The following is a 144,179-nucleotide window of genomic DNA, read 5'->3' as shown; positions in this document are numbered from 1 at the left end:
CACGGGGACCCTATTAGTGAGATAAAGCGTAGTAAGGAACCTGGAGGCTGTAAGTTAAATACATGCATGCGCTAATTAAAATGCTAGTGACGACTCACCCAGTGAAGTGAATTGACTCCTATCATCCAATGATTCTAGAGATTTACGATACCAAAGGTAAAGCTGGTAAGGGGAGGAGGAGTACGGACAGCCATCCTGTTTCCTATGATTATGTAGCTCACTTGTACGGTTCTGTAAGGAAAAGGTTAAAAAGGAATTAGCCTCTTCTGTGGATCGCATCTAGACTGGGAATGCATTCATACTATATAGCGTGCTCACCTTGCAAAAGGACCGGGGAAAAGCAAAGTTGTTCCGAGCAGGCGAACGTCCTGTCTCATCCGTTTCAATCTACGAGTGTGCTGATGAGCTGTCGGTTATAGAGCTAGAGTGCGTGTACGTTGCGTGTGCCCTGGCGTCTATTGCTTGTTGCTAAGCGACGCGTTACGTGTGTAGCGTGGCTCCGTCATGGGAAACCACAATGGCGTCCTTGGCTCGTTGCTAAGAGACTCATTGCGTGTTAAATTAGTCTTAATCACACGAACGAGTCATAGATAGTAATGTCGCAGCTGAAAACCCGACTCTTAAGGTAGATAAAGAACCTGGTGGACCGAGTCAGAGACGGCAAAGATGACGGCAAAAATGCCGCGTGCAATGCCATTGGGAATCAAAGCGGCTCCAATGCGTGAAGTCAGTGCCAATGCTAATAAAGTATTTGGAATTGATGCCAGGTATTCGGTGAGGTGAGGCCCAGAAGGGAATTGAATGGTAACACCAAACATATATGGGTGAACAATTGGAGCGAACATATTTCCGGTTTATACAGATTACAACAATTCTGAATATATGCAATCAATGGTGAATTTTCGCGAGATATGTAAATATGGGTACATTCTCCACTAGTAACGAGATATCAATAGTTATGATAAATGGCTAGAGTTACCACAATTGCCTCTGGGTCTCTTCTATCATATTCAGCCCGTTCATGACCAGTTGGGGCGAATGAAACCCTTTGACTTACATGTTGTGTTAAGACCCTGAATTTGCATCATTTAAAACTTTTATAGTGAAAGCACAAAATTCACAGGTATTTATCAAAAGAAAGTTTACACAAAACTGGTAGCATTATATGCAAGTTATATACAGTGTATTAAATAGGTACAATCAGAATTGGGAACGCCAAATCTCGTGCAGAATATGTACAGTGAGTTAGAGATCATGGTATGGGCCATTCAATCTCCTGGAAGAATATACAGTGAGTTAAATAAAACCAAACATAGTTGGGATTAGGACATGAGTGGCTAACTGGCTAGGGTATGTCCCATTGGTCTCAAGATAGGATAGGTACAATGTATTAGAATTTGGAACAATCCTAACCGAGTGAAAATAAAACCAAACGTAGTTGGGATTTAGGACATGAGTAGCTAGCTGGCTAGGGTACGTCCCATTTGTCTCAAGATAGGATATGTAAAGTGTATTAAATATGGGTACATTCCTAAATGATTGTGGGACATGAGTAGCTAAAGGCCTAGAGTTGCCCCATTTGCCTTGCGGTCTCTTCTATTTCGTTCAGCCCGTTCTGAACTGAGTTGAGCGAATGAATCCATCTGCATTCCTTGTAGTTTAGGACCCCAGATATTGCACCTCCTCTTGGATTGGGACTGATCTTTTGTATAATCCACCATCTTATGCTGTCAGGAGAGTGGTTATGTGTAATGAAATGGTCAACCATGGGTGCACCCTGTACTTTGCATCTTATTCTGCTCATATGTTGAAGGATTCTAGCTTTGGCTTTCTGAATAGTTTGCCCAACATATATCAGGTCACAAGGGCAAAGGATGGCATATATCACATGGGAGCTATTGCAATTGGTAAAGTGTGGTTGCTTATATGTTTTGTTGTTATACGTAAAGTTCGTCCCTTCTTGACATTGGTCACAGGCTTTGCACTGTCCACATTTATGGTGTCCACTCAGCGATGGTAGTCCAAAGTAGTTCCTTAGATCTGGTTGCTTGGGTGGTTCCAGGAATGCTCTAACGACAGTGTTCTTGATATTTTTGCCTCTCTTGAAGGCGAAGATCGGATCTTGCTTAGTCATAAGATCGCGCGCCACCAGGTTCCAATACTTCTTGACGATTCTTTTAATGTCATTGCTCCTGGTGTTAAATGTCGTGACACAGACAATGTTGTCTGACTTGGTATCTTTGGCCTTGACCTCCAAAAGTTGGTCGCGTGGGCAATACCAAGCGCGTTTTTTGGCTCGTTTCAGAAGTCCAGTAGGATATCCTCTTTCTTTCAGACGACTCACGAGGGTATCAGCCTCTTTGAAGAAATCTGTTCGCCTGGTGCAGTTCCTTCTAAGTCTGAGGAATTGCCCGTATGGCAAGTTATCCCTCAGGTTGCGGGGATGGTGCGAGTTGTACATCAGTAAAGTGTTTCTTTCCATGGGTTTTCGGTAGAGATCGCAGTACAGAAGACCATCTTCAACACGAAACGTAAGGTCCAGGAAATCTATTGATTCGTTGTTACTTGTCATTGTAAATTGGATGTCATTAGATCTGGCATTAAGCCAGACATGAAATTCATTCAGCTCCTTCGTGTCGCCAGACCATACCATTATGACATCGTCGATGTAACGTTTCCATACTGGATTCTCATCACTGTACAAATGTTCCTCTTCATAGTGATCCATAAAGATATTGGCAAGACTCGGCGCATATGTAGCTCCCATCGCCACACCCTTACACTGATAGTAAAATTGTTTCTTAAAATCAAAGTAGTTCCTCTTCATAGCGATCTCTAGAAGCGAGATGAGGAAATCAGTGGGGATCCTGTGGGGTCTCTGTCGTTCGTCAAGCGTGGTTCTGATGACCATCAAAGCTTTATCCTGGGGAATTGATGTATAAAGGGAAGATACATCCAGTGTTACAAGAAGTTGTGTCTGCGCATCGAACGCCTGTCCCTCCAAGAGTTGTATGATATGCATCGAGTCCCTTACGAAGGATTTGGTTTTTGGGACCCATGGCTGTAAAAAATGGTCAATGAACTGGTTCAATGGTTCCAAGATAGAACCACATCCAGATACAATCGGTCTGCCGGGAGGTTTAGTTATCCGCTTGTGCACTTTAGGTAGTGTGTAGATAGTTGGGATCCGTGGTTCTTTTTTGTTGAGGAAATCATGTTCATGTTGACTGAGGAATCCCGAAGTCATTCCTTCCTTCGTTACGTTTTCTATCATAGATTTCAGGCTAGACGTGGGATCACGTGGAGTCGGTTGGTAGCTTTCCCGGTCGCTCAGTTGGAGTTCTATCTCTTCTACATAGTCAAAGGAATTCTGTAATACCACGGCACCACCCTTGTCTGCAGCTTTAATAACAATAGAATCGTTATTGCGCAGCGAACTGAGTGCTAGTTTTTCTTCCTTGCTTATGTTATACTGTATATATTTTCTTTCATCCAAGAGTTGCATAATTTCTTGGAGGACGATCTTCTCAAATGCCAGTATTTTTTCACTTATGAGATGTGAACCTGATGTAAAGGTGGAGGCAGGTCTAAAGCAAGTAGCAGTTGGTCTTGGACTGTAGATGTTTTTGCTGAAATAGTATTTCAGTCTGATCTTACGAAAAAATTGTTGAAGCTCAAGTTTAACTTGGAATGAGTCAGGTATAACAGTTGGCACAAATGAGAGCCCCTTGGCAAGGACATTTCCCTCGGCAATCGACATAATGTGAGTTGACAAATTGATTATAGGTTCACTCTGATTTAACATTTTGATATTATCAGATGGGGCTGTCTGTCCAAATGCACCATTATGTACCGTCTGTGGTGTAAAGATGTTAGTGCCGAATGGGATGGAAATTATCTCGTCATTGGGAATGGGCATTGCCTGCTGTGTTGCCAAGGTGTTGGTACTGTATAAATTGACAGACATCCCTTCAATGTTGGTCATAGCGAGAGTGTCGATGATGTTGTTGTCAGTGGTGGTAAGGGTAAGGGTAGGTCTAATCTGTGTCTCAGTGTTGTTACAGTTCACTCTCTGGATTTCTACCATCTGTAGGTTTGTCTCCGGGATGAGATCTCGCCATGTGTTTCCGGTTGGTAGAAGCGAACCCGCGATGCTCCCTGTTGTGTATTCCTGCCTCTGTTCCAACTCCTTGGTCTTTCCCAGTTCTGTGACCTCCCTGCTCCCCTGTTGGTATGGCGGTAACCCTCCCCTAAAAAATGGGGGCCCTGATTACCTTGGAAACTGGTGGACGGTCTCTCGGGGTCAGAGTCTGAACCACTCCCCACCGAGGAATCTGAGAATGTTTTAAACCTCCTTGGGCCCTGTCTGCTTCTATTGGAGAAAAAGCCCTGGCTATCCTGTTGATAATAGTCATCAGACAAATAGGGATAGGTTATATTCTTATCGTAGCTTCTTATGTCCTTTGCGAGTTTATCTAGCTTCCGATTTAGTGTGACTATATTAAAATCGGCAAGTATTTTCTCTGCTCGCTCTAGGGCTTCTCTAGCGTTTGAGACGGCTCTATCTTCAAGGATCTCTTTCTTGAGGTCAGTGATTTCCTGCGTGAGTTTTTTAACGTACTCAATCGCAGTTTCGACCCCAAGGACCATCCAGTGTCGGGAGCAGTTATTTGCCACGAAACTGAACCCCTCTCTGAACTTTGGCACGTCTATAAATATAGCCGGTTCGTTACGCACTTGCAACCCTTTTGGAATTATGTTGGATTGCAAATACTTGGTTAGTACATGCCCGTGAAGGCGTGATCTGATGAGTTTCTTTTCTAGTCTCTCAATTTTGGCCAGTTTCTCATTCAGGCCTACATCTACTGAAACTCTGTCTGATCCTAGAAGAAAATTAGAGGCACCTTGATCTTGTATAAGCCTTGCTATGTAATCTTCACTGTACGACAGAGTTTCTTTCTCAGACATACTACAATGATATGAACACAGTACAGACAACAAACAATTTCAAAAACAGTGAATGAGAACAAAAAACCCTCGCAGGTTAACACCTGCACTAATCTGATTATAGTAACAATGGGGTAACCCAGTATCCCTCAGAACCTGGGCAATCATATATAAAGTAAACAATTGGTTCTGTCGGGTGTAGATTATTTCTTTAAACCATTAAACCAGTCATTGGATTATTCACATGGAAAACAAATTATCATAAACAACACACATAGAGACCATAGAGGGTATTCAAAAGTTTTATAAATTACGTCATTTATAAATACCCACATTAATTTGCATGGCTGTCAAAGCGTAAACAGTACACAGTAATTTGTGACAAGGTGAATGTAGTGCTCAGTGCTGTGGTGAAGGTGCGCAATATATACAAAGTGACTTTCGTGGTATTGTCGTTTTTCAAAAGGCCAGGAAAAAACACAGATGTTTGAATAGTTCTGGAGACTGAATGAGTAAGTCTTGATGCAGAGTCTTTCAACTGGTCCAGGGGATATGTCGACGTTTCAACCCAAGGGGCATTACTGTGTTAGTCAATGCGGGTCTTCATCAGGACAAGGACAAAAGGGACAGCCTACGGGATAGTACAGGTTATGGTCAGATATGTTGCGGTGGTGTGCGCTACGACTAATCAAGGCAGGTACGGTGGGAGACTCACCTAAAAAGCCCCAAGCAGCTCAAAGGGCGTGTATATCCTCAAAGGTTCCAACAGTAGCATAAGTATACTGTGCAGCAAGAAATTCTTCCCCACGGGGACCCTATCAGTGAGATGAAGCGTAGTAAGGAACCTGGAGGATGTAAGTTAAATACATGCATGCGCTAATTAAAATGCTAGTGACGACTCACCCAGTGAAGTGAATCGACTCCTATCATCCAATGATTCTAGAGATTTACGATACCAAAGGTAAAGCTGGTAGGGGGAGGAGGAGTACGGACAGCCGTCCTGTCTCCTATGATTATGTAGCTCACTTGTACGGTTCTGTAAGGAAAAGGTTAAAAAGGAATTAGCCTCTTCTGTGGATTGCATCTAGACTGGGAACACCACTACCTACATTCCTTCTTAAATTTAATATAGTGGTACTTTTTCAACTTTTTACAAATTGCATTTATTTTTTAAGTACTGCAGTTCTTTCTATTTAGTACCATTGCTCACCGTTTTAAAAATAGATAGAAAAATACAAATATTTTTCCCAACCTATTTCCACTTTAATAAAGTGGTGCTAGGTAGGGAAAAAATATAACACCTACTGCTTATCTATATCTGAGGCCCTAACCCAGAACACAGCCAAAGTGTGGTGAAAACAACATAGCTGCTTTTTACTTTTGTAAGAGCAGTCTTTGGAAAATCATATACTGCCTTGTCATCAGCACGTACCCCAGTATACCGCAAAAGTACCAATATATCACTATTTTATATATGGTGCCTTATCATTTAACAACTACTGGCCAAATTCAATTGAAATTTGATGAAGGATCATTTACACATCATAATCTGTATACCTACCAAATGTTATTGAAATCCATTCAGCCATTTTAACACTCAGGGGTCCATTAAGATGTAGGGCGGTGGGACCACCGCTGCGCTGGCAGAGCGGAAAAATGCCTTTTTCCGCCCGCTAGTAGCGGACATCACACCCGCCATATTAGTATGGTCAAACATAGGCCAATATCCGACCGCCGCGGTGCGACACGCACCGCCATTAAAGTGCGCCCGCCACCGCTGCGGTGGGAGCCAATGGAGACCCTCCGCCATGCGGAATGACTTCCGCCCCGCTCCACAAATTAGGATGACTCAAGCAAGCAGACGCACCGCAGCGGAAACACTGCCCAACCAGAGACAGAGAAAAGAAGAGCCTTCAGAGGTTTCTTGTATTTTAAGTAGGTTTATTCTTAGTTCAGCATCCCAGCAATTTACAGTCTCTTCATCTCCAACCTCTCTCCAGTAAACCGCCCCACTGGGAACTCTCCATCATTTACATTCCACCTGTAACTAGGTGACCATCCATGACATCAGCATTACATTACATATCTCTACATATCTCCTTTTCTTACAATAATAAATAACACAGAAAAGAACATGCATTTACAATATGAATGGAAATAACAAAGCATTAAATATCTATATACAATTTTCAGTCAAGCTTATTTCCAATTTTAACTTGAATAGATACATGTACAGTTCATTCTACGAAATTGACACACAATTTTATTTCCCTTTTGTTTTCTTTTTTTTTTTTATGGTTGACACACTTTGCAAATATTCCCCAAACTCCAAGTTGTACCATCTTCCAAATCGACAACATTGGATCTTACCCCTTTAACTTGAAAAGGTCCAAGGTACTTGCTTTCGCCTTTACGAACCCACTCATTCTTCCGCACTACTACCCAATCTCCTCTTTGGACACACACTCGTTTTACACCTTTCCTGGAATCATAAACTTCCTTCATCTTTTCTTGATTTTCTTGCACCCTTTTTGACACTTCTTCACGGTCAACCCATACCTTCTCTTTCTTACACAGCCATACAGGACACTCTTTCTTTCCAGGCTCTCTTCCTTTGAGTGATATAAAAGGTGCTACTCCTGTACTGGAATGGGGAGTAACCCTATGCATCCACATCATTTTATTCAATTCTTCTCGCCACGACAATCCATTAGCAAGTGACAATTGTATATTTTCCATAATGATTCGATTAGTTCTCTCCACTAGACCATTTGCTTGTGGTCTGAAGAGAGCTACTCTTTCATGTACAGTTCTCAACTTGTTTAAGTAATCTAACATTTCTCTTGATACGAACTGCACCCCATTATCAGTTACAATACTGCCTGGTAATCCTTCTTCCATGAGAACCTTCTCAAGAAACCTTATAACATTTCGGGTATTAATTTCCCCCATGGTTTGTATTATGAACCATATGGAATGATAATCAACCATGACCAAGATGAATCTATCCTTCATTCCTAATTTATTAATTGGGCCAATAAAATCCATGGATAATTTCTCCCAAGGTTTTGATGGAAACTTAGTATATTCTAGAGGAGGTTGACGTACAACCTTTGATTTATCGCTATTCAGGCAAAACTGACAATTCTTCACTAAAGCCTCCACTTCACTATCAATTCCCGGCCACCAGAATGATTCTCTAATTCTTCGTTTAGACATCCCCTGACCTGGATGCCCCTCATGGACTATATCAAGAATTTGTTTCCTTACCTCCTTTGGAGGTATGATCTGCCATCTTCTCATAATGTTATCTCCACACAAACTCAATTCCTCTTTAACTTTAAAAAACTCTATCAAATATGTCTTTACAATCCTTCAAACTCCAACCCTGAACAATCCTCAATTTCACTTTTTCCAACACCGAATCACCTTTCATAGCTTTCTCCCAGTCTCCAGATAACAAAGCACTCACCCCTACATTACCACAGATGATCTCATCATCTATATCACCACAAACTTCTTTAGAATCCTCTTCTAAGGGCATCCTTGATAGACAATCCGCAATCACATTTTTCTCTCCCTTGACATATTCAATCTCATAATTAAATTCCATAACAGATAGTAACCATCTAGAAATCCTTGGTGTTACACTTCCTTCCAAACCTTTTCCCCCTTTAATAATATACAATAAGGGCTTGTGATCTGTCCGCACTTTAAACGGAAGACACCACAGGTAAAATTTGAAGTGGCACATACCCCAGCAACACGCTAAGGCTTCTCTCTCTATTACTGAGTATGACCTCTCAGCACCTTGCAATCTCCTACTAGCAAATCCAATAATTTTTTCTTCCCCTTTAATCACCTGTGACAACACCGCCCCAATACCAACATTACTGGCATCCGTAGTCAAAATCGTTCTCCCACCGACTTCAAACCGTCCTAATGTGGGTGCTTCAGAAATTTTCTTTTTTATAAGTTCAAAACTTATCTTACATTTCTCTGACCACTCAAATGGTACACCTTTCTTCATAATCTCTCTTAAGTCTTCAACCGTCTCTGAAAAATTACTTACATATTTTGAACAATATTCTGCTAGTCCTAAAAATGACCTAAGTTGATCCTTATTTTCTGGTTCTGGTGCTAAAGTCACTGCCTTAACTATACTTTTTTTTGGTTTTATGCCCTCCGCACTTATCTCATGCCCCAAATAATCCACTACACTCTTTCTCAACTGACATTTTTCTTTCTTTATGGTTAAATTGTATTTTTCAAGAATTCTCATCACCTCCTCAAATAACAAATCATGATCACAATGATCTCCACCAGCAATCAAAATGTCATCTTGAAAACACCAAACCTTCTTTATGTCCCCAAAAATGCTTTTCATTGCCCTCTGAAAGACAGCCGAAGCCGATGCCAGACCAAATGGCATCCTTTTATACCTTAACGCACCTATAGGTGTAGCAAAGGAAGTTAAGTGTCTGGATGATTCATGCAAACTAATTTGATGATACGCCGCCGACATATCTAAGACACTAAAAACTTGTCCCTTGCCCATGGTTGACAACATTTCAGATATGTTGGGTAAAGGTTCCCTATCTACCCAAATGTTCTTATTTAGATCGTGTAAATCAATACAAAGACAAAAATGTTTTCCTTCCTTTGGCGCAATTACAGTCGGAGCCAACCATTCAGAGGCTTCTATTGGCTCGATAATACCTTGATTCAGTAAATTATCAATTTCTTGACGCAGAGGTCCTAACATTAAATTGGGTACATTTCTTACTCTATGGTCAACTGACTTCGCATTGTCTTTTAAAATGATCTTATGTGAAAATCCCTTCAACAATCCTAATCTGGGAGAGAACACCTTGGGATATTTATCAAATAATCTTTCGTCATCTGATATGTCTTGTACCTTTGCTTTTTCTAAAACCATAACTGGTTCCTTGGCATTTGGATCAATGACAATATTTAAATCTTTTTGATGTCTCCATCCTAGGAGGTCTGATCCTAAATCTGTAATGTACACCCTACCCCTGACTGCTTCACCTTTAAATCTTAAAGTAATCCAACACATTCCTATAATCTCTATTCTCTTTCCCGCATACCCTACTGCTCGGATATCAGAATTACACATGGTCAGATTATCGCCTCTAGGCCAGTTTTTCTCAAAGGAATTTTTTGACACTAGTTTATACAAACTCCCTGAATCAGCTAATATTCTAATTTCTTTTCCATCAAGTGTGACATTACAGTGAGGTTTTTCTAATTTATCTGTACTCTCCATTTTCACATCAGTAAGAGATGATTCTTTGACTTCATTTTCTTGAACCTCTTCTTGATCGACATCAACCATTAGAAAAATATCATCAACATACTCACAGACACTCTCCACTTCTTGAACTCTATTTTTCCCAATACCTTTCGTTCGACACATTTTGGAAAAATGTCCCCTTTTACCACAATTCCTACATAATGTCCCCCTTGCAGCACAATTAAGACTAGTAACTATATGCCCAGGAGTGCCACATCTAAAACATTTCATCTCTCTTGCTTGATAACTCATTTTAGAAAGTTGGGGTGGTAACCTCTTATTATCAAGATTAGTTTTTACATCATTCTTGTTGTCATTCCTCTTTTCGATAAGTTCTACTTTATCTTGTTTACAACTGTTAACAGGTTTATCCATTTCTTTCATCCAGATATCGGTATGTTCCATTGCCTTTGCAATCCCAATTGTTTCATCTAAACTGTACTCTTTTGTCAACAACTTTTCTCTTATCTTTTTGTTATATACACAACGTACCAATTGATCCCTAATTAAAGAATCATTTAGCTGTTCAAACTTACATGTTACTGCTAATCCTCTCAAAGTAGAAACATATGATTTTATATCTTCACCCTCTTTTTGGTTCCTGGTGAAAAACGTATGACGTTCAAGTACAACATTTGTTTTTGGTTTGAAATGTAATTCTAGCATTTGTAAAGACATATCATAAATATTAGTAGGTTGACCATCTCCCATACCTAATGATATTTCTGGTATTTCTTCATATATTCTTATACCCTCTACTCCTAAATGATGCAAAAGGATTGCTTGTCGTCTAACAGGACCATATTTATCTCCCCCGATGGCTAAAAGGTAAGTTATAAATAATTTCTTCCATTGTAACCATGGTATAGACGGCTCCCCTGGTGACACTAAAAAGGGAGGCGGAGATGACATGGACTGGTCCGACATTATCTTTAAAAAAACTTTTTTTTTAAAATATAAAATTAAAATAAGAATCTAAAACAATAAATTAAAATAACAACTTGAACAATAATATAATAATTATTATTGTTTCCCCTTTTTTATTTTTGTTATTTAGATTTATTATTCCAAATTCCAATTTCTTCTGATGGAGCAGTCTTTCTTTTGCTTGTTGTAAGTTTTGTCTTCTTTTTGTGTTTGCTGCTTCTGTACTTGTACTGAGAGTCCTTCTTCAGTATTGTTGTAAATTTTAGTCCTTCTTTTGTGCATATTGGAGCTTTATTATACCAGTCAATTGACAGTGAAGAACCACGAAACGGAGTGAAGAACCAACAAGATGGAAATCCACAATTTGTAAGTATCCAAGCTTCACTGCGGTATTTTGACAAAAGGGATTGGTATTTTAATTCAACTTCAGCCTTTTTATATCTTCTAATGCATACGCGATGCGTTCAACTTGTAATTTCCGTACTCCGTGTTTTCCGAGGAAGCAGAATGCGTAATGAGGGCACGAACGTGCACGAACAGGCACGCGAACACTTACTCGTGACCTGGGAGAGAACGGAATGATGCACGCGAGCTTTCGAGTTCAATTAAAAACAAAACTCCTCGCGTGGTGCACACATAAACGCGCCCATGCACGTGAGCTCGAAATTTAATTTAAACAAGACGCGTGTTTGATGAGCACATCCAAAGTCAGCTGGTCATCTATAACTTCCAGACAATGATAAATAAATAAGTTCAAAGACCAGGTTCACAACGCAGTTAATCACACGATTGTACACAGCGCCCTTGGCAACTGCACACAGCGCCACTCTATGCATGCAACTGCAGTGTTGTCGAACCGTGATACACAGTTCTAGATAATGGATGTTGTCAAAATCCTCAGTTTGTTCCTCTTTATACCGTTTATAAACGCGCTAGCAAAATTCCATATAACTGAACAGTCTCAGATCCTCAAGTTAATGAAAATCTGGAATTTGGATATTTTAAATATTGTACTCACAAGGCTGAATGTTCCCTTACTCCTGTTCAATCTTTGTTGAAAATATGGTATACCTCCGCTATCTTTTACTGTGATTCAAAGATAGATATCCTTCCTTCATCTTTTCTTGATAGTCCAAGGATGGGGTGCTGATCTCTGCTTCCTTGCACATCCCATCCTCGTCGCCATGAAAAGAAGAGCCTTCAGAGGTTTCTTGTATTTCAAGTAGGTTTATTCTTAGTTCAGCATCCCAACAATTTACAGTCTCTTCATCTCCAACCTCTCTCCAGTAAACCGCCCCACTCGGAACTCTCCATCATTTACATTCCACCTGTAACTAGGTGACCATCCATGACATCAGCATTACATTACATATCTCTACATAGAGACAGTGGGAACTCAACAGCGGAGTGCGAAACCAGAGTCCCAGTCCACACCACCCAGACACGACCGCAATGGACCCAGCCCTACACGTCTTTCCGGTGCTGTACCTGCTACATCACCAGGAACTCATGGACCGCCGCGGACGACGCAGCAGGTACGCAATAACACAACACACAACACACAACCCACGGCCTGACACAGGGTCCAAATCCACATCAGACACCCTAAGTGGACAGGGACACATCCACAAGGGCCCCCACACATCACCCACCTGCCACAAAGTCACCCCGCTGCATCCTGGATACACAGCTACCGCCACAATGCAGCAATGTCCCGGTCATGTCACCGCAGCGGCGAACACAAGCAAATACATGCGCATAATGCAGAAGGCAGGGCTAGTGCCAGGCATGGGCAGGGCACAAAGACCACAGGGCCACACCCACTCCCACCACATACTAGCACACCCCATGAAGGCACATGCCATGTGCCCCACCTGTCCACCCCATGCACAACAACAAGCCAGGGCAATACATACCCTGCACCACTCAACAAACAATCATGGAGACACACAATGCAGGAGAGGCTGCACAGGAGCACACAACACACAGCACAGTAGCACAGGGCCAGGGAAACACACACTACACCACACTCAGGGAAAAAGCAATGAGGACAAGCAACAAATGAACACACACAAGGAATCAACATCCAAATGTCACACATACATATCACAGACTGACACACACACACATACACACCCCACATGCCAACAGCAATGGAGCACAACAAATAGGGAAACCAAAGTGGGCTGCACACAAATGGAAGGTGATGGAGACACACAATAAGTACGTGTACATCACATCAACACAAAGAACAGAGCACAACACCCTCACACCATCAAAGCACACATGGCTGGCACAGTCAGTGAAATCAAACCACAGACAGTTCTTTGCAACAACACAGGGAGACAGCAAGGCAAACCACATATAGGCACAAGGATGAAAGGATGAAAGGAAGGCCCTGAAGTCAAACTGGGAACAGCCACACATCCATACAACTACTTCACAGGAGTACACCAGCAGCACTACACACAGGAACCATCTACAGACCTCAGGACTGACAAACACCAGTAAGAATCTACACACATACCCCCTCACACCAGCAGCACACAACACCAGTGCCAAACACACTGAAGGCTGGTAATACTTGACAGGCAATAAACACACAAACAACCACAAACCATGGGCTCAGCCACAAACATCACACACACACACACACACACAGGGATGCCACCACAAATGTGGAAACAAATACAACAGACAAACACATAACCCAACTGAAACACATACAGAGCCACAACAACAACAACAGACATGCCCTGTGCAGCTAAACTGAGGAAAGGCAATGGGAGCACAGACACAACAGGAGTGCACAACCTCATCACTCAGGAACAATGCACAACACAAACAAGAAGTGCACCATCACAGAACAACACAGCCACAGCAAACAAACAACAGATGCACAGGCAGAACAATCACATAGCAAACATAGCACGACATCAGGGGATGCACACCAGGCAATCACAAGGCAACATACACACACATCACTGCATGCACAACAAGCTGCGTGTGGACACCAAGCATACCAGACATACACAGACAGAACAGCAACCCACACAACACCATACAGCACAGCACAAAGACAACAGCACACCCAGGAAGTGAAGCAATAACACAAACAACACACATACATCCAACACAACACCAAATAGATGCACAAGTCTGGGACACAAAGGTTGAAACAACTTGACCACAGGACGGGGCAGCACACACAGTTGAACTGCATAGCAGCAACCATGACTGACAAACAGCACCAGAACATCACACATGACCCATTGGGGAAATGCACTGAGTGACACATAGACCCTGGACAAAGAACTGCACCACAAAGCACAGTGGCACAAATTAAGTCATGGGGAGGCACACACACATACAAACCAAGGGGACAGCTCACACCAAAGTGAAGTGTACTGCATGTCAGGAGGGGACATGGCAGGAGTGTACCATACACAAAGAGAGGGAGTGCAGACCCACAATGGGTAGGCTGCTGATGCACAGATAGGGGATGGCATGACAACACACACAACATGCCACACTGGAGGCAAGAAGACACCATGGGACAGCAAGGCATGAGAAAACAGAAGCACAATGGCAGTGTGGAGCAGCAGGTCTGCACAGACCCCACAAACAGCCATCAGACACATGGATGTGCAACAAAACACAACACTGAATTGCCAATAACACCCTCTGCATACTCACATGTGACTAAAACAACAAGTAGGCATCAGACAGAACTGCAAGGACACACCAACACACTGCACAGTGCACAACATACAACTCACACATGGGCATACAACCACATCCACAGGGATTAACAATCAAAACAACAGGCACACAACTCCTGGGTGACACGTGTGTACTTGACATTGCATAGGCATGCACACATCAACACTCCCCACAAACTCACCCCTTCACACTGCACACTACATGGCCATCCAAGAGCACACATGGAAAGTAAGCCATAGGACTAGGGTGACTGGCAATCCCAATATGACCACACACATACACCACTGGGCACACATATAGGAAGAACACACACATGATGACCCTGGACAGCCTGCCTGCAATACTGTGTGCAGAAACCCACCCAGTGCTGGCAGTGCCCCCCAACCTGACATGTTTACAATAGAGTCAACATGAACTAATCAAGTAAATGACTACTGCAAACCATTCGAAATTGACACCATTGCCACCACAAGTATCTGGGCCAAGAAGAACTGAGGACCCTGTCACCCCTGAAAAACAGCAAGTGAGCCCAAACATTGACCATGTAGAAGTGCCACACAGACCATGTGGCACAGTGCCCCATTTACACACAGCAAAATAACTGTATTCAGTAAGGACACTGACAAAATAGACAACTGGAACAACTGTCTTTATTCACGAATTGCACAGATAGGCACCATGAGAAGAGAAGAGTAAGGCACAAAATGCAGAGCATGTCCATGAGAAGCTGCACAGGCAAGGGCAAAACAGCAGTGAACAACAAGGCCAGTGGCCAGGGCAGAGTGCAGAGCATGTCCATGAGAAGCTGCACAGGCAACGGTCCAACACAGCAGTGAACAACAAGGCCAGTGGCCAGGGCAGAGTGCAGAGCATGGCCATGAGAAGCTGCACAGGCAAGGGCAAAACAACAAGGCCAGTGGCCAGGGCAGAGTGCAGAGCATGTCCATGAGAAGCTGCACAGGCAAGGGTCCAACACAGCAGTGAATGGGAAGGCCAGTGGGCATGACAAACTGCAGACTGAGTCCATGAGAAACTGCACAGGGAAGGGTCCAACACAGCAGTGAACGGCAAGGCCAGTGGGCATGACAAACTGCAGACTGAGTCCATGAGAAGCTGCACAGGGAAGGGTCCAACACAGCAGTGAACGGCAAGGCCAGTGGGCATGACAAACTGCAGACTGAGTGAATGAGAAGTTGCACAGGGAATGTGTGCGACTGTACCTTTCTATGGTCAGCAACACAGTCAGGGGGTAACAATGTGCAGTACAGGCCCACCTGTGTGAGACACAGGTGTGTGAGGGTGACTACCAATCAGATTTGGCTGTCAGGCAGACTGGGAGCTGGCTGTGTCTCTGGGACTGTCGGGGCACTTAAAGAGGAGAGAGCGGAACAGCTAAGGTAGAGCTATCAGTGGCTTGGCAAGCTGGAGGGCTGTTTGGACCAGGTGGTGTAGTGGCACATGGAGGTGGAGTCATGCAGACGGGAGTCACGGTGTGGCTGGCAGATTGTGGAGGGGTGCCCTTCCACTTCTTGGGGATCCTAAATGGCTTGCCTGACTTGGGATCAATGGGAATTGGTGTGGGCACAACAGGCACACACACCACCACTGCTGCAGCAGGTGCAGGCGCTGGCAGCCCGTCTGGTGATGTGCTGGACCCAGCGGAATGCTTTGCCTTGCTTCGCCTCTGCCCCCCTTCCCCTGTTTACTCGGTGTTACCCCTACAGTGCCCTCCGGCCCCTGCTTCACTGGGCTTGGAATGAGAGTCGAGGTGGTTGGTGATACTGCCTTTGAGCCCTTCCTAGGTGTACCCTTGGCATGCACCACCTCCTTGGTGGGCACAGACACTGTACGATGCTTTAGGGGCAGGAGAGTCCATGGATGGGGATGCCACTTAGGCATGTGTGCCTGAGGTCTGCTGCTTTGCTAATTGTCCACTGGTGTCGCCTGATGGGCTTTTCTCCCTGCGCTCTGGGGTGCCTTTGGTCTTCTGTGGGGATGGTGTCTGCACTCGGGACCTCTTAGGTCGCTGCTGCTGTGTGCTCCATGTACTGTATCGTGACTTACCACGACATTTAGCATTGCCTCTCATGTCTGCTCATGAACACATTCGTCATTCCAGCGCCGACTGTTGTCATTGCGTGGTGTATGTGTGTCAGGTTTTTAATGACGCATTAAGGTGTGACCAGTACAGCAGCTCGGTATGAGACAGTGTTTTTGATTAGTTACACATATGCTGGATGCTAGACTCCCAGGCGTGCACATGTGTACTGTGACCATATCCCTATGTGCATTCACATTGCCAAAGGTGGTGTTTGAGGTACTTGTCTTGTGTAAGTTGACACATGTGCACTTTGTGTAGCTGAAGGTGTCCCTCCTTGTAAGCTGGTCTGTTAGTCACCATAGATGTCAGTCATTGTTGTCATTGTGCCATCCAGAACGTGATATGCTGTGCACATCTCATGATGTATTGCATTGACATGTGTCTACTATCATCTTCAATAGGAGGAGGCAAAATTTTACTTGTCACTTGACGGTGCTGGAGGACATGGAGGATGTTGCGATCATACGGAAATGCCACTGGACAGAGCCACCCTGTAAACCCTTTGTGATCTGTTGGAGCCCCACCTGCAGCCATGCAGGACATATCCAACAGCTTTCACCACTACTTATAAGGTGATGGCAGCCCTGCATTTTTTTACCACTGGATCGTTCCAGGAGACTGTGGCCAGTGCTGGTGGGATGTCACAATCGATGTTCAGCATGGTGCTGCGTGATGTACTGTCCGCCATGATGCTATACAAGGACAGATACATCCATTTCCCCAGGGGTGCTGAATTGCCTGCTGTGAAGGGAGACTTCTATCCCCTTGGACACATCCCCAATGTTTATAAACAACCGCAATGGACCGTACTCCGCTAGCTCCTCCTCCGGGTCGCCCCAAGGGAAGCTGGTACATGAAGTTCTTGAGTGGTTCACCCCAGTGGGTGCAAGTAAGTACTTGTTGAACTGATGATCTCTGATGGAGTTCTTGAGTGGTTCACCCCAGTGGGTGCAAGTAAGTACTTGTTGAACTGATGATCTCTAGACCCGATCCCTTGAGCCGGTGGGGCTGACGAGCCCATGGCTATGCACCTGCGCGCCTTGAGCGGTACTTTAGCTGAGAATATTTTTTGGCAGCCTACGCAGCAACCCTACACACATACTTACTCCCTGCTGACGAGAGGCAACTACCTCGAAACACGTGTCCAGGAATGGCTAACGCAACACTTATTTTCATTTTAAACTTTTGGCATAGGTGTACTCGCCGACGCTACTTCATGGACCACAATTCTTTGGGGTAACACGCTGGTAGGACTAGTAGAGTGTGGCCAATCGGATTTTTGTTTACATTCAGGCTCCCTTGAGCCAGTGGGGCTGACGAGCCCATGGCTACGTACCTGCACGCCTTGAGCGGTACTTTACCTGAGAATATGTTTTGGCAGCCTACGCAGCAACCCTACACACATACCTACTTCCTGCTGACGAGAGGCAACTACCTCGAAACACGTGTCCAGGGATGGCTAACGCAACACTTATTTTCATTTTAAACTTTTGGCATAGGCGTACTCGCCGACGCTACTTCATGGACCACAATTATTTGGGGTAACACGCTGGTAGGACTAGTAGAGTGCGGCCAATCGGATTTTTGTTTACATTCAGGCTCCCTTGAGCAGGTGGGGCTGACGAGCCCATGGCTACGCACCTGCGCGCCTTGAGCGGTACTTTACCTGAGAATATTTTTTGGCAGCCTACGCAGCAACCCTACACACATACCTACTCCCTGCTGACGAGAGGCAACTACCTCGAAACACGTGTCCAGGGATGGCTAACGCGACACTTATTTTCATTTTAAACTTTTGGCATAGGCGTACTCGCCGACGCTACTTCATGGACCACAATTCTTTGGGGTAACACGCTGGTAGGACTAGCAGAATGCGGCCAATCGGATTTTTGTTTACATTCAGGCTCCCTTGAGCCGGTGGGGCTGACGAGCCCATGGCTACGCACCTGCACGCCTTGAGCGGTACTTTACCTGAGAATATTTTTTGGCAGCCTACGCAGCAACCCTACACACATACCTACTCCCTGCTGATGAGAGGCAACTACCTCGAAACACGTGTCCAGGGATGGCTAACGCGACACTTATTTTCATTTTAAACTTTTGGCATAGGCGTACTCGCCGACGCTACTTCATGGACCACAATTCTTTGGGGTAACACGCTGGTAGGACTAGCAGAGTGCGGCCAATCGGATTTTTGTTTACATTCAGGCTCCCTCGAGCCGGTGGGGCTGACGAGCCCATGGCTACGCACCTGCGCGCCTTGAGCGGTACTTTACCTGAGAAAATGTTTTGGCAGCCTACGCAGCAACCCTACACACATACCTACTCCCTGCTGACGAGAGGCAACTACCTCGAAACACGTGTCCAGGGATGGCTAACGCGACACTTATTTTCATTTTAAACTTTTGGCAAAGGCGTACTCGCCGACGCTACTTCATGGACCACAATTCTTTGGGGTAACACGCTGGTAGGACTAGTAGAGTGCGGCCAATCGGATTTTTGTTTACATTCAGGCTCCCTTGAGCCGGTGGGGCTGACGAGCCCATAGGTACGCACCTGCGTGCCTTGAGCGGTACTTTACCTGAGAATATTTTTTGGCAGCCTACGCAGCAACCCTACACACATACCTCCTCCCTGCTGACGAAAGGCAACTACCTCGAAACACTTGTCCAGGGATGGCTAACCCAACACTTATTTTCATTTTAAACTTTTGGCATAGGCGTACTCGCCGACGCTACTTCATGGACCACAATTCTTTGGGGTAACACGCTGGTAGGACTAGCAGAGTGCGGCCAATCGGATTTTTGTTTACATTCAGGCTCCCTTGAGCCGGTGGGGCTGACGAGCCCATGGCTACGCACCTGCGCGCCTTGAGCGGTACTTTACCTGAGAATATTTTTGGGCAGCCTACGCAGCAACCCTACACACATACCTACTCCCTGCTGACGAGAGGCAACTACCTCGAAACACATGTCCAGGGATGGCTAACGCGACACTTATTTTCAATTTAAACTTTTGGCATAGGCGTACTCGCCGACGCTACTTCATGGACCACAATTCTTTGGGGTAACACGCTGGTAGGACTAGCAGAGTGCGGCCAATCGGATTTTTGTTTACATTCAGGCACCCTTGAGCCGGTGGGGCTGACGAGCCCATGGCTACGCACCTGCGCGCCTTGAGCGGTACTTTACCTGAGAATATTTTTTGGCAGCCTATGCAGCAACCCTACACACATACCTACTCCCTGCTGACGAGAGGAAACTACCTCGAAACACGTGTCCAGGGATGGCTAACGCGACACTTATTTTCATTTTAAACTTTTGGCATAGGCGTACTCACCGACGCTACTTCATGGACCACAATTCTTTGGGGTAACACGCTGGTAGGACTAGCAGAGTGCGGCCAATCGGATTTTTGTTTACATTCAGGCTCCCTTGAGCCGGTGGGGCTGACGAGCCCATGGCTACGCACCTGCGCGCCTTGAGCGGTACTTTACCTGAGAAAATGTTTTGGCAGCCTACGCAGCAACCCTACACACATACCTACTCCCTGCTGACGAGAGGCAACTACCTCGAAACACGTGTCCAGGGATGGCTAACGCGACACTTATTTTCATTTTAAACTTTTGGCATAGGCGTACTCGCCGACGCTACTTCATGGACCACAATTCTTTGGGGTAACACGCTGGTAGGACTAGCAGAGTGCGGCCAATCGGATTTTTGTTTACATTCAGGCTCCCTGAGCCGGTGGGGCTGACGAGCCCATGGCTACGCACCTGCGCGCCTTGAGCGGTACTTTACCTGAGAATATTTTTTGGCAGCCTACGCAGCAACCCTACACACATACCTACTCCCTGCTGACGAGAGGCAACTACCTCGAAACACGTGTCCAGGGATGGCTAACGCGACACTTATTTTCATTTTAAACTTTTGGCATAGGCGTACTCGCCGACGCTACTTCATGGACCACAATTCTTTGGGGTAACACGCTGGTAGGACTAGCAGAGTGCGGCCAATCGGATTTTTGTTTACATTCAGGCTCCCTTGAGCCGGTGGGGCTGACGAGCCCATGGCTACGCACCTGCGCGCCTTGAGCGGTACTTTACCTGAGAAAATGTTTTGGCAGCCTACGCAGCAACCCTACACACATACCTACTCCCTGCTGACGAGAGGCAACTACCTCAAAACACTTGTCCAGGGATGGCTAACGCAACACTTATTTTCATTTTAAACTTTTGGCATAGGCGTACTCGCCGACGCTACTTCATGGACCACAATTCTTTGGGGTAACACGCTGGTAGGACTAGTAGAGTGCGGCCAATCGGATTTTTGTTTACATTCAGGCTCCCTTGAGCCGGTGGGGCTGACGAGCCCATGGCTACGCACCTGCGCGCCTTGAGCGGTACTTTACCTGAGAATATTTTTTGGCAGCCTACGCAGCAACCCTACACACATACCTACTCCCTGCTGACGAGAGGCAACTGCCTCGAAACACGTGTCCAGGGATGGCTAACGCGACACTTATTTTCATTTTAAACTTTTGGCATAGGCGTACTCGCCGACGCTACTTCATGGACCACAATTCTTTGGGGTAACACGCTGGTAGGACTAGCAGAGTGCGGCCAATCGGATTTTTGTTTACATTCAGGCTCCCTGAGCCGGTGGGGCTGACGAGCCCATGGCTACGCACCTGCGCGCCTTGAGCGGTACTTTACCTGAGAATATTTTTTGGCAGCCTACGCAGCAGCCCTACACACATACCTACTCCCTGCTGACGAGAGGCAACTACCTCGAAACACGTGTCCAGGGATGGCTAACGCGACACTTATTTTCATTTTAAACTTTTGGCATAGGCGTACTCGCCGACGCTACTTCATGGACCACAATTCTTTGGGGTAACACGCTGGTAGGACTAGCAGAGTGCGGCCAATCGGATTTTTGTTTACATTCAGGCTCCCTTGAGCCGGTGGGGCTGACGAGCCCATGGCTGCGCACCTGCGCGCCTTGAGCGGTACTTTACCTGAGAAAATGTTTTGGCAGCCTACGCAGCAACCCTACACACATACCTACTCCCTGCTGCCGAGAGGCAACTACCTCGAAACACTTGTCCAGGGATGGCTAACGCAACACTTATTTTCATTTTAAACTTTTGGCATAGGCGTACTCGCCGACGCTACTTCATGGACCACAATTCTTTGGGGTAACACGCTGGTAGGACTAGTAGAGTGCGGCCAATCGGATTTTTGTTTACATTCAGGCTCCCTTGAGCCGGTGGGGCTGACGATCCCATGGCTATGCACCTGCGCGCCTTGAGCGGTACTTTACCTGAGAATATTTTTTGGCAGCCTACGCAGCAACCCTACACACATACCTACTCCCTGCTGACGAGAGGCAACTACCTCGAAACACTTGTCCAGGGATGGCTAACGCGACACTTATTTTCATTTTATACTTTTGGCATAGGCGTACTCGCCGACACTACTTCATGGACCACAATTCTTTGGGGTAACACGCTGGTAGGACTAGCAGAGTGCGGCCAATCGGATTTTTGTTTACATTCAGGCTCCCTTGAGCCGGTGGGGCTGACGAGCCCATGGCTACGCACCTGCGCGCCTTGAGCGGTACTTTACCTGAGAATATTTTTGGGCAGCCTATGCAGCAACCCTACACACATACCTACTCCCTGCTGACGAGAGGCAACTACCTCGAAACACGTGTCCAGGGATGGCTAACGCGACACTTATTTTCATTTTAAACTTTTGGCATAGGCGTACTCGCCGACGCTACTTCATGGACCACAATTCTTTGGGGTAACACGCTGGTAGGACTAGCAGAGTGCGACCAATCAGGTTTTTGTTTACATTCAGGCTCCCTTGAGCCGGTGGGGCTGATGAGCCCATGGCTACGCACCTGCGCGCCTTGAGCGGTACTTTACCTGAGAATATTTTTTGGCAGCCTACGCAGCAACCCTACACACATACCTACTCCCTGCTGACGAGAGGCAACTACCTCGAAACACGTGTCCAGGGATGGCTAACGCGACACTTATTTTCATTTTAAACTTTTGGCATAGGCGTACTCGCCGACGCTACTTCATGGACCACAATTCTTTGGGGTAACACGCTGGTAGGACTAGCAGAGTGCGGCCAATCGGATTTTTGTTTACATTCAGGCTCCCTTGAGCCGGTGGGGCTGACGAGCCCATGGCTACGCACCTGCGCGCCTTGAGCGGTACTTTACCTGAGAATATTTTTTGGCAGCCTACGCAGCAACCCTACACACATACCTACTCCCTGCTGACGAGAGGCAACTACCTCGAAACACGTGTCCAGGGATGGCTAACGCGACACTTATTTTCATTTTAAACTTTTGGGATAGGCGTACTCGCCGACGCTACTTCATGGACCACAATTCTTTGGGGTAACACGCTGGTAGGACTAGTAGAGTGCGGCCAATCGGATTTTTGTTTACATTCAGGCTCCCTTGAGCCGGTGGGGCTGACGAGCCCATGGCTACGCACCTGCGCGCCTTGAGCGGTACTTTACCTGAGAATATTTTTTGGCAGCCTACGCAGCAACCCTACACACATACCTACTCACTGCTGACGAGAGGCAACTACCTCGAAACACTTGTCCAGGGATGGCTAACGCAACACTTATTTTCATTTTAAACTTTTGGCATAGGCGTACTCGCCGACGCTACTTCATGGACCACAATTCTTTGGGGTAACACGCTGGTAGGACTAGTAGAGTGCGGCCAATCGGATTTTTGTTTACATTCAGGCTCCCTTGAGCCGGTGGGGCTGACGAGCCCATGGCTACGCACCTGCGCGCCTTGAGCGGTACTTTACCTGAGAATATTTTTTGGCAGCCTACGCAGCAACCCTACACACATACCTACTCCCTGCTGACGAGAGGCAACTACCTCGAAACACGTGTCCAGGGATGGCTAACGCGACACTTATTTTCATTTTAAACTTTTGGCATAGGCGTACTCGCCGACGCTACTTCATGGACCACAATTCTTTGGGGTAACACGCTGGTAGGACTAGCAGAGTGCGGCCAATCGGATTTTTGTTTACATTCAGGCTCCCTTGAGCCGGTGGGGCTGACGAGCCCATGGCTACGCACCTGCGCGCCTTGAGCGGTACTTTACCTGAGAAAATGTTTTGGCAGCCTACGCAGCAACCCTACACACATACCTACTCCCTGCTGACGAGAGGCAACTACCTCGAAACACGTGTCCAGGGATGGCTAACGCGACACTTATTTTCATTTTAAACTTTTGGCATAGGCGTACTCGCCGACGCTACTTCATGAACCACAATTCTTTGGGGTAACACGCTGGTAGGAATAGTAGAGTGCGGCCAATCGGATTTTTGTTTACATTCAGGCTCCCTTGAGCCGGTGGGGCTGACGAGCCCATGGCTACGCACCTGCGCGCCTTGAGCGGTACTTTACCTGAGAATATTTTTTGGCAGCCTACGCAGCAACCCTACACACATACCTACTCCCTGCTGACGAGAGGCAACTACCTCGAAACACGTGTCCAGGGATGGCTAACGCGACACTTATTTTCATTTTAAACTTTTGGCATAGGCGTACTCGCCGACGCTACTTGATGGACCACAATTCTTTGGGGTAACACGCTGGTAGGACTAGCAGAGTGCGACCAATCAGATTTTTGTTTACATTCAGGCTCCCTTGAGCCGGTGGGGCTGATGAGCCCATGGCTACGCACCTGCGCGCCTTGAGCGGTACTTTACCTGAGAATATTTTTTGGTAGCCTACGCAGCAACCCTACACACATACCTACTCCCTGCTGACGAGAGGCAACTACCTCGAAACACGTGTCCAGGGATGGCTAACGCGACACTTATTTTCATTTTAAACTTTTGGCATAGGCGTACTCGCCGACGCTACTTCATGGACCACAATTCTTTGGGGTAACACGCTGGTAGGACTAGCAGAGTGCGGCCAATCGGATTTTTGTTTACATTCAGGCTCCCTTGAGCCGGTGGGGCTGACGAGCCCATGGCTACGCACCTGCGCGCCTTGAGCGGTACTTTACCTGAGAATATTTTTTGGCAGCCTACGCAGCAACCCTACACACATACCTACTCCCTGCTGACGAGAGGCAACTACCTCGAAACACGTGTCCAGGGATGGCTAACGCGACACTTATTTTCATTTTAAACTTTTGGGATAGGCGTACTCGCCGACGCTACTTCATGGACCACAATTCTTTGGGGTAACACGCTGGTAGGACTAGTAGAGTGCGGCCAATCGGATTTTTGTTTACATTCACGCTCCCTTGAGCCGGTGGGGCTGACGAGCCCATGGCTACGCACCTGCGCGCCTTGAGCGGTACTTTACCTGAGAATATTTTTTGGCAGCCTACGCAGCAACCCTACACACATACCTACTCACTGCTGACGAGAGGCAACTACCTCGAAACACTTGTCCAGGGATGGCTAACGCAACACTTATTTTCATTTTAAACTTTTGGCATAGGCGTACTCGCCGACGCTACTTCATGGACCACAATTCTTTGGGGTAACACGCTGGTAGGACTAGTAGAGTGCGGCCAATCGGATTTTTGTTTACATTCAGGCTCCCTTGAGCCGGTGGGGCTGACGAGCCCATGGCTACGCACCTGCGCGCCTTGAGCGGTACTTTACCTGAGAATATTTTTTGGCAGCCTACGCAGCAACCCTACACACATACCTACTCCCTGCTGACGAGAGGCAACTACCTCGAAACAAGTGTCCAGGGATGGCTAACGCGACACTTATTTTCATTTTAAACTTTTGGCATAGGCGTACTCGCCGACGCTACTTCTTGGACCACAATTCTTTGGGGTAACACGCTGGTAGGACTAGCAGAGTGCGGCAAATCGGATTTTTGTTTACATTCAGGCTCCCTTGAGCCGGTGGGGCTGACGAGCCCATGGCTATGCACCTGCGCGCCTTGAGCGGTACTTTACCTGAGAATATTTTTTGGCAGCCTATGCAGCAACACTACACAAATACCTACTCCCTGCTGACGAGAGGCAACTACTTTGAAACACGTGTCCAGGGATGGCTAACGCGACACTTATTTTCATTTTAAACTTTTGGCATAGGCGTACTCGCCGACGCTACTTCATGGACCACAATTCTTTGGGGTAACATGCTGGTAGGACTAGCATAGTGCGACCAATCGGATTTTTGTTTACATTCAGGCTCCCTTGAGCCGGTGGGGCTGACGAGCCCATGGCTACGCACCTGCGCGCCTTGAGCGGTACTTTACCTGAGAATATTTTTTGGCAGCCTACGCAGCAACCCTACACACATACCTACTCCCTGCTGACGAGAGGCAACTACCTCGAAACACGTGTCCAGGGATGGCTAACGCGACACTTATTTTCATTTTAAACTTTTGGGATAGGCGTACTCGCCGACGCTACTTCATGGACCACAATTCTTTGGGGTAACACGCTGGTAGGACTAGTAGAGTGCGGCCAATCGGATTTTTGTTTACATTCAGGCTTCCTTGAGCCGGTGGGGCTGACGAGCCCATGGCTACGCACCTGCGCGCCTTGAGCGGTACTTTACCTGAGAATATTTTTTGGCAGCCTACGCAGCAACCCTACACACATACCTACTCGCTGCTGACGAGAGGCAACTACCTCGAAACACTTGTCCAGGGATGGCTAACGCAACACTTATTTTCATTTTAAACTTTTGGCATAGGCGTACTCGCCGACGCTACTTCATGGACCGCAATTCTTTGTGGTAACACGCTGGTAGGAGTAGTAGAGTGCGGCCAATCGGATTTTTGTTTACATTCAGGCTCCCTTGTGCCGGTGGGGCTGTCGAGCCCATGGCTACGCACCTGCGCGCCTTGAGCGGTACTTTACCTGAGAATATTTTTTGGCAGCCTACGCAGCAACCCTACACACATACCTACTCGCTGCTGACGAGAGGCAACTACCTCGAAACACTTGTCCAGGGATGGCTAACGCAACACTTATTTTCATTTTAAACTTTTGGCATAGGCGTACTCGCCGACGCTACTTCATGGACCACAATTCTTTGGGGTAACACGCTGGTAGGACTAGTAGAGTGCGACCAATCGGATTTTTGTTTACATTCAGGCTCCCTTGAGCCGGTGGGGCTGACGAGCCCATGGCTACGCACCTGCGCGCCTTGAGCCATACTTTACCTGAGAATATTTTTTGGCAGCCTACGCAGCAACCCTACACACATACCTACTCCCTGCTGACGAGAGGCAACTACCTCGAAACACGTGTCCAGGGATGGCTAACGCGACACTTATTTTCATTTTAAACTTTTGGCATAGGCGTACTCGCCGACGCTACTTCATGGACCACAATTCTTTGGGGTAACACGCTGGTAGGACTAGCAGAGTGCGGCCAATCGGATTTTTGTTTACATTCAGGCTCCCTTGAGCCGGTGGGGCTGACGAGCCCATGGCTACGCACCTGCGCGCCTTGAGCGGTACTTTACCTGAGAATATTTTTTGGCAGCCTACGCAGCAACCCTACACACATACCTACTCGCTGCTGACGAGAGGCAACTACCTCGAAACACTTGTCCAGGGATGGCTAACGCAACACTTATTTTCATTTTAAACTTTTGGCATAGGCGTACTCGCCGACGCTACTTCATGGACCACAATTCTTTGGGGTAACACGCTGGTAGGACTAGTAGAGTGCGGCCAATCGGATTTTTGTTTACATTCAGGCTCCCTTGAGCCGGTGGGGCTGACGAGCCCATGGCTACGCACCTGCGCGCCTTGAGCGATACTTTACCTGAGAATATTTTTTGGCAGCCTACGCAGCAACCCTACACACATACCTACTCCCTGCTGACGAGAGGCAACTACCTCGAAACACGTGTCCAGGGATGGCTAACGCGACACTTATTTTCATTTTAAACTTTTGGCATAGGCGTACTCGCCGACGCTACTTCTTGGACCACAATTCTTTGGGGTAACACGCTGGTAGGACTAGCAGAGTGCGGCCAATCGGATTTTTGTTTACATTCAGGCTCCCTTGAGCCGGTGGGGCTGACGAGCCCATGGCTACGCACCTGCGCGCCTTGAGCGGTACTTTACCTGAGAATATTTTTTGGCAGCCTACGCAGCAACCCTACACACATACCTACTCACTGCTGACGAGAGGCAACTACATCGAAACACGTTTCCAAGGATGGCTAACGCGACACTTATTTTAATTTTAAACTTTTGGCATAGGCGTACTCGCCGACGCTACTTCATGGACCACAATTCTTTGGGGTAACACGCTGGTAGGACTAGCAGAGTGCGGCCAATCGGATTTTTGTTTACATTCAGTCTCCCTTGAGCCGGTGGGGCTGACGAGCCCATGGCTACGCACCTGCGCGCCTTGAGCGGTACTTTACCTGAGAATATTTTTTGGCAGCCTACGCAGCAACCCTACACACATACCTACTCCCTGCTGACGAGAGGCAACTACCTCGAAACACGTGTCCAGGGATGGCTAACGCGACACTTATTTTCATTTTAAACTTTTGGGATAGGCGTACTCGCCGACGCTACTTCATGGACCACAATTCTTTGGGGTAACACGCTGGTAGGACTAGTAGAGTGCGGCCAATCGGATTTTTGTTTACATTCAGGCTCCCTTGAGCCGGTGGGGCTGACGAGCCCATGGCTACGCACCTGCGCACCTTGAGCGGTAGTTTACCTGAGAATATTTTTTGGCAGCCTACGCAGCAACCCTACACACATACCTACTCCCTGCTGACGAGAGGCAACTACCTCGAAACACTTGTCCAGGGATGGCTAACGCAACACTTATTTTCATTTTAAACTTTTGGCATAGGCGTACTCGCCGACGCTACTTCATGGACCACAATTCTTTGGGGTAACACGCTGGTAGGACTAGTAGAGTGCGGCCAATCGGATTTTTGTTTACATTCAGGCTCCCTTGAGCCGGTGGGGCTGACGAGCCCATGGCTACGCACCTGCGCGCCTTGAGCGGTACTTTACCTGAGAATATTTTTTGGCAGCCTACGCAGCAACCCTACACACATACCTACTCGCTGCTGACGAGAGGCAACTACCTCGAAACACTTGTCCAGGGATGGCTAACGCAACACTTATTTTCATTTTAAACTTTTGGCATAGGCGTACTCGCCGACGCTACTTCATGGACCACAATTCTTTGGGGTAACACGCTGGTAGGACTAGTAGAGTGCGGCCAATCGGATTTTTGTTTACATTCAGGCTCCCTTGAGCCGGTGGGGCTGACGAGCCCATGGCTACGCACCTGCGCGCCTTGAGCGGTACTTTACCTGAGAATATTTTTTGGCAGCCTACGCAGCAACCCTACACACATACCTACTCCCTGCTGACGAGAGGCAACTACCTCGAAACACGTGTCCAGGGATGGCTAACGCTACACTTATTTTCATTTTAAACTTTTGGCATAGGCGTACTCGCCGACGCTACTTCTTGGACCACAATTCTTTGGGGTAACACGCTGGTAGGACTAGCAGAGTGCGGCCAATTGAATTTTTGTTTACATTCAGGCTCCCTTGAGCCGGTGGGGCTGACGAGCCCATGGCTATGCACCTGCGCGCCTTGAGCGGTACTTTACCTGAGAATATTTTTTGGCAGCCTATGCAGCAACACTACACACATACCTACTCCCTGCTGACGAGAGGCAACTACTTTGAAACACGTGTCCAGGGATGGCTAACGCGACACTTATTTTCATTTTAAACTTTTGGGATAGGCGTACTCACCGACGCTACTTCATGGACCACAATTCTTTGGGGTAACACGCTGGTAGGACTAGTAGAGTGCGGCCAATCGGATCATTGTTTACATTCAGGCTCCCTTGAGCCGGTGGGGCTGACGAGCCCATGGCTACGCACCTGCGCGCCTTGAGCGGTACTTTACCTGAGAATATGTTTTGGTAGCCTACGCAGCAACCCTACACACATACCTACTCCCTGCTGACGAGAGGCAACTACCTCGAAACACTTGTCCAGGGATGGCTAACGCAACACTTATTTTCATTTTAAACTTTTGGCATAGGCGTACTCGCCGACGCTACTTCATGGACCGCAATTCTTTGTGGTAACACGCTGGTAGGACTAGTAGAGTGCGGCCAATCGGATTTTTGTTTACATTCAGGCTCCCTTGTGCCGGTGGGGCTGACGAGCCCATGGCTACGCACCTGCGCGCCTTGAGCGGTACTTTACATGAGAATATTTTTTGGCAGCCTACACAGCAACCCTACACACATACCTACTCGCTGCTGACGAGAGGCAACTACCTCGAAACACTTGTCCAGGGATGGCTAACGCAACACTTATTTTCATTTTAAACTTTTGGCATAGGCGTACTCGCCGACGCTACTTCATGGACCACAATTCTTTGGGGTAACACGCTGGTAGGACTAGTAGAGTGCGGCCAATCGGATTTTTGTTTACATTCAGGCTCCCTTGAGCCGGTGGGGCTGACGAGCCCATGGCTACGCACCTGCGCGCCTTGAGCGATACTTTACCTGAGAATATTTTTTGGCAGCCTACGCAGCAACCCTACACACATACCTACTCCCTGCTGACGAGAGGCAACTACCTCGAAACACGTGTCCAGGGATGGCTAACGCGACACTTATTTTCATTTTAAACTTTTGGCATAGGCGTACTCGCCGACGCTACTTCATGGACCACAATTCTTTGGGGTAACACGCTGGTAGGACTAGCAGAGTGCGGCCAATCGGATTTTTGTTTACATTCAGGCTCCCTTGAGCCGGTGGGGCTGACGAGCCCATGGCTACGCACCTGCACGCCTTGAGCGGTACTTTACCTGAGAATATTTTTTGGCAGCCTACGCAGCAACCCTACACACATACCTACTCGCTGCTGACGAGAGGCAACTACCTCGAAACACTTGTCCAGGGATGGCTAACGCAACACTTATTTTCATTTTAAACTTTTGGCATAGGCGTACTCGCCGACGCTACTTCATGGACCACAATTCTTTGGGGAAACACGCTGGTAGGACTAGTAGAGTGCGGCCAATCGGATTTTTGTTTACATTCAGGCTCCCTTGAGCCGGTGGGGCTGACGAGCCCATGGCTACGCACCTGCGCGCCTTGAGCGATACTTTACCTGAGAATATTTTTTGGCAGCCTACGCAGCAACCCTACACACATACCTACTCCCTGCTGACGAGAGGCAACTACCTCGAAACACTTGTCCAGGGATGGCTAACGCGACACTTATTTTCATTTTAAACTTTTGGCATAGGCGTACTCGCCGACGCTACTTCTTGGACCACAATTCTTTGGGGTAACACGCTGGTAGGACTAGCAGAGTGCGGCCAATCGGATTTTTGTTTACATTCAGGCTCCCTTGAGCCGGTGGGGCTGACGAGCCCATGGCTACGCACCTGCGCGCCTTGAGCGGTACTTTACCTGAGAATATTTTTTGGCAGCCTATGCAGCAACCCTACACACATACCTACTCCCTGCTGACGAGAGGCAACTACCTCGAAACACGTGTCCAGGGATGGCTAACGCGACACTTATTTTCATTTTAAACTTTTGGCATAGGCGTACTCGCCGACGCTACTTCATGGACCACAATTCTTTGAGGTAACATGCTGGTAGGACTAGCAGAGTGCGACCAATCGGATTTTTGTTTACATTCAGGCTCCCTTGAGCCGGTGGGGCTGACGAGCCCATGGGTACGCACCTGCGCGCCTTGAGCGGTACTTTACCTGAGAATATTTTTTGGCAGCCTACGCAGCAACCCTACACACATACCTACTCCCTGCTGACGAGAGGCAACTACCTCGAAACACTTGTCCAGGGATGGCTAACCCAACACTTATTTTCATTTTAAACTTTTGGCATAGGCGTACTCGCCGACGCTACTTCATGGACCACAATTCTTTGGGGTAACACGCTGGTAGGACTAGCAGAGTGCGGCCAATCGGATTTTTGTTTACATTCAGGCTCCCTTGAGCCGGTGGGGCTGACGAGCCCATGGCTACGCACCTGCGCGCCTTGAGCGATACTTTACCTGAGAATATTTTTTGGCAGCCTACGCAGCAACCCTACACACATACCTACTCCCTGCTGACGAGAGGCAACTACCTCGAAACACGTGTCCAGGGATGGCTAACGCGACACTTATTTTCATTTTAAACTTTTGGCATAGGCGTACTCGCCGACGCTACTTCATGGACCACAATTCTTTGGGGTAACACGCTGGTAGGACTAGCAGAGTGCGGCCAATCGGATTTTTGTTTACATTCAGGCTCCCTTGAGCCGGTGGGGCTGACGAGCCCATGGCTACGCACCTGCGCGCCTTGAGCGGTACTTTACCTGAGAATATTTTTTGGCAGCCTACGCAGCAACTCTACACACATACCTACTCGCTGCTGACGAGAGGCAACTACCTCGAAACACTTGTCCAGGGATGGCTAACGCAACACTTATTTTCATTTTAAACTTTTGGCATAGGCGTACTCGCCGACGCTACTTCATGGACCACAATTCTTTGGGGTAACACGCTGGTAGGACTAGTAGAGTGCGGCCAATCGGATTTTTGTTTACATTCAGGCTCCCTTGAGCCGGTGGGGCTGACGAGCCCATGGCTACGCACCTGCGCGCCTTGAGCGATACTTTACCTGAGAATATTTTTTGGCAGCCTACGCAGCAACCCTACACACATACCTACTCCCTGCTGACGAGAGGCAACTACCTCGAAACACGTGTCCAGGGATGGCTAACGCGACACTTATTTTCATTTTAAACTTTTGGCATAGGCGTACTCGCCGACGCTACTTCTTGGACCACAATTCTTTGGGGTAACACGCTGGTAGGACTAGCAGAGTGCGGCCAATCGGATTTTTGTTTACATTCAGGCTCCCTTGAGCCGGTGGGGCTGACGAGCCCATGGCTACGCACCTGCGCGCCTTGAGCGGTACTTTACCTGAGAATATTTTTTGGCAGCCTACGCAGCAACCCTACACACATACCTACTCACTGCTGACGAGAGGCAACTACATCGAAACACGTTTCCAAGGATGGCTAACGCGACACTTATTTTAATTTTAAACTTTTGGCATAGGCGTACTCGCCGACGCTACTTCATGGACCACAATTCTTTGGGGTAACACGCTGGTAGGACTAGCAGAGTGCGGCCAATCGGATTTTTGTTTACATTCAGTCTCCCTTGAGCCGGTGGGGCTGACGAGCCCATGGCTACGCACCTGCGCGCCTTGAGCAGTACTTTACCTGAGAATATTTTTTGGCAGCCTACGCAGCAACCCTACACACATACCTACTCCCTGCTGACGAGAGGCAACTACCTCGAAACACGTGTCCAGGGATGGCTAACGCGACACTTATTTTCATTTTAAACTTTTGGGATAGGCGTACTCGCCGACGCTACTTCATGGACCACAATTCTTTGGGGTAACACGCTGGTAGGACTAGTAGAGTGCGGCCAATCGGATTTTTGTTTACATTCAGGCTCCCTTGAGCCGGTGGGGCTGACGAGCCCATGGCTACGCACCTGCGCACCTTGAGCGGTAGTTTACCTGAGAATATTTTTTGGCAGCCTACGCAGCAACCCTACACACATACCTACTCCCTGCTGACGAGAGGCAACTACCTCGAAACACTTGTCCAGGGATGGCTAACGCAACACTTATTTTCATTTTAAACTTTTGGCATAGGCGTACTCGCCGACGCTACTTCATGGACCACAATTCTTTGGGGTAACACGCTGGTAGGACTAGTAGAGTGCGGCCAATCGGATTTTTGTTTACATTCAGGCTCCCTTGAGCCGGTGGGGCTGACGAGCCCATGGCTACGCACCTGCGCGCCTTGAGCTGTACTTTACCTGAGAATATTTTTTGGCAGCCTACGCAGCAACCCTACACACATACCTACTCGCTGCTGACGAGAGGCAACTACCTCGAAACACTTGTCCAGGGATGGCTAACGCAACACTTATTTTCATTTTAAACTTTTGGCATAGGCGTACTCGCCGACGCTACTTCATGGACCACAATTCTTTGGGGTAACACGCTGGTAGGACTAGTAGAGTGCGGCCAATCGGATTTTTGTTTACATTCAGGCTCCCTTGAGCCGGTGGGGCTGACGAGCCCATGGCTACGCACCTGCGCGCCTTGAGCGGTACTTTACCTGAGAATATTTTTTGGCAGCCTACGCAGCAACCCTACACACATACCTACTCCCTGCTGACGAGAGGCAACTACCTCGAAACACGTGTCCAGGGATGGCTAACGCTACACTTATTTTCATTTTAAACTTTTGGCATAGGCGTACTCGCCGACGCTACTTCTTGGACCACAATTCTTTGGGGTAACACGCTGGTAGGACTAGCAGAGTGCGGCCAATTGAATTTTTGTTTACATTCAGGCTCCCTTGAGCCGGTGGGGCTGACGAGCCCATGGCTACGCACCTGCGCGCCTTGAGCGGTACTTTACCTGAGAATATTTTTTGGCAGCCTATGCAGCAACACTACACACATACCTACTCCCTGCTGACGAGAGGCAACTACTTTGAAACACGTGTCCAGGGATGGCTAACGCGACACTTATTTTCATTTTAAACTTTTGGGATAGGCGTACTCACCGACGCTACTTCATGGACCACAATTCTTTGGGGTAACACGCTGGTAGGACTAGTAGAGTGCGGCCAATCGGATCATTGTTTACATTCAGGCTCCCTTGAGCCGGTGGGGCTGACGAGCCCATGGCTACGCACCTGCGCGCCTTGAGCGGTACTTTACCTGAGAATATTTTTTGGTAGCCTACGCAGCAACCCTACACACATACCTACTCCCTGCTGACGAGAGGCAACTACCTCGAAACACTTGTCCAGGGATGGCTAACGCAACACTTATTTTCATTTTAAACTTTTGGCATAGGCGTACTCGCCGACGCTACTTCATGGACCGCAATTCTTTGTGGTAACACGCTGGTAGGACTAGTAGAGTGCGGCCAATCGGATTTTTGTTTACATTCAGGCTCCCTTGTGCCGGTGGGGCTGACGAGCCCATGGCTACGCACCTGCGCGCCTTGAGCGGTACTTTACATGAGAATATTTTTTGGCAGCCTACTCAGCAACCCTACACACATACCTACTCGCTGCTGACGAGAGGCAACTACCTCGAAACACTTGTCCAGGGATGGCTAACGCAACACTTATTTTCATTTTAAACTTTTGGCATAGGCGTACTCGCCGACGCTACTTCATGGACCACAATTCTTTGGGGTAACACGCTGGTAGGACTAGTAGAGTGCGGCCAATCGGATTTTTGTTTACATTCAGGCTCCCTTGAGCCGGTGGGGCTGACGAGCCCATGGCTACGCACCTGCTCGCCTTGAGCGATACTTTACCTGAGAATATTTTTTGGCAGCCTACGCAGCAACCCTACACACATACCTACTCCCTGCTGATGAGAGGCAACTACCTCGAAACACGTGTCCAGGGATGGCTAACGCGACACTTATTTTCATTTTAAACTTTTGGCATAGGCGTACTCGCCGACGCTACTTCATGGACCACAATTCTTTGGGGTAACACGCTGGTAGGACTAGCAGAGTGCGGCCAATCGGATTTTTGTTTACATTCAGGCTCCCTTGAGCCGGTGGGGCTGACGAGCCCATGGCTACGCACCTGCGCGCCTTGAGCGGTACTTTACCTGAGAATATTTTTTGGCAGCCTACGCAGCAACCCTACACACATACCTACTCGCTGCTGACGAGAGGCAACTACCTCGAAACACTTGTCCAGGGATGGCTAACGCAACACTTATTTTCATTTTAAACATTTGGCATAGGCGTACTCGCCGACGCTACTTCATGGACCACAATTCTTTGGGGAAACACGCTGGTAGGACTAGTAGAGTGCGGCCAATCGGATTTTTGTTTACATTCAGGCTCCCTTGAGCCGGTGGGGCTGACGAGCCCATGGCTACGCACCTGCGCGCCTTGAGCGATACTTTACCTGAGAATATTTTTTGGCAGCCTACGCAGCAAACCTACACACATACCTACTCCCTGCTGACGAGAGGCAACTACCTCGAAACACTTGTCCAGGGATGGCTAACGCGACACTTATTTTCATTTTAAACTTTTGGCATAGGCGTACTCGCCGACGCTACTTCTTGGACCACAATTCTTTGGGGTAACACGCTGGTAGGACTAGCAGAGTGCGGCCAATCGGATTTTTGTTTACATTCAGGCTCCCTTGAGCCGGTGGGGCTGACGAGCCCATGGCTACGCACCTGCGCGCCTTGAGCGGTACTTTACCTGAGAATATTTTTTGGCAGCCTATGCAGCAACCCTACACACATACCTACTCCCTGCTGACGAGAGGCAACTACCTCGAAACACGTGTCCAGGGATGGCTAACGCGACACTTATTTTCATTTTAAACTTTTGGCATAGGCGTACTCGCCGACGCTACTTCATGGACCACAATTCTTTGAGGTAACATGCTGGTAGGACTAGCAGAGTGCGACCAATCGGATTTTTGTTTACATTCAGGCTCCCTTGAGCCGGTGGGGCTGACGAGCCCATGGGTACGCACCTGCGCGCCTTGAGCGGTACTTTACCTGAGAATATTTTTTGGCAGCCTACGCAGCAACCCTACACACATACCTACTCCCTGCTGACGAGAGGCAACTACCTCGAAACACTTGTCCAGGGATGGCTAACCCAACACTTATTTTCATTTTAAACTTTTGGCATAGGCGTACTCGCCGACGCTACTTCATGGACCACAATTCTTTGGGGTAACACGCTGGTAGGACTAGCAGAGTGCGGCCAATTGGATTTTTGTTTACATTCAGGCTCCCTTGAGGCGGTGGGGCTGACGAGCCCATGGCTACGCACCTGCGCGCCTTGAGCGGTACTTTACCTGAGAAAATGTTTTGGCAGCCTACGCAGCAACCCTACACACATACCTACTCCCTGCTGACGAGAGGCAACTACCTCGAAACACGTGTCCAGGGATGGCTAACGCGACACTTATTTTCATTTTAAACTTTTGGCATAGGCGTACTCGCCGATGCTACTTCATGGACCACAATTCTTTGGGGTAACACGCTGGTAGGACTAGTAGAGTGCGGCCAATCGGATTTTTGTTTACATTCAGGCTCCCTTGAGCCGGTGGGCTGACGAGCCCATGGCTACGCCCCTGCGCGCCTTGAGCGGTACTTTACCTGAGAATATTTTTTGGCAGCCTACGCAGCAACCCTACACACATACCTACTCCCTGCTGACGAGAGGCAACTACCTCGAAACACTTGTCCAGGGATGGCTAACGCAACACTTATTTTCATTTTAAACTTTTGGCATAGGCGTACTCGCCGACGCTACTTCATGGACCACAATTCTTTGGGGTAACACGCTGGTAGGACTAGTAGAGTGCGGTCCAATCGGATTTTTGTTTACATTCAGGCTCCCTTGAGCCGGTGGGGCTGACGAGCCCATGGCTACGCACCTGCGCGCCTTGAGCGGTACTTTACCTGAGAATATTTTTTGGCAGCCTACGCAGCAACCCTACACACATACCTACTCCCTGCTGACGAGAGGCAACTACCTCGAAACACGTGTCCAGGGATGGCTAACGCGACACTTATTTTCATTTTAAACTTTTGGCATAGGCGTACTCGCCGACGCTACTTTATGGACCACAATTCTTTGGGGTAACACGCTGGTAGGACTAGTAGAGTGCGGCCAATTGGATTTTTGTTTACATTCAGGCTCCCTTGAGCCGGTGGGGCTGACGAGCCCATGGCTACGCACCTGCGCGCCTTGAGCGGTACTTTACCTGAGAAAATGTTTTGGCAGCCTACGCAGCAACCCTACACACATACCTACTCACTGCTGACGAGAGGCAACTACCTCGAAACACGTGTCCAGGGATGGCTAACGCAACACTTATTTTCATTTTAAACTTTTGGCATAGGCGTACTCGCCGACGCTACTTCATGGACCACAATTCTTTGGGGTAACACGCTGGTAGGACTAGTAGAGTGCGGCCAATCGGATTTTTGTTTACATTCAGGCTCCCTTGAGCCGGTGGGGCTGACGAGCCCATGGCTACGCACCTGCGCGCCTTGAGCGGTACTTTACCTGAGAATATTTTTTGGCAGCCTACTCAGCAACCCTACACACATACCTACTCCCTGCTGACGAGAGGCAAATACCTCGAAACACTTGTCCAGGGATGGCTAACGCGACACTTATTTTCATTTTAAACTTTTGGCATAGGCGTCCTCGCCGACGCTACTTCATGGACCACAATTCTTTGGGGTAACACGCTGGTAGGACTAGCAGAGTGCGGCCAATCGGATTTTTGTTTACATTCAGGCTCCCTTGAGGCGGTGGGGCTGACGAGCCCATGGCTACGCACCTGCGCGCCTTGAGCGGTACTTTACCTGAGAAAATGTTTTGGCAGCCTACGCAGCAACCCTACACACATACCTACTCCCTGCTGATGAGAGGCAACTACCTCGAAACACGTGTCCAGGGATGGCTAACGCGACACTTATTTTCATTTTAAACTTTTGGCATAGGCGTACTCGCCGATGCTACTTCATGGACCACAATTCTTTGGGGTAACACGCTGGTAGGACTAGTAGAGTGCGGCCAATCGGATTTTTGTTTACATTCAGGCTCCCTTGAGCCGGTGGGGCTGACGAGCCCATGGCTACGCCCCTGCGCGCCTTGAGCGGTACTTTACCTGAGAATATTTTTTGGCAGCCTACGCAGCAACCCTACACACATACCTACTCCCTGCTGACGAGAGGCAACTACCTCGAAACACTTGTCCAGGGATGGCTAACGCAACACTTATTTTCATTTTAAACTTTTGGCATAGGCGTACTCGCCGACGCTACTTCATGGACCACAATTCTTTGGGGTAACACGCTGGTAGGACTAGTAGAGTGCGGTCCAATCGGATTTTTGTTTACATTCAGGCTCCCTTGAGCCGGTGGGGCTGACGAGCCCATGGCTACGCACCTGCGCGCCTTGAGCGGTACTTTACCTGAGAATATTTTTTGGCAGCCTACGCAGCAACCCTACACACATACCTACTCCCTGCTGACGAGAGGCAACTACCTCGAAACACGTGTCCAGGGATGGCTAACGCGACACTTATTTTCATTTTAAACTTTTGGCATAGGCGTACTCGCCGACGCTACTTTATGGACCACAATTCTTTGGGGTAACACGCTGGTAGGACTAGTAGAGTGCGGCCAATTGGATTTTTGTTTACATTCAGGCTCCCTTGAGCCGGTGGGGCTGACGAGCCCATGGCTACGCACCTGCGCGCCTTGAGCGGTACTTTACCTGAGAAAATGTTTTGGCAGCCTACGCAGCAACCCTACACACATACCTACTCCCTGCTGACGAGAGGCAACTACCTCGAAACACGTGTCCAGGGATGGCTAACACGACACTTATTTTCATTTTAAACTTTTGGCATAGGCGTACTCGCCGACGCTACTTCATGGACCACAATTATTTAGGGTAACACGCTGGTAGGACTAGCAGAGTGCGGCCAATCAGATTTTTGTTTACATTCAGGCTCCCTTGAGCCGGTGGGGCTGACAAGCCCATGGCTACGCACCTGCGCGCCTTGAGTGGTACTTTACCTGAGAATATTTTTTGGCAGCCTACGCAGCAACCCTACACACATACCTACTCCCTGCTGACGAGAGGCAACTACCTCGAAACACGTGTCCAGGGATGGCTAACGCGACACTTATTTTCATTTTAAACTTTTGGCATAGGCGTACTCGCCGACGCTACTTCATGGACCACAATTCTTTGGGGTAACACGCTGGTAGGACTAGTAGAGTGCGGCCAATCGGATTTTTGTTTACATTCAGGCTCCCTTGAGCCGGTGGGGCTGACGAGTCCATGGCTACGCACCTGCGCGCCTTGAGCGGTACTTTACCTGAGAATATTTTTTGGCAGCCTACGCAGCAACCCTACACACATACCTACTCCCTGCTGACGAGAGGCAACTACCTCGAAACACGTGTCCAGGGATGGCTAACGCGACACTTATTTTCATTTTAAACTTTTGGCATAGGCGTACTCGCCGACGCTACTTTATGGACCACAATTCTTTGGGGTAACACGCTGGTAGGACTAGCAGAGTGCGGCCAATCGGATTTTTGTTTACATTCAGGCTCCCTTGAGCAGGTGGGGCTGACAAGCCCATGGCTACGCACCTGCGCACCTTGAGCGGTACTTTACCTGAGAATATTTTTTGGCAGCCTACGCAGCAACCCTACACACATACCTACTCCCTGCTGACGAGAGGCAACTACCTCGAAACACGTGTCCAGGGATGGCTAACGCGACACTTATTTTCATTTTAAACATTTGGCATAGGCGTACTCGCCGACGCTACTTTATGGACCACAATTCTTTGGGGTAACACGCTGGTAGGACTAGCAGAGTGCGGCCAATCGGATTTTTGTTTACATTCAGGCTCCCTTGAGCCGGTGGGGCTGACGAGCCCATGGCTACGCACCTGCGCGCCTTGAGCGGTACTTTACCTGAGAATATTTTTTGGCAGCCTACGCAGCAACCCTACACACATACCTACTCCCTGCTGACGAGAGGCAAATACCTCGAAACACGTGTCCAGGGATGGCTAACGAGACACTTATTTTCATTTTAAAATTTTGGCATAGGCGTACTCGCAGACGCTACTTCATGGACCACAATTCTTTGGGGTAACACGCTGGTAGGACTAGCAGAGTGCGGCCAATCAGATTTTTGTTTACATTCAGGCTCCCTTGAGCTGGTGGGGCTGACGAGCCGATGGCTACGCACCTGCGCGCCTTGAGTGGTACTTTACCTGAGAATATTTTTTGGCAGCCTACGCAGCAACCCTACACACATACCTACTCCCTGCTGACGAGAGGCAACTACCTCGAAACACGTGTCCAGGGATGGCTAACGCGACACTTATTTTCATTTTAAACTTTTGGCATAGGCGTACTCGCCGACGCTACTTCATGGACCACAATTCTTTGGGGTAACACGCTGGTAGGACTAGCAGAGTGCGGCCAATCGGATTTTTGTTTACATTCAGGCTCCCTTGAGGCGGTGGGGCTGACGAGCCCATGGCTACGCACCTGCGCGCCTTGAGCGGTACTTTACCTGAGAAAATGTTTTGGCAGCCTACGCAGCAACCCTACACACATACCTACTCCCTGCTGACGAGAGGCAACTACCTCGAAACACGTGTCCAGGGATGGCTAACGCGACACTTATTTTCATTTTAAACTTTTGGCATAGGCGTACTCGCCGATGCTACTTCATGGACCACAATTCTTTGGGGTAACACGCTGGTAAGACTAGTAGAGTGCGGCCAATCGGATTTTTGTTTACATTCAGGCTCCCTTGAGCCGGTGGGGCTGACGAGCCCATGGCTACGCCCCTGCGCGCCTTGAGCGGTACTTTACCTGAGAATATTTTTTGGCAGCCTACGCAGCAACCCTACACACATACCTACTCCCTGCTGACGAGAGGCAACTACCTCGAAACACTTGTCCAGGGATGGCTAACGCAACACTTATTTTCATTTTAAACTTTTGGCATAGGCGTACTCGCCGACGCTACTTCATGGACCACAATTCTTTGGGGTAACACGCTGGTAGGACTAGCAGAGTGCGGCCAATCGGATTTTTGTTTACATTCAGGCTCCCTTGAGCCGGTGGGGCTGACGAGCCCATGGCTACGCACCTGCGCGCCTTGAGCGGTACTTTACCTGAGAATATTTTTTGGCAGCCTACGCAGCAACCCTACACACATACCTACTCCCTGCTGACGAGAGGCAACTACCTCGAAACACGTGTCCAGGGATGGCTAACGCGACACTTATTTTCATTTTAAACTTTTGGCATAGGCGTACTCGCCGACGCTACTTTATGGACCACAATTCTTTGGGGTAACACGCTGGTAGGACTAGCAGAGTGCGGCCAATCGGATTTTTGTTTACATTCAGGCTCCCTTGAGCCGGTGGGGCTGACGAGCCCATGGTACGCACCTGCGCACCTTGAGCGGTACTTTACCTGAGAATATTTTTTGGCAGCCTACGCAGCAACCCTACACACATACCTACTCCCTGCTGACGAGAGGCAACTACCTCGAAACACGTGTCCAGGGATGGCTAACGCAACACTTATTTTCATTTTAAACTTTTGGCATAGGCGTACTCGCCGACGCTACTTCATGGACTACAATTCTTTGGGGTAACACGCTGGTAGGACTAGCAGAGTGCGGCCAATCGGATTTTTGTTTACATTCAGGCTCCCTTTGAGCCGGTGGGGCTGACGAGCCCATGGCTACGCACCTGCGCGCCTTGAGCAGTACTTTACCTGAGAAAATGTTTTGGCAGCCTACGCAGCAACCCTACACACATACCTACTCCCTGCTGACGAGAGGCAACTACCTCGAAACACGTGTCCAGGGATGGCTAACGCAACACTTATTTTCATTTTAAACTTTTGGCATAGGCGTACTCGCCGACGCTACTTCATGGACCACAATTCTTTGGGGTAACACGCTGGTAGGACTAGCAGAGTGCGGCCAATAGGATTTTTGTTTACATTCAGGCTCCCTTGAGCCGGTGGGGCTGACGAGCCCATGGCTACGCACCTGCGCGCCTTGAGCGGTACTTTACCTGAGAAAATGTTTTGGCAGCCTACGCAGCAACCCTACACACATACCTACTCCCTGCTGACGAGAGGCAACTACCTCGAAACACGTGTCCAGGGATGGCTAACGCGACACTTATTTTCATTTTAAACTTTTGGCATAGGCGTACTCGCCGACGCTACTTTATGGACCACAATTCTTTGGGGTAACACGCTGGTAGGACTAGTAGAGTGCGGCCAATTGGATTTTTGTTTACATTCAGGCTCCCTTGAGCCGGTGGGGCTGACGAGCCCATGGCTACGCACCTGCGCGCCTTGAGCGGTACTTTACCTGAGAAAATGTTTTGGCAGCCTACGCAGCAACCCTACACACATACCTACTCCCTGCTGACGAGAGGCAACTACCTCGAAACACGTGTCCAGGGATGGCTAACGCAACACTTATTTTCATTTTAAACTTTTGGCATAGGCGTACTCGCCGACGCTACTTCATGGACCACAATTCTTTGCGGTAACACGCTGGTAGGACTAGTAGAGTGCGGCCAATCGGATTTTTGTTTACATTCAGGCTCCCTTGAGCCGGTGGGGCTGACGAGCCCATGGCTACGCACCTGCGCGCCTTGAGCGGTACTTTACCTGAGAAAATGTTTTGGCAGCCTACGCAGCAACCCTACACACATACCTACTCCCTGCTGACGAGAGGCAACTACCTCAAAACACGTGTCCAGGGATGGCTAACGCAACACTTATTTTCATTTTAAACTTTTGGCATAGGCGTACTCGCCGACGCTACTTCATGGACCACAATTCTTTGGGGTAACACGCTGGTAGGACTAGCAGAGTGCGGCCAATCGGATTTTTGTTTACATTCAGGCTCCCTTGAGCCGGTGGGGCTGACGAGCCCATGGCTACGCACCTGCGCGCCTTGAGCGGTACTTTACCTGAGAATATTTTTTGGCAGCCTACGCAGCAACCCTACACACATACCTACTCCCTGCTGATGAGAGGCAAATACCTCGAAACACGTGTCCAGGGATGGCTAACGAGACACTTATTTTCATTTTAAAATTTTGGCATAGGCGTACTCGCCGACGCTACTTCATGGACCACAATTATTTAGGGTAACACGCTGGTAGGACTAGCAGAGTGCGGCCAATCAGATTTTTGTTTACATTCAGGCTCCCTTGAGCCGGTGGGGCTGACGAGCCCATGGCTACGCACCTGCGCGCCTTGAGTGGTACTTTACCTGAGAATATTTTTTGGCAGCCTACGCAGCAACCCTACACACATACCTACTCCCTGCTGACGAGAGGCAACTACCTCGAAACACGTGTCCAGGGATGGCTAACGCGACACTTATTTTCATTTTAAACTTTTGGCATAGGCGTACTCGCCGACGCTACTTTATGGACCACAATTCTTTGGGGTAACACGCTGGTAGGACTAGCAGAGTGCGGCCAATCGGATTTTTGTTTACATTCAGGCTCCCTTGAGCCGGTGGGGCTGACAAGCCCATGGCTACGCACCTGCGCACCTTGAGCGGTACTTTACCTGAGAATATTTTTTGGCAGCCTACGCAGCAACCCTACACACATACCTACTCCCTGCTGACGAGAGGCAACTACCTCGAAACACGTGTCCAGGGATGGCTAACGCGACACTTATTTTCATTTTAAACATTTGGCATAGGCGTACTCGCCGACGCTACTTTATGGACCACAATTCTTTGGGGTAACACGCTGGTAGGACTAGCAGAGTGCGGCCAATCGGATTTTTGTTTACATTCAGGCTCCCTTGAGCCGGTGGGGCTGACGAGCCCATGGCTACGCACCTGCGCGCCTTGAGCGGTACTTTACCTGAGAATATTTTTTGGCAGCCTACGCAGCAACCCTACACACATACCTACTCCCTGCTGACGAGAGGCAAATACCTCGAAACACGTGTCCAGGGATGGCTAACGAGACACTTATTTTCATTTTAAAATTTTGGCATAGGCGTACTCGCAGACGCTACTTCATGGACCACAATTCTTTGGGGTAACACGCTGGTAGGACTAGCAGAGTGCGGCCAATCAGATTTTTGTTTACATTCAGGCTCCCTTGAGCTGGTGGGGCTGACGAGCCGATGGCTACGCACCTGCGCGCCTTGAGTGGTACTTTACCTGAGAATATTTTTTGGCAGCCTACGCAGCAACCCTACACACATACCTACTCCCTGCTGACGAGAGGCAACTACCTCGAAACACGTGTCCAGGGATGGCTAACGCGACACTTATTTTCATTTTAAACTTTTGGCATAGGCGTACTCGCCGACGCTACTTCATGGACCACAATTCTTTGGGGTAACACGCTCGTAGGACTAGCAGAGTGCGGCCAATCGGATTTTTGTTTACATTCAGGCTCCCTTGAGGCGGTGGGGCTGACGAGCCCATGGCTACGCACCTGCGCGCCTTGAGCGGTACTTTACCTGAGAAAATGTTTTGGCAGCCTACGCAGCAACCCTACACACATACCTACTCCCTGCTGACGAGAGGCAACTACCTCGAAACACGTGTCCAGGGATGGCTAACGCGACACTTATTTTCATTTTAAACTTTTGGCATAGGCGTACTCGCCGATGCTACTTCATGGACCACAATTCTTTGGGGTAACACGCTGGTAAGACTAGTAGAGTGCGGCCAATCGGATTTTTGTTTACATTCAGGCTCCCTTGAGCCGGTGGGGCTGACGAGCCCATGGCTACGCCCCTGCGCGCCTTGAGCGGTACTTTACCTGAGAATATTTTTTGGCAGCCTACGCAGCAACCCTACACACATACCTACTCCCTGCTGACGAGAGGCAACTACCTCGAAACACTTGTCCAGGGATGGCTAACGCAACACTTATTTTCATTGTAAACTTTTGGCATAGGCGTACTCGCCGACGCTACTTCATGGACCACAATTCTTTGGGGTAACACGCTGGTAGGACTAGTAGAGTGCGGCCAATCAGATTTTTGTTTACATTCAGGCTCCCTTGAGCCGGTGGGGCTGACGAGCCCATGGCTACGCACCTGCGCGCCTTGAGCGGTACTTTACCTGAGAATATTTTTTGGCAGCCTACGCAGCAACCCTACACACATACCTACTCCCTGCTGACGAGAGGCAACTACCTCGAAACACGTGTCCAGGGATGGCTAACGCGACACTTATTTTCATTTTAAACTTTTGGCATAGGCGTACTCGCCGACGCTACTTTATGGACCACAATTCTTTGGGGTAACACGCTGGTAGGACTAGCAGAGTGCGGCCAATCGGATTTTTGTTTACATTCAGGCTCCCTTGAGCCGGTGGGGCTGACGAGCCCATGGCTACGCACCTGCGCACCTTGAGCGGTACTTTACCTGAGAATATTTTTTGGCAGCCTACGCAGCAACCCTACACACATACCTACTCCCTGCTGACGAGAGGCAACTACCTCGAAACACGTGTCCAGGGATGGCTAACGCAACACTTATTTTCATTTTAAACTTTTGGCATAGGCGTACTCGCCGACGCTACTTCATGGACTACAATTCTTTGGGGTAACACGCTGGTAGGACTAGCAGAGTGCGGCCAATCGGATTTTTGTTTACATTCAGGCTCCCTTTGAGCCGGTGGGGCTGACGAGCCCATGGCTACGCACCTGCGCGCCTTGAGCGGTACTTTACCTGAGAAAATGTTTTGGCAGCCTACGCAGCAACCCTACACACATACCTACTCCCTGCTGACGAGAGGCAACTACCTCGAAACACGTGTCCAGGGATGGCTAACGCAACACTTATTTTCATTTTAAACTTTTGGCATAGGCGTACTCGCCGACGCTACTTCATGGACCACAATTCTTTGGGGTAACACGCTGGTAGGACTAGCAGAGTGCGGCCAATAGGATTTTTGTTTACATTCAGGCTCCCTTGAGCCGGTGGGGCTGACGAGCCCATGGCTACGCACCTGCGCGCCTTGAGCGGTACTTTACCTGAGAATATTTTTTGGCAGCCTACGCAGCAACCCTACACACATACCTACTCCCTGCTGACGAGAGGCAAATACCTCGAAACACGTGTCCAGGGATGGCTAACGAGACACTTATTTTCATTTTAAAATTTTGGCATAGGCGTACTCGCCGACGCTACTTCATGGACCACAATTATTTGGGGTAACACGCTGGTAGGACTAGCAGAGTGCGGCCAATGAGATTTTTGTTTACATTCAGGCTCCCTTGAGCCGGTGGGGCTGACGAGCCCATGGCTACGCACCTGCGCGCCTTGAGTGGTACTTTACCTGAGAATATTTTTTGGCAGCCTACGCAGCAACCCTACACACATACCTACTCCCTGCTGACGAGAGGCAACTACCTTGAAACACGTGTCCAGGGATGGCTAACGCGACACTTATTTTCATTTTAAACTTTTGGCATAGGCGTACTCGCCGACGCTACTTCATGGACCACAATTCTTTGGGCTAACACGCTGGTAGGACTAGTAGAGTGCGGCCAATCGGATTTTTGTTTACATTCAGGCTCCCTTGAGCCGGTGGGGCTGACGAGCCCATGGCTACGCACCTGCGCGCCTTGAGCGGTACTTTACCTGAGAATATTTTTTGGCAGCCTACGCAGCAACCCTACACACATACCTACTCCCTGCTGACGAGAGGCAACTACCTCGAAACACGTGTCCAGGGATGGCTAACGCGACACTTATTTTCATTTTAAACTTTTGGCATAGGCGTACTCGCCGACGCTACTTTATGGACCACAATTCTTTGGGGTAACACGCTGGTAGGACTAGCAGAGTGCGGCCAATCGGATTTTTGTTTACATTCAGGCTCCCTTGAGCCGGTGGGGCTGACGAGCCCATGGCTACGCACCTGCGCACCTTGAGCGGAACTTTACCTGAGAATATTTTTTAGCAGCCTACGCAGCAACCCTACACAATACCTACTCCCTGCTGACAAGAGGCAACTACCTCGAAACACGTGTCCAGGGATGGCTAACACGACACTTATTTTCATTTTAAACTTTTGGCATAGGCGTACTCGCCGACGCTACTTTATGGCCCACAATTCTTTGGGGTACCACGCTGGTAGGACTAGCAGAGTGCGGCCAATCGGATTTTTGTTTACATTCAGGCTCCCTTGAGCCGGTGGGGCTGACGAGCCCATGGCTACGCACCTGCGCGCCTTGAGCGGTACTTTACCTGAGAAAATGTTTTGCCAGCCTACGCAGCAACCCTACACACGTACCTACTCCCTGCTGATGAGAGGCAACTACCTCTAAACACGTGTCCAGGGATGGCTAACGCAACACTTATTTTCATTTTAAACTTTTGGCATAGGCGTACTCGCCGACGCTACTTCATGGACCACAATTCTTTGGGGTAACACGCTGGTAGGACTAGCAGAGTGCGGCCAATCGGATTTTTTTTTACATTCAGGCTCCCTTGAGCCGGTGGGGCTGACGAGCCCATGGCTACGCACCTGCGCGCCTTGAGCGGTAATTTACCTGAGAAAATGTTTTGGCAGCCTACGCAGCAACCCTACACACATATCTACTCCCTGCTGACGAGAGGCAACTACCTCGAAACACGTGTCAAGGGATGGCTAACGCGACACTTATTTTCATTTTAAACTTTTGGCATAGGCGTACTCGCCGATGCTACTTCATGGACCACAATTCTTTGGGGTAACACGCTGGTAAGACTAGTAGAGTGCGGCCAATCGGATTTTTGTTTACATTCAGGCTCCCTTGAGCCGGTGGGGCTGACGAGCCCATGGCTACGCCCCTGCGCGCCTTGAGCGGTACTTTACCTGAGAATATTTTTTGGCAGCCTACGCAGCAACCCTACACACATACCTACTCCCTGCTGACGAGAGGCAACTACCTCGAAACACTTGTCCAGGGATGGCTAACGCAACACTTATTTTCATTTTAAACTTTTGGCATAGGCGTACTCGCCGACGCTACTTCATGGACCACAATTCTTTGGGGTAACACGCTGGTAGGACTAGTAGAGTGCGGCCAATCGGATTTTTGTTTACATTCAGGCTCCCTTGAGCCGGTGGGGCTGACGAGCCCATGGCTACGCACCTGCGCGCCTTGAGCGGTACTTTACCTGAGAATATTTTTTGGCAGCCTACGCAGCAACCCTACACACATACCTACTCCCTGCTGACGAGAGGCAACTACCTCGAAACACGTGTCCAGGGATGGCTAACGCGACACTTATTTTCATTTTAAACTTTTGGCATAGGCGTACTCGCCGACGCTACTTTATGGACCACAATTCTTTGGGGTAACACGCTGGTAGGACTAGCAGAGTGCGGCCAATCGGATTTTTGTTTACATTCAGGCTCCCTTGAGCCGGTGGGGCTGACGAGCCCATGGCTACGCACCTGCGCACCTTGAGCGGTACTTTACCTGAGAATATTTTTTGGCAGCCTACGCAGCAACCCTACACACATACCTACTCCCTGCTGACGAGAGGCAACTACCTCGAAACACGTGTCCAGGGATGGCTAACGCAACACTTATTTTCATTTTAAACTTTTGGCATAGGCGTACTCGCCGACGCTACTTCATGGACTACAATTCTTTGGGGTAACACGCTGGTAGGACTAGCAGAGTGCGGCCAATCGGATTTTTGTTTACATTCAGGCTCCCTTTGAGCCGGTGGGGCTGACGAGCCCATGGCTACGCACCTGCGCGCCTTGAGTGGTACTTTACCTGAGAAAATGTTTTGGCAGCCTACGCAGCAACCCTACACACATACCTACTCCCTGCTGACGAGAGGCAACTACCTCGAAACACGTGTCCAGGGATGGCTAACGCAACACTTATTTTCATTTTAAACTTTTGGCATAGGCGTACTCGCCGACGCTACTTCATGGACCACAATTCTTTGGGGTAACACGCTGGTAGGACTAGCAGAGTGCGGCCAATAGGATTTTTGTTTACATTCAGGCTCCCTTGAGCCGGTGGGGCTGACGAGCCCATGGCTACGCACCTGCGCGCCTTGAGCGGTACTTTACCTGAGAATATTTTTTGGCAGCCTACGCAGCAACCCTACACACATACCTACTCCCTGCTGACGAGAGGCAAATACCTCGAAACACGTGTCCAGGGATGGCTAACGAGACACTTATTTTCATTTTAAAATTTTGGCATAGGCGTACTCGCCGACGCTACTTCATGGACCACAATTATTTGGGGTAACACGCTGGTAGGACTAGCAGAGTGCGGCCAATGAGATTTTTGTTTACATTCAGGCTCCCTTGAGCCGGTGGGGCTGACGAGCCCATGGCTACGCACCTGCGCGCCTTGAGTGGTACTTTACCTGAGAATATTTTTTGGCAGCCTACGCAGCAACCCTACACACATACCTACTCCCTGCTGACGAGAGGCAACTACCTCGAAACACGTGTCCAGGGATGGCTAACGCGACACTTATTTTCATTTTAAACTTTTGGCATAGGCGTACTCGCCGACGCAACTTCATGGACCACAATTCTTTGGGCTAACACGCTGGTAGGACTAGTAGAGTGCGGCCAATCGGATTTTTGTTTACATTCAGGCTCCCTTGAGCCGGTGGGGCTGACGAGCCCATGGCTACGCACCTGCGCGCCTTGAGCGGTACTTTACCTGAGAATATTTTTTGGCAGCCTACGCAGCAACCCTACACACATACCTACTCCCTGCTGACGAGAGGCAACTACCTCGAAACACGTGTCCAGGGATGGCTAACGCGACACTTATTTTCATTTTAAACTTTTGGCATAGGCGTACTCGCCGACGCTACTTTATGGACCACAATTCTTTGGGGTAACACGCTGGTAGGACTAGCAGAGTGCGGCCAATCGGATTTTTGTTTACATTCAGGCTCCCTTGAGCCGGTGGGGCTGACGAGCCCATGGCTACGCACCTGCGCACCTTGAGCGGAACTTTACCTGAGAATATTTTTTAGCAGCCTACGCAGCAACCCTACACAATACCTACTCCCTGCTGACAAGAGGCAACTACCTCGAAACACGTGTCCAGGGATGGCTAACACGACACTTATTTTCATTTTAAACTTTTGGCATAGGCGTACTCGCCGACGCTACTTTATGGCCCACAATTCTTTGGGGTACCACGCTGGTAGGACTAGCAGAGTGCGGCCAATCGGATTTTTGTTTACATTCAGGCTCCCTTGAGCCGGTGGGGCTGACGAGCCCATGGCTACGCACCTGCGCGCCTTGAGCGGTACTTTACCTGAGAAAATGTTTTGCCAGCCTACGCAGCAACCCTACACACGTACCTACTCCCTGCTGATGAGAGGCAACTACCTCGAAACACGTGTCCAGGGATGGCTAACGCAACACTTATTTTCATTTTAAACTTTTGGCATAGGCGTACTCGCCGACGCTACTTCATGGACCACAATTCTTTGGGGTAACACGCTGGTAGGACTAGCAGAGTGCGGCCAATCGGATTTTTTTTTACATTCAGGCTCCCTTGAGCCAGTGGGGCTGACGAGCCCATGGCTACGCACCTGCGCGCCTTGAGCGGTACTTTACCTAAGAATATTTTTTGGCAGCCTACGCAGCAACCCTACACACATACCTACTCCCTGCTGACGAGAGGCAAATACCTCGAAACACGTGTCCAGGGATGGCTAACGAGACACTTATTTTCATTTTAAACTTTTGGCATAGGCGTACTCGCCGACGCTACTTCATGGACCACAATTCTTTGGGGTAACACGCTGGTAGGACTAGCAGAGTGCGGCCAATCAGATTTTTGTTTACATTCAGGCTCCCTTGAGCTGGTGGGGCTGACGAGCCGATGGCTACGCACCTGCGCGCCTTGAGTGGTACTTTACCTGAGAATATTTTTTGGCAGCCTACGCAGCAACCCTACACACATACCTAATCCCTGCTGACGAGAGGTAACTACCTCGAAACACGTGTCCAGGGATGGCTAACGCGACACTTATTTTCATTTTAAACTTTTGGCATAGGCGTACTCGCCGACGCTACTTCATGGACCACAATTCTTTGGGGTAACACGCTGGTAGGACTAGCAGAGTGCGGCCAATCGGATTTTTGTTTACATTCAGGCTCCCTTGAGCCGGTGGGGCTGACGAGCCCATGGCTACGCACCTGCGCGCCTTGAGCGGTACTTTACCTGAGAATATTTTTTGGCAGCCTACGCAGCAACCCTACACACATACCTACTCCCTGCTGATGAGAGGCAACTACCTCGAAACACGTGTCCAGGGATGGCTAACGCGACACTTATTTTCATTTTAAACTTTTGGCATAGGCGTACTCGCCGACGCTACTTCATGGACCACAATTCTTTGGGGTAACACGCTGGTAGGACTAGCAGAGTGCGGCCAATCGGATTTTTGTTTACATTCAGGCTCCCTTGAGCCGGTGGGGCTGACGAGCCCAAGGCTACGCACCTGCGCGTTTTGAGCGGTACTTTACCTGAGCATATTTTTTGGCAGCCTACGCAGCAACCCTACACACATACCTACTCCCTGCTGACGAGAGGCAACTACCTCGAAACACGTGTCCAGGGATGGCTAACGCGACACTTATTTTCATTTTAAACTTTTGGCATAGGCGTACTCGCCGATGCTACTTCATGGACCACAATTCTTTGGGGTAACACGCTGGTAGGACTAGCAGAGTGCGGCCAATCGGATTTTTGTTTACATTCAGGCTCCCTTGAGCCGGTGGGGCTGACGAGCCCATGGCTACGCACCTGCGCGCCTTGAGCGGTACTTTACCTGAGAATATTTTTTGGCAGCCTACGCAGCAACCCTACACACATACCTACTCCCTGCTGACGAGAGGCAACTACCTCGAAACACGTGTCCAGGGATGGCTAACGCGACACTTATTTTCATTTTAAACTTTTGGCATAGGCGTACTCGCCGACGCTACTTCATGGACCACAATTCTTTGGGGTAACACGCTGGTAGGATTAGCAGAGTGCGGCCAATCGGATTTTTGTTTACATTCAGGCTCCCTTGAGCCGGTGGGGCTGACGAGCCCATGGCTACGCACCTGCGCGCCTTGAGCGGTACTTTACCTGAGAATATTTTTTGGCAGCCTACGCAGCAACCCTACACACATACCTACTCCCTGCTGACGAGAGGCAACTACCTTGAAACACGTGTGCAGGGATGGCTAACGCGACACTTATTTTCATTTTAAACTTTTGGCATAGGCGTACTCGCCGACGCTACTTCATGGACCACAATTCTTTGGAGTAACACGCTGGTAGGACTAGCAGAGTGCGGCCAATCGGATTTTTGTTTACATTCAGGCTCCCTTGAGCCGGTGGGGCTGACGAGCCCATGGCTACGCACCTGCGCGCCTTGAGCGGTACTTTACCTGAGAATATTTTTTGGCAGCCTACGCAGCAACCCTACACACATACCTACTCCCTGCTGACGAGAGGCAACTACCTCGAAACACGTGTCCAGGGATGGCTAACGCGACACTTATTTTCATTTTAAACTTTTGGCATAGGCGTACTCGCCGACGCTACTTCATGGACAACAATTCTTTGGGGTAACATGCTGGTAGGACTAGCAGAGTGTGGCCAATCGGATTTTTGTTTACATTCAGGCTCCCTTGAGCCGGTGGGGCTGACGAGCCCATGGCTACACACCTGCGCGCCTTGAGCGGTACTTTACCTAAGAATATGTTTTGGCAGCCTACGCAGCAACCCTACACACATACCTACTCCCTGTTGACGAGAGGCAACTACCTCGAAACACGTGTCCAGGGATGGCTAATGCGACACTTATTTTCATTTTAAACTTTTGGCATAGGCGTACTCGCCGACGCTACTTCATGGACCACAATTCTTTGGGGTAACACGCTGGTAGGACTAGCAGAGTGAGGCCAATCGGATTTTTGTTTGCATTCAGGCTCCCTTGTGCCGGTGGGGCTGACGAGCCCATGGCTACGCACCTGCGCGCCTTGAGCGGTACTTTACCTGAGAATATTTTTTGGCAGCCTACGCAGCAACCCTACACACATACCTACTCCCTGCTGACGAGATGCAACTACCTCGAAACACGTGTCCAGGGATGGCTAACGCGACACTTATTTTCATTTTAAACTTTTGGCATAGGCGTACTCGCCGACGCTACTTCATGGACCACAATTCTTTGCGGTAACACGCTGGTAGGACTAGCAGAGTGCGGCCAATCGGATTTTTGTTTACATTCAGGCTCCCTTGAGCCGGTGGGGCTGACGAGCCCATGGCTACGCACCTGCGCGCTTTGAGCGGTACTTTACCTGAGAATATTTTTTGGCAGCCTACGCAGCAACCCTACACACATACCTACTCCCTGCTGACGAGAGGCAACTACCTCGAAACACGTGTCATGGGATGGCTAACGCGACACTTATTTTCATTTTAAACTTTTGGCATAGGCGTACTCGCCGATGCTACTTCATGGACCACAATTCTTTGGGGTAACACGCTGGTAGGACTAGCAGAGTGCGGCCAATCGGATTTTTGTTTACATTCAGGCTCACTTGAGCCGGTGGGGCTGACGAGCCCATGGCTATGCACCTGCGCGCCTTGAGCGGTACTTTACCTAAGAATATTTTTTGGCAGCCTACGCAGCAACCCTACACACATACCTACTCCCTGCTGACGAGAGGCAACTACCTCGAAACACATGTCCAGGGATGGCTAATGCAACACTTATTTTCATTTTAAACTTTTGGCATAGGCGTACTCGCCGACGCTACTTCATGGACCACAATTCTTTGGGGTAACACGCTGGTAGGACTAGCAGAGTGTGGCCAATCGGATTTTTGTTTACATTCAGGCTCCCTTGAGCCGGTGGGGCTGACGAGCCCATGGCTACGCACCTGCGCGCCTTGAGCGGTACTTTACCTGAGAATATTTGTTGGCAGCCTACGCAGCAACCCTACACACATACCTACTCCCTGCTGACGAGAGGCAACTACCTTGAAACACGTGTGCAGGGATGGCTAACGCGACACTTATTTTCATTTTAAACTTTTGGCATAGGCGTACTCGCCGACGCTACTTCATGGACCACAATTCTTTGGAGTAACACGCTGGTAGGACTAGCAGAGTGCGGCCAATCGGATTTTTGTTTACATTCAGGCTCCCTTGAGCCGGTGGGGCTGATGAGCCCATGGCTACGCACCTGCGCGCCTTGAGCGGTACTTTACCTGAGAATATTTTTTGGCAGCCTACGCAGCAACCCTACACACATACCTACTCCCTGCTGACGAGAGGCAACTACCTCGAAACACGTGTCCATGGATGGCTAACGCGACACTTATTTTCATTTTAAACTTTTGGCATAGGCGTACTCGCCGACGCTACTTCATGGACCACAATTCTTTGGGGTAACACGCTGGTAGGACTAGCAGAGTGCGGCCAATCAGATTTTTGTTTACATTCAGGCTCCCTTGAGCCGGTGGGGCTGACGAGCCCATGGATACGCACCTGCGCGCCTTGAGCGGTACTTTACCTGAGAATATTTTTTGGCAGCCTACGCAGCAACCCTACACACATACCTACTCCCTGCTGACGAGAGGCAACTACCTTGAAACACGTGTGCAGGGATGGCTAACGCGACACTTATTTTCATTTTAAACTTTTGGCATAGGCGTACTCGCCGACGCTACTTCATGGACCACAATTCTTTGGAGTAACACGCTGGTAGGAGTAGCAGAGTGCGGCCAATCGGATTTTTGTTTACATTCAGGCTCCCTTGAGCCGGTGGGGCTGACGAGCCCATGGCTACGCACCTGCGTGCCTTGAGCGGTACTTTACCTGAGAATATTTTTTGGCAGCCTACGCAGCAACCCTACACACATACCTACTCCCTGCTGACGAGAGGCAACTACCTCGAAACACGTGTCCAGGGATGGCTAACGCGACACTTATTTTCATTTTAAACTTTTGGCATAGGCGTACTCGCCGACGCTACTTCATGGACAACAATTCTTTGGGGTAACACGCTGGTAGGACTAGCAGAGTGCGTCCAATCGGATTTTTGTTTACATTCAGGCTCCCTTGAGCCGGTGGGGCTGACGAGCCCATGGCTAAGCACCTGCGCGCCTTGAGCGGTACTTTACCTGAGAATATTTTTTGGCAGCCTACGCAGCAACCCTACACACATACCTACTCCCTGCTGACGAGAGGCAACTACCTCGAAACACGTGTCCAGGGATGGCTAACGCGACACTTATTTTCATTTTAAACTTTTGGCATAGGCGTACTCGCCGACGCTACTTCATGGACCACTACTCTTTGGGGTAACACGCTGGTAGGACTAGCAGAGTGCGGCCAATCGGATTTTTGTTTACATTCAGGCTCCCTTGAGCCGGTGGGGCTGACGAGCCCATGGCTACGCACCTGCGCGCCTTGAGCGGTGCTTTACCTGAGAATATTTTTTGGCAGCCTACGCAGCAACCCTACACACATACCTACTCCCTGCTGACGAGAGGCAACTACCTCGAAACACGTGTCCAGGGATGGCTAACGCAACACTTATTTTCATTTTAAACTTTTGGCATAGGCGTACTCGCCGACGCTACTTCATGGACCACAATTCTTTGGGGTAACACGCTGGTAGGACTAGCAGAGTGCAGCCAATCGGATTTTTGTTTACATTCAGGCTCCCTTGAGCCGGTGGGGCTGATGAGCCCATGGCTACGCACCTGCGCGCCTTGAGCGGTACTTTACCTGAGAATATTTTTTGGCAGTCTACGCAGCAACCCTACACACATACCTACTCCCTGCTGACGAGAGGCAACTACCTCGAAACACGTGTCCAGGGATGGCTAACGCGACACTTATTTTCATTTTAAACTTTTGGCATAGGCGTACTCGCCGATGCTACTTTATGGACCTCAATTCTTTGGGGTAACACGCTGGTAGGACTAGCAGAGTGCGGCCAATCGGATTTTTGTTTACATCCCCAATGTTGTTGGGGCCATTGATTGCACCCATGTCGCTCTTGTGCCAACACAGGCAAGTGAGCACATTTACTGCAATCGCAAGCATTACCACTCCATCAATGTGCAGATGGTGTGCCTGGCAGATATGACCATCTCGCAGGTGTGTGCCAAATTCCCAGGCTCGGCCCACGACTCTTACATCCTGTGGAACAGCATAGTGCCCCAGCTTATGGCTAATCTTCTTCCAGAGCGTGCATGGATTGTGGGTGAGTATGCATAGTTGTGTGGTGTGCTGTGTGTGTGACCTGCTGCCCTGAGACTCTGCGACGTTGCAATGTCTATTTGTGTTTGTCATACCTAGGTGACTCTGCATATCCCAACCGTCCCTGGTTGCTGAGCCTACTGCGGAATCCCAGGTCCCCGGCTGAAGTCCGCTACAATGAGGCCCTTGGGAGGACACGTTGTGTGGTGGAGCATACTTTTGGCCTGCTCAAGTCACGTTTCCGGTGCCTGGACAAGACCGGAGGTGCACTGGCATACTCGCCCGGGAAGGTGTGTCAGATTGCTGTAGCATGCTGCATGCTCTACAACCTAGCAATTTGCAAGGAGATTCCACTGCTCCTGGATGATGGTGAGGACCCAAGGCCCCAGCCTGCAAACCAAGCAGTGTCCAGCTCATCACCCGCTACTTCACTTGACGGTGGGTGTCAATGTGCAACATACCCATTGTCTGATGATATTCCTGTTGTCGTGAAGGGGCATGTGAGAATTGTAGCATCAGCCCGTTGTAGACTCAGTGGTGGTTGGAAATGTTTCTAGGACATGTCATTTGGTATAATCAACGGGACGTGTATGTTGACACTTGATGGCCATTGTGACATGTGCATGTTGGGTTATCCTGGTGTTAGGGCTTGTGTGATGTCTGTGATGCCACACCCAGACCAGTGATAGTTGTTCTGTTGTGTTTCCCTAGGTGCCTTCGACTTCTGCTTGCTACATACGGCCCATGCTCCTGGTACATTGTGATCATATTGAAGACTGTACACCCTGCAATAAAGATGGAACAGACACGACAACATGTGTATGAGGATATTTTATTTACTATGGTGAGATGCGAGGGGGTGTACATTTCCATTGGGGGGGAGCAGTGAGTTGACAGTCATGGTAGATGAGATAGTCGAGTAGTCACCACATTGCTGTGGTGACCCACTCCAACAGACAGATGCCATTCACAAGGCAGTGTGGGGAATAACAGTCCAAAGAGTCAATGCTTTGGTGGAGAGGGTTGCCATCATGGCTGGCTCCGTGACTGGCGTCTGGCAGGTGCTTGGCCTCCAGATACTCCCAGGGTCTTCTTGGGATGGCCCCTTCTTTTCTCTGTGGGCGCAGGGGAGGATGGTGAACTGTCATTGTGCGGCCCACCAGAGGGAGGTGGAGGTGTTGTCTATGGCGCATGCCTGTCCCTCAGTACTGCCACTTGCTGGCCCAAGAGGTCCACGATTTGTCCCATGCAGGTGTCGATGGACCTCATCAGCATGATGAGCTAGTGCAACCGATCGTCCGACTGGCACGTTCGTCCCTGGGCCTGTTCTTATGCACCCAGGACTCTGGTGATGTGTTCCAGGGAGTGGGTCCCAGCCTCCTGGTGTCCCTGTGTGACCCTGCCCCTCCCACCTGCCCTGCTGCCATGGACCTGTTGCCTCAACACTGTGGGCATCCGCATCCTCTCCCTGCCCTCCTCCATGGGTGGTGTGTGCTGGGCATACTCTGAGACAGGGATGGTGTTGCAGGCAGCACTGGTGGTGGTGGTGGTGGTGGTGGTGGTGGTGGCCGCACAGGCCGTGACAGCAGGGGTCTGCTGTGGAGTTGTTGTTGCCGCAGAAGTGGTGGGGGGGACGATGGGGTCCTGGGACCTGTGGCTCCCTGGCACACCAGATGGGCCGGCCTCGAGCTCATCGCTCACGGAATCCTGGGAGTCAACATCTGAGAGTCCTTGTACCGGGGGTGGAGACTGGCTCTGCAGGTTGCTGGTGTTGTCCTCGGCAGTGAGTTCTTGGTCACCTGTGGGTCAGATGTAAAATGGTCATTGCAGTTCACCCGGCAAGCTTTGTGTTAGCTGTGTGTCATTCACTTTTTGTACACTGCACAATTTACATATCATCACATTGTTGACTATGTGCAGTACTGTGCTTCCTGACATGATGCAGCGGTACAAGCATTACTTGTCCATGGTGCGAGGTGTCAGGGCATACTATGCGAACCGTGCACAATTGAGATTTACAGGGATTTGTTGCCATCTAGGGCCTGGCACAACATGTGTTTAATTGTGGACTCATAGTTTTTTTGTCTGACCTAGCAGACGTCACATCTGGCCATGGACTGGCCATTGTCATCTCCTGCATTCCTTTGTCCTGTCATGTGCATATCTTGATTTGTGCCACCACACATGCTTTCATATTTTTAGAATGGTCCTTGCTGCACTTGCCCCATAGTGATGCACATGTAACTAGTTGATGTGCATGAATGTGCCCTGGCTTTCTTCTACTTGTGCATTGGTGTGTCACACTTTGGTGGTTGTGACAGTTTCCTTAGCTTACCTGTGTGCACACTGTGGTTGGCAATGGGGTAGGTATGCCTCTTTGTGAAATGAGAGGGTTGGTGTTGTCATATGGCACCATTTATTTTGTGAAAAATGGGTGGGTGCACGTACTGGCTACCTACCTGTGAGTTTTTTTGGCATACTGCAATGGCTTCCAACTGCTCCTGGGTGGGGTGGTGGGAGGGCTCCATCCTGGTCAGGTGTGGTCCAGGGGGCCTGGTGGTTGTTGTAGTGCTGTCTGCCTGTACACATGCACCATGGTTATGTTGTTAGCTATGTTTGGGGTGAATGGGAGTGGGTGAATGTTGGATCTGTGAGCCAGGTTTTTGTGAGTGTGTGGTGCAGATGGATGGTATGTGTCCTAGGTGGTGTAGCTTTGTAGTTGTGCAAGGCAGTACATTGCAGAGTGGCGGTAGTCATCTGTTTGTACTTACCAGCCTTCACTCCCCCGGCTACTCCTGTGAGACTCTCTGGATGCAGTATGGCAAGCACCTTCTCCTCCCATTGTGTGAATGGTTTTGGTGAAATGGGAGGGCCACCGCCAATCTTTTGAGCCAGCTCAATGTTCTTGCTCCTCCTCTCCTTGACCACACTCTTCAGATCATGCCACCACTTCATGATCTCCTTTTTTGATCTTGGGGTGGTCCCTACTACATTGACCCTTTGGACTATCCTAGCCCACATTTGTGTCCTTTTGGCTAATGGTATCTGTTGGACCAGGGTACCAAAAAGCTGTGGTTCCACCCTGACTATCTCATCTACCATGACCTTCAACTCACTCTCAGTGAATTTGGTCATTTTCTGTGTGGCCATGGTGTGTGGTGTGCAAAGTGATTGTGGGTGCAGGAGTGTGAGTGGTGGTTGTTGTGCTGTGTATGGTGTGTTGTGCAGGGAGGTTAGTTGTGCTGGTGTGGAGGTGGTGGTGGTGCTGTGTGTGGTGTGGCTGGTGATGTTGTGTCTTTTGCCTCTCCTGTCAGCTGGGGTATGTGTCCCTTCTCGCCTGGAGTTTTGCAAGGGATTGTGGTCAGGAAGGGGGCTGGTTTTATACTCAGCTATGTGGGTGTGTCCAATTGGGGTGTTGCTGACAGGTGTGTTGTCCTGGGATTTGTTTTTTTCGTTTTGCCATGTGGTTGTGTCATTGGGGTGTGTTTTGTGTATATGGGAGGCATGTCTAGTTTTCTGTGTGCACTTTTTGGCCTTCTTGTTGGGTTTGGGCTTCGTCTACCATATTTTTGACGGTTCGTCCGCCGTGGTGGCTGTGCTTCAGCTCTTCCACTGGCTATCCCATTCATCCCATTGTGCGACCGCGGCGGTCGGAGACGGCGGTACGTACCGCGGGACCGTCGGGGATATACTAATTTCCGAGACAGTGTCTCCGCTATACTTCCGGTGGGTTGTTGTTTTTCCGTCACAATTCTGACAGCTGCGGACGGATTTTGGTCATCTCCGCCCGCTACAGGTGGTTATTCTTGGACTTGTACCACCACGGTCGGATTTTTTGGGCGGTTAATGCTAATTTGGCCGCCGATTTTCCCACGGGGCCGGCGGGTGGTTGTTTTCCGCTTCCATGGCGGTCGGGGTGTTCTTCCGCCCACCATACTAATGGACCTCTATGACCGAGTGCAAAGTTTATGGAAAAAGCATTGGTGGAAAATATGCTTTGGGACCCCCCTGTTTTCTTTACACCCCATTAACGAATCACCACAAACCTTTACATTATCAATCAATGTGGAAAAAATGATAGGTCTGCAAAGTTTCATGGATATATAGTTAGGATGCAGTTTCCAGAGGAATAGCGTTTTTTGGGGTCATTTGACGAATCTTCGTGAAATTTTCAAAGCTATTGGTGATGTCACTTCAGCTGCTATCTCGAAAATTTCAGGGTGATTCATCAAAGCAGGGGTCGAGAAAAAGGTGGGGTCCCACAACGCTTTTTCTTCATGGTAATTTCCATAGCAAACTTTAGACACGGCTGCAGCCCGAATTGCTGAACAGAATTACACCAAATTTTACAGAAAGGTAGCTCTTGGTCCAGAAAGCACCTTTCTTTGTTAAATGGTATAAAACTGTTCAGTAGTTGCTGAGAAATTTAAAGATGGATCTGTGCCCCCTCCTAATCTCGTGCTTAAGATCTGATTGGCTGCCAACACTTCAGACGATAAAGTGGTGGCAGTCATCTTGTGACTCGGTTGATCCATTGAAACACATAAAAAAAGTGGCAGGGTAGAAACACCCTTACCCCCTAGGACTCTTGGGGGGTCCCTTAGGGCCCCCAGGCCAAAAACAGCATGTTTTGTACATTTTCAGCAGGATTCGCAGTGAATGATACTGAAACTTTTTAAGAAAATGAATTGTGGGTTCCCACGCTTAATTTAATTAGGTCCCCGGGTGGGCCAGGTCCCAGGGGCAACTAAAAATAATGAGGGAGAGCCACGCAGGCATCCTCCACTCCATCCTCCGGGGGTTCTAATAAATTATAATGCCTCAGGGGTTCAAACCCCCTCAAACAGCCCAGAGGACCACCACCTTCTCTGGGCTATATTTAAAAATAAAGCGCCGAGGGATCCAGCTCCACATGCTGCCCCAGGGACTGCAACTTCCACGGGGCTAATTGACTGAAGACAACGGGGACAACGCCTGGCCCCTGCTGACCCGGGAACTGCCACCTCCCTGGGTATATTTCAAAATAATGCATAGCTCTCCAGCCCCCCCACGCACCCCAGGGGACCGCCACATCCCAGGGGCTTAATCTTTGCTTGAGAGGGACTGCGCGGACCCCCTCATGGAGCCGTAGATGGCCCTGGGGACCGCCACTACCCAGGGCCGGCTCCAGCAATGTCCTGGGGTGCCAACCCCCAGTACATTGCAGTTCTCTATGGTTTAGTAGGAGAACTGCTTCCGCCAAGCCATAGCAAAGTCTGTTCCACTTCATGGAAGCAAGAGCATTGAAAATGATCTTGCTTCCATGTAGCAGAGCCGAATTGCTTTTGGACAGAGGGAGCTGCATGTTTGCAGCTCCCTCTGTCCAAAAGCAATGCCGGTTCCCACAGGAGGCGGGAAGTTGTCAGGGACCACGGCGCCTTGAGGCTCCCCCTGTGGTCCCCAACATGGTGGTCATGCCCCCCAGGATTGCGTCCTCAGGGCAATATTAGCCCGGGGACGTGGTGGCCACACTGGCCCACTCCACAGTTTAAAAAAAATGATGAGCTCCTGGCCCTGGGTGTGGGGTCCCCTGAGTCTAAATAGACCTAAGGGAGGGGGGAAGCGTGGCCCCCCTCCCTTTTTAAAACAAAACATATATAAAGGCCTGGCCTTGGGGGATGGGGTCCTCATGGCCGAAATAGGCCTCACGAGGGGGCCACAGCCACCCACCCATTTAAAAAAATAAAGGGCAGACCCCAGGGGATGGGGTCCTCAGGGCCAAAATTGGCCCAGGGAAAGGGGCCACGCGGCCCCCCTACCTTTTTAAAAAGTCATTTAAAAAAGGAAAATGCCAGCCCCGGGGGGATGGTGTCTCCGGCGCCGTAATCGGCCAAGGGAGGGAGGTCACGTGGCCTCCCTCCCCATTTTAAAAAAAAGACTGGCCCCAGGATATGGGGTCCCCGGGGCTGAAATCAGCCGAGGAAGGGGGGCTACACAGCCCTCTCCCCTAAAAAATGAATGTTTAATTAAAAAAAACTCTGGCAAGCCTCCGGAGGCCATGAGTCTCAGGAGGCCATGCCCCCTTCACCACCACTCGGTGAACGTGCCACCTGGGCAGTGGTAGTTGGGATATGAAATCCCGTTGAATGCTGACGGTGTTTGGGGGCCCACCTTCCTCTACCACGCTGCAAACACGCCTCCTGCCATGCTTCTGGTTGGGGAATGAATTCCACTTTACTCCTGAGGGCCTCAGGACTATGGTGGACTATTTCCCCCAACCAAGAGTGCGTGAGGAGGTGCGTTTGCAGAGTGGTGGAGAAAGGGGATGTGGCCTCTGATAACCTCTCAGCAATCCAGCTGTGTGGGTCTTACTGGAGGTGGCAGGAGGGATAGTTGGCCCCCATGTGCCCTCAAGAGCCAAGGGGGCTTCATCCCCCAAATAGTAGGGTGCCTGGGGGTGCATTTGTAGAGTAGTGTAGAAAGGGGCGTGGCCAGTTAACTCTCAGGAAACCCACTGGACTCAACAGGAGGGGTAGTTGGCCCCCAAGGACCCTCAATAGCCAAGGGGACTTCATCCCCCTACTAGTAGTGCACCCGGAGGTGTGTTTGCAGAGTGGTGGGTGAAAGGGGCGTGACCTCCTACCAGGTCTCAGCAGTCCCACTGTGTGGGACTTACTGGAGGTAACAGGAGGGGAAGTTGGCCCCCAAGGACGTCCTTGGGGTCCAACTCCTCCTCCTGTTATCTCCAGTGAATCTCACAATGCAAGATTGCTAAGAGGTCTTCGTAGGCCACACACCCTTTCTCCACCACTATGCAAACGTGGCTTGTGGTGCACTACTGGTTGGGAGATGAAGTTAACATTGCTCCTTAGGGACATCGTGGTTCAAGAAGCCCTCCTGGTTCCTAAGAACTGGATGGAGGCCCAGCCCCCTTTCTCCACCACTCTGCAAACGTGACTGCTAGTTAAAAAACCTTCGAAATTCACTGAAAAAAAACAAAGGTTACCGGGTCATTATAGTTAGGAATTGGCATTAAAAAATGATGGAAATTCACTGAAAAAAACCCAAAGGCTACAGGGAATTTTTAGTTAGGGGCAGATTCCACTCTTGCATTACCAGAGAAATTCAGCAGTTATAGTTAGCTGTGCTAACTATAACTTGCGCTCCTGTAATGCACTGCTTATGACCTTACATATTACATCACTCATGACATGGTCAGTAACATCACTGATGACATCTCAAATGACATCACCGATGACATCACTGATCTGACGACATCATCGAATGAGTGTAAGTAATTTCTAAGAGTTTATGGGTGTTAAACATATATTCTAACCTACTACAAAAGTTAAATTAGTATACTAGGTGGACTACTACTGAGTGATACTACTTCTAGCATACATTAAGTGAGTGGCTGTGTGACTGTATGTATTCTTGTGAGTTTGGGTATGTCAGTGGCTGTATGGGTGAATGAGTGGTGGTGCGAGTGGCTCTATGTGTTAGAAATTGGATGTCTAGTGACTGTATGGGTGGCTAAGTAGTGTCCGAATGCCTGTATGACTGAGTGACTGGGTGTGCAAATGGCTGTTTGGACGAGTGAGTGGCTGTTAAAGTGGGTGTTTGATTACATGAGTTAATGTATGAGTGGCTGTATTGGAGAGCGAGTGTCTGTGTGAAGGGTTTTATGGGTGAGTGAGAGGATATGTGAATGCTTATATGGATATGTGAATGTGTATGTATTTGATTGTGTGAGTAAGTGTGTGAGTGCGTGTGCGGGTAAGGGAGTGGCTGTGTTAAGAGGCTGTAGGGGTGAGTGAGTGGGTGTGTCAGTGACTGTATGGCTGAGTGTGTGACTGTATATGTGAGTGATTGGTTGTATGAGTAGCTGTATGGGTGAGTTAATGGTTGTGTGAGTGGCTGTACGAGTGAGTGAGTGGGTGTGTGGGTGGCTCTATGGAGGAGTGAGTGGGTGTGTGAGTACTGGTATGTGTGAAAGGGGAGAGGTGGTCATGTGGCACCCATCTCCGGACTAATTTCAGCCCCAGGGGGCCCATCCCCCGGGGCCCAGCCTCTATTTAAAGTTTTGGGGACCGCGGGCGAACCTCAAGATCCCTGCGGACCTGCCGGCTCCCCGCCTCCTGCAGGAACTGGTATTGCTTTGACAGAGAGGAAGCTGCTGAACATGCAGCTCCCTCTCTGTCAAAGCAATTGTGCTCCGCTTCTACCAAGCAAGAGCATTTTTTATGCTCTCGCCTGCTGGAATTGGAGTACAGTTTTCTATGGCTTGACTGGAGCAATAATGCTCCCACCAAGCTATAGCAAACAGTTATGTCCTGTGGGTGAGTACGCCGGGACATAGCAGGAGCCGGCCCTGGGTGACGGTCCCCAGGGCCAAGTATGGCTCCAGGATGAGGGGCCACGCAGTGCGCCTCCTCTCTTAGACTTTGCCCCACGGCGGTGGTGGTTTCCAGGGCTGTTGGGCGGTCTTGGAATCCCCTGCATTAATTAAAATTAAAGCCCCAGGACGGTCCCCAGGGCTGAGGGTGTTCAAGAGGCCCCCCCATTTCTAAATATATAAGCCCTGGGGAGGTGGTGGTCCCCGGGGCAGTGGAGGGAGGCCATATGGGCCTTGTATTTTTTATTGAACAAGCCCCAGGGAGGTGGTGATCCCGGTGTATCAATAAGTCCCCTGACAAGGGAGCCATGGGCTCCCTCCTCCTTTACTAAAATTCCCCTGGGACCTGGCCCACCTGGGGTCCAATTAGTAACAAAGCACAGGAGCCCATGCTTTATTGATTTTGTCATGGATCCATCCACTAATTTGTGGCAAAATTGAATGTAATTGTTTTTTTAACCCCTGGCGGGGTCTCTGTGGGACCACCTACCATATCTGGGGGTCAGTGTATTCCTACCCTGCCCCCTTTTGAAAAAAAAATTCCTTTTTTTGTGGGACTCAGCTTCAAGCCGAGTTCCAAGATGGCTGCCAACACTTCCTGGTTGAAGTGCTGACAGCATGGGGACTGTGGATCCGTGAGTCCACTGCAAGGATCCCCAGTACCCAGATAGCTATATTTTTAAAACTTAAATATCTCTAAAACTACTGAACACATTTACACCAAATCACTAGTATCTAGCTTTCTGCCAAATTTAGTGTAGTTCTGCCCTTGAGACTGCCACATCCCAAGAGCAAATGTTGTAAGGATGTTGGGGGCCCGCTCAGCCCCCCGCAGCCCAGGGACAGCCACCTGCCTGGGCTAAATGTAATATTAATGAGGGGGCACAAGGCCCCCGGACAGCCCTGGGCACCGCCACCTCCCTGGGGCACACATATAATATTAAAAGGGATCTGTTGTGGATCTCCAGTCCCGTGACCACCAACTCCCCAGGGCAAATTGGAACAAAGAAGGGGGCCTAGATGGCACTGGATGCCCACCCCTGGGACATTGCAGTTTGCTATAGCTTGGCAGGAGTACCACCAAAGGTTACAGGAACGTTCTAGTTGGCAATTAGCAATTAAAGAAACCTTAGAATTTCACAGAAAAAAACTAAGGTTACATGGATGGTACAGTTAGGAAATTGAATTAAAAAAACTTAGAAATTCACTGAAAATTCAAAAGGTCAGAGACATTATAGTTAGGCTCAGGTGTCACTCATAGAAAACCAGGGAAATTCAGCTGTTATTGTTAGTGTGCTAACTATAACTCTTGCCCCCGGAATGCCCTGCTTATGACCTCACTTATTACATCACTCATGACATGGTCCGTGACATCACTGTTGACATCACTGAGGACATCTCAAATGACATCACTGATGACATTATCCACAGAATCTCTGACGTACCCACTCACACCCCCATACAATCTTTTATACACCCACTCCTACTCCCACACAACCATTAAAAAACCCATTCCAGACCCATAACAGTACTTACACACCCACTTACTGATTCAACAATCTATACATACACCCACTCACTCACCCATAAAGCCTCTCATATACCCACTCCCTCACTATGCAGCCACTGGCATGTCCACTCATACACCCATACAGCTACTCAGTCACTGAGTCAGTCACCCATAGAGTTACTGAAACACCTACTCACTCACCCATACACTCAATCACACAGCCATGTACACATCTGTACAGTTACACACACACTTCTCAACTACTCAGACAGATACAACACATACTCACCCACCTATGCTGTCACTGACACAAGCAGACACTCACCGATATAGCCAGTCTTACATTCACTCACTCACTCATACAGTCTCTGACATACCTCATCACTCACCTATACTGCCTTTCACAAACCCAGTTACTCACCCATATACCACTGACACATGCATTGACTCACCGACACAGCCATACACACACTCACCCACACAGCTCTTCAAACATGCACTCACTAACCCATACAGCCAATGACTCACCCACTCACTTATCCATACAGGCAGTCACACACCCACACAGACACTCATACACCCATGCAGGTACTCAGACACCAAATCACTGACCCATACAGAAACTCACGTACAAACTGACACAACCATACAGTCACTTAGACACTAACTGACAGACTAATACAGACATTCACACAACCTAGACACTTAACAACTCACTTATACAGTCAGTCACACATCCACTAAATTAGACAAACAGGCACTCATACACCCACTGATTCACCAATACACCTTGGTATATATATTAACACTTATAAATGTTTAAAAAACACTCACAGTCACTGTATGATGTCATCAGTGATGCCATTTGATATGCCATCAGTGATGTCACTGACCATGTCATGAGTGACGTAATATGTGAGGTTATAAGCAGTGCATTGCGGGGTACAAGTTATGGTTAGCTCAGCTAACTATAACTGCTGAATTTCTCTGGTTTTGTATGAGTAAAATCTGCCCCTCAATATAACGTCTCTGTAACATTGTTTTTTTAGTGAATATATATATATATATACTGGCGGTCACCAGTAGGCAGTTATAGTTATAAAGAAAGAGCGTTTTTTAATTTGCCAATATCTTTGGCGCCGGTTGATGATCCTTCGCAAAATTTTCTAAACTAATGCCATGCTCCGGTCAGCTTTTGTCTTGAAAGTTTCGGGGTGCTTCGTCAAGTGGGAGCCGAGAAAAAAGGGGGGGTCCCAAAACACGTTTTCTCCCTGTTAATTTCTGTAGGAACTGTAGACAAAGCTACCGCCCGAACTGCTGAACGGAATTACACCAACTTTGTCAAAAATGTAGCCCTTAGTTCATAAAGTGTTCTTTTTTAAATGGTGTAAATCTGTTCAGTAGTTTCTGAAATATTCATATTTAAAAATCTTTATATATCTCGTGACCGTGGTTGATCCATGAACCCTCCCAAGCACGAGCTTGATTCAGATTGGCTGCCAACACTTTAAAACAGAAAGTGTTGGCAACCATCTTATAACACCGTAGAACCGAGTTACAAAACAAAACGTTAGAAACAAGATAAAGGGGCAGGATAGAAACACCCTGTCCCCCTAGGCCTGATGAGGGGGACCCACAGGGACCCCTAGACCCAAAGAAAACATTTTTTTTGCTGTGATTCGCGTATGGTACGCAAATCCAGCCGAAAAAAATTAAACGAAGTGCAGTGTCCCATGCTTCGTTTTAAGAAGCTCCCGGGTGGGCCAGGTCCAAGGGGCAATGTGCAAAATATATGAGGGGGCAGTGCGAGCCCCCTCAGCCCAGGGACTGCCACCTCCTTGGGGCTTTTTGTCAGTATTAAAAGTGTGGGGGTCTCCTGCCCCCCACGCTGCTCCGGTGACCACACCTCCTAGGGGCATTTCAAAATAATTAGTGTGGGGCCTTGCGGGTCCCCCCAAGCCCCAGGGACCGCCACCTCCCCGAGGCTTTAATCTTTGAATGTGGGGTGCCTCGCAACACCCCTGCAGCCCCGGGGACCGCCACCTTCCCGGGGCACACTTTATTGTAATATGGGGTTCCGTTGTGGACCCCCGGGGACCACCTCCTCCCCAGGGCTATGTTCAAGTTGGGAGGAGTGTCGCGCAGCCCCCCTTCAGGAGCCCTCCAAGGCCCTTGCCCCAGGGCCGGCATGGCTATCCGGGGTTTCATGGAAGCAAAAACAGGAAAACTGCTCTCGCTTTCATGAAGTGAAGCAGATTTGCTTATGCGCAAAGGGAGCTGCATGTCAGCAGCTCCCTCTGACCAAAAGCAATGCTGGAGGCGGGGAACCGGCAGAGACTGCGGAGGCATTGGGGCTCCCCCCACAGTCCCCAACATGAGGCCAGGCCCCAGGGGACGTGGTCCCCAGGGGTAAGTAGACATAATATTGTTTTTAAAATAGTGTTGTATCATAATAACATGTTTTTAATGTCGATAGTTAAAAGTTTCTTGTTATTTAATATCAGTGTCAAGAATATCGATTTAATATGTTCTTTGAAATATCGTTGTTAAAAATATCGATTTTGAAAATATTCTCATGAAAAATTGATTTTATAAATGTCGTGCTTTTTTATAGTATATATTTGTAAATATAATAATATTTGTTAATAAATTGGGGCGGAAAGTTTTTTAATTTTTTTTTAATTTTAAAAAAAATTTAAGTAATAAAGAAATCTATAAATATTTTTTAGGAGTGGGCTGTTGGGTTTATAGGGGATAATGGTGTGGAGTGTTTTCAAATGTTTTTTTAAGTTTCTAAAATGTTTTTAAGTAATAATAAAGACATTTATAAATAGTTTTTAGGAGCGGGATGTCCGGTTTATAGGGGATACGGGTGGAGAGTGTTTTAAAATATTTTTTTCATTAAAAAAATGTAAGTAGTAAAGAAATATTAAAAAAAAAATTAGGTGTGTAATGAAGAGTTTATAGGGGTTTATAGGGTTTGTAAATATTAAAAAAATATTTTAAATATTAATTTTTGTTTATAATAAATTAAAAGAATCAATTAGGAATAGTGGGCTGTTGTGTTTATAGATGTGGGCGAGAAAAATTAAAAAAATTAAAAAGAAATACAAATTTTCAAAAATGTAAAGAATTTTTATTAAGAGTGGGAATTAGTGGTTATTGCATATAAGTTTGTGTAATCATTATTAAAAATAAAAAAAAAATGTTTTAAATAATAATTATTTGTTAAAATTACAAAATTTAAAGGAAATTTTGTTGTTTTTATTGGAGGATAAGAGTAGTGATTAAACATTATTTAATTAAATAAAAATAAATACATTTTATGCAGAGCTGTGTTGTCTTGAGAAGGTATTAGTGTATTTTTTTTCCAAAAATTTAGCTTTCAAAATTTTAAAAAGAAATATGTAACTCTGATGACATTGGAATGTTCGAGTTTGTAATTAAAAATTGTATTTAAAGAAATAAACTTGAAAATTAATTTTATAATATATTTTAAAATTATAAAAAATAAAAATAAGAAAAAGGCATAACTCTGTTCCGGATATGTTTTTAGAAGTGGGAATAGAATAATATATATTTGTAGTATGTAGCATTATTTGTGTGTTTATGTAGTTTTGATTGGGAATATTACATTTTATGAGTTGATTATCCACCACCTTCTATGGGGTCGATTCCGACAAAAATACCTTCCCAATGCCATTCGTCAGCTTACCTTACGACCGACTCGTATCCGGAGCTTTTTCCTATGACCCAGCAAGTACGATGCGTATAACAGGCAAATATCTGTTCCGATTTGTGCACTATGTCAGTAGCGAACAGGCTTAGGAAACACGGAAACCGAGTCGTACGGAGGCTCATCCTGAACAATTTCCGGATACGCAAGTACGATGCGTAATCAATACGCGTTGTACAGGGCGCCGCCTCCAGCATGCCAGAGCATTCAGAGGGGGCGTATGAAAGCTCAGAACACGATCAACGGGGACGAGACGGAGAAGCCATGTATCCAATCGCGCATGTCTTCCCTATACTGTACGGCAATCGTTACCGACGCGCACGACGCAGAAGGTAAGTCAGACACCTACCATACACCTAAATGTCACGAGTATACGAAAGGAAACACCACCATAGGGGTGTGGATGCCTATCCCTAATTGCATATCCCACGCATAGGGGGTTGGATGCCTATCACTCCCAGTATTGTCCATCCCATAGGGGGGTGGATGCCTATCACTCCCAGTAATATCCATCCCATAGGGGGGTGGATGCCTATCACTCCCAGTAATATCCATCCCATAGGGGGGTGGATGTCTATCACTTCCAGTAATGTCCATCCCATAAGGTGGTGGATGCCTATCACTCCCAGTATTGTCCACCCCATAGGGTGGTGGATGCCTATCACTCACAGCATATCCCACCCATAGGGGGGTGGATGCCTACCACTCACAGCATATCCCACCCATAGGGGGGTGGATGCCTATCACTCCCAGTATTGTCCATTCCGTAGGGGGGTGGATGCCTATCACTCCCAGTATTGTCCATCCCATAGGGGGGTGGATGCCTATCAATATGACCATCAGCACTCATAGGGGGCAGGATGCCCATCAACACCAGGATACACTCACATCGGGGGACTCAGCAAACCACCCCCTCAACCATCTTTGCATGTTTGCATGTTCAAAATGCTCACAACACAGATTGAGGCAGTGAAAATACAATGTGACTCACAACACATGTGTGCCCAAAATGTTAATGTGTGTCACTAAAATCCTGCATCCCATTGTGGGAATGGGTTTTAAAACCCCATCACTACAGTGACCAAAAGGTGATTGTGGAGTTCAAAAATCATGCATCTGGAGATCAATGTGGCGATGGGGTCTAAATCTCCCATCACTACAGTGACCAGAAGGTGATTGTGGGGTTCACAAATCCAGCATACTGTGACCATAGTTGTAATGGGGTCTAAACCCCCCCTTCACTACAGTGACCAAAAGGTGAATGTGGGGTTCATAAATCCAGCATCTTATGATCCGTGTGGCAATGGGACCTAAACCCCCCAACATCACAGTGACCAAAATGTCATTGTGTACATGAAAATTGCAGCATCTCCAAAACAGCATGCATGATACCGTGCCCAATTTGCACAAGCAATGTTGTGGCAATATAGTTGCTGTGTCACATACACACATATATATTTTGAGGCAAATATTGCTGTGTATCACAAGAACACCCTCTGCCACGTGCAGACAAGCAATGGCCATGATCCCTGACAATGACTCCATTGTACAGCTAGACAATGCGCAAAGTGAGCACCATGCTGTATACACACATATCTACACCAACAGACACACATACTAAGGAATCCTGTTGAGACTGTAGATGTTAGATGACCAAGTTCCATACCATGTCAGCAATGGGAGACAGGAAGCATGAGGAATGTGCAGGCTGATGAGCCAGGAGACGCAGGGACACTAGGGAAAAACCTCACAAAAACATACTGCCAATGGGCTTTAAAAGACATAACATTGTAGTGGTGCTGTTGCACGAACACAGACACCATCACAGCAGCAAGGTCATGAAACACATCATCAACATCATGTACATTAGATGCAACACCACTGGATAACAAAAAATGACTTTAATCAGCTATTAAATTATTGACGAATGTACATGCCACGATGCAAAAAGGCCAATGGCCAGTCCTCCAAAGAGTCCAACAAGGGTGACGTGTGACAACTTGTCACCCATTGATTGCCTGCACTGCTATGGACCAGGGGCATCTCGTCCCTTGGAGGGGCCTACTTAGTGGCAGCCCAGGCACCGCAGGGACAGGATCAGGGGACAGGAGAATGGGGCAGGGGAGGAGTGGTGGGTGCAGGAGTGACGCCAGCAACTTCAGTGGAGGGGTCTGACACAGTGGGCGCTGTCACCACTGCTGGGCACAATCCAGATGTGGTGTCCTCCTGCACCACTGCAGTGTGCAGGACAGATGTGGTGGACGGGATCCCAACTGAAGTGCCCAGGTCAGACGGGTGGGATGTGCCTCCTACTGCAGTGCCAACATCAGGAGTAGAAAAATGGGGTTCAGATGAGGTGGGCAGGACAGAGGGGGGAGACACGGCCTCAACACTAGTGGCAGGAACAGGCTGAGCATGTGAGGTGGGGGTGGAAGTGGAAGTGCATGTGGAAGGGTGGAGGGCCTAAGCATCTTGGGGATGTGGTATGGGTGTGTGGGTGAACCTGGTGCAGGGAATGGCATCAGAACCTGTGTATTTGCATCCGGGGGGCTGCAGGATGGAGAGTGTGAGGTGGAAGTCTGTGCTTTTGGTGGTGTCTTTCCCTTCCTGGTCTGGGGAGACTTGTGGGTGGGGGCCTCAGTGTCCATGCGCCTGGGGGAGGGTGACTGTTTTGCAGGGCACTCCCCTCTGTGCGTGGTGACTTCCTCTTCCCCTTGTAAGTCAGAGCAGATGTGTCTGTGGGGAAGAGGCCAAGGTCACTGAGGAAGAGCTGCTTGGAAGTGGGGGTAGTAGGTGAGGCAAGGGAAGGTGTTTTGGAGGGAGAGGCATGTGAGGAATGCCGAGTGCTTGTGGATGCCTGTATGTGTGTCTGTGACCCATCCCCTTTTTGTGTGTCATCAGTCCCCAGAGTGTGAGTGCTTGTGGATCTAGACTTGGGCTTGGGTGTCTTTGTGCTGCTTTTGGCTGATGTTGTGCGTGCATGTGCGGGTGTGTGTGTCTGTTTGACAGGCAGGGGAGTGGTGACTGTGGATGTGGCAGAGGTAGCAGGGGTGAGGGCCTGTTGGAGGAGGGACACTTCTGCCATCTGTGTGGAGGCCATAGACTGAATGGTCCGATGTAGGGCTGACATGTTAGCTGAGATGCCCTCCATGTAGGACACCAGTTGGGTCAACAGATTTGTGTGAGAATGGAGGACACTCAGCATTGATGTCTGCCCTACATGGATCTGTGTAAGTAAGTCCAAAGTCTCCACACTCAGGGTAGCAGGGGGGCAGTGGGTGCGGTACCTTGCACGAAGGAGACATGCTCCCATACACAGGAGCCTCCATGGACATCTGAGATGGGAGCAGATGGGAGGGTGAAGATGGTGGTGGTGGTGGGGCCAGACACGCTAGGTGTTGTCTAGGGGCTGCTAGCACCCGCATCCACAAGGGAGTCATCACTGAAGCTGGTGTGTTCCTCAGCCGAGGTGGACGTAGCCGAGGTCACCTCAGTGTGGCTCCCCTCACCCTCCGTGCCACTGGGTCCCTCTGAATCCTCCGCAGCAGACCCTGTCTGGTGCTGTGGCTCCTCATGGTCCATGGAGCTGTCTCCTCCAGAATCCATAGATGTAACTGCAAATCAACAGGGGAAACAGAGAAACATCAGTCACCTGTATTGACATCACACATCACAGTCAGTACAGCACATTACAACGCACATTTGTGCCTCATTTGCAGTAAATTCTCTAAAGTGCTGACACATATTTGTAAAACACATGTCAGTCTGCCAGCAAACCATGCCCCTCATATCCTACATGTCCATGGAGACATCAGTCTGGTACATGTAGCCGGACACTACTTATCTGTGCACACATGCACCACATAGACAGCTGTCTGAACTGCAGGATTTGGATGGAAATGTGTCAGTACACACATATACCATCTCCTGCCACTGACTTTGTACATGTGTCAGGGAAAGGGATTGGCAAAGTATTGGTCAGTTATATGGATATGCTTCCTTCACCACACACCATGATGTGCCCATGTTTTGCTGGACGATGCCACAATTGAGTGCATGCAGGACAACTTCCATCACTGCAGGATACACTATAGCAAATGAAACAACATGCTACTCGGCAGTCTGGGTAATCAGTCATTGCTGCCTTCTGTCACTGGGGCAGTGCATCACAAAACCAACAGTCTGCACTGTATCTCAATCATGTAGTTGTGGGGAATATAAGCCCTGCATCAGTCAAGTGCACATGTTACCCCACTGCTCCCACTGCTACCCACATCTTAAGGCTACTGATGATCCCACGTCATACAAATGCCACAGTAGAGTGACAGCAAGCACAAGTCTGTCAACATGATCACATCACAGTCTGATGACAATGAAGTATAGCTGCCTGCACTTAAATTTTGGATACATCATCAGGCACAGTCAAGTGATTACACACCGATGTTTGACCCCATCATGAAGATCCAACAGCTACATGTCAGCTGGCTGCCAACCCAAAAATATTTGACACCCCAGGAGTCTAAAAAGCTAGTCCACTCCACAATGAGACAGAGGCTGACACCTGATTGCACATTGCACAATGCATGAAATTTACCTGGACACACATGATTAGATGAACTGAGTGTACACCATGTCCGGAGTAGGCATACCTGACCTGGGCCATGTGCAACATGGGATTAGCCTCAACAGTAGGCATGTGTCCATGCATGAGTGACACACATGATGGACATACTTCAGAGATCACAACATTGTCACACCTGCTGCATGTGTGTTTGGGAAACACCCCAGACACATATGGCGAGGCAGAGCATCAACTAAGACACGTATATATGGCCCACACAGAGTGCATGTCACAAATCTGTCAATGTGCAGACAAATGTCAATTAATTCCCCACTCATGAAGGCAAATACATTCTGCTGGTAGCAGATGCAGTCCCCCACATCAACCTTGGACAACAGCAGGCCCCCCAAGTGAGACATGTCACTGACACACCTGTGTATCAGATGAGGAAGGGCCATTTCAGAATTTATGGATATGATTCTAGTTCAAGCAGACAGACAAACTGTGGTAGCGGAACCAGGCTGAAGGAATGCAAAGATTATGTTAGACACAGTTCACAGACAAGGTATGCACTTACCCTCTCCTTGCTGCTTTTTGGCCTTCAACAGCCCATCCAGGTCAGGGAAGACCACTGGCAGAATCCGGCGCATGTGTGGGGTCAGGGTCCGGTGTCCGCCCCTATTGCGAGGAGGCGACAGCTTCAGCAGGACTCTAGCAATGCATCTGGTCCAGCCACGTAGGTCCTGCCACCTCTTCTGGCAGCTGCGGATGCGACGCCTGTGGACCCCCACAGATCGAACTTCCCGGGCAATGGTCAGCCAGATCGCCTGTTTCTGATGGGCATCAACCTGTGAGGATGACAAAGTTAAAGGACCATTAACAGACATACAACATGTTTGTGCATCACCCAGTTGGATAAACATGTGCATTTCACAAGGGCATCTGATGTACACAGGTAGTGCAACTATGTGGATGGACACTTGTCCTGCATCACCAACATAGAAACATTGCCTGGGTAGTATGACCATCTCAAAATGCACTCTCACAGCACTTTACCTGTTCACTGAAGGTACCTGCACACTTTGCGTGTGACAACTACTGAGTGAACATGCTAGCCACTGCTTCACACAATGTCATTAGTGCTAGTCAGACAAGAAGCACAATGAGAGAGGATGTGGACTGCACACTCACCTGCTCCCCTGGTTTCCCAGACAGCTTGCTGTACTGCGGTAGGAGGCTGTCCAGCAGGGCCTGGTTCTCCTCCTCTGTGAAGGCTCGGGCCCTCTCCACAGTATGTGCCATTCTTGGAGCCAGAGGATACAGAGACAGCAGCAGTGGTAGCAGAGATGTCAATATGGAGCATTTAGTGCAGGCAAGTGAGCTCTCAGGGCAAGAGACAGCCTTATATCTGTGCTGCAGAGGCATAATCGGTCCCATGCGTCCAAAGTGACAGGGCCGACTCGTTTGCATACTATGAATTAGCCCAATCCATGAGATTGGACGCATCGGGCACACCTACCGCAACGTTCAAAATATCTGCATCATGACAGTTTAGATTTTGATACATTTGTTTAAAAAGTACCGTACGCGAATCGTGCACGATGCAAAATGAGTGTCTGTCACCATGACGACCAACAGGCAATCAGTGCGGCCGGCTTGGTCAGAATGTGGCAGACACGTATTTTGAAAACTCACCCGAGTTGAACAGCATTGAATCAAGCATGCAATCAATGCGACCGGCTTGGTCAGGATGTGACAGACGCGTATTTTGAAAACTCACCCGCGTCGAACAGCATTGAATCAAGCATGCAATCAGTGGGACTGGCTTGGTCAGGATGTGGCAGACGCGTATTTAGAAAACTCACCCGCGTCGAACAGCATTGAATCAAGCATGCAATCTGTCAGTCCAGCTCGGTCAGGATGTGGCAGACGCATTTTTGGAAAACTCACCTGTGTCGAACATCATTGAATCAAGCATGCAATCTGTCAGTCCGGCACGGTCAGGATGTGGCAGACGCGTCCATACAATAGTCACCCGCGTCGTACGACACTGTTCTGGGCATGTAATATGTCAGTCCTGCTCCATCATGAGTTGGCTCACGCGTACATGCAATGCCCGCTCATCAATTCAGACTATGTATGTATGAATAATGGCATGCTGTATGCCCTGTGTGGATGGAGTCCAGCACATGTCAAATGGGACAGAGACAAAAGACAAGACTACTCACATTATGTTCCTACCTTACAGTGCAACTATAGCAGTGTTTGTGAGGGACATGACTAGTGTGAGTGACCACTTCACAGATCATCCTCCTATGCCTGGCCACTGTCCCAGAGGATCATTGTGTTGTGTAGGTCATACATCACATCATGACAATGTCCACACCATGACAGTGTTGTGCATGGTGACAAGCTGCCTGTATGTAGTGTTGTTGCTAGGTTGTAATACCTTGTCCATGTCTGTGTACATTACATTCATGTGCTAGTTGACCTAAGAACCTATGACTGATACTTAAGTGTGTGTGTAGTCACAGTGTATTCTGTGGTAATACATGACATAATTGTGTGTATGTTCATGCTCACATTGCTGTAATTTTTGGATTAGGTCAACCTCAAACATCTGACTTCACTGTGTCATCATTGTCAGTGTGACGCAATCTGTTGATTCTGTATTACTTGATGTTTAATTTAGCGAGTATTATGTGTACATACTTTGTCATGTGTTCCACAGGGCACCAATTGTCCACAGACCCTTCCCGGATCTTGAAACCATGGTGGAGCGTGAGTGCATGAGGAAATACAGGTTCACAAGGGCATTAATTTCAGATTTGACAGACCAGTTGTCACCGCACTTGCAGCCTGGACACACATATTCCTTTTCCCTGACCCCCAAGGTGAAGGTGATGGCGGAACTACATTTTTTTGCCACTGGTTAGTTCCAGTTTACTGTGTCTGATGCTGGTGGGATGTCCCAGACGATGTTCAGTCGAGTGCACCGGGATGTGTGTGAGGCCATGTTGAGGTTCCTCAACCTGTACATACATTTTCCCATGCCGCCACAGTTCCGTGCCATTAAGGATGACTTTTATGCCCTGGGACACATGTCACATGTCATTGGATCGATTGATGGGACACATGTGGGTTTGGTTGCACCACGAGCCCATGAACAGGTTTACAGGAATCGTAAACACTTTCATTCAATCAATGCGCTTGTGGTATGTCTGGCGGACCAGATCATGTATGTGTGCGTTTCCCGGGATCTGCCCACAACGCATACATAATGAGGATGAGTCGGATCCCTCAGCTGATGTCCCAGCTCAGGAATGAGCATGCCTGGCTTGTTGGTGAGTCAAGTTGTCAGTGTCAGTTGTGTGTTCAGTGCCTGTCATGTTGTACCCTGTTGTTGCTCAACTGATCATTCATATTTTATAAATGTATGAGACTCTGGATACCCAAACATGCCCTGGTTGCTGATACCACTCAGGAACCCGGTCACACCTGCTGATGTCCGTTACAATGGGGCACATAGGCGGACCAGGCGTGTGATTGAGCGCACATTTGGGCTGCTGAAGACCAGATTCCGCTCCCTAGACTGGAAAGGAGGTGCCCTTCAATATTCCCCAGAGAAGGTGTGCAAAATCATTACAGTGTGTTGCATGCTTCACAACAAGGCTGTGAGGAATAAGCTACCGCTCATCCTGGATGACAGGGACCAACGTCCTCCATCATGGGAGGAGCCAGGCCTGGGGCACGTTGCCAGTGATGAGGAGGAGGAGGAATAGGAGGTGGATGTCAGGAGACAGCTCATTAACAACTTCTTTACTTGAGTGTAAGTATGCAAAGATGTCTGATGATGCCTTTCCTAAGCGTGATGTCTGTATGTAGGACACACAGTAATATGTGTGTGGGTATGCTAATTCACAGGCTCATTGCCGTTGTACAGTGTATGTTAAGTTATGATGGTCTCCACTACATTGTTGAAATTACTCCTAGCTTTTGGTCAGAATTTACAATAGACAATAGTGAGTCAATAATTGGATATGTCATCATGGTAAGTTGTATTTAAGACTGTACTATGTCTCTCCTTCACAGGCTCCTTTGGCTGTTGTGTGGGTACGCAAAATGCTGTTCCATTATGGATTTTCAATTTGGACCAGTACTCTCTGACAGAATCTTTTTGGTCAGATTTGTCATTTCTTTTGTTTATTTGGATACTTTGAACTGTAATCAGTTTGCTTTGGTGTTGAGCAGAGCTTTTGCCTGTGTAATAAACCTGTTACACACATTGATGTTTGCCTTGTCTGTTGCAAAAATATGCTACAATCGTTTATATCATGTTTTTCTGCCATGGTGTTCATTTCATTGGACAATGGTCTTTGTTTGTGCAGTTCAATGGTTTAATTTGACAACAGTGTGTGCAATGTTTAAATGTTGCATGTGTTATGTGTGTTGTGCTGACCTTGCGTGTCTATCTCTGGTATGTGTTATGTTACATTTCTTCATGAGGGGATAGATGAATTGTAAGCTGGTCCCTAGGATCATGCTCTATTATGCTAAAGTAACCGGAGCCAAGCTAACATTATAGCTTTGTGTGTGACATTTTAGCACACATTCTTTCTATGATTGTTGTGCAAGATGCCTTTGAGTCCACATGAGATCATTTAGGTACTGTTGTAGCACTGCACCACAAGGTTGCAAAACAAGACTCTTTGTAAAGGTGGGTCTGGTCAGCACGGATAGTTTAGCCATGAAATGCTACACTTTTTAAAACATACATGGAATACTTGCATTACATTGACGCACAGGGTAATAATCTACACAGATGGAAGATCTACATATATGCACCAGTGCTTTGCTGTGCATATGCTGTAACCAGTACTCTTACTTTCTGAGGTGAGCGGTTAACCCGTATTGCCACAGAGTTCTTCAATGGTTTGTTGAATGTGTCACCATCACAGGGAGGGTGGTGCTTTCCACACTGAGGTTGAAAACACATTGCACCTATAGTATTATGTTTAATTATGGAAATGTATATTGTTTGAGAATCATGTATTGTGCTGCTGGGGCTAGCTCGTATGCTGCATTGTAGTACAACAGTCGGAGATTGTTCTTTCTCAAACGTAAATTCTATGACTTTAGACACACTCTGATTCATGATTTGGTGGACAAGCATGTGTGAGTGAGCTTGAATGTGTGCATTGCTACCTTGCTCTGGAGATGTTGTTAGTGCTGGCTACTGGGTGGTAGAATCATTGTGTATCTTCTGTATATTTTGTTGAGCTAATGAGACACTAGAGGTTGTGGGTCATTGGGTTGTGTGTTCTGATGTGCAACTAATGTCCAACCATCCTTCAACAACTGCCTTTTTTGTCGTGCATGAGAATAATCCCTAACACAGAACTCATGCACCTCATTGTGTGTCAGGTGATACTGATCATGATTTAATAAGTGGGTACAGTGTATAATTCACAGATGGCACAGGAATTTGTGAATTTGAATTTATTAATGTGCATGTGAACTAATCTAACAGGTAAAAGTGATAGCATTCCCAAATTTAAAAAAGCACAGTTCATAGGGGAGTTGAAAGTGTTGTCAGATGAAAATACTTCCGGGCAAAGTCCACCTTGGCATTTAGTCCAACTTATGCCATGTGGGAGAGTCCAGGGACTGTCAACAAAGTGAATGATTTGCACACAGTGGAGGATATCCAGAGCATTTATGTAGTTCTGGGGGAGATGCATGTCCATCAGTCTCTCACTTGCCATCCTTCCTTGGATGGCCCCTCCTCTTCTTTGGTGGGGTGTGACACTCAGTATCAGGCTGCTGCGGGGGAGGGGACTCTACGCCAGACTCCTCATCCCTCCCTGTGGCAGTTGCTGATGTTGAAGCAACAGGTGTGGAGTGGACACGGGGAGTTGGGGTAATTTTGGTGGTTATCTGGCGTAGGCATGTAAGTATGTCCCTATGCACCGCAGTGAGATTGTCTATTTTTGACCAGTTGTACTCCATACGGTCCATGTGTTGGTCCACACGGTCCATGTGGTTGTCCATCTGGTAGAAATGTGCAGCCTGCTGATGTTTTATGTCCCTGAGGATCCCGACAACCTGGCCAAAGTCTCCGGTGCATTCGTGATATACATCAAAAATGCATTCTAACTCGGGGTCAGCTTGATCTCTGTCCCACCACGCACCTTCACACCACTCCTTACCCTACCCGCATGGACATTGCCTGGCGTTGTACACACTGACAGCTCCTGTCCTCCTTCATTGTTGACAGGGCTGGTATTTCCTTCCAAATCCAGATCGGGCTGTCTTGCTGTGCTCCCAGGATTTTGTTGTCTGGCTGTGTCCGTGGGGATCCGGGGCACCTGGATGTTAATGGATGTTGCAGGAGTGGTTGTTGCGGCTGCTGATCGTACTGGTGCCGCATGCTGAGCCACACCGGAGGTGTCAGGTTGATTCCCATCGCCCGAGGAGGTGTGAGAGTCATCCCCACTGGAGGCCTCTCTGTCGGACGTTGTGCTGGAGCTGCTGGCGGACTCAGAATCTTCTCCAGATGATGCCCTCTGTTCTGGAGTGCCTGTGGGTAGTAGAGAGACACAATATTAGTTATGTATTTTCAGATGTTATGGTGTCATACACAGACAAATGGGTAGATGTTGTGGATAATGTAGCATTTCCTTCTTATTTCTACTCATCAATTGTCACAGACACTGAGATATTTGTTAATCGAAAATTGTGATTTTGGAAACATGTGCTTTACTGAGCATGTACAGCTCTGTGCATCAATGTGCATGTATTGTTATCCTTGACTGTTCGTAGTAATTGTTTGTCAAGTGCCACACTGTGCATGAGCCAGTTGTGTTGTTATTTGACACATCAGTGTTTTCACTATGACATACATACTGTAACAAATCTGATGTTTATCAGGAATTGTGCATCTGTGCTTGCCTTTGTGAATCATTGTCACTGTTACATTGCAGAGGTGACATGCGAAATCACTCTCCTGAATATGTGTCAGCATTTGATGATTTTGCTTAGATAAATGTGTTAGTGTGACCAATCAATGACATCACATGTGTAACCTCGAATGCAATAGCAACGCGTTTCTTCTGACAAATGCATTGTTACATGGCAGTTCATTGAAACACAGGTAATTACATTGACATGCTGTAGGGGAGTCACTAACATGAGTTGTATTATGTGATAAAAGTATGATCTGACATTCGCTAATGTTGCCCACACTGAACTTGTAATGGTAAATAGTATAAGTTTGTACTCCTGCGCAGACCCTACAGCAAGTTTGTGTGATGTTTTGCATTGTGATGTTCTGCTATGTCACAACATGGTTGTTGTTATGCCTGTGTTGTTTTAGCATTGTTTGTAAACGTATGCAATGTGAGAAGACATATTTGTGTTGATATTTCTCATCACTTTGCACACGTGAATATCTTGCTGTAGTACATTTTGTTGCTGCATACTTTTGCACATGATCTCTTCATGTACATTCTACTTGTTCTCCATGGACAGAGAAGTTTCTCAATGATGGTCATTTTCCTTTTCATGGTCAGAGCTATGAGGTACAGTGTGTTTAGTGCTTGAGTTAGGCTGTGTTGACTTCTACCCCACTTTCCAATGGCAAACAGACCAGCTTACTCATCATTGTCAGAGGATCAATGACAGTGAGGGTGGTAGTTTTCAAGGATGCTGACACCGCTGACTGATGTTGAGTTAAAAATGCAAAACACTACAATGCCTTGTGCTAATGACACAACGCAAGTGTGTCAGCCATCTTGCATAACACCTCACATCTACTGTCCGTGGGCATTGTCCCTGATGTGTGTTTATCTTTGTGTGTTTTGTGTTATGTGGTGTGACTGCTAAATAGGGTGTGTCTTGTCCTCCACACACATTTGTAGCATGCACATTGAGGGCACATGTGACTGATCTTTACCTGTCTGTGTGTTGAATGTACAGTTAAGGGTATGGTCTGTAGTTGTGCCAGTAGGGCAAGAACTGGCAGTATACGTTTCCAAATTTCATACATGATGGCCCTGTGTAGCCATCTTGATAGGGCATTTGCATTCACTATCAGGGACAGCATAGTGACAGGTGTGTTCTTGTGGGATGGGGGGGACTAGTGTGTGCTGGTGGCAGTAGTCATTGCTTCCACTCCTCCTCCCACCCAGGACAAATGGGCCAGAATGTTCCAGGGTTCCATGAGAGAGTGAGTTGTGTTCTTACAAGATACTGAAGATAGGGACATTATAAAGCCTGCCACCTCTCCGTAGTGAGCAAATACTGAAATCAATAAAAAGGGGCCCTCTTAAATCCCGTGTCGAGTGGCCAAGAACCGGGAGGGGAACAGCAAAAGTTTTACCTTTCATTAAAAGAAGGAAGGAGCGTATCTTGTCGTCCTGACTGGGGCACCAACTGAATAATGGCTGCGTGCTGGTATAACCCGGGGAAGACGCGACGTGTCTCGATATGTATACCTCCGGCTTAGATACAGGCGGAGATCGGCTACCTCAGTTACAACTTTTAACTTTTTTTGGGGGGATGGGCGTTGCTCTGAAGTGACGTCGAAGGGGTCGACCCAGTGCTTCCGGGTTAGTGGACCACGGGGAGGGGATACGAAAGCGTAGCGAAGTTCCCCTCTGTTACTATGGAGATATATGCTACTTCTAGGAAATGTTTGTTATGCTGAATTCTGCATAAAGATCTCCACGCTTACCTATTGTTATTTAACAAACAAGTCGGGTAAGGCGGGAACTGAGCAGCATCGATGGCACGGGACCTAGTGAAGAGTTTTTTTCAAAAAAGTGACAGCAAGACATAATATATAATTAAACGTAATATTGCACCCTCATAAATGCATTACAATCGATAGTGATAAACAATCAAGGTGGTAGGAACAGAGAAAATCTCAGCACAATTCTAGCCTCCCACATACATTAGTAAACGATCGGGCAGGACAGAAAGAGGAGCTGTCTACAAGCAGACATCATACCCAGTGATTAATCTCACTGAGCTCATTCAGGCCATTATCGATTGTGTTCAAATACATTATTGTTTTGGCTTCAAATCTGGATAAAAGGCTGTCGATGTTACCCCCAGACACATGTTTTAGCACAGTCCATTTGATGTCACTGGGACTGTGCTGACACTCTAGGCAATGTGAGACCATTGGTGCATTCTTGATTTTGCATCTAATTCTAGAGCGATGTTGAGTCATGCGTACTTTAATGGCTTGAGTTGTTTTGCCAACGTATAATCTCGGACAGGGGCAAATAGCACCATAAATTACATTGTGTGTGTTGCAGTTCGTAAATGCTTCATGCTTTACAAATGTATTTCCATAGGTAAAGAGAGAGCCTTCTATTGTGGTATCACAGGAGGAACAGTTCCCACATTTGCGGTGACCTCTAATCGGTGGTAGGGTTAGCATTGCACGAATTGATTGAGTATTTTTCTTCTTTTCTGTATTCGCATGTACTAGTTTGTCTTTTAGGCTCTGGTTTTTCTTGAGTGCAAAGATTGGGTTTCTGTAACGGGACCAGGGATTTCACGGTCGACCAGTTCTTTCGTACAATTTTTTTCAAATCATTGGTACAGCCTGAAAAGGTGGTGACGCACACAAGGGGAAGATCATCCTCTCGTGTTTTAGGTGTTAACAATGTTTCTCTGGGAACATACCAAGCTCTTTTCATGGCTCTTTTCAAGAGCTTCTTTGGGTATTTCCTGACAATAAGTTTCCCCATGAGGGCGTTTGCATTTTCGAAATAGTCATCCTTCTTCTTGCAGTTACGTCTTATTCTTAGGAACTGACTGAAGGGTAAGTTTTCTCTAAGATTACGTTGGTGGAAACTAGAAAAGTGAAGTATGGTATTTCTATCTGTTTCCTTCTTGTATAAGGTCGTGTAAATACTTCCTTCTTCATGTCTTATCATTAGATCTAGGAAGTTCATCTCATTTTTATTGTAGTTCAGCGTAAATTTAATATCACCATTTCTGTGATTAATCCAATCGAAAAATTCCAGAAGTTGTTCTTTCGATCCACGCCAAAGCATAAAAACATCGTCAATATAACGATACCACATTTTAATGTGGCCGTCATATGGATTGTTGGAATATATCCACCTGTCTTCAAATAAGGCCATAAACATAATGGCCATTTCCGGTGCAAATGGACATCCCATAGCGGCTCCTTTGATTTTCACAAATTGGGATCCATTGAAGGTGAAGAAATTGTATTTCAAACAGATTTCTGCCATCTGCCATATGAAGCTGGTGGGGACATTGTGGGGGCGTTCACGTTTTTCCAAAAAGAATTCGATTGCCTCCTGCCCTTCTGCCTGTGGGATATTAGTATACAGACTAACAATGTCAAGTGTGACCAGGTATTCATCTTGTTCGTCAAAGGGTTTACCTTCCAAGAGTGTAATTGCTTGCATGGTGTCTTTAATATAGCTGACAGTCTCTCTCGCCAACGGTTTCAAGAAAGTATCAACATACTTTGCAGGTCTTTCCAGGATGGAATTCACTCCTGAGATGATGGGTCTTCCGGGAGGATTCTCAAGGTTTTAATGAATTTTTGGCAGGACGTATATTAGTGGTGTTCTCGGATTGTGGTTAATCAAATATTGAGCTTCTTTTTTAGACAGCCAGCCTTCATCTTCCCCAGATTCTATTAAGGGAATAAGTTTCTGTCTAATCAAATGTACGAAGTCTAATTATATCTGTTTAGTGTCCGGCACCTTCCCTGAGTTTTTGTAGTTTGGAGTGAAAATAGTAAATGATATATGTTTAGTGTTCAGCACCTTCCTTGAGTTAATATAGTTTGGAGTAGGAATAGTATATTTTATATTTTTATTGTCCAGCACCTTCACTGAGTTAATGTAGCTTGGAGTTAGAATAGTAAATTATATCTGTTTAGTGTCCAGCACCTTCCCTGAGTTTTTGTAGGTTAAAGTAGGAATAGTAAATTTTATATGTTTAATGGACAGCTCTTTCACTAAGTTAATATAGTTTGAAGTTGGAATATAATTTTGGATAAGTTTAGTGACCTGTGACATTTGTGAGTTAATGTAGTTTAAAATGAGAATGATAAAATATAGTTCTTTATTTTGGAGTATGTTTAATTGGTAATAGTATGCAAGATATATATTTATTAAAATATTTAGCTAAAACAGCAATTAAACGTAAGACAATTATTTTAATGCAAATGTAGTATAAGAAAAATAATATAGGAATTAAGTTCATAACACTATTTTTGTTTTATTTATTTATTTATTTTCATTTAAAGACTTAAGCAAACAAACATAGTCTTTTTATTGTATTTACAATGTTTTATATATTGTGATAAACCCAAACATTTATTTTTTGATGTCACATATTTATTACATATTTAAACATAAATACATCATTTTTAAGTATAGTAACAATGAAACAATTTTATGTTTTATATAATGTAGAAGTTGGTAAATATTTACATTTTTTACAAACAAAAGATGCAGTTATCCACTGATTTGAATACAATTTATAACATATATTTCCTTTTTGGTTATTGTAAATATACATTAGATAGTTATATACAGTTAACATTATTCATAACATACATTTTGTAACGATTTTTTCAATGTATTTCTTTTTGTTTATTTACAGAATTGATACTAAATATTATATTTTGTATAATAACATTTAATTTGTATCAGAAATGTATATTACACAACATAGGTGCCGATTCCGATCCGTTAAAAATATTCCCCGTACGAATCGTATCCGGATTTTTTTACGTACGAATCGTACAAGTCCCGTACAAACTGGCAAGTACGATTCGTATGTTAAAAAATCCATACGAATCGCATTGGGAAAATTCCCCGACACGTCCTCGGGTCAGAAAAAGTGTCCGACACGTCCCCGGACAGTTTTACGTACGAATCGGGAAACTGAAGTGCGAGCGCGCAAGTACGATCCGTCCCGTCCGTCCGAATGCACAACCGTATGGAAAAAACACCGTACGGAGCGAACTCCCATAGCAACCATGGAGACGTCCAAACATGTGCCCGCATACGCGCCGAACACCCCCAGCCCACCCCCCCAAGTACGCGCCGTACCCCCAGCCCCCCATGTATGCGCCGTACCCCCACCCCACCCCCGTAGGCACGGAGCGTACCCCCACCCCATAGGTATGGAGCGTACCCCCACCCCCGTAGGTACGGAGCATACCCCCACCCCACCCCGTAGGTACGGATCGTACCCCCACCCCACCCCGTAGGTACTGAGCGTACCCCCACCCCGTATGTACGCTGCGGACCCCCAGCGCTATGCGCTGGGGGTCCGCACCGTACATACGGGGTGGGGGTACGCTCCATACCTACGGGGTGGGGGTACGCACCGTCCATAGGGGGGGTAGGGGTATGCACCGTACCTACGGGGGTGGGGGTACGCTCCGTACCTACACAGGGTGGGGGTACGCTCCGTCCATACGGGGGGCTGGGGGTACGGCACGTACATACAGGGGGCTGGGTTTACGGCACGTACATACGGGGGCTGGGGGTACTGCGCGTGCATACGGGGGGCTGGAGGTATGTGCTGGGGGACGGTGCCTACATACGGGGGCTGGGGGTACGCACTGTCCATACGGAGGTGGGGGTACGCACCGTCCATATGGGGGTGGGGGTACGCACCGTCCATACGGGGGGTGGGGGTACTCCGTATGTACGCGCCGTACCCCCAGCCCCCCGTATGTACGCGCCGTACCCTCGGTTCCCGTATGTACGGCATGTACCCCCAGGCCCCTACACCCTGCCCGTGCCTGTACGCACCCTACCCCAGGCCCCTACACCAGCACCCTCACCCAGCATTGCGCATGTACGAGTCGTACCAAGCCATAGCAAATGTGAGCACTGTACAACAACATGGCCGATGTACGCACCTCACAGATGCGAAAAACACACGTACTGAACCAGGACACTGCAAAACACCACAAGGAGAGTCAATTCGAATCGCACAACACCACAAAACACGTCCAACAAGCCCAAATACATCCAATACACTGACCTGCAACAGCCAAACAGGTAAACAGAGGCCCAAAACACAACCACTCCTTATAACACACCCACCCAAAGTTCAAACACAGCCACACCCACAAATGGACCAATAAAAAGGGCCCACACACACAAACCATGAGCCTTTGCAACAGACCCACTGCTGCCAGACCCCACAGACAACCCACAGCACCATACTTGAACCTTGACTACACCTTACACTTGCACACCTTCACACAACCACCTTCACAAACACCCCCTCATCACATTCCCACACACCTTCACAACCACACACACACACCCACAACCATCCACACCCACACCCCACACCATGCCCACAGACAAGAATACAAAGTTCACAACAGCGGAGCTGGAGATCCTTGTCAATGAAATCATCAGGGTCGAGCCACAGCTCTTTGGAACATTGGTCAGACAGACCAGCGTAGCAGCAAAATCAGCCATGTGGCAGAGGATCGTCGAGAGGGTGAATGTTGTTGCGCCCATCAGAAGGACCAGTCATGAATGCCAAGCCTGGTGGTACGATCTGCGGAGGACGGTCCGCCGCAAAATGACTGACGAATATAACCAGGGGAACATCAATGGAGGTGGCCAGCCCCGCAGACCGGTACACTACCATCCCTGGGAGGAGAAGGCGATGCGCACGCTGCCGCGGGTGGGAGTGCACGGAGTAGAAGGAGTCGCCGAGCCTGGTGAGTACACAAACAACTCACCTCACATGGGGGGAACAGCATCAACAACCCAACTCACAATAATGCACGCAACTACCCCAAAGCCATCACCGGACACAACCACACTCCAAAAACACGCACATGCCACTAGCGCCTCCATGCCCCATGCACCAACCAAGGCCATGCCAAGTCACAGGCCACACAAAACACCAACACAAGACAGGATGTCCGTGATGCCGGGAGGGTGGGCCTCCAAAAAAACATTGTGCAACTCAGAAGCAGACACCAATGCCCTCAGCCCATATGGCCTAGGGCAGAGCTATACCAACATTGTGTCCCGACACTCTACTGTGTCACTTGCAAATGGTGGCCGCGTCGCAGGATGACATGGGTATGAAGGCCCAATTTGCACATAACAGCAGCTAATGAAGAGGCATCACTGTGAAAGAGTATCAGCACACACCGCCACAGCAGCGCAGACTCAGAGACACTCTGCCCAATGGGGGCCGGGAGATTCTAAACAAAGCCACATGAACAAGCCAATGGCCTATGACAGACCTGCAAAGTGTGTGTGCCCAGAAAGCTGGGCTGAGGTGACAGAGGGTGACAGACAGACGGAGGGAGAGGGAGAGAGAGGGAGGGAGACAGAGGGCGACAGAGGGTGACAGAGGGAGACAGACAGAGGGAGGAGGGTGACAGAGGGAGGGAGAGAGGGAGACAGAGGGAGACAAAATCACCCTTGGGTGGTGTGGTCATGTCCGCTCGTCAGCAGGTGGACCGTGTGCATGTTGACAAGGTCTGGCAGTGCGTGAAACACCCCTTTTTCATTTGGAAATCACTGGGCCATGTGTCAAACTGTGCACGAGTAGATCCTTGCTGCAGGCACAAACCTAACCTTACACCCAGTATACCCACTCACTGTGTTTGTTAGAACCCAGTCACAAATGCATAAGTTACCTACCTGCATTCTCCAATAGATATGAAAAAGCACCATTTCCCCACGTACAGTGCAACACGTAAGCCGGTTCTGCATCGCTCGCTACGCACGCTCGCTACACTGCTCATTGTGTTAAAAAATGATGCAACAACAAAGAGTGTGTCACACATAGGAAAAGTGTTGAAAACTGTGGCCACGGACATACCCATGCACCATGCACAATGCACAGGGACTTGCCAAGTACAGACAACGTAGATGACACTTGGCCCTGCTGTAGACAGCACAAGGCAATCCTGTGACCACTGTACACTCAAACACCAACTCCACATGCCACCTACCTACCACAGGAACTCACATTCACTGTCATGCCAGCATGCACCATGAGGGGATAGACACATCACCTGGTAGACCCAATGACAAATCACACCACACCCAACAACAGGCCCGGTCACACACCCCCCCCTTACACAAGCACACACCCCCGGGGCAGCCAACGCAAATTGGCACTCCCACAATGGATATGTGACACAACAAGACCAATCCATAGCCAAATAAGCATCCCAACACTCATTAGACAGGCCAAATAACCAGGAGTACATATCAATCTGTCCCCCGCAACATACCCATCCACAAGTGCACTGTGAGAGGAATGCTAGACATATCCAACTACCCAGAGGAACTGTGCCAACTTGAATATGTATGAAACATGGATGACGCATGAAACACCATTAACATTGTCTCTCTCTCTCACACACAGGGCAACGTCGTCGATCTCCCCCCAACACTGGGGGGGAAGAATCACAGGACCAGGCTCAGCGTGACGATCATCCCACCGGCAGCGACTACTCTCACCACTCCGTGGATGACCCCGACCAACCTGGCCCCTCGGGTGCCCAAGCACCTGCAGCACCTGTGTCAGGAACAACTATGCCAACCACCACCCCCATTCCTGCCACATCCCAGGATACACACAGGAGCCCTGCTCGCACACAACAATGCAGCCAGTCTGACCAGGAGGGACAAGGTACTCCGGGCACCCAGGAGGAGGCAGGTGACCCCGCAAATGCCATCCCTCAGGGGTCCCGGAGAGCCGATGTGCCCACAACGGCAGGCCAGGCTCAAGTGTGCAGGGGTGGTGGCAGTTGAGGACGGCGCGAACCTGACCAGACAGCTGAGGAACCCGTTATGTCACACGTCCGCAACATCCTGGACACATACCGGCGTGACACCAGGGGCATCAGCCAGGTAGTGGAGACCCTCAATTAGATTAAGAACCTGCAGGCTGAGCAATATGCCAGTCAACAGCAACACCAAGGACGGATGGAGGCAAGACTGGCTGAGCTCGTGGCGCTGCAAACGGACATGAGCCGTTCACTCCGTCGGATTGCCGAAAACATGGGCAACCCTCCCTGTGCCACCAGGCGAAGATCAACAACAGCCACAGGGAGGGATCAGGAGGAGGAGGATTCGTCCAACGGTGCATCACAGACATCGTCACGGCCTGCTTCTGAGGGTCCCCGGAGGAAGGTGGGTCGTCCATGCAAAAGACCGTGAGAGTCAGCGGACCATCACCATCTCCCAGGTCACCTGGCCTGGCACCTGGCCCTCTGGCGCAACAGCAGCACCTCATCCAATAACATTCTCTGCCACATGGACTTGCTGGTCACTGTCTGACCAACATTGGGTCGAGTAACCTCTTCACTCAACCACCCCAATGCTGCTGGTGGTACAGTACCTACCTTGGTCAGACCCTGGCGTAGTGTTGACCCAAACCCCTGGATACTGAACTAAAGAACCACTTACTTACCTGTAAGTCACTGACCTGTCTTTTTTCCCCATAGGATTGCATTGATATTTCACTGTACTGTACTAATTGTGATCCTGAAAACAAAGCATCTGTTTCTGTACTAAAAAGCATTTCATGCACATCCAGAGTATTGATTGATGTTATACAAATCTATTGCCAGTATTTGAAAGTATTGCAAATGAAAAGTACTTACTTGGAACTGAGTTCGACTTAGTTCATCTACTTTAACCTCTACCATACCTTTGGGGACTCACTGGACACTGAGCACACTATACCTCTTTTTGGCATGGTATATACAGAGTCAGCTTTCTACAGTGGTGGATCAGCGGTGTGGTCTACAACTTTACATTTGTTGGACTACTTAGCCAAACCTGATCAAACTACAAAACTCCTAAATTGTCTTTAGATTCTGATTTTTGAATTAATATTTATTTCTACATTTTTAGAAGTCTGTTAGGGCCTTTTAGTATTTTAAAAATTAACAGCTACTGTAGGTAGGGTTAAAAATATTGTAGAAGTTTTTGACCTCTTGTAAAAAGATCCGCACAATTAGTAAAATAATAACTGATACACAGGACAGGGTTGAGGAGCTCGACCTTACCCCCTACATTTATTTAGAGATGAGCGAGCTAAGGATATTGTGTAGCCTTAAAAAGATTTCCATGGGGTCCTATGCCTCCAAGATCAAGCTCCAAGACCTCTTGGCAGAGTACGCAAGGGACCACCCATCTGAGGAGGGAGATCTCAACTCAGAAAATTATAAAGCTAGTGATGTGGAGGATACCACCATACCTCCCACAGTAGACAGGGAGAGCAGGGTCTCTGTATCCCTGACTCCAAGGGCAGAAGTCACAGAACCTAAATTCCACACAGGTGGGTCAGATCTTGATGAGATCATTGAGGACAGTCTCAATGAAGAGGACATCATTCTAGCAAGGTTGACCAAAAGAAGAGATCTAGAGTCCACACTCCTGGCTCTGGAAAAAGAGAGAGCAGAGATGGGCTTGCATCCCATCAATGGTGGCAGCAAACCAAATAGGGAAATAGAGAAATATTGTGTCCCTAAAATCCCCAAAGGGATTGTCCCCAAATGTGAGGAAGGTGATTACATCACCAAATGGTTCACACCCTTTGAGAGGGCCTGTGGCATGGGGAAAGTGAAGAAGTCTTACTCGGGAGCCTTACTTTGGGAACTGTTCATTGGAAACTGCAGTGACAGACTGACCCTTAGTGGGGCAGATGCTGAGTCCTATGATGTCATGAAGGACACTCTTATTTAGGGCTTTGGACTCACACTGGAGGAGTATAGCATTTAGATTCGGGGGCTCACAAAATCACAAGCCAATCCTGGGTTGACTTCATAGACTACTCAGTAAAAACACTAGATGGTTGGTTAACTGGAAGTGAAGTGTGTGACTATGTTGGGCTGTATAATATGTTGATGAAAGAACACATGTTGAGTAACTGCACAAACGAAAAGATGCATCAGTATCTGGTAGACCTAGACCTAATTTCTCCCCAAGAATTGGGAAAGAAGGCAGACCATGTGGTCAAGACTAGGGTGACCAAAAATTCCACTAGGGTGACCAATGAAAGGGGTAACAACACCTCCCCATGGGAAAAGTGGTGATCCCCCAAAAGATAAAAACTAAGACTCTTCTAAAAAAAAAAAAAACCTGTTCAGGAGGGTGGCCCCCAGAAGTCTTCCCAGCCCACTGGTAGGTATAAGGGTAAATATATTGATCCACTAAAGCCTGGTGTCACACCTGTAGGAAGGTTGGACACCAAACTGGAGATTCTGCCTATCCTAACAAGAGTTCCCCATGTCCACCTCCAGTTAGCAGTGGTGTGGCGAATCTCCAGATGGGATCAGCAGTGTGCCTAGAGCAAATCAGGGTTCACACTGAAGCTGTTTTAGTCTCTGAAGGGGAAGGAGAGTTGGCCACTTTAGCAGCCTGGCCCCCTAACTTAAAAAAGTACTTATAGTATCCCTTGGTGAATGGGACTAGAGTAGAAGCCTGAGGGATACAGATGCCAGTGTCACTATGGTGAAGGATACACTTGTTTCCCCAGGACAATACCTGGCTGGACAACCTATCCGGTCACCAACACTGACAGTGTCACAACAGACCATTCCATGGCTATGGTGATATTAGACTGGGGGGGATATAGTCCTGAAGCAGGTAGTGGTCTCTCCAAAACTTCCAGCTGCTTGTCTGCTTGGAAACAACCTGGAGACCTCAGCATGGGCTGAGGTATAGCTAAAAACCCATGCAGCCATGCTGCAAATCCCTGAGATAGTGTGTGTGAAGACAAGAGCACAAACCTGAGCACATGGTGAAAAAGAAATTGTTGGAGCCTGGAAGAATTTCTCAGCCTTTTAAGAGGAAAGGTAAGAAGACTGGGGGACCAGCTTCTGAACAGCAAAAGAATCAGGACCCCTCGCCTCAGTGAGAGGACTTGACACCACAAGAGGGTACTGAGCCCATGGGACTTGAACTTTACCAGGTTGAGCTCCTGGCTCCGGGGACCCTCGAGGGAACATCTGTGCCTTGGACAGCAGGTCTGTCTAACTCTTGAAGGCCTTCAACAGCAAGCTGCTACACAAAAAAAGGGAGATATCAGTGGCTCCCACAGGACCTATTGGGAGGAGGGACTCATGTATACTGAGGCCAGAGACCCCAAACCTGGTGCCACTAGGATATTGGTAGTGCCTCAACTGTACAGAGAGATATTACTTACATTAGCACATTACATCCCCCCCTAGCTGGCCTTTTGGGTCAGATTAAGAGGTGGGAAAGGCTTGTCATCCATTTGTACTAGCCCAAGATGTTCTAAAGTAAAGTAAAGGAGTTTGCCAGCCCCTGTCTTACCTGTCTGGACAGTGGCAAAACTGGTGGACAGTCAAAAGCCCCCTTAATCCACTACCAGTGGTTGGGGTTCCCTTTGAAAGGGTTGGTGTGGACATAGTGGGTCCGCTTGAACCACCCACAGCATCCGTAAACCCATACTTACTGGTAGTAGTATATCATCCTACCAGGTATCCTGAGGCAATTGTCCTTATGTCTACTACAGCCCCTGCAGTAGCCAAAGCCTTAATTGGTATCTTTACCATGGAGGTAATGTCAGACAGAGCTACCAACTTCATGTCTGAATAACTGAAACACATTTGGGATGAGTGAAAAGTGAACTACAGATTCACTACACCTTACCACCCACAAACCAATGGACTTGTTGAGGGATTCAACAAGACATTGAAAGGCATGATCAGGGGGCTCCCTGAAAAACTCAAAAGCAGATGGGATGTCTTCTTGCCATGCCCGCTTTTTGCTTACAGAGAGGTGCCGCAGAAGGGAGCAGGGTTCTCTGCCTTTGAACTTCTGTTTGGCCAACCTGTGAGGGGACCACTTGCTTTTGTAAAAGAAGGTTTGGAGAGGCCTCTCCATGAACCTAAACAAGACTATTTTCTAGTCCTACATTCCAGGATGGTTCGGATTGGTCCAGCAGAGAAACCAACTCCAAGCCTCTGGATCCAGGCGGATCTGCGACACTTGCGTCACTCAGCTCCCAACGCCCACATCCCGAATCCAGGTGGCCCACTGACCCAGTGAAGTCTCCCTGGCAATCCTGACCTGAGATCCAGCATTGGACAACCCCTCCTGACTTCCTCCTCTACTCCTGCAGCCTCAACCTGAAGGGTCCCCCCCACCGTGACCGGAGCTGGAGAGAAAACCAGATGCCAAAAGACACTCCTGCACCGGCAGCCCCACGGCTGTGGTGTGCCCAACCGATGGTGTGCGGGCATCTCCCCACTATTCAACTTACCTCTTCCGTCATGGGATTCTTTCAACCAACCTTCAGGAGCAAGCCTGCTGCCCTTTTGCCTGACCAAGGATCTACATTGGTTTCAATAGGGCTACTGGCGCCTCCTTTGCACTCTGCACCCACTGGCCAGTGCCATTGGTGGTGCAGTCTCAGTGCTCTTTTGTGGCTCCTCCAGTGCTGATCCTTACCCCCATGGCTTGTGCCTCTAACCCGCAGGTACTTACCTGTAACCAATGCCTCTTCGAGCTGCCTCTAGCCTCCCTGGGATAACATTGGGCCCAGTGACCTCTGCACCCGGCCACCTTGGTGTGCAGCTGGAGGTGCAGTACCTACCCTGGTTAAACCATGACCCAGTGTTGACCCAAACACCTGCAGACTGAACTGAAGAACCACTTACTTACCTGTAGTCACTGACCTGTCTTTTTCCATAGGATTGCTTTGATCTCTCACAGTATTAAGTGTGATCCTGAAGACAATCTGTTTCTGTACTAAAAAGCATTTCATGCACATGCAATGTATTGATTCATGCTGTACAAATCTATTGCCGGTATTTGAAAGCATTGCAATTGAAAAGTACTTGCTTGTAACAGAGTTGCACTTAGTTCATAGAAAAACAGTTACCTGAGCTAACTACAACTGAAACCCCTGCAATGCACTGCTTATGACCTTACATATTGCATCACTCATGACACGGTCAGTGGCACCACTGATGACATCTCAAATTACATCGCTGATGACATCCAGTGAGTGTGTGTGTTTTCTAAAACCTTATGAGTGGTACTACATAAGATAAAATGGTATACTTTGTATACTACTAATGAGTGATACTATTTCTAACATACATTATGTGAGTGGCTGAGTGACTATGTGTATCTGTGTTTGAGTGGATGTCTGAGTGCTACTATGGGTGTATGAGTGGGTGTGTGAGTGGCTGTATGTGTATATAAGTAGGTGTGTGAGAATCTGTGTGGGTGAGAAAGGGGCTGTGTGAGAGACTGTGTTGGTGAGTAAGTGAGTGAGTTTGTCAGTGGCTGTGTGGGTAAGTGAGTGAGTTGGTGTGTGAGTGACTGTATGGGTGGGTGAGTAGGTATGTAATTGACTATGTAGGTGAGTGAGTGGGTGTCTGAATGGCTGTATGAGTGAATGACTAGCTGTGTAAGTGGTTGTACGAGTGAATGAGTAGCTGTTTTAGTGGCTGCTGGGTTAAGTGAGTTGGTGAGTGAGTGGACATATTGGAAAGTGTCTGTGTGAATGGATGTATGGGTGAGTGAGCAGAAGTGTTAGTGCTTGTATGGATGTGTGAATGGGTATGTAAGTGGTTGTGAGAGAGTGTGTGAGTGCCTGTATGAGTAAGTGAGTTATGTGAAGAGGCTGTATGAGTGAGTGAGTAGGTGTGTGAGTGGATGTTGAGGTGAATAAGTAGCTGTTTGGGTGAGTGTATGACTGTGAGAGGCTATATGGCTAAGTGTCTGGTTGTATGAGTTCTTTATGGGTAAGTGACTGGTTGTGTGAGTGAGTCAGTGAGTGGGTGACTTAGTGACTCTATGTATGAGTGAGTGGTTGTGAGTCCCTGTATGGGTCTGTAAATTGGTATGTGAGTGGTTTTATGGGTATGTGAGTTGGTATAAGAGATATGTATAGAGGTATAAGTGGTTCTGTGGATGATGTCATGAGTGATGTCATTTGGGATGTCATGAGTGATGTCACTGACTATGTCATGAGTGATATGTGAGGTCATAAGCAGGACATTGCGGTGGCACAAGTTGTAGTTAGCTCAGGTAACTATAACTGCTGAATTTCACTGGTTTTGTATGAGTGAAATGAAAGCCTAACTATACCATCCCTGTAACCTTTGTTTTTTCAAGTGAGTTTCTGAGGTTTTTTAAAATTCTATTTCCTAACTATAATGTCCCTGTAACCTTTGTTTTTTCTGTGAATTTCTAAGGTTTGTTAAATGTTGCTTACTAACTATAATGTCCCTGTAACCTTTGCTTTTTAAGTGAATTTCCAAGGTGTTTCGCATTATATTTCCTAACTATAACCCCTAACCATTGAAAGGGAATGTGTGAGTGAGTGCATGATAGCCTCAGTAGGTGTGCAAGAGGGTCTGAGAGTGTCTGAGTGCGTCATTCAGTGGGTGTGTGAATGTCTGAGCAGGTATGTTGCTGGGTGAGTGAGTCTCTGAGTGGGTTTGTGAGTGGGTGTATGAGTGTCTGAATGGTCTGAGAGTGGGTCTATGAATTAGTTAGTGGGTCTGTGGATAGGTGTATGAGTGGGTGTGTGAGTGCCTGTGTGAGTCTGTGAGTGGGTGTGTGAGTGCCTGTGTGATTCTAGTAGTACCTGTGTTGGTCTGTGATAGGTTGTGTGAGTGCCCGTGTGGGTCTGTGACTGAGTCTGTGAGTTGCATAATGGGTCTGTGAGTGGGCTTTTGAGTAGCTATGTGGGTCTGTGAGTGGGTGTGTGAGTACCTGTGTGTCGGTGAGTAGTTGTGTGAGTGGCGCTATGGATTTTGGGCATTACTTAAGGGAGAACCATTGACTCTGCTCTCACCAACATATGACAAGAAAAAAATACCTCGTCACAGTCATTGTGTGAGATATTGCAATGGAAAAAAGCAAGGATGCGAACACCTCCATGACAGATTACAGATAACTTTTCACTGTGGAAATGCAGAGAAAATATACTTGCTTTACCTTGGCCTTGTGCAGAAATTTAGGATGATTAGTACTTTACAGAAGTGGAGCTTCAACTCGGGCACCTGCTTTGTTTTTATCTGTAAGCAATTCCCGTTGAGGTTTCATTTGTGTGGAATGAGCATCATGCCAGAATGAATCCTGCCCTGCATATTTATACAATAGGAGGTCACCGTTTTGTGAAACACCTCTACCCAAGTAGAGTACTTTCTACTGGCTAATAAGTAAGTCCTACCTTATTCGGTAAATGTATAGTGCATCTCCTACACTACAGCTGTGTAAAGGTAGCATAGAAAATGTCTCCAGTGACCTTGTGTGTCTGGAACTTTGCCAATGCGATTGTTCCTTAAGTGTCTTCGCCAGATACATTTCCAAGGTGGAACTGCAGAGAAAATACACTTAGATGATTTGTACTATACAGAAGTAAGTGCTTCTTTGTTTGGTACAGATGCGATCATATTCCTAGGCATCAAGACTCCATCTCCATAATCGGCAGGAAATACGCTCTGGGGAGCCTTTTACTAAGCTGTCCATAATCATGGGAAAAAAGATGGCGTTCATTGCACCGCATTTTTTGCAAGACATAATGACCTTGGGTCGTTGATGACAGCTCAGTCAATTGGACTATGGGAATAATACAGATAAGGATAATGTGAGCCTACGTGCTATAAAATTGGGTGTTTTTTGTATACATAACAGATACGGGTACAAATATATCGCAAAGCCCTGCAGAAGTCCCTGTCAAGAGACAAAACACGTTGCCTACATTGGAGAAAAGTGTAAAAAAAGCATAAGAAGAATATGAATTAAAGAACTTGTTTTTATATAAACAAAGTTGGATAGAGTCTCTGCAACTATGTAACTCAGATAAAATGAAATGTCTGTCTATTTTGTCAAAAATGCATGGTGAGTGCTGATCATCTGTAAAAATACATAGCAAGGAGCGTGTGCTCCGAAACGCATTGAATGTGTGCCAGTAAAACAAACTAATTTCTTTGCAATACCCTGGTCCGAGGCATGCTGTTCTGTGGTGCATTGACTGCAGCATTCGGTACAATTCATTGGAACTCTTGTTGTTATATATATATGTATATATATATATGTATATATATATTCACTGAAAAAAATATAGGTTTCAGGGGCATTATAGTTAGCTGGACTTTTCGCTCGTACAAAACCATTGAAATTCCCTGGTTATAGTTAGTTCACCTAACTATAACTCACACGCCCGCAATGCACTGCTGATGACGTCACATATTACATCACTCATGACATGGTCAGTGACATCACTCATGACATCACTCATGACATCTCAAATGACATCACTGATGACATCATCCAGTCAATGTGTGTTTTTCTGAAAATTACATATGTTTTATATATGTATATCTCAAAGTCGATGGAAGAATAAATGGGTATATAAGTGTGTAAATGGATGAATTGTTTTTGAAAAATTGATTGTATAACTGACTGATTAAGTGTATCTTAGTGAATACATGGCTTAGTGAGTAATGTTTAAATATGTAAATATCTGTATCAGTCTCTCACTTTGTGTATAAGTGGCTGCATGGGTTGGTGAGTAGCTACATGAGTGTCTATATAGGTTATTAGTTGGTTTTTTGAGTATCAGTATGAGTGTTTGAGTGTCTGTACGGTTCGGTGGGGTGTATTGCGTAGTGCATAGGTGCATGAATGAGTGACTCACTGTTTGTATGTGTTGAAGACAGCATGTGTGCAGGACTGTATGGGTGGATGAGTGTGTGCATGGGTGTGTTAGTGAGTGAATGACTGTCTCAATAGTGTCTTTGTGAGTAACTACATATGTTTTAAACTAGTATATGTGACTATTGGTGTATATAAGTGAGTATATGTGAGAGTGAGAGATTAAAAGAGTTCCTGTATGAATAAGTATGTGTTTCTATAAGTGATTGTTTAAAAGGCTAAGTATGCGTAAGTTTCTGTAGAAGTAAGTGTGGTGGTGTGTGTATATCTGTACATGCAAGTAAATGGATGTTTGATTCTTTATTAGCATGAGTGACTATATGTGTGAGTAACTCTATGGATGAGTGGCGCTGTGTAACAGGATGTATAGGTGTATGAGTACAAATGATGAGTGAGTACATGTATGAGTGACTGTATAGGACTGTTGGTGAATGAGTGGATGTGTATGTGGATCTTAGAATTACTGAATAGGTTGTTGTAACTGGTATTGGTATGTCCATTGTTTTGAAAATTGTAGTTTCTATTTTTGAATGTGTTTTATGAAAGGTTATATTAGGGGGAGAGGAGGTCTGCCACTCTATTACAAGGATGATGTCATCAGTGATGTCATGAGTGATTTCATTTGAGATGTCATCAGTGATGTCATGAGTGATGTCACTGACCATGTCATGAGTGATGTAATATGTGACGTCATCAGCAGTGCATTTGGGCGCGCAAGTTATAGTTAGCTGAACTAACTATAACGGGGGAATTTCAATGGTTTTGTACGAGTGAAAAGTCCAGCTAACTATAACGCCCCTAAAACCTATGGTTTTTTCAGTGAATTTTTAAGGTTTTTTAAATGCTAATTCCTAACTATAACGTGCCTGAAACCTATGTTTTTTTCAGTAAATTTCAAAGGTTTTTTAAATGCTAATTTCTAACTATGCCTACAGAGATAGGACATTTGAAGAAAGAAGAAAAAATGCACAGAAAGAAAAAAAAAGAAATGCAGAAAGAAGCAACAGAAGTCCTCAAAGACGAAGAAAAGTGCAGGAAGAAGGATAACGTGCAGAAAGAACAAACTGAAGAGCAGGAAGAAGCCTTGTTGCAAAATCATCCTGTACCCTCAACTTTTTCAGATGGATACTGGTGGTAACTGAGTCTGACTAACCAGTCCTAGAGCCAGTGCTATGTTAAAAGACACTCAGAATACAGTGAAAACACCTACATACACTAGGGAACACTACGCGTTGGGGTCCCCCTGTGATTAGCATGACCTCCTCTGTAAGCCCCTAGTATATAATAGGGCAGGGGATTAGAACTACCTCTTAAAACGTGCCACAGGGCGTGTTTGCACACGTCACCTCAGGCCCCGTCCCCTCCCTTCCCCACTGTGTAAACACGCCCTGTGGCCGTTTTAAGTTGGGAGATTAAGTCCCCTTGAATCCTGAGGGTCCCTAGGGTCCAACAAGACCACTAGGTACCTCCAGTAAACGCCACAGAGCTGCGTTGCAGAGAGATGTAAAAAGGGGCACAGCCTAGACCACCTCTCTGCAACCCAGCGCAGTGGTGCTTACTGGAAGCACCTGTTGGGCTAATTGGACCCCAGGGTCCCTCAGGATTGAAGGGGAATTATTTCCCCAACTTAAAATGCGCCACAGGGCATGTTTGCACACGTTAACTCAGGCCCCGTCCCCTCCCTTCACCACTGTGTAAACACGCCCTGTGGCCGTTTTTAGTTGGGAGATTAAGTTCATTTGAATCCTGAGGGTCCCTAGGGTCCAACTAGCCCACTAGGTACCTCCAGTAAGCGCCACAGAGCTGCGTTGCAGAGAGGTGTAAAAAGTGGCACGGCCTGGACCACCTCTATGCAACGCAGCTCAGTGGTGCTTACTGGAAGCACCTGGTGGGCTAGTTAGCCCCCAGGGGCCCTCAGGATTGAAGGGGAATTATTTTCCCAACTTAAAACGTGCCATAGGGCGTGTTTGCACACGTCCCCTCAGGCCCCGTCCCCTCCCTTCCCCACTGTGTAAACACGGCCTGTGGCCGTTTTAATTTGGGAGATTAAGTCCCCTTGAATCCTGAGGGTCCCTAGGGGCAAAATAGCCCACTAGGTACGTCCAGTAAGCGCCATTGCAGAGAGGTGTAAAAAGGGGCACGGTCTGCACCACCTCTCTGCAACGCAGAGCAGTGGCGCTTACTGGAAGCACCTGGTGGGCTAGATGGCCCCCAGGGTCCCTCAGGATTTAAAGGGAATTATTTCCCCAACTTAAAACGTGTCACAGGGCGTGTTTGCACAAGTCACCTCAGGCCCCATCCCCTCCCTTCACCACTGTGTAAACGCGCCCTGTGGCCGTTCTAAGTTGAGAGATTAAGTCCCCTTGAATCCTAAGGGTCCCTAGGGTCAAACTAGCCCACTAGGTACCTCTAGTACGCGCCACAGAGCTGCGTTGCATAGAAGTGTAAAAAGGGGCGAGACTAGTTGGCCCTCAGGGACCCTCAGTATTGAAGGGGAATTAATTCCCCAACTTACAGCTGGCCAGGGGGGGCATTTGCCGAGTGCTTCAAGGAGGGGGCGTGGCCTCCGGTGCGATGCCGGTCTTTTATTTTTTTTAAGAAGGAGGGATGTGTGGCCCCCCTTCTTTTTCTAATTTATTAGCCCTGGGGACCCCATGCCCCAGGGCCTGCAACCTAATTTTTTTTTGTTGAAAAAAATAAATTTGGAAGGGGGCTGCGTGGCCCCCCCTCCCAAGGCCTTATCGGCCCCGGGGACCCCAACCCCCGGGTCATGGCCTTTTTAAAAAAAAATTCTTTAGGAGGGGATCTGCGTTGCCCCCCTCCTCAGGCCACTTATGGGCCCAAGGACCCCATCCCCCGGGGCCGGCCTTTGTTTTTTAATATTTTTTAAAAATATATATTTATAGAAACACCTAGGACATGCTGGACAAACCGTATGTACCTATCACCATGACGATTTCCGTGATATTCATTAAAAGGCGACTATGCATACAATGAATCCACTTGGAATGTATTTACACTGCTAGTAAAGAGCTGACATGTCTGACGCCCTACCGTGCCTAATCCCGGCGCCCCACGCGGTGGGTACTCTCCAAGTAGACACCCTTGTTGTTTATTTATACAAACATGGGTAGCTATTGACGGACACATTTAATACACACGCACACCAAGCCATTCAAAGGGGATTCGACAAAAATTCGACCAAACTATGCAAGAAACCCCCCTCACGGTTAATAAAACACACATCCACCGCCGGATGTGTAATACATTTTATTTTACTCTCTGGAAAGGAGACGAAACTCACTTGAGAGTGACAGCGTGCTCCTGGCTGAGCCCAATGCTGTGTTACACCCTCCAGTGCCCGCCGAGTGCCACACACCTCTGTGTTGTATTCCACCAGCTAGTGCGTATGCTATGACACTCTCTAGCTCATGTGCACTGTAACACCACCCCGTGAATATGTCATGCCACACTTGCCTTCGCACGGGTTATATTGCCCCATCTAACGTGCCTTCCTCGATGCCTATGTTATAACGCACAGGTCTATGCCAGACATATTACAATCTGGCATCCATATCTGGCATCCATATGCAACGTTACACTCCCCAGCGCATATTTTATATTACAACTTTAGAGACTAGTTAGGTTACACAATACTGCCCTGTGCATATTACACTCCAAGGTGCATATCTCATAGCACGCGGTAGTGCCTGTGCTATCTCACGCTCTCCAATGAATCTGTAATTGTGCACAATGTATTGCATATTATATTTCACGCCCCGGTACATCTTATATCATACTTTTTGGTGCATAGTTTATACCAGGACTATGTTCTATAAAACACTGCGTCCACCTACCCTTTTCACGGGCATTACATTTTGCGATGGGGGTGGAGGATCAGGGGGTGTTTCTGCCAAGTGAGCCCGGAGTCACAGTCACAAATGTCCTCTTCTTCCTGAATAAAAGTGAGATTATGCTGCATACTTGTTCATATTTTAAGTAGTTCGCACAAATATACATTTTAAAAACAATAACGTTCCTAATACCCACCTTCTCTGAACAGTTAGCTTGCTGCCCCATCCACCTCCTCCCTATCCTCTGTTGTCTGAATCCATGGACTAGCCTCCTCCCTCCTGCCATGCATGGTCTGATGTGCTGCCACTGCCCTCCATTTAGCATGATGTACACGTCCACTCCTCCTGCCCTCCATTACCCAATTCTATGGCCCATCATTGACCTCCTGCTTAGCCTCTGTGCTTAGCTTGCTGCCCCTATTCTCCTTCCCCCTGCTCTCCGATGACTTTGTGCATGCCCCTGCTCCATCCTTTTTGCCCACGATGTTCCATGGACCTGCCACTCCTATCCACTCTGAGTGTTCTGTTGAGCTGCCACTCCCCTCCCACCTGCCTAGCATTGTCAGATGACTGTAACCTGTCCCTGCCACCTCCACCCTGCCTGTCCACATGCCATGCCCCTACCCCCTTCCTCCTGTCCTCCATGGTCAATTTTACTGCCACACCCTTCTGCCCTCCCTGGTCTGTTGTGCTGCAACTGCTCCTCCTGCTTGCCCCGCGCGGTCTGTTGTGAGGCCCCTTCCCCTGAACTCTCTTGTCTGTGCCCAGGTCCTGACCCTCCCTTCTATCCTACATGGTCCTTTGTGCATGCCCCTGCACCCTCCTTCTTGCCCATCATAGCTATTGTGCTGCCACTAACCCTCCCGCTTGCCATGCATGGTCTTCTGTGCTGCCATGGCCCCTCCCACCTTCCCTGTGTGGTCAGCTAGCTGGCCCTGACCCCCTCCCACCTTCCCTCCATGGTCTGTGTGTATGCCATCATAGTCTCACTGTTGCTCTCCATGGTGTGTATTGTTTCTAGTGCCCATCCTGCCTGACCTCCATGGTCATCTTGCTGCTCCTGCCCTGCCCCCTTGCCCCCAGCCCTCTGTTTCCATGTGCATACCCCTATTCCCTCCCTCCTGGCTTGTATGTTCCATTGTAATGCCCCTGATCCGTCCCTCCTGCTCTTTATGGGCTGTTTGCTGCTGCTTTCTCTCCTGTCTGTTATGGTCAGCTAGCTACCATTGGCTCTTTCCCCTCTGTTCTCTGTTGTCCATGTGCATGGTCCTGTCCCCTCCCTATTGCTTTCTATGGATTGTTGTGCTGCACTCCCGTCCTGCATGCCATGTGTGGTGTATTGTGCTGCTGCAAGCCCTGATGCCTGCCCTGTAGGGTCAGTTTGGTGCACCTCTCCATGTCCCTCCTGTCCGCTGTTATCCGAGTCCATGTCCCTACCCCAGTTCCTCCTGCCTACAATGATCCAATGTACCATACTTGCGAACATTTTGAACTTGGTAAGAGGGAGATTTTGAAAATTAACTAGGGTATTGATTTTCCCCTTTGAGTTACATTGAAAAAGAGGAGATTGTAGACAAGAGACAGATCAAATAAAGCCCATTTGAGGTTAAAAACATTGGACATTTCCTGGCTGAAACGGGTCTGGTGGCATGTATGGTTGTACTACCACTGCCTCTTCCTTCTGCCCACAATGGTCTATTATATTGCCACAGCCTCTCTTGCCAGTCCTGTATTGTTGGTTTGTTGCCCCTGCCCCCCTTTCCACTGCCCTCCATAGTCTGTTGTGCTGCCACTGCCCTTCCTGCCTGCCCAGTGTGGTCAAATTGTTGCCTCTGCACTCTCCTACATGCCTTCAATTTTCAGAGTCCGTGCCCCTGGCCTCTGCCTCTCAACAATATAACAATGAACAACTAGATTGCTAACATTCTATATTTATTACAAAAGTGTGGAACGCCTGACGTCATCTTGATGTAATCAAAACTGTAATACCTAGAGCACTTCCTTTAGAAATTACATATATGAGAGGGTCTTATTTGCATCAAAATTATGGTTAGTGCTCTAAAAAACTAAAATGAGGACATATTTTCTGAGTTTTCAAATAGCGACAAAGAACTTTTAAATTATTTGTAATCTTTATGTTTTTTTATCCAGTTGACCACTTGATTAAATGTTGCATTTAGGGGAGAGGATGTGGTGTTACTTCCAGAGCTGCGGACTTTGCAACTGGAGAACCAGGTTGGAGTTTCTGCATCAGCTCAACATTCTGTGATTCTGGTCAAATCACTTACTCTCCCCATGTCTACAACCAAAATGAATTTGATCTTGTATGATGTAACCAAAGCTCATGTAAAGCATTCCAATCCCTGACAAGTCTGCACTATATAAAACTGCAAATACACAAAAAATAAGTGTTTTGCACACTTCTGTCATTGGGCTACATGTGGGCTACATCTGGGTGATATGTGTGCTGCATTTGGGCTCTTTTGTCTCTGGTGGCCATCTTGGGAAATTTATTTGTTATGAAGTTTCCTAATTTCCTCATTTACTGCAGTCTCCTCAGTAGGAAATGCTTTCAGTTTTTTACTTTGATTCCATCAAGAAGGTATACAGATATGTCACACATTTGCCATAAATTATGAATGTTAGCACTCTAGTTGCTCATTAGATCACTGTAGTAAAGCTACTGCTCACCATGGATGTCTGTTGCTGGTATTAAAAGTGCATGTTTCAGTCTGCATATCAGAATTTGTTTATGAAATTAGAAGAGGATTTGAGAAGTCACTCAAAATGTGCCCTAATTTTTCTTTCTTCAACACTAATCATAATTTCGATGGCAAACTGAACCCCCTCATTGTGTTCCTTTTCAAATTAAATGTTTTAAGTGTTACCCCTTTATTCCAATCAAGATGGCTCCAGGTGTGCCATACTTTTGTCATAAGTAAGACAGTAAGCGCTCTAGTTGTTCTTAAGAACACTCTGGGACATTCTGTCATTGGGCTATACTTGGGCTACATCTGGGTGATATTTGGGCTACATTTTGGCTCTTTTGTCTCTGGTGGCCATCTTGGGAGATTTATTTGTTATGAAGTTTCCTAATTTCCTCATTTACTGCAGTCTCCTCAGTAGGAAATACTTTCAGTTTTTTACTTTGGTTCCATCAAGAAGACATTCAGAAGTGTCATACATTTGCCATAAATTCTGAATGTTAGCACTCTATTTGCTCATTATATCACTGTAGTAAAGCTACTGCTCACCAGGGAAGTGTGCTGCTGGTATTCAAAGTGCATGTTTCAGTCTGCATGTCAGAATTGTTTTATGAAATAGAAGAGGATTTGAGAAGTCACTCAAAATGTGCCCTAATTTTTCTTTCTGCAGCACTAATCATACTTTCTATGGCAAAATGAACCCCCTCATTTTGTTCCTTTTTAAATTAAATGTTTTAAGAGTTACCACTTTATTTCAGTCAAGATGGCTTCAGGTGTGCAATATGTTTGTCATAAGTAGGACTGTTAGCGCTCTAGTTGTTCTTTAGAACACTCTGGGAAGCTGCAGTAGAACACAACGGAATCAACTGGCAATCTCTGCCCTTGTTGGATGTACATGTTTTATTGAGAATGTCAGACTTCATTCTCACATGACTGAGAAAGTTAATGTGAATTTACAAAAAATATGCTCTCAGTTTAGTTTATAGATCACCTTCCAAACCTCTGTGGGAAATGCATGAGAAAATAGTTTTCTCTCAAACATGATTCATGATATCACAGCAGAAGGCTTTTTCACATGGTAAAATCCCCTTAGAACACACCACAATTCCTAAAATGAGTATGGTACCATCAACAAATGATTTATTAATGTAACTCAAGTCTTAAAACCTTCTATTAACTGCAATGCGTTTTAATGAGGTGCTATCATGTCCCAAGATGGCTGCCAACACTTCTTGGATGAAGTACTGACAGCCAATCAGATCTCACGATGAGATGTGTGGTTAGGCTCCGCCCAGATATATCTATCTTTTTAACTCTAATTTTCTCAGGAACTACTCAACGGATTTAAGCAAAAGGAACGAGTCTGAACTGAGGACTACCTCTTTGCCAAATTTGGTGTAATTCGGTTCAGCAGTTCGGGCTGTAGCTGCGTCAACAGGTCCTATGGGAAAATGCATGGGGATAATGCGTTTTGGGACCCCCCTTTTTTCTCGGCCCCCGCTTGACGAATCACCGCAAACTTTTCAGGAGAGGATTGGACCGGAGCTGGCCAAAAGTTTGGAAAGTTTCGCAAACATTCGTCAATCTGCGCCAACGTTATTTCAAATAGAATATTGCGGATTTCCTATGGAAAATAGGTCCCAACTATATCTACCTACTGGCGACTGCCAGTAGGTAATATATATATATATATATATATATATATATTCACTGAAAAAAACATAGGTTTCACACACGTTATAGTTAGGAATTAGCATTTAAAAAACCTTAGAAATTCAGTGAAAAAACCATAGGTTTCACACATGTTATAGTTAGCTGGACATTTTACTCGTAAAAAACCAATGAAATTGCCCCGTTATAGTTAGTTCAGCTAACTATAACTCGCGCGCCCGCAATGCACTGCTGATGACGTCACATATTACATCACTCATGACATGGTCAGTGACATCACTCATGACATCACTGATGACATCTCAAATGACATCACTGATGACATCACTGATGACATCATCCTTGTGATAGAGTGGCAGACCTCCTCTCACCCTAATATAACCTTTGATACACACATTCAAAAATAGAGACTAAAATTTTCAAAACAATGGACATACCAATACCAGTTACAACAACCTCTTCAGTAATTCTAAGATCCACATACACATCCACTCATTCACCAACAGTCCTATACAGTCACTCATACATGTACTCACTCATCATATGTACTCATACACCTATACATCCTGTTACACAATGCCACTCATCCATAGAGTTACTCACACACATAGTCACTCATGCTAATAAAGAATCAAACATACATTCACCTGCATATACAGTTATACACACACCACCACACTTACTTCTACGGAAACTTACACATACTTAGTCTTTTAAACAATCACTTATAGAAACATATACTTATTCATACAGGAACTCTTTCAATCTCTCCCTCTCACATATACTCACATATATACACCAATAGTCACATATACTAGTTTAAAACATATGTAGTTACTCCTGAAGACACTATTGAGACAGTCATTCACTCACTAACACACCCATACACACACTCATCCACCCATACAGTCCTGCACACATGCTGTGTTCAACACATACAAACAGTGAGTCACTCATTCATGCACCTATGCACTACGTAATACCCCCCACCGAACCATGCAGACACTCAGACTGATACTCAAAAAAACAACTAATAACCTATATAGACACCCATGTAGCTACTCACCAACCCATGCAGCCACTTATACACAAAGTGAGAGACTGTCACAGATATTTATATGTTTAAACATTACTCACTAAACCATGTATTCACTATGATACACTTAAACAGTCAGTTACACAATCAATTTTTCAAAAAAAAAACAACCATTTACACACTTATATACCCATTTATTCTTCCATCGACCTTGAGATATACATATATAAAACATATTTAATTTTTCAGAAAAACACACATTCACTGGATGATGTCATCAGTGATGTCATCAGTGATGTCATTTGAGATGTCATCAGTGATGTCATGAGTGATGTCACTGACCATGTCATGAGTGATGTAATATGTGACGTCATCAGCAGTGCATTGCGGGCGCGCGAGTTATAGTTAGCTGAACTAACTATAACGGGGCAATTTCATTGGTTTTTTACGAGTAAAATGTCCAGCTAACTATAACATGTGTGAAACCTATGGTTTTTTCACTGAATTTCTAAGGTTTTTTAAATGCTAATTCCTAACTATAACGTGTGTGAAACCTATGGTTTTTTCAGTGAATTTCTAAGGTTTTTTAAATGCTAATTCCTAACTATAACGTGTGTGAAACCCATGGTTTTTTCAGTGAATTTGCAAGTTTTTTTAAATGCTAATTCCTAACTATAACGTGTGTGAAACCCATGTTTTTTTCAGTGAATTTGCAAGGTTTTTTAAATGCTATTTTTTTTTTTTTTCTATTTTTTTAAACATATTTTTAATTTAATGTTCTAACCTTTTATAAAGACTATGGTTAAATTAATAAAATCCTTAAATATTTTTTTTATATATATTTTTTAAAATAAACATGTAAAATTTATTTTTTTTTATAGTACGCGTACCGTAAGCTCACGGTAAGCGTACGGTTTACGCAACGTCCGTAATCTATCTACGCTGCTCGCGTATAGTTACGTACTTTGCGTAGCCGCTCGTACTGCGCGTGGGACGCGTGCGCGCTTACGCCACACGCGCACGTTACGCGGAAGTGCCGGGGAGTGACTGTTATGCGCATGCGCGGAAGCGCGTGTCTTTTTTACGCGCACGCGTACTTTTTGCCGTAAGCGTACCGTAAGCGTACCGTAAGCGTACGGTAGGTCATGTGATCATGAAACACAACTTTTGATTGGTTGAAACTACTTTCAGTTCTAGAACTCTCCTACACCACACCCATTCCCCTCATTTCTGCTTGTGATCCCTTTGGAGAAGGAGCTGGTTTGTCTTTGGGATACGATGGCAGAACAGCAGAGCTCTTCTGAGAGTGAGGCTAGCACCAGCAGCACTGTCTTGAGGCAGAGAGCGAGGAAAGTAAAGCCCTCTTATGTATGGGATTATTTTACTTTTCCTGAAGGCCAGCAAAAGGTGAATGCACCCTTAGTTACTTGCAAGCTGTGTCAGCGTGTACTTTCTAGAGGTAATCCTGACAGGAAGTATTCCTTTGGGAATCACACCATGATGAGGCACCTCAAGGATGTACACAAAAGGACACATGCTCAACTTTTTGGAGGTAACTCTTCAGAAAGACGAGCCAGTACATCCACAGCAGCTCAGCCTGGACCATCACCTGCAGAGCTTACTCCTTCTTCTGCAGGTCAGGTGAGCCCTTCATCTGTGGGGGGAGAATCTCCTTTTGCTGGCCCTCTGGAAATGAACCTTCGATTTCGGAAGGTTGATATTCATTGCACATTTTGTAAAGCTCTAATTTGTTATAGGGAGACCAGTGTTTCCCTAGTGAACAACAAAATAGATCAGCACATTTGTAGCTTTGAATGATTTTCCCATGGTCCCTTTCCTCTGTCCCTGCATGAACACAACGGTTCTTTTAAGAGCCAACCTTATCTTTCATCTTTTTTTTACATATTTTTTTAAAAACTTTTTTTTTTTTTTTTTTACCGTACGCGTACGGTAAGCGTACCTTTTTTTTTATTTTTTAAAAAAAACACTAAAAATCATTTATCACATTTCAAGGTCCTTGAGAGACTACAATTATTACTATTGACTTACCATACTCACTCAAAAAAATATTTATTCATTTGTTTTTTAAAAAAATAGTTTTTAAAATGGTTGTAGTTTACGAAAATTTTCTATATCGATCTGAAAAAAAAGAAAAAGTATTAATATTTTTAAACCATTTTATAATACAGTACACATATTTACATTTTTTACCAAAAAATATTTTTGCCTTATTTTTGCTGTTTTCAGAATATATTGCATTTCACTATAAATTGTGAAAGCAATTGCATTCATCATTTTACAGCGGGCAAAAAAAAATAACAATCTCAAAGATTGTATTAAAAAAGCCCAGAATCTCTTCTCACTTAAACTTATCATTACAGAAATGCATATTATTCTAAAAAAATATCATCTAAAAACAATACTTTTTTCTTTAAAATACCGTCTGATATTTTTGTTTCAGGAGTATAATCACAATATTATATCTCAAATAACTCCAAAATACATCTGATTTTATTTCCTTTAGGCCAAATAGTATTTTTTTTTTTTCCCTGGAATAAATTTCCAAGGGAAAACCATTAAAATTCTAAAGTTTAATCTGTCCAGATCTCACCGATTCTCTGTAACATTTTGGTTCACGAAAATTTTTTGAATAATTTATTTAGTCAACAATAGAATTGCTTACTTTTCCACATGGCCAAATAGTAATTTTTTAAATCATTTTTGTAAAAATTTCCAATGGCAGTCCAATAGCATTCCAAAATTTAAAATGTGCAGAAGTTACCGATTATCTCTAAATTATTGGTTTTTCAAAATTGCATTAAAAATTTAAAAAGTCCACATTACAATTGGTTATCTTTCCTTTAGGCCAAATGATAATTTAAAAAAATATTTTTTCTACAAAATTGCAATGGTAATCCAGTAAAATGGTAAAATTATTTTGTCCAGATCTTGCCAAGTCTCTCTAAAATTTAGGTTTCAGAAAGATTAGATAGGAATTTGCTAAATCAAAAGGCAAACGTTGTTTGAAAATCAATTGGGAATCATTACACAGTGTCCAGCCTTTTTCACATTTAAGATAAACTGTGTAATGTCCAGAAGTAACAGTAGGTCCATCATGGAAAATTATTGCAACAGTTACAAAAGTTTTTCCTGAAATTGATAATTGCTGTCCTGTAAACTTCTTTATTAAAGTATCCAATTTTGAACCATCAGCTCTACATCGTTGCATCATTAAAATTACATATTGTCCGTATTCCCTTAAAATTAATGTTGAAAACATTTCAGAATTACACTCACCACATTTCATGCTATGATTAGCATCTTTAACTAATTTTGCAAAAGTGACTGTTTTACTCTCTGGCAATGTCAAATAAATAAACCTTTCATTATCAACAATAGAGCCACATATATTATAACAATTTTCACAACTATGTTCCCATTTATAAGAGAGACCAAAAAAAATGTCAATGGGAACTCCTTCTTCTTCCACTACCTGAAGAAAATACATCAAAAATTCGTGTGCATCTTGCTGTTCATTTTGAGAAAACTGTGTTCGTCCTGAACATACATCTAAAAGTTTTCTAATGTCAGTAGCACTTTCTATTTGAGTTTTATCTTTACTCAGCTTTTGAAAAAGGAGACTGAGCTCTGAACAGAATCTTTTTCCCTGATTTACTATTATCTGCTCTTGCAAACTTTCCAGATAAAATGCAACATTCAGCACTACATTAGCGTAGCAGTTGACACCAGAGCTATTTTCAAAATGACATCCTACAACCTGTTCTTCATTTTCCTTATTCTTTTTGCTTGCAATTACATCACTCCTCTTTTTTTTCCTCTTCTCTACATCTTCATTACAGATATTCTCATTTTTTCTTTTACGAGAAACTACACGTTTCTCCAACACAGGATACTGACCTAAATGAGGAGCATAGCTTCTTCTTAATCTATTATACTCCTTTACACAGTTTGTATCAGCACTAACTTTTGAATCATCAAAGTCAATCATGAATAAACCTGATAATGTTTTGACTCGTGACAAAGCTACATATGCCATACCTTCTTTGAACACAGTTGAACCAATGTTCACAAATGCACGATCTACAGTCAATCCTTGAGACTTGTGGATAGTTACAGCATATGCTAGTGAAAACGGAAACTGCTTCCTACGTACATATAAGTCTTTCACAAGCATGAAACGAACTGAACAACGACAAATGTCTTTAACTTCCTCTATCTGATCAAATTTTATTTTTAAACATTCAATTCCATCTTTTTTCTGATAATTAATAAAACCCACAACTCTTCCCATCGCTCCATTCACTAAGCCTTTTTCAACATCCAAATTTCTCCTTAAAAACACTCTACAGTTCATGCAAACATATAGATTTTTTTCTAATCCTGCTGTTTTGGAGATATTCTTCTCTAGTGAGTCCAATTTATTTTTCAGTTTGCCTGTTACTGTGACAGTAATTCTTCCATCCTCAATTTTGTCCACTGCTTCCAATTTCCTGATGTCTTCATTTTCCAATTTCAAAAGCTCCTCATTGAATATTGAGCATTCACGTAGAGTTGGCATTAAGCAGATGACACTTTTGTTTTCTGCAATATTCTTGTATATTTTCTCTGCAACTATTTCTTCCTTTGGAAATAAATTATGTAGCAGCCGACTCTGTAATGCTTTTTTGCCAACTTCTGTGAGTAGTCCAATTCTGATATCTTTCAGAATACTTCCATATTCTTCATCGTTTGCTTGCCTCATATTAGTTGTAAGTTCCTTGTACTCAAAGAAGGACCAAATATTTGTATTTCCAATGCTTCCCAATGACTTCTTCGTGTCTTCATGTGTCACAGTATTAAACACTGGTTGTCCTTTAACTGGAGTAAGTTGCAAAAGATCCCCAAAAACTATGACGTGTTTTCCACCAAATAACACGTCATAGTCTGTCTTCAAAATTTGCTGCATTCTTAAATGCACAAAGGCAAGCATTAAGTTTGATACCATGCTCACCTCATCAATAATGAGAACTTGCATCTTCTTCAATACTCTTGACACTTCCAAGGATGCTTCTCCAGTTAGCTTGTTGAATTGTATTTTGTTCTCATGCTCCACTGGTAACATTAGCAAACGATGTAAGGTGATTCCTTTTATGTTATATGCTGCTAACCCAGTTGGAGCAGTAACCACACAAGACAAAGTAGAATCCGTTTTTTGCTTTAGGTAGCTTCTGATGACTTTAATTAGGAAACTTTTTCCAGTGCCAGCTTGTCCGCTTACATACATCCTGATTGGATGAAATGATGTGCATGAGCACTCTTTTTTGATATGTAGAAATCCGTGATCAATTTTGTTTTTGATCTCTTCATAAATTTGTTGCTGCTCTTGATTCAGTTGTCTTTCCAAATTTTCTAAGTCTATAAATTCTTCTTGAGCTTGATTCATAGCCGTTTCCACTTCATTCATGGCTATTGATGCTTCATTTTCAACGATTGGTTGTCCTAGGGGATCTTGACTGTATGTTCCTGAACTTTGGCTGTCCTGAGAACTGTCTCTAGCTATTTCTGCTGCAATTGTAGTTTCCTGTTCAATTTCTTCATTTAACATTTGCAGATAAGTTGAGAATGTACTGCATTGTATGCTGTCTTTGCAAGCATTAAAAGAATCTTCATAGCTCTGGAATTCTCCCAGTAGTTCATCCTCTGTACGCCATGGTTTAAACAACTGTAAAAGAGCCAAGTAGTAAAATTCTTTCTTGTCGGTAGTGTCGCAACTCAGCTTCCGGTGATTTATCAAACTTCCTTTGGTTTGCTTCACCAAACATCCTTCTTCACCAACAACTTTATATTTTCCACTGTTGATGTCTTCTGCAGCTTTCCGTGAATAAATGTAGTTCTGCAGCACTTCATAGAGACACATGTTCTCCAGATGATGACTTCATGATGATGATGAGTCATGTTTTCACATTAGTGCCAAAACGAAATTTCTTTGCCAATTTGAAAGCACACTTACTGCTCTTTTATTTTTGGGCCAAGTGAAAATCTCTTTTTACACTTTGAAATCACTTTTACAGACTGACACATTCTGAAACTTTTTTTTAAAATTTATTTAAATGCACATGTCCAAGCTGTTTTTTTTTTTCAGACCACCACCGTGTGTATTCTCTGTGACTGCCTACACTCCAGCAGGGGCAACCAGCCTTAGTGATGCTGAATGTATTTGCATTACAGACTTAAACCTGAAGACCCCACTCGCTTCTAATTACTGTGCATGACTATACATGGCAAGCACATGGGTGTGTGCTAAGCCTCTGCTTCTTCCCCCAAAAATTCGCTCCTCTTTTCCATCTACTGCAACTGTGAAATCACCAGAGCAAGACGCAATAAATTTCTGCCTATAATTCTTCTATGCACACAGAGTCATGTTTTCACATTAGTGCCAAAACGAAATTTCTTTGCCAATTTGAAAGCACACTTACTGCTCTTTTTTTTTTGGGCCAAGTGAAAATCTCTTTTTACACTTTGAAATCACTTTTACAGACTGACACATTCTGAAACCTTTTTTTTAAATTTATTTAAATGCACATGTCCAAGCTGTTTTTTTTTTCAGACCACCACCGTGTGTATTCTCTGTGACTGCCTACACTCCAGCAGGGGCAACCAGCCTTAGTGATGCTGAATGTATTTGCATTACAGACTTAAACCTGAAAACCCCACTCGCTTCTAATTACTGTGCATGACTATACATGGCAAGCACATGGGTGTGTTGTAAGCCTCTGCTTCTTCCCCCAAAAATTCGCTCCTCTTTTCCATCTACTGCAACTGTGAAATCACCAGAGCAAGACGCAATAAATTTCTGCCTATAATTCTTCTATGCACACAGAGTCATGTTTTCACATTAGTGCCAAAACGAAATTTCTTTGCCAATTTGAAAGCACACTTACTGCTCTTTTTTTTTTGGGCCAAGTGAAAATCTCTTTTTACACTTTGAAATCACTTTTACAGACTGACACATTCTGAAACCTTTTTTTTAAATTTATTTAAATGCACATGTCCAAGCTGTTTTTTTTTTTCAGACCACCACCGTGTGTATTCTCTGTGACTGCCTACACTCCAGCAGGGGCAACCAGCCTTAGTGATGCTGAATGTATTTGCATTACAGACTTAAACCTGAAAACCCCACTCGCTTCTAATTACTGTGCATGACTATACATGGCAAGCACATGGGTGTGTTGTAAGCCTCTGCTTCTTCCCCCAAAAATTCGCTCCTCTTTTCCATCTACTGCAACTGTGAAATCACCAGAGCAAGACGCAATAAATTTCTGCCTATAATTCTTCTATGCACACAGAGTCATGTTTTCACATTAGTGCCAAAACGAAATTTCTTTGCCAATTTGAAAGCACACTTACTGCTCTTTTTTTTTTGGGCCAAGTGAAAATCTCTTTTTACACTTTGAAATCACTTTTACAGACTGACACATTCTGAAACCTTTTTTTTAAATTTATTTAAATGCACATGTCCAAGCTGTTTTTTTTTTTCAGACCACCACCGTGTGTATTCTCTGTGACTGCCTACACTCCAGCAGGGGCAACCAGCCTTAGTGATGCTGAATGTATTTGCATTACAGACTTAAACCTGAAAACCCCACTCGCTTCTAATTACTGTGCATGACTATACATGGCAAGCACATGGGTGTGTTGTAAGCCTCTGCTTCTTCCCCCAAAAATTCGCTCCTCTTTTCCATCTACTGCAACTGTGAAATCACCAGAGCAAGACGCAATACATTTCTGCCTATAATTCTTCTATGCACACAGAGTCATGTTTTCACATTAGTGCCAAAACGAAATTTCTTTGCCAATTTGAAAGCACACTTACTGCTCTTTTTTTTTTGGGCCAAGTGAAAATCTCTTTTTACACTTTGAAATCACTTTTACAGACTGACACATTCTGAAACCTTTTTTTTAAATTTATTTAAATGCACATGTCCAAGCTGTTTTTTTTTTTCAGACCACCACCGTGTGTATTCTCTGTGACTGCCTACACTCCAGCAGGGGCAACCAGCCTTAGTGATGCTGAATGTATTTGCATTACAGACTTAAACCTGAAAACCCCACTCGCTTCTAATTACTGTGCATGACTATACATGGCAAGCACATGGGTGTGTGCTAAGCCTCTGCTTCTTCCCCCAAAAATTCGCTCCTCTTTTCCATCTTCTGCAACTGTGAAATCACCAGAGCAAGACACAATAAATTTCTGCCTATAATTCTTCTATGCACACAGAGTCATGTTTTCACATTAGTGCCAAAACGAAATTTCTTTGCCAATTTGAAAGCACACTTACTGCTCTTTTATTTTTGGGCCAAGTGAAAATCTCTTTTACAGACTGACACATTATGAATCCACCATGTGTAACTTCAACAAAAACAATTCCCATTTCTATTATTCATTTCTTAAGTTACCACATACATCCCCTCTCAAACTGTAAACTCACCTTTAAAATTAGTTAGTTGTGAAAGAAATGTGTCACTCAAACAGCAGATTATCAGAGCCAGGATCTCTGTTGTGTTCACCTCTCTCCTCTCAGCAGAACCAGATAATGGCAAACTTTCCCTCTATTTTTCCACACATATACATGTAAGTTTCAAATCTCAGTGCTTCCCCCTTTTTTTCAAATGTAATGACACATTTCTATTGGTTGAAAACCAACCCTTTTCCAAAAGTACCCTGCCCCCAACTTGACTTCTGCCTAGTACCCTTCCCCCAACTTGACTTCTGCCTGCTACCATAGCAACAGCTCATGGAACACTGCTGTGTGCAGTTAGGTCAGAAGTTCGACACACAATGTTTCAATTCCACAGAGCAAGAGTGCTTGACTTTTCAATCCTAACAGCAAATCCATAGTACTGTTCTTTGGTTACACATTTTTTTGTACCAATACAAAACATGCTTCTATTAATTTTCACATACAGCCTAGTTTTTTTTCTAGAATGGTATGAAACAGCCAATCAGTTCTTTTTGTTTTGTAAAAAATATGTATGCCTCCATTTCCAAACTGTCTTTCTTTTCATATTGCCATTCTACTGAAAGTCACCTCCTGAGTGCATCCAGTTCTCCTTTGAAGATGTTCACAGTGTGGATTGTAGGGCACAGCTATGTCTTCTGGAGTGAAAAGTTTGCAGAGAAAACAGATATGGTGAGAGACCTTGCTTTGCCAAATGTAGACATTAAATGGATTGGTCAGAGAGGGTTAAAGTGGCACCAATTGATGCCATTGGTGAAATCCTTCATGCAAATCCAACACCCTGACCTCATAATAGTGCACTGTGGTGGCAATGACCTAGGCACTTTGACTGGGGTAGGTCTGGAAATGCTTATGAATGACACCTTTGCACAACTGTTTACACTTTTCCCTAAAACTGCCTTTGTGTTTTCCAACATATGCCAAAGGCAAAAATGGAACTGGTCCAATCATTTCTGTCCACAGATTGACAAAGCAAGAAAGCACGTCAACAAATCTGTTTCTGCTTTCCTCCGTGACTATGGTATGGGTGCCATTTACCACAACAACTTGCGTTACGACATGCAAGACATTTATAGAGGAGATGGTGTGCACTTCAATGATGAAGGGAACAGAGTCTTCCTCTTGAACCTTAGACTCTGCATCGGTACTTACTTGTAGGTACCACTAAAAAAATGACTCCATAAACACAACAGCTCTTTTTAGAGCTCCCTAATTTCTAAACTCTTAAATCTGATTTTCATTTATTTATTATTTTTTTTTTACCGTACGCTTACCGTAAGCTTACCGTACGCGTACCCCTTGATTTTTTTTAAAATCAATAAATGTTTTTTTTGTACTTTTCTGTCCTTCTTTGACCCCCTTACAATTGTTAGGGGGTCTGTAACTCTCCTCATTGCCCCCTTTCCTTGTTTTCACTCTTTTTTTCCAGAGTGAAATACACAAAATGGCGGCCGCCGCTTCCTGGTTTCGGCCGATCCGAATGTTTACTAAGATCTAAGAGCCAATCAGAATCGCGCTCGCGCACGCCACCGTACGCTTACCGTAAGCGTACGGTAAGCGTACCGTAAGCTGGCTTAGATATATATATTGATTTAAAGGCTATTTTCTCAGAATCTACTGAACAGATTTACACCAAACCTACAAAAGGCACTTCCTTGACCTAGGGACTACCTCTCTGCCAAATTTCGAGTAATTCTGTTCAGCCGTTCGGGCTGTAGCTCGTTCTAAAGGTCCTATGGAAAAATGCATGGGAAAAACGCGTTTTGGGACCCCCCTTTTATCTCAGCCCCCGCTTGACGGATCCCCCCCGAGACTTTCAGGGTAGGAGCGGAGCGTAGCGCCCCACCTATTTTGAGAAATTCGCTAGGATTCATCGACCGGCGTCAAAGTTATTCAAAATAGAATGTTGAGGTTTTCCTATGGAAACGTGGTCCTAACTATAACTACCTACTGGCGACCGCCAGTAGGTAATATATATATTCACTGAAAAAAACATAGGTTTCAGGGGTGTTATAGTTAGCTGGACATTTTCCTCGTACAAAACCCTAGAAATTCCTCCGTTATAGTTAGTTCAGGTAACTATAACTCGCGCACCCGCAATGCACTGCTGATGACATCACATATTACATCACTCATGTCATGGTCAGTGACATCACTGATGACATCTCAAATGACATCACTGATGACATCACTGATGACGTCATCCAGTGAGTCTGTGTTTCTGTAAAGTTTTAATATGTTTAATATATATAGGGAAAGACCTGTTGAAGAATGAGTGGGTGTACAAGTGTGTGAATGGATAATTTTCTAGGTGCGTAATTGACTCTATAAGTGAGTCATTAAATGTATCTTACTGCAGACTAGTGACTAAACTGTGTGGATGTCTGTATGTGTCTGTGTGTTGGTGTATAAGTGGCTGCATGGTTTTGTGAATAGCTATATGAGTGTCTATATGGGTTATTGATTGGTTGTCTGAGTATCTGTATGGGTGCCTGAGTGTTTGTGTGGATAGGGTGTGTGTGACTATGTGCATAGATGTGTGAGTGGGTGTTTCTATGGGTGCATGGTTTTAAGAGTGCAACTGTGATGGACTGTATGATTGGGTGAGTGTATGTATGGGTGTATTACAGAAAAACACATTCGCTGGATGATGTCATCAGTGATGTCATTTGAGATGTCATCAGTGATGTCACTGACCATGTCATGAGTGATGTAATATGTGACGTCATCAGCAGTGCATTGCGAGAGCGCGAGTTATAGTTAGCTCAACTAACTATAACGGAGGAATTTCTAGGGTTTTGTATGAGGGAAATGTGCAGCTAACTATAACACCCCTGAAACCTATGGTTTTTTCAGTGAATTTCTAAGGTTTTTTAAATGCCAATTCCTAACTATAACGCCCCTGAAACCTTTGGTTTTTTCAGTGAATTTCAAAGGTTTTTTAAATGCCAATTCCTAATTATAACGTGCATGAAACCAATGATTTTTTCAGTGAATTTCAAAGGTTTTTTAAATGCTAATTCCTATCTATAACTTATCTCTGAAGATATCATGTTTAATGATTTTGATTGGATTTGTATATTTTTAAAATTCAGTGTGTCAATTTTATTAATTACATTTTTTTTAAAATACTTTTTTATCACCATTTTTTAAACTTCTTTTTTCAATTAATTCTTTTAAAAATTAAAAAATATTATTTGAACTTAATGGGTTTTTCAAACATATTTTGTAATATTTTTCAAAATATTTTTTTAACTATAAGTGTAAAACTTTATTTTATATATTTTTTTCAATGTTTTTGGATCCGCGCACCCTAAGCGCACCGTTCCCGATCCCTACGCAGTAGCATCCGCGCATGGTATGCGTCAGGTGCGTGTTTAGTGCGCGATCGCAATGCGACCGGTACGTGACTCCCAGCCTATACGCGACACGTTCGATGTATGTAACGCGACGTTTACGCGCTTCAGCGATGCGTCATCTGCATCTATGACGCGGTAGGTGCGCGGATCCCACGAATTATTTAACATTTAAAAAAACATATGTATGTTTTTCATGTGAATATTAATTGAAGACAAACTCTAAACTAGTCTTAAAACGAATATATTTTTACATCTAATCCTATAATTTTTTTAAATTCAATTTCACGGTTGCGCGCTGGGTGCGTGCTGCGTAAGCACAGGGTGCGCGGATCCCATGTGACCTGCAATAAAAGAGATTTGATTGGTTCATTACACTTCCTCTTCTAACTATTGAAAGACCCCACCCATTTCAATCATTCTTCTTTGACCTTCTTTAGAGCACCATCTCTTTGGAGAGAAGAAGATTTTTTAGACTAAGTTTACACTTAGCTCTAACTTTTTTCAACCAAAAATGGCTTCAGGACAGCAGGCATCACCTGCATCACCTCTTACTTCTGAGGATGAATTTTTGGTGGAGGTGTGGAAATTTTTTACTTTTTCCGAGGGGCAGAATAAGACCAATGCCACCTTGGTCACGTGCAAGATTTGCAAAAGAGTCCTGTCACAAGGGAATCCTAACAAGAAATACTCTTGCGGCACGGCAAGTATGATGAAGCACACGAGGACCCTTCATCCGAAAAATCTTGCATGAGAAGAGTGCCGACGGATGAGAAACACTCCTGCTCCTGCGCCATCCACCTCATCGCAGCCGAGCACATCAAGAGTGCATCCATCAGCCCAAACCTTGGACATCCGTACTCAGTTAAAAATTTTAAAAGTGCTCTGCACTAAGTGCAATGCGACTTTGTGCTATGGTGAGCAGTCGATCGATCTGTTCTGCCGCCGCCAAGAAAGTCACATTTGCTAGTTTTTTTTTTTTTTTTTTTTTATTGTTCCCTGGAGTTCATTGTTTGGTTTCTCCTGTTTTTTTTTGGGGGGGGGGGGGGGTTTGCAGAAAAACCAAAACAATTTAAAAATTGTTCAGAAAACCCCAAAAAAATTCTAAAAGAAGAAAGAAGAAAAAAAAAAGTTCTTGTAAGAACTAACTTTCCTGGTTTAAAAAAGGAGCTAAATTTCTTTGTTAGTGTTAGTTTAGATGAATGTATGTGGAGTACGTAATTGACTGAATGAATGCATTAGTAGCGTATGGTGAATGTATAAGTGCAGAAATATGAGGAAGTGCTGCAGCATCACACAGTAACCTCTTTAACTGCAGTGTGCTGTAGTACTTCTGAAGCACAGGGATGCAACATATGTACATAAATATGTTGCAAATCTACATAAATATGTTGCAAAGACACACCTTCCTGCACAAAAACAATGAGAAAATGCATTTTTCTCCTTCAATGTATGCTGAACATTTCAGCATACATTGAAGATATAAAAATGTGGAGAAATGAAAACAATTCTCCCTGTTGTGCTTTCCTACACCAATTTTAGAATGGTGCACCATTCACACACATCGAGATTCATGATTTCTGATAAATCTAGACATGTGTCTTGTTCTATGAGTATTCAGTGCAATTATGCACAACAACACTTATAGAACACCCTTTCAAAACAAAGTAATTTTTTTGCCTTTTTTGCTGTTCTCAGAATATATTATATTTCACTAAAAATAGTGATTTCAATCGTACTCATCACTTAACAGCGGGCAAAAAAAAAACAATCACAAAGTTTGTTAAAAAGACAACAACATGCTAATCGCAACAAAATACCACAAGATAGAAATCACAGATATATAAAATGCTTACAGCTAACAAAATTTTATAAGTTTAACTTACAAAAACTGTAAATGTTGTCGCTTTATAATATTCACCGAATCTAAGGATGAATTTTTGGAGGACGCACCACGGCCACAACGTTTTCCTTCAGTGATGTGGAAATGTTCTACTTTTCTCGAGTGGCAAACAAAGACCCATGCCACCTTTGTCACGCGCAAGATTTGCAAAACAGTTCTGTTACGAGGGGATCCTAACAAAAAATACTTGTGCGGCACGGCAAGTATGATGAAACACCTAAGGACCCTTCATCCAAACAATCTTGCACGAGAAGAGTGCAAACAGATGAGAAACACTCCTGTTCTGTACCTGTAAAAGAGAATCACAAATAAATGTATATTAATAAATTTCAAATTTATACTATTCCATTACTGTACAAACACATTTTATATAAATACTGACTAAGAAACTATAGCCCTGAACCACAAGTGTGACGATGGTTAAAACACTGCATGCATAGTGCATACTACTTTGAAGCAGTTCATGCCCTAAAGCCTACCTCACTAAAACACTGCATGCTAACTGACTAGATTACAGTACTATAAGGAGACACACTGGGTGAGTGACAGGGTGTTTGCTAGAAGTGTATGAATACTAACTAGGGAATTGAAGGTGTGAAACACAACTGTGTAGGTGATTAGAGGCCTGCATGCATAGTGAATAGGCATTTAAAGCAGTCCATGTGGTAAGGCCTGGCTCACTGCATGACTACTTGGGTACTGACTGAATGATTAGAGTACAGCAAGGAGAGTGCCTAGGTGAATTTATAAGTGGTAGGTTTTTTCGCACAGGGAATGGATTAGTACTTGGTACTGAATGGGTCACTAGAGGAGTGCAAAGGGAGTGACAGGATGTTTGCTGGACTGTATGGATACTGACTAGGGAATTGAAGGTGTGAAAGACAAGTGTGTAAGTGGTTAGAGGACTGCATGCATAGTGGATAGGGGTTATAAGCAGTCCATGTGCTAAGGCCTGGCTCAGTGCATGAATACTTAGGCACTGACTGAATGATTAGAGTACTGCAAAGATAGTATCTTGGTGAATTTATAAGTGTTTGAGTTTTCACATAGTGAATGGATTAGTACATGATGCTGAATGGGTCACTAGAGGACTGCAAAGGGAGTTACAGGGTGTTTCCTGGAAGTGTATGGATACTGACTAGCGAATTGAAAATGTGAAAGACAAGTGTATAGTATGTTAGAAGACTGCATGCATACTGCATAGACATTTGAAACAATCTATGTGATAATGTATGGTTCACAACATGAGGACTTGGAAACTGACTAAATCATCAGACTACTACTAGGTTAGTGCCTGGGTAAAACTTTTAAATTTTCAGTCCTGGCACAGTGAATAGAATAGTACATGGTACTGCACTTTAGTGTCAAACCCTGACTCATTTTATCAATGCATAAGCAAAGAATAGCTTCTAAAGCTACTAAAACTTGACAACATGACCGATTTTAAAACAGTTATCTGTCATCAAATACACTATGTTACCAAATGCTTCTCTCACAATCTTTACCCAAATGTACACAGACTCACAGTGTGATTTTAGACAAGCAACACTATCCCTAGCAGTTTACCAAAACTCATTCACTAGTCTAGAAGAGTTAATGGTACTACACACAATCTACATATTTCAGGACTGCACTTTTGTGTCAAAGCCTAACTCATTTAATCAACGCATAAGCAAAGACTGGGTTCTAATCCTACTAAAACTTGACAACATGACAGGTTGTAAAACACTTATCTGTCAGCAAATACATAACGTTACCAAATGCTTCTCTCACAGCGTTCCCAAATCCACACTAACTCACAGTGTGATTCTAGACAAGCACCACTATCCCTAGCAGTTTACCAAAACTCATTCACTACAGTGCAAGTGGTAAGGGAACTGCACACAATCTACATATTTCAGGAATGCACTTTTCTGTCAAAGTCTGACTCATTTAATCAAAGCATAAGCCATAACTGTCTTCTAATGCTACTAAAACTTCACAACATAACAGGTTAAAACAGTTATCTGTCAGCAAATACACAATGTTACCAAATGCTTCTCTCACAGTGGTTCCCAAATGCACACAGACTCACAGTGTGATTCTAGACAACAACCACTATACCTAGGACTTTACCAAAAATCATTCACTACTGTGGAACTGATAAGGGAACTGCACACAATCTACATATTTCAGGACTGCACTTTTCTGTCAAAGCCTGACTCATTTAATAAAAGCATAAGCAAAAACTGGCTTCTAATTCTAGTAAAACTTGACAACATGACAGGTTTTAAAAAAGTTATCTGTCAGAAAATACACAATGTTACCAAATGCTTCTCTAACAGTGATCCCAAATACACACTAACTCACAGTGTGATTCTAGAAAAGCACCACTATCCCTAGGAGCTTACCAAAACTCATTCACTACAGTGCAAGTTGTAAGGGAACTGCATACAATCTACATATTTCAGGACTGCACTTTTGTGTCAAAGCCTGACTCATTTAATCAAAGCATAAGCAAAAACTGCCTTCTAATGCTACTAAAACTTGACACCAAGACAGATTTTAAAACATTTATCTGTCAGCAAATACAGAATGTTACCAAATGCTTCTCTCACAGTGGTTCCCAAATGCACACATACTCACTGTGTGATTCTAGACAAACAACACTATCCCTTGCACTATACCAAAACACATTTCTTCATCTAGAAGAAGTACTACATTTTAGTATAGAAACATAACATAACTCATTTCACAAATTCATAAACAATGACTGTTTTCTAATTCTAACAAAATATAAAAACTGCACAGTTATCTGTCTGTAAACACATGAAAAACACAAATGCTTATCACAGAATGGTTTCTACATGCACACACACTGTCAATAAGATTGTAGAGAAAAAAAGTACTCTCTACACTTTAGCAGGAGAAAAACATTAGTCTGATTAAAATCAAAATAGCCTACATACATCCCCTCACAATTAAATAACTCATCTTACAAGTTGTTTTGAAGATTAAGAAGTATATCAGTCACTCACCATATTTTCTTTTACAGAATCTCTGCACTGTGCACCTCTCAGCAAAAAAAAAGAATGGAAAAGTTTCCCTTTCATTTTCCACACATATACATGTAAACATCAAATCACAATCCTTCACACATAAACTCAAAAGCAAACACACATTTCTATTAGTTAAACATTTCAACCCTTTCCAACTGAAATACATTTCAACCCTTCCCCCAATCTGCCGTCTGCCTGTTACCATAGAAACAGGTCATGGAACACTGCACTGAGTACACAGGTCAGAAGTTCAGCACACAATGTTGCTAAACAAGAGAGGAAGTGTGCTTCACTTTTCAACATATCAGCTTATCATATATAATGTTCCCTACAATCTGTTTTTGTTAACCAATAAGAATCATACCTTTAAAAAACAGAAATATACACCATACCTTTCAGTGTACAAAGTAGTCATACAACCAATGATTTCATGTCTTTTTTCCCCCAAAAATTCCGTGGATCCGCGCACCCAACGTGGTAGGATGCGCGCACCGTGCGTGCATTTTGCCGTTCTTTTTTTTTTTTAAAGGGGGCCCCAGGGGGTCCTTCGGGGACCCCCTAAGCACCTCTAGAGGGTAAGAGTATTTCTACTCTGCCCCCTTTATATGTTTTACACACTTTTTCCCCTTGCTTCTTCAGCCTCGCTTCTACCGACGCAGAAAATGGCCGCCAACAGTTCCTGGTTTCGAATGTAGACAGACACTCAACAGCCAATTAGCATTCAGCGCGTGATCGGGAGGGTACACGCTCGGTTCGGGGAGGGTGCGCTTACGGTGCGGTCCAGAAGGACCCCCTGAGGCCCCCATTTTATTTTTATTTTTAAATGGCGAAATACGCGCAAGGTGCGCGCATCCTAACGCGTTGGGTGCACGGATTCTCACGCGTTGGGTACGCGGATCCACGGCAATGTTTTTGGAAAAAAGACAAGAAATCATTGGTTGTATGACTACTTTCTACACTGAAAGGTAGGGTGTATATTTCTGTTTTTTAAAGGTATGATTCTTATTGGTTAACAAAAATAGATTGTAAGGAATATTATATATGATAAGCTGATATGTTGAAAAGTCAAGCACACTTCCCTGTCTTGTTTAGTACCATTGTGTGCTGAACTTGTGACCAGTGAGCTCAGTGCAGTGTTCCATGACCTGTTTCTATGGTAACAGGCAGAAGGCAGATTGGGGGAAGGGGTGAAATGTATTTCAGTTGGAAAGGGTTGAAATGTTTAACCAGCAGAAATGTGTGTTTGCTTTTGAGTTTATGTGTGAAGGATTGTGATTTGATGTTTACATGTATATGTGTGGAAAACGAAAGGGAAACTTTTCCATTCTTTGTTTTTGCTGCGAGGTGCACAGTGCAGAAATTCTGTAAAAGAAAATATGGTGAGTGATTGATGTACTTCTTAATCTACAAAAGAACTTGAAAGATGAGTTATTTAATTTTGAGGGGATGTATGTAGACTATTTTGATTTTATTTAGACTAATGAATTCCTCCTGCTAAAGTGTAGGGAGTACTTTTTTTCTCTACAATGTGTGTGCATGTAGAAACCATTCTGTGATAAGCCTTTGTGTTTTTCATGTGTTTGTAGACAGATAACTGTGCTATTTTTATATTTTGGTAGAATTAGAAACCAGTCATTGTTTATGAATTTGTGAAATGAGTTATGTTATGTTTCTATACTAAAATGTAGGAAATACTACTTCTAGATGAAGAAATGTGTTTTGGTATAGTGCAAGGGATAGTGTTGTTTGTCTAGAATCACACAGTGAGTCTGTGTGCATTTGGGAACCACTGTGAGATAAGCATAACTGTTTCAAAACTGGTCATGTTGTCAAGTTTTAGGAGCATTAGAAGCCAGTCTTTGATTATGCTTTGATTAAATGAGTCAGGCTTTGACACAAAAGTGCGGTCGTGAAATATGAAGATTGTGTGCAGTTCCCTTACCACTTCCACAGTAGTGAATGATTTTTGGTAAACTCCTGGGTATAGTGGTTGTTGTCCAGAATCACACTGTGAGTGTGTGTGCATTTGGGAACCACTGTGAGAGAAGCATTTGGTAACATCGTGTATTTGCTGACAGATAACTATTTTAAAACCTGTCATGTTGTCAAATTTTATTAGCATTAGAAGCTAGTCATTACTTATGCGTTGATTAAATGAGTCAGGCATTGACTCTAAAGTGCAGTCGTGAAATAGGTAGATTGTGTGCAGTTCCCTTACCACTTCCACTGTAGTGAATGAGTTTTGGTAATCTGCTAGGGATAGTGTTGTTTGTCTAGAATCACACTGTGAGTCTGTGTGCATTTGGGAACCACTGTGAGAGAAGTGTTTGGTAACATTGTGTATTTGCTGACAGATAACTTTTTTAAAACATGCCATGTTGTCAAGTTTTAGTAGCATTAGAAGACAGTTATGGCTTATGCTTTCATTATATGAGTCAGGCATTGACAGTAAATTGCAGTTGTGAAATATGTAGATTGTGTGCAGTTCCCTTACCACTTGCACTGTAGTGAATGAGTTTTGGTAAACTCATAGGGATAGTGGTGCTTGTCTAGAATCACACTCTGAGTTAGTGTGTATTTGGGATCACTGTGAGAGAAGCATTTGGTAACATCATGTATTTGCTGACAGATAACTGTTTTAAAACCTGTCATGTTGTGAAGTTTTAGTAGCATTAGAATCCAGTCTTTGCTTATGCGTTGATTAAATGAGTCATGCTTTGACACTGATGTGGTGTACTTAAATATGTAGATTGTGTGCAGTACCATTAACTCTTCCAGACTAGTGAATGAGTTTTGGTAAACTCCTAGGATAGTGTTGCTTGTCTAAAATCACACTGTGAGTCTGTGTGCATTTGGGTAAGGATTGTGAGAGAAGCATTTGGTAACATCGTGTATTTGCTGACAGATAACTGTTTTAAAACCGGTCATATTGTCAAGTTTTAGTAGCATTGGAAGCCAGACTTTGCTTATGCTTTGATTATATGAGCCAGGCTTTGACATAAAAGTTCAGTCCTGAAATATGAAGATTGTGTGCAGTTCCCTTACCACTTCCACAGTAGTGAATGATTTTTGGTAAACTCCTATGTATAGTGGTTGTTGTCTAGAAAAACACACTGTGAGTCTGTGTGCATTTGGGAACCACTGTGAGAGAAGCATTTGGTAACATCGTGTATTTGCTGACAGATAACTAATTTAAAACCTCTCATGTTGTCAAGTTTTAGTAGCATTAGAAGCTAGTCTTTGCTTATGCGTTGATAAAATGAGTCAGGGTTTGACACTAAGGTGCAGTACCATGTACTATTCTGTTCACTGTGGCAGAACTGAAAATTTAAAAGTTTTACCTAAGCACTGTTCTAGAAGTAGTCTGATTATTTAGTCAGTTTCTAAGTACCAAATAGATTGCTTCAAATGTCTATGCAGTATGCATGTAGTGTTCTAACATACTATACACTTGTCTTTTACACCTTCAATACCCTAGTCAGTATCCATACACTTCCAGGAAACATCCTGTCGCTTCCTTTGCAGTCCTCTAGAGACCCATTCAACAGCATGTACTAATCCATTCACTGTGCCAAAACCCAAACACTTATAAATTCACCAAGACACTGTCTTTCTAGTACTCTAATGATTCAGTCAATGCCTAAGTATTCATGCACTGAGCCAGGTCTTAGCACGTGGACTTCTTCAAATCCCTATCTACTATGCATGCAGTCCTCTAACTACCTACACACTTTTCTTTCACACCTTCAATTCCCCAGTCAGTATCTGTTCACTTCCAGCAAACACCCTGTCACTGCCGTTGCACTCCTCTAGTGACCCATTCAGCTTCATGTACTAATCCATTCACTGCGCCAAACCCTAATAAATTCACCCAGGCACTCTCCTTGCAGTACTCTAATCATTCAGTCAGTACCCAAGTACTCATCCAGTGACCCAGGCCTTAGTATATGGACTGCTTCAAACCCTTTTCCACTATGCATGCAGTCCTCTAACCACCTACACAATTGTCTTTCACACCTTCAATTCCCCAGTCAGTATCCATACACTTCCAGGAAATACCCTGTCACTCCCTTTTCAGTCCTCTAGTGACCCATTCAGCACCATGAACTAATCCATTCACTGTGCTAAAACCCAAACACTTTTAAATTCACCAAGATACTATCTTTGCAGTACTCTAATCATTCAGTCAGTGCCTAAGTATTCATACACTGAACCAGGCCTTAGCACATGGACTGCTTCAAACCCCTATGCACTATGCATGCAGTCTTCTAACCACCTAGACACTTGTCTTTCACACTTTCAATTTCCTAGTCAGTATCCATACAGTCCAGCACTTGTCACTGCCTTTGCACTCCTCTAGTGACCCATTCAGTACCAAGTACTAATCCATTCCCTGTGCGAAAAGCCTAGCACTTATAAATTCACCTTGGCACTCTCCTTGCTGTAATCTAATCATTCAGTCAGTACCAAAGTAGTCAAGCAGTGAGCCAGGCCTTAGCACATGGACTGCTTTAAATGCCTATGCAGTATGGATGCAGTCCTCTAATCACCTACACAGTTGTGTTTCACACCTTCTATTCCCTAGTTAGTATTCATACTCTTCTAGCAAACACCCTGTCACTCACCCAGTGTGTCTCCTGATAGTACTGTAATCATGTAGTCAGTTGGCATGTAGTCTTTTAGTGAGGTAGGCTTTAGGGCATGAACTGCTTCAAAGTAGTATGCACTATGCATGTAGTGTTTTAACGATCATCACACTTGTGGTTCAGGGCTATAGTTTCTTAGTCAGTTTTTATATAAAATGTGTTTGTACAGTAATGGAATAGTATAAATTTGAAAGTATACATTTATTTGTGATTCTTTTTTACAGATACAGAACAGGAGTGTTTCTCATCTGTTTGCACTCTTCTCGTGCAGGATTGTTTGGATGAAGGGTCCTTAGGTGTTTCATCATACTTGCTGTGCCGCACGAGTATTTTTTGTTAGGATTTTTTGTTAGGATCCCCTCGTAACAGAACTCTTTGGCAAATCTTGCGAGTGACGAAGGTGGCATTGGTCTTTGTTTGCCCCTTGGGAAAAGTAAAAAATGTCCTCACCACTGAAGAAAAACGTTGTGGGCGTGGTGCCTTCTGCAAAAAAAATTCCTCAGGTTCGGTAAATATTTTAAAGCAGCAACATTTACAGTTTTTGTAAGTTAAACTTATAAAATTTTGTTAGCTGTATGCATTTTATATATCTGTGATTTGTTTCTTGTGGTATTTTGTTGAGAATACCATGTTGTTTTTTTTTTAACAATCTTTCTGTTTTTTCAGGTCTGTCGTCGTCATCCATGGTCCCAACAGGAGTGTTCCGCCTTGTTGTTTTGTATTATTGTTGTTACATTTTGTTTATTAGTTTATTGTTCATATATATGTTAATAAAAAATAAAGTTTGAAAATAGTTTATCGTTTATATATTTATTATTATAAAAAATAAGGTTTGAAAAAAAAATTAATAACGTTTTTGGTTGTTCTCTTAACTGCTGTGTGACTCTTTCTTGTTCTTATTACTGTTATTTGATGGAGTCCACCAAGGTGTTAAATTTTGGGGCACTTATCACTGGAATACTGGTGATATCTGCAGTTTGCACCAACTTCTGAATAGTGTGTTAGATTTATCTCAACTTTACTTCCGTGCTGATAATGAAATGGAGAGTAGCCGTTCCCCTGCAAAAAGACACGAGGTGCACCTTTCCGATTTATTCTAAATACTAAAATCCTGTATTGAATTGCACTGAGGTATTGGCTGCACTTACAGTGTACACACGAAATCTATTAAGAAATCTCATTGTATTTATATTGATTGGGAATAATGCGTCAGGTGCTGGATCTTGACGAGATACACTGCTCAGTTCGTATATTGTTCTGCACACGAAAAAAATCACATCACAACTTTCACACCAATTGCAATGCGAAACAAATTCCGGCGATAAGACACGTTAGCACCAGGGATTTTACACCTGCTTTCTGCTGGTGTTAAGCAGGACAACTACCTGCACCATGAAAGGGAACACAGCCAAGAGCCACACCAGAACACCCACAGGTGCCATAGAGTCAATGAGCATGATACAGAAAGGAACTTCCTTTGTTCCTACCTACCATTCTAACCAACTTGAGACTGAAATCAGCTTCTTTAAATTCATGCGCCTACTAAGACTTAAACACTATTTTCGTAACATTTTAAACATCCCAGACATTCCACGAAACAATACTCTACTGGGGCTCCGAAACAAAAGTACCTACACAGCACCCGCAAGTCACAAAGTATTGGACGCCTTCGAGACCATTGTTTACAAAGAGCTTCAAACAATTGGTTACCACAATAAAAACAAATTTAACAACATCACTCAAAAAGAACAACACACTCTAAAGACACTAGCGAATAGGTCAGAAATTACCATACGTCAAGCTGACAAAGGAGGAGCATTGGTAATTATGGACTCGACCTTTTACGTTGAAAGTGTGAATGAACATGTTAAGGACACACGGACATACATGCCTATACTCCTTGATCCCACAAATGAATTTCTTGACATTCCCAAAACCATCGTCAACACCGCTCTTGAGCAAGGAACCATTACTGAAGAAGACAAAAAATACTTGATCAAAACCAATCCATCAATACCCTACATTTACATGCTTCCCAAAATTCATAAAAATGCCATAAAACCACCATTCAGACCCATTGTTTCAACAATCAACTCACTGCATGAACCAATTGGAAGGTACTTGGACAAGCATTTACAGGCGTCAGTTCAGTCCATGACTACATACATAAAAGACACCACCGATTTTCTTAATATTCTTGAATCCAGTCGTGATTTGATAACAGCTGACACCATTCTATGCACCATTGATGTGAAATCACTTTATACCTCCATTCCACATGACAAAGGTATTGAAGCTATTGAATCATTTCTATTCAACACAGACAAATCAGATAATCTCAAAGTGTTCCTCATGGAACTCATGCACTTCACCCTTTATCACAGTTACTTCGAATGGTCTGGCACCTTTTACATTCAATGCTCTGGCACTTCTATGGGCAATTGTGCCGCTCCATCATATGCGAACCTTTACATGCACCGATTCGAATTGGACAACATCTTAATCAATAACGAATGGATTGAACATCTTATCCTTTATAAAAGGTACATCGCTGATATTTTCATCATATGGAACGGTTCAACTAAACATCTTGAATCTCTCATTGAAACCCTCAATACAGTCAACCAACGAATTGAATTCACACATTCCATAAACAAGGAATCTATAACATTTTTGGACACTCGAATTACCATCAAGCAAGGAGATCTCATCACACAAGTATACACTAAATCAACAGACCGCAATAACCTTCTCCACTTCTACAGTTTCCACCAACCATCGCTCAAAAACCATTTGCCATATTCACAACTACTGAGATTAAAAAGGATCTCTAGTACCAACGAGTTATATGAATCTAGTAAAACACTGTGTATCTCCAAGTTCAAACAACGAAAATATCCTACTGATGTTCTTGATAAAGCCATCCTCAAGACAGAGAAATTCACTCGACAGACGTTACTCCAACCAAAACCGCCCAAAGCAACAGAACAGAGAACGCCATTTGTGTCTAAATACTCTACTCAAAGTTTTACCATTAAGAAAACCATTCTGAGATACTGGCCAATGCTAAGCACAGAGGCGGATTTCAACAACATCTTTGATATACCCCCAAGATTCGCGTACCAAAGATCACGCAACTTCAAACAAATCTTATCTAATACCAAAGATTCCACTACAAGCACCTTCAAAGGAACTTTACCCTGTTTCAACTGCGGCAACTGTAACTGTATTATCAAGGGTACTACAATCCAACATCCACTACATGGTTACCCAATCAAACTCAAGGTTACAGCCTCATGTAACAGTTAGAACGTTATTTACTTGTTGAAATGCCCATGTGGCCTGGTCTATGTGGGCAAAACAGAGAGAAAGATTTGCATAAGAATCAATGAACATAAAAGCAACATACGGACCCAACAGGCCAAATCCCCAATCGCTACTCATTTCCATCTCCACCAACACTACATTTGCCAACTACGTTTCCTCATTCTCGAACAAATCCCTCATTTAAAAGGACAAGATAACAGCAAATATCTCCTACAAAGAGACATTTTTTGGATTCATACACTTATTTCTATTCAGCCAAAAGGTCTAAATGAACGTTATGATCTGGGCTGTTTTTTGTAAATGAGTCTCCCACTCCCTCGAACTGATTCCATTGCATGAGGACGGCCCATTGTTGGAACACCCTATGACCTTATACCGTTCACGTTTTGTGATTCATTTGTATAATCTTGTTTTCTTTGTTTCTACTTTGTTCACTTCATATTGTGATATGTACCTGATGCTCTGATTTTATTTTTCTTGAATCATTACTCCATGTACAACATCGTTCTTATTTTCTTGATTCCCCATGTTTTAGTACTCACTTTCTAAGACCTGGTCTCGACATACCATCAGCGTACCCACACCTATTCAGTATGCTCTACTTTCTCACCACATCCTTTCCAGTACTTTGTTACCACTCCGCGATTAACCACACGAGCACCTTTTCCTATTTTTACACTATTCTGCAGCATGAAAACTACGAGTCTTTTTTCTATGTAGTTCACGTTCATTCACTTCCTTGAAATTCACGTGTTTCCTCATCACATGATCGCTACTCGCGAACTTCGCACTCACCGAAGCACTTTGGAGCATCTTTTCAGTACGTGATGATCCCGTAATCATACTACTCAACCGTAAGTCCTTGTTTATCGCTATTGACAGTTCCTAGACCCCCCGACGACATTCCTTCACTTCACTAGTTGTGACTCTCTCACATCCGCACATACCTCTTTCTTGTCACTAACAACCACACGTCGACAATCAGAGTATGTCAGTAGTCACTTCCCTGCCTTCACACGAACGCACCGATTATTACAGTTAATCGCTTGGCCACCACGTTTCTAACCACTGACTCGCTCTGTTTTAGTTACGCACCACGTGTAATTCCTTCATGAGCACCATTATCACCCATTAACTCGTTTTTAGCTCACCATGATTGACCGTGAGCGCATTACCCACACTGTTCTTCGGAGACCTTCTGCACCATTTTTCAACCTTCACATTTCCCCCCCTGGGATTCTTTTAACACCATCTTTCACACTTTGTTCGCTTTTTAACTTACTAGGAGTATTTGTACAAACAATCTCGGATATTGATACTGATTCCTGACTCTTTCCTCTAGAGTGTCTCCCCTGATGAAGGGCTTGATCAGCCCGAAATGCATTGGGCATTCGGACAAAGGGTTGATTGAAAAAGAATGATTACAATTCTACATTATTATTTGAAGAAAAGGTTCAATAAATCAAATTGACCTCGGATACAGTCTTTTGTGAAATCTGTTTCATGGAAAAAGAGAACCCATTTCTCTCAACGAGTGCAACACGAGTGACACTTCCTTTTTAGGAGCGTGCTTACCTTTCTAGATTTTAATTCCCAACTCGGGGGGATATACTCATCTGCACCAACTACTTATTTTTCAAACTGTATACTTGTTGAACATTGAGTGCGCAAATTCTGTTTTTTCTACTGCATGATACAGCGATACCCATGAGGGCCAGAAGACTCATCTTAACAACTCCAGGACCGCCAATGCCCTCCAAACCCACATCTTAGTAAGTGTGTCGCTGTGGTCATTGTCTTAGCATGATAGGCACGAGCCCTGCAACATCACAGTGTGCCGTCACCTCAGCGTTGGCAGTGAGCCTGGATGTGTAGCTACGCACGCATCCTCCTGCATGCACAACTGGCGTGTGCTGATCTGAGGTTCACAGGTCAGCGCAGGGGTGTGCCTATCCGGCAAGGGGAACGGGGTGTCTCAGACATGTCCGTGTACAGGAAGTGCAGTAAGTGTTCTGGTGTGGCCTGCTACAAGAGCCGCAGCAGTCGATGTTGTAAAGTGGCATGCACCACCTCCAAACGGCACTGTGATGTTGTAGTTGGAATGTAGCAGGACATGCGCAAATAGGCATTACAATGGTGTGCCGTACGAGTGCACAAGATGAAAAGGTAACTTTTTCATAGCATTACCAGACGCGTGGTTCTCTACGGAGTATTGTAACTTGGTTTCTCATATTAGCCACACTTTATTTCAGTGTGCTATATATCTAGGATTGGACAATATTACACTCAATATTGACAAACGCATGATTCTGAGTTTACATGAATTGCTATTCAAATGACATGGAGACGATTTCTTTGACTTGACACCCTACCAATGAGGTCGTACTTAAAGGGTGGTTTTAGAATACGTGTTTTGAGCCTTGAAAAAGTCATTGTACATATTCAGTACAGACGAAACACGTGTTGGCTGCTTTGGATACTAGACGATCTGTGTCTGAATATTGGATTTGGGTCCTTAAATCAATAAAGAGGACAATTTTTGAAAACTTTGTTAATTACTGCATCCTGTTCGGTGATTTTCGTTGAATATCTTGAATCCTCCAAGGACTTTACTCATATTATCTCTATACTCAATATTAATATTGATCCTGAGACTAAATGGCATATTAGTGGACTTACTGTATTTTGAAATAAGGATGTGCTTTAACAGCTGATTTTCTTTTGATGATTGCCTTTCACATATGTAGTTAGTCACAAATGTACTACTGAGATATACATTCAATCCCTAACACACACAGTTCAGCCTAATAAAGACTTTGTGGTGCATAACGAAGTCTGCCTGTTCCTGAGTGCATTCTCGAAATTGGGACGCTTTTGGGATGATATAATACCGGCCTGTCCGGGTCGGGAGAGTGCACCGCCACGTTAAACGAGTGGACTGTGATCGCAGATACACGGCGACCGCTAACAGAGGAAGAGGTGTCAGTACATGAACTGAGGACACTATTGGGGGCCCACTGAGTGTCTGAGATTTTTATTAATTTTGTTGTTTGGCGAAATTCATCATGGATTTTACTTGGAGCACTACAAGTCCCATGAGGCTCCTTTGATTCGCCCATTGGAGGGCGTTATTTAAAAAGGATGACGTTTGTGCTCGTTTTGCCACTCAACAAACAGCCCGTGAACAAGGAGCACAGGGCTCGGAAACGCGTAGGGCAGAACTTCAAAGCCTGATGTCGAGTCAGTTCAGCCTAATAAAGACTTTGTGGTGCATAACGAAGTCTACCTGTTCCTGAGTACATTCTCAAAATTGGGACGCTTTTGGGATGATATATATATATATATATATATATTCAGTGAAAAAACCATAGGTTTCACACACGTTATAGTTAGGAATTAGCATTTAAAAAACCTTAGAAATTCAGTGAAAAAACCATAGGTTTCACACATGTTATAGTTAGCTGGACATTTTACTCGTAAAAAACCAATGAAATTCCCCCGTTATAGTTAGTTCAGCTAACTATAACTCGCGCGCCCGCAATGCACTGCTGATGACGTCACATATTACATCACTCATGACATGGTCAGTGATATCACTCATGACATCACTGATGACATCTCAAATGACATCACTGATGACATCACTGATGACATCATCCAGTGAATGTGTGTTTTTCTGAAAATTAAATATGTTTTATATATGTATATCTCAAGGTTGATGGAAGAATAAATGGGTATATTACTGTCTAAATGGATGATTTCTTTTTGAAAAATTGATTGTGTAACTGACTGATTAAGTGTATCATAGTGAATACATGGCTTAGTGAGTAATGTTTAAATATGTAAATATCTGTATCATTTTTTCACTTTGTGTATAAGTGGCTGCATGGGTTGGTGAGTAGCTACATGGGTGTCTATATAGGTTATTAGTTGGTTTTTTGAGTATTAGTCTGAGTGTCTGCATGGTTCGGTGGGGGGTATGACGTAGTGCATAGGTGCATGAATGAGTGACTCACTGTTTGTATGTGTTGAACAGAGCATGTGTGCAGGACTGCATGGGTGGATGAGTGTGTGTATGGGTGTGTTAGTGAGTGAATGACTGTCTCAATAGTGTCTTTATGAGTAACTACATATGTTTAAAACTAGTATATGTGACTATTGGTTTATATATGTGAGTATATGTGAGAGTGAGAGATTGAAAGAGTTCCTGTATGAATAAGTATGTATTTCTATAAGTGATTGTTTAAAAGACTAAGTATGTGTAAGTTTCCGTAGAAGTAAGTGTGGTGGTGTGTGTATAACTGTATATGCAAGTAAATGTATGTTTGATTCTTTATTAGCATGAGTGACTATGTGTGTGAGTAGCTCTATGGATGAGTGGCATTGTGTAACAGGATGTATAGGTGTATGAGTACATATGATAAGTGAGTACATGTATGAGTGACTGTATAGGACTGTTGGTGAATGAGTGGATGTGTATGTGGATCTTAGAATTACTGAAGAGGTTGTTGTAACTGTTATTGGTATGTCCATTGTTTTGAAAATTTTAGTCTCTATTTTTGAATGTGTGTATCAAAGGTTATATTAGGGGAAGAGGAGGTCTGCCACTCTATCACAAGGATGATGTCATCAGTGATGTCATCAGTGATGTCATTTGAGATGTCATCAGTGATGTCATGAGTGATGTCACTGACCATGTCATGAGTGATGTAATATGTGACGTCATCAGCAGTGCATTGCGGGCGCGCGAGTTATAGTTAGCTGAACTAACTATAACGGGGGAATTTCATTGGTTTTTTACGAGTAAAATGTCCAGCTAACTATAACATGTGTGAAACCTATGGTTTTTTCACTGAATTTCTAAGGTTTTTTAAATGCTAATTCCTAACTATAACGTGTGTGAAACCTATGGTTTTTTCACTGAATTTCTAAGGTTTTTTAAATGCTAATTCCTAACTATAACGTGTGTGAAACCCATGGTTTTTTCAGTGAATTTGCAAGGTTTTTTAAATGCAAATTTTTTTTTTTCTTCTATTTTTTTTAAACATATATTTTTTTTAATTTTCTTACCTTTTATAAAGACTATGGTTAAATTTTTAAAATTCTTTAATATGTTTTTTTTTAATATATTTTTTAAAATAAACATGTAAAATTTATTTGCAGTACATTTTTTCTATTTTTTTTATTTTTTTTAGTACGCGTACCGTAAGCTTACGGTAAGCGTGCGGTTTACGCAACGCCCGTAATTTTTCTACGCTGCTTGCGTATAGTTACGCAATTTGCGTAGCCGCGCGTACTCCGCGTGGGACGCGTGCGCGCGTGCGCTACACGCGCACGTTACGCGGAAGTGTCGGGTAGTGACTGTTATGCGCATGCGCGCAAGCACGTGTCTTTTTTACGCGCATGCGCACTTTTGCCGTAAGCGTACCGTAAGCGTACCGTAAGCGTACGGTAGGTCATGTGATCATGAAACACAACTTTTGATTGGTTGAAACTACTTTCAGTTCTAGAACTCTCCTACACCACACCCATTCCTCTCATTTCTGCTTGTGATCCCTTAGGAGAAGGAGCTGGGTTGTCTTTGTGATACGATGGCAGAACAGCAGAGCTCTTCTGAGAGTGAGGCTAGCACTAGCAGCACTACCTTGAGGCAGAGAGCGAGGAAACAAAAGCCCTCTTATGTATGGGATTATTTTACTTTTCCTGAAGGCCAGCAAAAGGTAAATGCACCTTTATTAACTTGTAAGCTGTGTAAACGTGTACTTTCAAGAGGTAATCCTGACAAGAAGTATTCCTTTGGGAATCATACCATGAAGAGACACCTCAAGGATGTACACAGATGGACACATGCTCGACTTTTTGGAGGTAACTCTTCAGAAAGTCAACCAAGCACATCCACAGCAGCTCAGCCTGGACCATCATCTGCAGGGCTGACTCCTTCTTCTGCAGGTCAGGTGAGCCCTTCATCTGTGGGGGGAGCATCTCCTTTTGCTGGCCCTCTGGAAATTAACCCTCGATTTCTGAGGGTTTATATTCGATGCGCCTCTTGTCATGATCTAATTTGTCATAGGGAGACCAGTGTTTCCCTAGTGAACAACAAAATAGATCAGCACACTTGTCGCTTTGACTAATTTTCCCAGTCTTTCTTTCCTCTGTCCCTGCATGAACACAACGGCTCTTTTAAGAGCCAACCTTATCTTTCATCTTTTTTTTACATATGTTTTTTAAAAACTTTTTTTTTTTTACCGTACGCGTATTTTTTTTTTTTTTAAAAAACACTAAAAATCAATTATCACATTACAAGGTCCTTGAGAGACTACAATTATTATTATTGACTTACCATACCCACTCAAAAAAATATTTATTCATTTGTTTTAAAAATGCTTTAAAAATGGTTCTAGTTTTCGAAATTTTTCTATATCAATCTGAAAAAAAAGAAAAAAGTATTAATATTTTTAAAACATTTTATAATACAGTACACATATTTATATATTTTTCAAAAAATATTTTTGCCTTATTTTTGCTGTTTTCAGAATATATTGCATTTCACTATAAATTGTGAAAGCAATTGCATTCATCATTTTACAGCGGGCAAAAAAAAATAACAATCTCAAAGATTGTATTAAAAAAGCCCAGAATCTCTTTTTACTTAAACTTAACATTATAGAAATGCATAATATTCTAAAAAAATATCATCTAATACCAATACTTATTTCTTTAAAATACCGTCTGATATGTTTGTTTCAGAAGTATAATCACAATATTATATCTCAAATAACTCCACAATACATCTGATTCCATTTCCTTTAGGCCAAATAGTAATTTTAAAATTTTTTTGGGAATAAATTTCCAACGGTAATCCAATAAAATTCTAAAGTTTAATTTGTCCAGATCTCACCGATTCTCTGTAACATTTTGGTTCACGAAAATTTTTTGAATAATTTATTAAGTCCACAATAGAATTGGTTACTTTTCCGCATGGCCAAATAGTAATTTTTAAAATCATTTTTGAAAAAATTTCCAATGGCACTCCAATAACATTCCAAAATTTAAATTGTACAGATGTTACCGATTATCTCTAAATTATTGGTTTTTGAAAGTTTCATTAAAAATTAAAAAAGTCCACATTACAATTGGTTATCTTTCCATTAGGCCAAATGATAATTTAAAAAATCTTTTTTTTACAAAATTCCAATGGTAATCCAGTAAAATGGTAAAATTATTTTGTCCAGATCTTGCCAAATCTCTCTAAAATTTAGGTTTCAGGAAGATTAGATAGGAATTTGCTAAATCAAAAGGCAAACGTTGTTTGAAAATCACTTGGGAATCATTACACAGTGTCCAGCCTTTTTCACATTTAAGATAAACTGTGTAATGTCCAGAAGTAACAGTAGGTCCATCATGGAAAATTATTGCAAAAGTTACAAAAGTTTTTCCTGAAATTGATAATTGCTGTCCTGTAAACTTCTTTATTAAAGTATCCAATTTTGAACCATCAGCTCTACATCGTTGCATCATTAAAATTACATACTGTCCGTATTCCTTTAAAATTAATGTTGAAAACATGTCAGATTTACACTCACCGCATTTCATGCTATGATTAGCATCTTTAACTAATTTTGCAAAAGTGACTGTTTTACTCTCTGGCAATGTCAAATAAATAAACCTTTCATTATCAACATTAGAGCCACATATATTATAACAGTTTTCACAACTATGTTCCCATTTATAAGAGAGACCAAATACATTTTCAATGGGAACCCCTTCTTCTTCCAGTACCTGAAGAAAATACATCAAAAATTTGTGTGCATCTTGCTGTTCATTTTGAGAAAACTGTGTTCGTCCTGAACATATATCTAAAAGTTTTCTAATTTCAGTAGCACTTTCTATTTGAGTTTTATCTTTACTCAGCTTTTGAAAAAGGAGACTCAGCTCAGAACAGAATCTTTTTCCCTGATTTACTATTATCTGCTCTTGCAAACTTTCCAGATAAAATGCAACATTCAGCACTATATTTGCGTAGCAGTTGACACCAGAGCTATTTTCAAAATGACATCCTACAACCTGTTCTTCATTTTCCTTTTTCTTTTTGCTTGCAATTACATCACTCCTCTTTTTTTTCCTCTTCTCTACATCTTCATTACAGATATTCTCATTTTTTCTTTTACGAGAAACTACACGTTTCTCCAACACAGGATACTGACCTAAATGAGGAGCATAGCTTCTTCTTAATCTATTATACTCCTTTACACAGTTTGTATCAGCACTAACTTTTGAATCATCAAAGTCTATCATGAATAAACCTGATAATGTTTTCACTCGTGACAAAGCAACATATGCCATACCTTCTTTGAACACAGTTGAACCAATGTTCACAAATGCACAATCTACAGTCAATCCTTGAGACTTGTGAATAGTTACAGCATATGCTAGAGAAAACGGAAACTGCTTCCTACGTACATATAAGTCTTTCACAAGCATGAAACGAACTGTACAACGACAAATATCTTTAACTTCTTCTATCTGATCAAATTTTATTTTTAAACATTCAATTCCATCTTTTTTCTTATAATTAATAAAACCCACAACTCTTCCCATAGCTCCATTAACTAAACCTTTTTCAACATCCAAATTTCTTCTTAAAAATACTCTACAGTTCATGCAAACATATAGATTTTTTTCTAATCCAGCTGTTTTAGAGATGTTCTTCTCTAGTGAGTCCAATTTATTTTTCAGTTTGCCTGTTACTGTGACAGTAATTCTTCCATCCTCAATTTTGTCCACTGCTTCCAATTTCCTGATCTCTTCCTTTTCCAATTTCAAAAGCTCCTCATTAAATATTGAGCATTCACGTAGAGTTGGCATTAAGCAGATGACACTTTTGTTTTCTGCAATATTCTTGTATATTTTCTCTGCAACTATTTCTTCCTTTGGAAATAAATTATGTAGCAGCCGACTCTGTAATGCTTTTTTGCCAACTTCTGTGAGTAGTCCAATTCTGATATCTTTCAGAATACTTCCATATTCTTCATCGCTTGCTTGCCTCATATTAGTAGTAAGTTCCTTGTACTCAAAGAAGGACCAAATATTTGTATTTCCGATGCTTCCTAATGACTTCTTCGTGTCTTCATGTGTGACAGTATTAAACACTGGTTGTCCTTTAACTGGAGTAAGTTGCAAAAGATCTCCAAAAACTATGACGTGTTTTCCACCAAATAACATGTCATAGTCTGTCTTCAAAATTTGCTGCATTCTTAAATGCACAAAGGCAAGCATTAAGTTTGATACCATGCTCACCTCATCAATAATGAGAACTTGCATCTTCTTCAATATTCTTGAAACTTCCAAGGATGCTTCTCCAGTTAGCTTGTTGTATTGTATTTTGTTCTCATGCTCCACTGGTAACATTAGCAAACGATGTAAAGTGATTCCTTTTATGTTATATGCTGCTAACCCAGTTGGAGCAGTAACCACACAAGACAAAGTAGAATCTGTTTTTTGCTGTAGGTAGCTTCTGATGACTTTTATAAGGAAACTTTTTCCAGTTCCAGCTTGTCCGCTTACATACATCCTGATTGGATGAAATGATGTGCATGAGCACTCTTTTTTTTCATGTAGAAATCCGTGATCAATTTTGTTTTTGATCTCTTCATAAATTTGTTGCTGCTCTTGATTCAGTTGTCTTTCCAAATTTTCTAAGTCTATAAATTCTTCTTGAGCTTGATTCATAGCCGTTTCCACTTCATTCATGGCTATTGATGCTTCATTTTCAACGATTGGTTGTCCTAGGGGATCTTGACTGAGTGTTCCTGAACTTTGGCTGTCCTGAGAACTGTCTCTAGCTATTTCTGCCGCAATTGTAGTTTCCTGTTCAATTTCTTCATTTAACATTTGCAGATAAGTTGAGAATGTACTGCATTGTATGCTGTCTTTACAAGCATTAAAAGAATCTTCATAGCTTTGAAATTCTCCCAGTAGTTCATCCTCTGTACGCCATGGTTTAAACAACTGTAAAAGAGCCAAGTAGTAAAATTCCTTCTTGTCAGTAGTGTCGCAACTCAGCTTCCTGTGATTTATCAAACTTCCTTTTGTTTGCTTCACCAAACATCCTTCTTCACCAACGACTTTATATTTTCCATTGTTGATGTCTTCTGCGGCTTTCCGTGAATAAATGTAGTTCTGCAGCACTTCATAGAGACACATGTTCTCCAGATGTTGACTTCTCTTGGGATAATAAGTGTCCA

This window comes from Triturus cristatus, chromosome 1_1, assembly GCF_964204655.1.
Source record: "Triturus cristatus chromosome 1_1, aTriCri1.1, whole genome shotgun sequence".
Classification (NCBI taxonomy): domain Eukaryota; kingdom Metazoa; phylum Chordata; class Amphibia; order Caudata; family Salamandridae; genus Triturus; species Triturus cristatus.
The sequence above is the reverse complement of the archived record's forward strand: the minus strand, read 5'-3'. Positions refer to the sequence as shown.